Source organism: Heloderma suspectum, chromosome 1 (assembly GCF_057233095.1).
Source record: "Heloderma suspectum isolate Gila_16-S chromosome 1, 16-S_ref, whole genome shotgun sequence".
In the NCBI taxonomy this organism is placed as follows: domain Eukaryota; kingdom Metazoa; phylum Chordata; class Lepidosauria; order Squamata; family Helodermatidae; genus Heloderma; species Heloderma suspectum.
The window spans coordinates 10661275-10805453 of NC_139458.1; the positions used below are offsets into that span (position 1 = coordinate 10661275).

Consider the following 144179-nt stretch of genomic DNA (forward strand, 5'->3'; position numbering starts at 1 on the left):
AGTCGCTCCCTGCTCTGCTCCCAAATTCTTCTCTGGTGTGCCCTCTGCTGGAGCTAGAGCGCAAAAGCAGGCCACGCCGCCTCCAGTTAAATTTTGGCACCATCCGCCCGCATCTGCTTTAGGAATGCAAAGCATGAAATCTGGAGTAGCAGGTTTAATATTTGATCCAGCCAAAAAAAATTTTGCTACAAGGACTTACCTATGGTTGGGTTTCGGGGGGTGGGCTATTATTCTTAGTCTCTGTGTTTTGTTCCCTTGCCACACAGCCTGTCCAAACGCAAAAATCTGTCACCAAAGTAAATACGCAGCGGGAATAATTTCATGGCTGTGCAAAATTTGTTTAATTTCCCATCTGGTACAAATAATTACTTAGCATAATACCACTTAAAATGTGTGTTCTTATCTGAAAAATGCTGATGGCACGTTACAAAAAAATAGAAATAGAAAAAAATATAAAAATATAAAAATAACAATAAATCTAACTTGAGAAAGAAGTATGGTATCTCACAATGCTATGTTTGCATCCCTTTCCAGGTGGGTCAAAATGATTGTGCGCTGGCACAGGTAAGGTCATATGCAGCTTACATGACAGGCCATGATTCAAACAAAACTTATTTAGGCTGCAATCCTATGCACAATTACCTGGGCGTTAAGTCTTATTGAGCTCAATGGGGGTTACTTCTGAGTACATATGTATAAGATTGCACTGTTATTTATTTATTTAGGGTTGGATCCAGATTTAGTCATACTCAGAGTAGACCAATTGAAATCAATGGGACTTCGATTACTCATGACTAGATAAAGTCCAGTCGATTTCAATAAATCTGCTCTTAAGTATGACTAAATCTGGATCCAATGCTTTATTTACTCTATTGATATGCCACTCTCCTACAGTAAACTGTACTCAAAGCAGCTCACAATAGATATTAACTTTTCAAAAGACAACTTTTCAAATGAAAAAAAGCTATTCCTTACAAAACGTTGACAAAAACTCAAATACAAAGAACAATTCAGTAACTATAAAACAAATCCAATATTACTATGATGCAATACTGAGCAAAATTAAAATTAGCATGCCAAAAACCCCAACCCACCAAAGACCAATATACCCATATTACGAATGGTGGTCTTACTGCACTCCAAGGGGTCACAGCAGCCTGGCTAAGTACCGTTCAGAGTGAGTGGAGAGTTTTCTCCAGACTGGAGGTCTCATGACCGTCCCCCCTCCTGTCTCCTCCGGAGGAGGTGGGCCGCAGGAAAAGAGAAGAGCAAAAATGAAGGCAAGCTGTCCCAGTTGCTGCTGGTCTTACTCATCTCTCACATCATGGTCAATCCACTTGTGACGATCCTCCATTTTGGCCCACTTGGTCATGCAATGGGTGATAATTCGCTGCTGGGACCATGGGGAGAGGACTTTCAAAATATGGCAAGTACAGAAAAGCGGCAACTCTATGAGCCGCATGTGCCCACGTGACGAGAGGAAGCCGCCTTGGATTGAGTCAGACTGTTGATCCATCTAACCCAGGACTGGGCAGAATCCAAGGGGGTGCTTACAACCCCACCGATTCCTTTACACCCCCGATTCCTTTCTGCAAATGGTGGGTCCCCCTGATTCCTTTGCACAAGTGGTACCCACTGTTTATGCAAGGGAGATTTCTCGCTTTCTAGATGAAGCCCCCAAATGAGCGGAAATGCTCATTGGAGGCAGGTTGGCGGAGCGCCCTTATGCGAGGTCGGCTGACTTGCCTTCTTCCAGAAACGAATGTTTCTGCTCATTTCAGGTTGCCCCAGAAGTGCTAAATCACCGCTGTACAAGTGGTGGCGGATGCTTGTGCAGTGGAATTGGCAGGACATAAGAGAATCAGTGGGGGTATAAGCAGCCTGTTGAAAGGTTGTCACAGAGAGGAAGGCCAGGATCTCTTCTCGATCATCCCAGAATGCAGGACACGGAATAATGGCTCAAGTGACAGGAAGCCAGATTCCGGCTGAACATCAGGAAAAACTTCCTGACTTGTCACAGCAATACGACAGTGGAGCCAATGACCCAGGGAGGTGGTGGGCTCTCCCACACTGGTGGCGTTCAAGATGAGGCTAGACGGCCACCTGTCAGGGATGCTCTGACTTGGATTCCTGCACTGAGCAGGGGGTCGGACTCGATGGTCTTATAGGCCCCTTCCAACCCTACTATTCTATGATTCTATGACTCTGCCCATTGTCTCCTCTTTTGAGCAGACGTTCGCCAAGCAGAGGCCCTTCCTGGGGGAGATGCCAGGCAAGGAACTCAAAGCCCTCCTGCGCGCAAAGCATGTGCTCTGGCACTGATCTGTTTCCCTCCCATGCACCAGGGGGCTCCTGTACATGGTGTCTCCTCTATTCCGTTTTGTTTTAATGGCTGTGGCTTGTCCCACAGAACCATGCTATATCCTACTGGATGCCAGTTGCTAAAGGCAAACAACAGAAAGGGGGAGGGCAAAACCTTAAAACCATATTGTTTTAAGGTTTTAGTGTTTAGATTGCTGTGTGCTGCCTTGATGGCTTTTTAGCAAATACGGTGGTATATTTTTAGTCCTTCCATTTTTAAAATTATGTTAGTACGTTTTTGAACCTTTGCACAAAAACGTACCTGTTTGTACAAAAACTTTGTACCTGTTTTTTTTTTTTCTTCACTCTTATATATTCAGTTTTAAACTTAAGGTTTCTATATGATATTTTAGTGTGTTATTGTGTTTTATGGTGTTTTTTGTTTTGGTTTTCTGAACCAGCCAAGGGGCTCTGGCTATTAGACGGGGGGATTCTGATCAGCAGCATGGTGGGGCAAACTGTTAATGGTCTCCTTCCCCATGTTCCTGATCTGTTTCCCCACTCCCTGCACATTCCGTTTATTTTTTAAAGATCAGACATGCCATCAGGCACTTGGTCTGCTTTGAGCTGAGACTTTTATCATGCCATCATCCTGCCTCATTCACAGATTTCTAGGGGGGGCGGCGGTCCAAAAGCCATCAGCTTTCACTTGTAATCCTCCTGGGTTTTCCCACTGCTCCTCTTTTTCTTTCCACAAAAAGAAAAACAGGAAAGACCGAATAGCTGCGCAGTGTCTTTTGACTAGTAGCACTAGGAGCCCAAAGGGTCTGGAAGCCCCCTTTGTCAACTCTCGCTTATTCCAGCCGGCATGGGGGGTGGGGGAGTTTGATGATTCTATTTTTTATTCTGTTATTTATTTGTTATTCTGATTTTATTTGTCATTTTTATTTATTGAATATGTTTCTTAGCCGCCTTTCAAGATACAGTCTTCCCAAGGTGGAAGCATAAAACACTCAAAATTCGATATTGACAAATTTTAAAAACACTTTAAATTTAAACAATTTTAAAATCATCCAGTCAAAATAAAAGAAAACATAATGAAGTACAATGAAATAAAATATAATACAGTTCAAATACGTAGCAGCAGCAAATATAATGAAACCTTTTTTCAATTAAAAGCCAGAGAAAACAGATATGTTTATAAAGCCCTTTTAAAACTAGCCACAGAGAGAGGGGGGGGTAGGGGCAACCACAGAGAAGGCCCTGTCTCCAGTACCTGCCAACCTTCCTGATCTTAATGGCGGGTGAGCGAGTAAGGCCACCGAAGATAATCTTAAAACATAGTCAGACTGCCATTATTGTTGTTGTTCTTCTAAGCCGCTTTGGATTCTCTTTTCTAAGACAAACGGGATATATTTTTCCCCCAAATGTTCATAGGAACATGCAGACACGTGTCCACACACTAGAGACAAAGTGCAACAGCACTGAGATCTTCAAGTGATTGTGAGGCCCCAGGAACCAGACAGGGCCCACTGGTGCTGCACATTGGCCCATCTGCCTGCTTTGTCCTTGGCTGCCAGCTTATTGGTGGTAGCAGGACCCAAGAATGCTGAACTGCACACAACCAGTTGTGTGCAGTTTAGCATTCTTGGGTCCTGTTTCATTGCAGCTGGTGCCTTTTGTACTCATTAGTTATTGGTGGTAGCAACTGGGTCTGGGAAACCACCCGCCATTTTGATTTTCCTCCAGTGCCTCAGAGTGCCTGAAACAGCATCACTCTGGAACGCTGTGGGGAAATCAAGATGGCGAGCAGCTCACTTACTTAGGACACAATCCTATGCATGTTTAGACAGAAAAATGTCCTACAGCTCCCAGCATGCTTTTTTATCTGTCTAAACATGCATAGGATTGTGCCCTTACTCACTCACTTATTTATTTAAAATGTTTCTATACATCTTAATATATTAAAATGCAACATAATATAACAGCCCAGATAAAATAATGAATACTTAAAACCTTTAAAAACATTACAATACTATAACAATAACAACAGTGAGAGCCAGTATGGTGCAGTGGTGAGGGTGTTGGACTGGGACGTGGGAGATCCAGGTTCTAGTCCCCACTGGGCCATGAAGCTCACTGGGTGACTTTGGGCCAGTCACAGACTCTCAGCCCAACCTACCTCACAGGGTTGTTGTGAGGATAAAAGGGAGAGGAGGAGGACCATGTATGCGGCCTTGGGTTCCTTGCAAGAGGAAAAAAGGTGGGACATAAATGTAATAAACAAACAAACAAACAAACAAAAGGTCAGGGAATGTCTGTATGAATAGGTGTGTTTCCAAGTGGTGTTTAAAACTTGCCACCATTTCTGCCTCTCAGTCAAACCACACGTGGGAGAGTGTTCCACAGGATGTTGCCACCACTGATCTGCACGGCTGCCTGGCGACATTCCCGTTGGCCATGGAACGACCAGTAAGGCCTCAGCTGTCAACTGGATAGACACAAGGGCTTCCCAAATTCAGCTGGGGGAGTAAGACGGGGGGGGGGGAGTCAGCGTAGGAAGGTGGCCCCTAACATGCAGCCAGCCCTGCATTCATCACCCCCACCACCCCTCTGAAATCCAACATCTAGAGATCCAGTGGAGGGAGCTGAGGCCTGAAGAACGGCAACTCATACTAACAACATTTTAACAAGGCAACTTCAACATTTCTCCCAAGGCAAAATAAGGGCTGGCTAATTTTACTAGGACAAATACCAGGAAATGAAGTTGGCCCATGATCAACAGGAATCCGGTGGTGGGGGTGGGAGTTGAAGTCTGTTCCAGAGCTCAGGGGTGCAGACTCCCAGGGGCCAAAACCAGCTCTGTGGGGTTCCCCAGGAGGCCCCGTACCACCCACTTTCCCCACCCACCTTTCTTGTGCAATTTCCCCCCATTCTAAGAGGCTGGAATGCCTCTCCTAAGGCTCAGTGACTGGCAGTAAGAACCTCAAGCTAAGAACATGCTGGCATTTGCCCCTTTTACTTTGGGGCCCACCCACCACTGGAATGCGGCCCCCGAGAGCTTCTCAGAAATAGAATCCAGACCTCAGGTGAAAAGAGGTTCTGCCCGCCTGCCCCATCCAAGCTGTTTGGAGTCTGATATTTTATTTACAGACTTGCTCTAGAGAGCCAATTTAGGGAGATGTTTAGAGGGCACAGGGAACAACACCGTCCTTTGATTCCATGAAGACTGCAGAAGCCATAACTAAGGGCGCAATCCTATGGCTGCCAGGCAGTGGCTAGACAGCCATAGGATTTTTCAGTTTTCAGGAACTGACTTTGGAGCCAGAGTTCCGAGGTTGGTTCCCAGAAAACCACCTCCCCACTCTCTCACCCGCTGCCTCATAGGTGGTGCGGTCCATCCCCGGCTCCGCACTCAGAACAGCAGCATGGAGCAAGGGGGAAAGGGGGTGTTCCTGGGGGTGGGGAGGGGCAGGGATGGCAGAAGCACCAGTACGTTTCCTATTTGCCATCCAGCCTCCCTCCCCACTCCGAGCCGCTCCAGCTAGGCAGGCAAAATTGGCCACCTAGCTGCAAATGCAGGGTGGCCAGAGCATGGAGGAGAAGATCCCCTCCACGCTCCACCCACCCTGCATTGGATAGTCGGTCGCCTCCAAGTTCGGAGGCAGACGACTATCCCCATAGGATTGTGCCCTTAGCAAGTTTTCTCCCGTCATGAAGTGCCAAGCGGCTGTGTCCTTTAAATGTTCCCAGAATTCCCTGAATCCTGACCCATTCTTGTCCCTGGCCCCAAGCTAGCCTGCCCAGAGCCCTCTTTCTCTTGGCTTCTAAGAACTGGTTCAAAACTGCGGTCAGGAAAGTTGGTCTTAAAGCAACAGTAGCATATATTCCAGGGCAGTGCAGTCCTTCACAGGATTGCATTGACTCAGAGTAGCAATGGACTAATCTGTCAATCTCAGTTTCTCTCAGTACCTCATTTTTTCCAGTTTTCAGTTCGTTTCAACCTGACCTTTGAGAAGTTTTCGTGAAAATTTGTATGCATTTTGGTGCACATTTCTCTGGATACAGGCATTTTTCTACACAATTTCCCCCAATATACACATTTTTTGCAAGCCGTTTTCCTAATATAATGCATTTTAAATATAATTTTTCACTTATATGCATTTTTTGCATGCATGTTTCCCTAAGACAGGCATTTTTTATACTCGGCTTTTGACTGAAGAACTTCACTGACAAATTTGAAGAATGCGAATTTCAAAGGATAACTGGATATTGGTTCAAAAGAGTGAAATTAGTTAAGTTTTCATTAAAATATGAATCAAACATATTTCTGCCCCTTCCCTACCTCAGAGTGCTTGTGGCAGGAAGCGAAATCTCCTTAAAATCCCCCTGAGCCTAGGACATCAACACATCACTGAGAAGGCTAGCCCAAAGACACTGTTTCCCACCAAACTGAATTGCCCTGGAGGTCTGAGCACACTCCAAATGTAAGTGAGAAAAGCATATGAGATGGAGATAGGGTGGTCATGTGTCCTATTCTACAGAGGACAGTCCTCTATTCGAAGGCATTCTGCATTTGAAGGTATATACAGTCAAAGTCTGGTCTAAAGACAACCATCTGTTGGAAGAGCTCAGTAGGCTCACGTCAGCTGGTCACGGTCTTCCCCACAATGGTGAGATATATTGTATTTCTATTTAAGCTACAGCAATTCTTCCTACATTTGCATTTAAGGGTGCAATCCTATCAAGATAGGCGGCCGCCTCCGAACTTGGAGGTGACCACCTATCCTAAGCAAGGCAGGAGAGGCACGGGGCGTGGGATCATTCCCCCACGCCTCTCCTGCCCTGTTATTTTCTGCTAGACAGCAGTTTTCATCTGGCTAGCCGTGGGGGGCTGACCGGGAGAGGAGACTGTATGTATAACATAAAAAAAGTTCCTACAACTCCTAGAATTCCCCAGCCAGTATGGATGTAGGACTTTTTTCTGTCTAAACACGCATCGGATTGCACCCTTAGTGGATCACAAGCTGAACATGAGCCAGAAGTGCAATGCGGCTGCTAAAAAAGTTAATGCAATCTTAGGCTGTGCTAATGGGAAATAGAGCATCCAGATCATGGGAAGTAAATGTTGCACTCTATTCTGTGCTAGTCAGGCTGCACTTGAGGACTGTGGCCAAACTGGATTGAGTTCTCTGAGGAGGATATCAGTCTGGAAACCGAGGCTGAAAGAGATTCAGTGTCCTTGGTGTAGATAATGCTCAGCTAAATGCACAAATAGCTTGACCTGCTTCCCAGTATGTTCCTTCCCTGCAACGTATGTGTTGAACATGTTCAAGTCTCATTCTTACTGAGGTCGAAAACCTCTGTCTGGGACACACCACTTCGGACAGCAGGTGAGGGCACACGGGGCAGAATTTTCCCATGTATTGTAGTGGGTCTGTGGACTCTGTGGGTTCTTGGGACTATGTTTCCCCACAGCCCATGTTGTGACCTGTGTCTTTGAGGTGAGGCAGGAGGATAAAGAATGCGAGAGAACCACACTTGGAGAGAAAAAGGACTATAGCTCAGGGGCAGATCCTGTGAGGGCTGGTGTATCACCAGTGGAGACTTAGGGGTAGAGAAGAACATCCCTTTTAGCTGTTTGGAACAAACGTAACTCTGGGACTGCTGGGGGAAAGTGCCGGCCTCCTGATAAACTGCTAATCTGTTCCATTTCGAATCCAGTTCCTTGGTTTACTACCAAACCCAGCCTGTTGCTTTTCAGATGCTGCATGCTGGCACATGACCAGGTTGAGTAAGGTTTCCCTAGACATTTGAAACTGCGCGTGTACCTTCGCTATGGCATAAGGGGAACATGTGGATCTGATTTCCCAGTTTTGATACAGTATGTTATATCCAAGAGTGAAGTTTATTTGAAGTACTACTCCAATTGACTTCAAGGATACAACTCTCTCCAGCTCGGTCTACACTCTCCACTTGCACATCTCCAAAAGAGAGGACAAAAGAGGACATCAACTTGCATAAAATGCGCATGTGCTAATTAATACATTTAGGGAGCAATCCTATGGCCACTAGACACTGTCTAGAGAGCCATAGGATATGCTCTTTTCTGGGAACCGACCTCGGAGCCCACGCTCCAAGGTCAGCTCCTGGAAAACCGACCTCCCCCCATGTCCGCCCTGCCTCGGAGGCAGTGCGGAGGAGCCCCAGCCTCCGCACTCGGAAGAGGAGCATGGAGCGGCTGAAAAGGGGCAGCGCTGGGGCATTCCAGGGCGGGGAGAACTGGCTGGGAAATGCTGGGAGCTGTAGGCCTTTTCTCCGTCCAAACATGCAAAAGGATTGCCCCTAAGCCATGAGTTAATTCTGGGCCCGGTTTGCACAGTCATGGCAGCTGAAACAAGGCTTGTTGACCCCACAGCATGTGCCAGGCCCATCTTGACCAGATCTCCCTAATTACCCGCACCGCCACAGCTTGGTGTTGCGGAGTCATTTGAGGGTTGCTGCCCACCCTAAATGAGCCATGCCACCCAGGTTCGGACAACACAACAAGCCACGCCAGCACAGATATCCGCCCGGCACGTGTGGCAACTGCAACAAGTCACGGTGGCTTGTTTCCGCCATTGTGATTCTGCAAACTGGGTCATTGTAGGGTCAGCCCTACTTCCTGAGGTTCTTTTAACTGAATTGGAGATGCCAGGGTCTGAGAACCTGGATTCTTTCTGCATGCAAACATGTGCTCTGTCACTGAGCTATCAACATCCCGTGTGTGTGTGTGTGTGTACACATGTGCGCGCGTGCTGGTTTTAACCTATAAAGCCCTACATGGCTTGGGACCGCAATACCTGACAACACGCCTCTCCCAAAATGAACCTACCCATACGCTATGTTCAGCATCTGAGGTCGTCCTCCAGGTGCCTCCTCTGAGGGAAGCTCAGAAGGTGGCAGTGAGGGAGTGGCCCTTCCCAGTGGTGGCCTCCCCATCTGTGGAAGAAGCTCCCCAATGAGGTCCATCCAGCGCCGACATTGTTATTTCTGGTGCCAGGTTAAGACCTCTCTCTTTTCCCAGGCATTTGGCAGCACGTGATGAGTTTTAATTGGTCCTGGATGTGTCTTTAGTCATGACTGACAGTTCAAAGTTGTTTTTAGTTATATGTTGTTTGTGTATATTGTCTGTGTGTTTTTATGTGAATGGCTCTTTAACTTTGTATATTGTATTTTAATGGTTTAACTTCTGTAAACTGCCCAGAGAGCTTCAGCTATGGGTCAGTATAGAAATGTAATTATTAATTGTGTGCATGTGAGCGTGTGTATTGTCTGTGTCGCTAGTTTTAAATAAATGCAGAAAAAACAGTGCCCCGATTGTCAAACATTTGCTTTAGGAGGCAGGTGAACACTTTCCTCTTAAGGCATCCTTTTAGCCTACCAAGTGGCTTGTTCATCATGTGCTATTGAGGAAGCCTTTATTGCTTTGGTTCTCCAGTGCTGGCAACTGAGAAATGTCTTAAATAAAACAGTAAACAGACTAGGAACTTTCCTAGCGGTATATACTGAGCCAGAGGTAGGCAACCTGGTACCTTGCAGATGTTTTGGATTAGAACTCCTACAGGCCCCAACCAGAACGGCTGATGGTCAAGCATTACGGGAGTCGTAGTCCAAAACCTCTCAAGGGCACCAGATGGCCTGCCCCTGGTTGAAAAATGGGGGAGCCGTACCTAGGAGATAGATTTTTAGGCATCCTGAAAAATACACAGATTTATGGGTTTTCTACTAAAAACTGCATGTCACTTAGGTATGAGGGAAATGAACATATGATTACCTTGTACACACCAAGCTGCCAGACCTGATGAAAAATGGTTGCCTTTCATGGCTTGTGTTCCATTTTAAAAGGCAGGCACTCAGTTTCACCTGCAAAAACAAGGAAGGTATGATATTGCCTGCTAAAACTGTGACTACCCTCAGTGGGCTTACTTGGGAGTAAGTCCGACTGAACTCAGTGGTACTTATTTCTGTGTACATAATTAGGGTCGGGCTGTGAGTTCCCCATCTTTTAAATGTATGTCCCTTTAAAGGCTTACAAACGGTTGCTTAATTTTGCATTTTTATACACTGCTTAAACCTTAACAAGCTTTTGTGTGTGTGCTTTATCATGCTTTTGTAGATGGGCGTAAGGTTAAAAACTGCGATTATTTTTTTGAGGGGGTCCCTTCCCATGGAGAAGTTACTTTCAAGTCAGTGTAAAGTCCTTGGCCTACTATTTAAAGTCTCTTGCCAATTAGCACTCAACAAGTCCCATTCACTCACCCCTCCTCCCCTCCTGTTCAAGATGAGGAGGAGACTAATAAGGCTGCGATAAAAGGGCAAAAGGCACCGAGACAGCCAAAAAAGGGATTAATGAGCCTCCTCCATTTATTTGTCTCCCTAACAGCTGAACTGTTACATCTATTGATGCTCTTCAAAGGGGCTTTGCTCTGAACCTTCCAGGCTCCAGTGGGCATCTTCAAACCACGGAGAATGGGAGGGCCGGAGCGTCTCCATTGGTGTCACGCCAAAACCAACGAAGGCCCACACCATCGGGCACTGAAACGTCAGCTTGCCACTTCTGCCGCCGCCGCTGCGACCGCTGTCTCCCTTCTCCGCCTCCACCTCCCCAAAGTCCAAGCCCTTTTGAGACCGATTTCCCAGCAGCTGACAAGGGCCAAATCCTGAGTTGGGGATTGTGCAGCTGAGACCGTGTCAAGGTCTTCACAGCCACCCTCGTCTTGAAGCACCTCGGTGACTGGCATCTGGCTCAAAAAGCGTGCCCCCTCCCCAACAAGCGCACCCCCCCCAGCCCTGCATGGCTTATGACATCACAAAGGGCACTCCAAACAGATGCCTACATGGCATCCTGCAGCACTTTTAAAAGAGAATTAGTGGTTTTAATTATGGCCGTCATCTGAAAGGGAGCCCAGTCGAGTTCACTAGGAGGCCTTTGATCAAGGACCTCTGCGAGCACAATGGTGCGGAACTGTGACTGCTCCTCGTGAGGGGAGGAGGGGGCGCTTTTTTCGCCCCTGAATAGCTCACCAGTGATCTTTGAATGCAGGCAAGCTCCTGAAACCCTCCCTCTTCATTAAGCGGACATTTCTATACAGGGGCCTATATAGCGCTCCAGAGTCTAGGAGCTATACAATTGGAAGGGAAAAGAAACCCTACAGATTCTGGCTACTACTTAGGAAGTGCTGAAGGGCCATGAGTGACTTAATTCATTAAAACAGGTTGCTATTAATTAACTGTCATAATCAAATAAAGAGCCATTATTTGCATTTCTTAACGTTGTTCCCTTTAGTTCATATGCGGGGGTGGGGGGAAAGATTCTTGTAACAAAAAAAATGAATTTATTTAGGGGTGGGGGAATAGAAACACACATATGCACGTGAGAGAGAAAGGAGAGAGGTGGGGAGAGGGAGAAAAGGGTGGGGGTGGGGAAACACGCCTCCCCTAAAAGTCCCCCTTTCAACATGTAGGCAGCAGAATTGGCGGCTAATTACAAGGACCAGATCGGCAAAGGGAACAAATAGGGGGGTAAAACACAAATAAGAAAGTAATTAGGAAAATAGAAAAATGTGTTTACTTGGCAACCAGTTTGTGCAAGTGAGATGAACGGAACAGCGCGGCCCCTGCTTGGTGATAAACTTTGCAAGACCGATAACTACAAGAGGGCAATCAAAATTACATTTCTGCCAGTTGGCTCCATCCAAACATCGTTTTTTTAGCACAGTGCCTATGATGGCTTCCGTTTGCCCAAAGCTGTTCTGTGAGGAATAAACAGGCCTCAATTTGAAAGCAGTGGATGGATGGATGGATGGACAAGAACATAAGGAGTGCCTTGCTGGATCAGACCCAGGGTCCATCTAATCCAGCATTCTGTTCACACAGTGGCCAACCAGCTGTCAACTGCAAACCCACAAGCAGGACATGGGTGCAACCAGTTCCCCAGCAACTGGTGTACACAGGCTCACTGCCTCTGGTACTGGAGGTAGCACATAGCCATCAAAACTAGTAGCCGTTGATAGCCTGGATGACAGCAAACTTTCCTTTGCTTTCAAAAGTGTACCAGCCCACACTGGTGATCATTTGTTAGTGATGGAAGAGGGTCGGGCTGTTCAGGTGAGCCCTTCATATGCGATTGTTGTACACCTGCCAAACAACGTACTGATTGAGTAGGAACATCCCGTACCACTAGCCCTATCCACATGGCCACAGTGATGAATTTCTTTCAACTAGCCTTCCCCAACCTGGTGCCCTCCAGATGTTTTGGACTTCAGCTCCCATCAGCCCCAGCTAGCATGGCCAATGGTCAGGAATGCTAAGAGTCGACATCCAAAACATCTGGAGGGCACCAGGTTGGGGAAGGCTGATTTAGTACATAGCTTCCCTCCATCGTGGAACCTAAGGGGGAGTTGTTGTTGTTGTTCAGTCGTTCAGTCATGTCCGACTCTTCGTGACCCCATGGACCATAGCACGCCAGGCCTCCCTGTCCTGCGCTCTCTCCCGGAGTGTGCTCAAGTTCATATTCATTGCATCGGTGATACTATCTAGCCATCTCATCCTCTGCCGTCCCCTTCTCCTTTTGCCTTCAGTCTTTCCCAGCGTCAGGGTCTTTTCCAGAGAGTTTTCTCTTCGCATTAGGTGGCCAAAATATTTGAGCTTCAGCTTCAGTATCTGTCCTTCCAATGAGCACTCAGGGTTGATTTCCTTTAGGATTGCCTGATTTGACCTCCTTGCAGTCCAGGGGACTCGTAAGAGTCTTCTCCAGCACCACAGTTCGAAAGCATCAATTCTTCGGCGCTCAGCCTTCCTTATAGTCCAGCTCTCACAGCCATACATTACTACTGGGAAAACCATAGCTTTGATTAGACGGACCTTTGTCGGCAAGGTGATGTCTCTGCTTCTTACTATGCTGTCTAGGTTGGCCATAGCTTTCCTCCCAAGGAGCAAGCATCTTTTAATTTCATGGCTACAGTCACCATCTGCGGTGATCTTGGAGCCCAAGAAAGTAAAATCTGTCACTGCTTCCATTTCTTCCCCTTCTATATGCCAGTAAGTGATGGGGAGTACATGGAGTTAAATGGAGTGAGAGAGGGAGCATCCAGATGAGACGTATATTGTGCAATCACCCTGCCTCAGTCACGGGATTTTACAGGGGGTCCAGACAACGTCATCTGCCATTTGTAATCCTCCCATGTCTTCCAATCACTTTTTCAAGCTTTTTTACTTGGTGCAGGAAATACATTAAGGAGGAAAAGACAGAATAATTGCACAGTGCTAACACCAGTAAACCTGTGGCTGAAAGGAAGAGCGGATCCATGCTCTGAGATCTTTCCCATTACTGTTTTTTCTGGAGTTGTATATCTGATGCAGTGGAGTTTAATCCACACAAGCTATTGCCATAAAAACTGTTAGTCCTCCAAGCTGCCATGTCATTGTTGTTGCTTATATTTTAATGCTTGAAATTGTAAAATTTACATCATTAATCTTTTCTTGTAATGTTGATACCTTGTAATACTTTCTTATTTTGTAATGCATTTATTTGATAATACAGTTATCTGGAAAGAGAGAGGTAGGAAGTACTCAGCCACAAGAATGACGAAGCTATGCACTGTCCACACTGCACAGAAGCACACCCAGTATTTTAAAAAGCCTGTCTAGCTATATGCAGACTCTCCCTAAAGTGCGGGCGGGGGTGGCAGACTCTCCACCTCTCCCCATAATGCGTGGCTTTGCTTACCCTGTAACACAATATTGTTGTTCCACTGCATTGGCTGCCAGAGAAACATGCCTCGTGATGACACCACGGCACCAGCCAAGCCAAGCTACATGTTACTGAAAGACAGGGAGAACTGGGCACCGTTCGCAGTGGCAGGCCAAGGCCTGTTTTCAACCTACCAAACCATGCTCCAAGTTCCATTGTTGACATACGAAACCCTAAGTAACTTGGGACGAGGATACCTTGCAGTCCACCGTCCCCTATATACACCCAATCGACCCCTGAGATCTTCAGAGAAGGCCTTGATGGCTGTTAGAATGTCACCACGTAACATTTCAAAAGCAGGCCTTTTCAGTGGTGGCTTCCGCCCTACGGAACACCCTCCCCAATATGGTTCAGCAGGCAGAAAATATGCTGTGTTTTAAATGCCTCCTAAAAATGTACTTGTCCATACACTTTCCCTGGCTTATAATTTATTATCACACTGCCATTCCATTTGCCTGTCTCTTTTTGTTGCTTCTCTTTATCTTGCATTTGTTGTTGAAAGCGGAAATGTTTTAGTGTTGTATTATATATGTATTTTAAACTGTGATTTTTAATATTTTTGCAAATAAAGCCCTTTGAGATTTACTATATTAAGCTGTATATGAGAGTTGCTAATAAATCAATAATAATCAACTTATAATTCCATCCTTACTCGCCCAATTTTTAGGGATGCTTACCCAATTCTCCCCATCTGAACTTCTCCCAGGATTTGGGGCTCCTACTTACCCAGATCTTGGTTGCAGAGTGGCATCTTTGCATTAACACTCCAATGGACTTGCTTTAAAATTATAATAATGCTGGACTTGGAACAGGTCGTTGCATGCAGTTTAATGTAGCATTCAGCTGCTTGTAGTCATTCTTTTAATTCAGTCTTGTTCCCCATGCATACAAGCGCTTGTGTGCACACACTGCAAGAAGGTATCTTGATGCGAAGGTGTACATCGTCATATCCAGATCCCATTCTGTGCCATGTTTCCTCAATATGTACAGGCGCTCAGTATCTTGGGCAGACAAAAATATATACAAAGGAACAGAAGGAATTGAACGCTGCAGGAAGCTGCCTATTTGCTCATTTCAGGATTCGTTTTAGAAATTTTTGATTCCGAAGGAAAGCAGAGCAGAACACAGAGCAGAACAAGCCCATGGAACAAAAATAGAAGGTGTCGGTGGTGGGACTTTCATCCTTCACTGGTTTTATTCAGCATAAATGTTGTGAGACAGCTGCGTTCTCTTTGGAATCTGAAAAACTTCTTGCTGTCTCCGATTATCATTTATATAGTGCAGTCAATTTACAAAGTGCTTTACCCATCTTCACTATGTGGAAAGACCATCAAAAGCTAGAAAAAAAAATACACCACCTTCCCCATTTAACCTTGGCTGTCAAACGCTTGCTAATTACAAAGGTGTTGTGGTTCCTATACCGAAGGCATATCCACATGAGCAACAGAGGTTAACTTGGATACAGATCATCTCACCTGAGAATTACACTGGTTGGACAAGTACTGGGATGCCAGGACCAGCTACCATTTCCCAGAATGTGCAAACTCAACAGAAAGTACACAGTTGCAAGTTCCCACATCTGGTTTTGCATGGAAGTGTATTCTGCAATGGATGTTCATCTTGTGAGATGCAACTCCAAATCTTTTTGTATTTGGGCAAACTTTTGACGGCTATCTGAAGTGTGTGTGGGGTGGAGGGGAGGAGGTAGGGCATTTTTTTCAACTTTGCTCAGCTCGGTTCTTAAATACCTCAACTTTTTTGCGGTGAGAAAAGGATTCCAGAAAACAGGCTGCAGATCAAAGGATTTATTCATTCATATCATGTGTTTCCAGGTGTTTTCACAGTGGCTAAAGAAATTAAAAATAAAAGACGGCAATATATGCACAAAAACAAATATAAAACAGCATTAAAAAATAATGTGACAGAAGAGGAAAAAAAGGCCAGATTATAACCATTTAAAACTCTACATCTTAAAAAGCTTGGGACCATAAAGAGATCTTCACTAGGTGCTGCAGAACCATCAGACGGCTACACAAGTCACTTGGGGCATCACAACTGAACTCTGGCTGTGGTCCGGCACAGCCATGAGGAGGTGGCAGGAAGCATTCACTTCTGTCTTCAATTCACCAAAGTAACACATTATGCCCAAACCTGGACAGGCCCCATCTCAACTCCACCTCAACTCAGCAGTCCAATAGATCCAAAGGATGGCCTCCCAGGAAGGTCTCAGACATCAGGGAGGTTCCTGCAGGAGAAGCCAGTCCTGAAGTAATCTGGCCCCAAGGTATACAGAGCTTTACAGGTCAAAACCAGCAGCATGAATTAGGCCCTCTTACTCCAGTGCAGGTACAAGAAGAGTGGCCTCATGGTATACTAATCAAGGTAGACACAAGGTATAGTAATCAAGGTATACCAAGGTATAATAATCTGGCCCCAAGGTATACAGAGCTTTAAAGGTCAAAACCAGCACCATGAATTAGGCCCTCTTACTCCAGAGCAGGTACAAGAACAGCGGTAGATTTTGTTTCTGTTTTCACATGATTTCTCATTATATCCAAACCCAGACAAGTGTAGTTAAGGGTGCAATCCGATGGCTGCTAGACAGCATCTAGATGGCCATAGGATGTTTTGGTTTCTGGGAACTGAGCTCAGAGCCCTGGCAGAAAATAATTTGTAGTAGTAATTAGAAAATAATTTGTGGGAGTGAGGTTTCCCAAAGCAAGTTCCCAGAAACCTCACTCCCGCCGCCCCACCTCATAGGTGGTACTGTTTGTCCCTGGCTCTGCGCCCATAAGAGCAGCTTGGAGCGGGCAAAAAGGGGGCGTTCCCAGGGGGCGGGGAGGGGAAAAGACCACACAAGTGCTGTTATGACGCTTCCTGCGCACTGTCCGGACTCCCCCCCACCCTGCTCCGACTAGACAGCTGAAATCACCTACCTAGCCGCAAATGCAAGGTGGTCAGATCCACTCTGTGTTCTGCCCACCTGCATTGGATAGTTGGCCGCCTCTGAGTTCGGAGGTGGCCAACTATCCCCATAGGATTGCGCCCTCCATCTTAACTATGGTAAGAAACAAGCCAACTTCAAACTGTGGATTACGATTCTGGCCTATTACCCTAAAGTAAACTATAGTTAAGATGAACAACAGTTCCCAGTTCAGACATAACAATAAACCATGGTTTAGCCCATATCTCCAACAGTAATACAGAGGGCTAACCAAGGCCCACTGTGGTCCACTGGAGAAGGAAATGGCAACCCACTCCAGTATTCTTGCCAAGAAAACCCCATGGAACGTATCACAAGGCTAAAAGATATGACGCCGGAAGATGAGCCCCTCAGGTCGGAAGGTGTCCAATATGCTACTGGGGAAGAGCAGAGGGTATTTCCAAGTAGCGCCAGAAAGAGTGAAGCGGCTGGGCCAAAGCCGAAAGGACACTCAGCTGTGGATGTGTCTGGTGGTGAAAAGAAAATCCGATGCTGTAAAGAACAATATTGTTTAGGAACCTGGAATGTCAGATCAATGAATCAAGGTAAGCTGGAGGTGGTCAAACATGAGATGGCAAGATTGAACATCGACATCTTGGGAATCAGCGAACTAAAATGGACAGGCATGGGCGAATTTAATTCAGGTGACTATCATATCTACTATTGTGGGCAAGAATCCCTTAGAAGAAATGGAGTAGCACTCATAGTCAACAAAAGGGTGGGAAAAGCAGTACTGGGGTACAATCTTAAAAATGATAGAATGATCTCAGTACGAATCCAAGGCAAACCATTCAACATCACAGTAATTCAAGTCTATGCCCCAACCACGGAGGCCGAAGAAGCTGAGGTTGATCGGTTCTATGAAGACCTACAACACCTTCTAGAAATAACACCAAAAAAAGATGTCCTCTTCATCATAGGGGATTGGAATGCTAAAGTAGGAAGTCAAGAAATCGCCGGGATAACAGGCAGGCATGGCCTTGGTGTACAAAATGAAGCAGGACAAAAGCTAATAGAGTTTTGCCAAGAGAACATGCTGATCATAGCAAACACTCTTTTCCAACAGCACAAGAGGCGACTCTACACATGGACATCACCAGATGGTCAATATCGAAATCAGATTGATTATGTCCTTTGCAGCCAAAGATGGAGAAGCTCCATACAGTCAGTCAAAACAAGACCTGGAGCTGACTGTGGCTCAGATCATGAGCTGCTTCTTGCAAAATTTCGGCTTAAATTGAAGAACGTCGGGAAAACCACTAAACCGTTCAGGTATGACCTCAATCATATCCCTGATGAATATACAGTGGAGGTGAGGAATAGATTTCAGGGATTAGACCTGATAGACAGAGTGCCTGAGGAACTATGGACGGAGGTCCGTAACATTGTTCAGGAGGCAGCAACGAAATCCATCCCAAAGAAAAAGAAATGCAAGAAAGCCAAGTGGCTGTCTGATGAGGCTTTACAAGTAGCTGAGGAAAGAAGGGAAGCGAAAAGCAAGGGAGAAAAGGGAAGACATACCCAACTGAATGCAGAGTTCCAGAGAATAGCAAGGAGAGACAAGAAGGCCTTCTTAAATGAACAATGCAAAGAAATCGAGGAAAACAACAGAATGGGAAAGACTAGAGATCTCTTCAAGAAAATTGGAGATCTCAAGGGAACGTTTTGTGCAAAGACGGGCATGATAAAGGACAAAGAAGGCAGGGACCTAACAGAAGCAGATGAGATTAAGAAGAGGTGGCAAGAATACACAGAAGAACTATACAGGAAAGATCTGAATGTCCCTGATAGCCATGATAGTGCGGTCACTGAACTTGAGCCGGACATCCTCGAGAGTGAAGTCAAGTGGGCCTTAGGAAGCATTAGTAACAACAAAGCTAGCGGAGATGACAGTATTCCAGCCGAGCTATTTAAAATCCTAAAAGATGATGCTGTTAAAGTGCTGCATTCAATATGCCAACAAATCTGGAACACTCAACAGTGGCCACAAGACTGGAAAAGGTCAGTTTACATTCCAATTCCAAAGAAGGGCAACGCCAAAGAGTGTTCAAACTACCGCACAATTGCGCTCATTTCACATGCCAGCAAGGTGATGCTCAAAATCCTACAAGCTAGGCTTCAGCAGTATGCGAACCGAGAACTACCGGAAGTACAAGCTGGGTTTAGAAGAGGCAGAGGAACTAGAGATCAAATCGCCAACATTCGCTGCATCATGGAGAAAGCAAGAGAACTCCAGAAAAACGTCTATTTCTGCTTCATTGACTATGCTAAAGCCTTTGATTGTGTGGATCACAACAAACTGTGGCAAATTCTGAAAGTGATGGGAGTACCAGACCACCTTACCTGTCTCCTGAGAAACCTGTACGAGGGTCAAGAAGCAACAGTAAGAACCAGACATGGAACAACCAATTGGTTCAAAATTGGGAAAGGAGTACGACAAGGCTGCATATTGTCACCCTGCTTATTTAACTTATATGCAGAGTACATCATGAGAAATGCCGGGTTGGATGAATCAGAGGTCGGAATTAAGATTGCTGGGAGAATTATCAACAACCTCCGATATGCAGACGATACCACCCTAATGGCAGAAAGCGAAGAGGATCTAAAGAGCCTCTTGTTGAGGGTGAAAGAGGAGAGTGCAAAAGCTGGTTTGAAACTCAACATTAAAAAAACGAAGATCATGGCATCTGGCCCCATCACTTCCTGGCATATAGAAGGGGAAGAAATGGCAGCAGTGACAGATTTTACTTTCTTGGGCTCCAAGATCACCGCAGACTGTGACTGTAGCCATGAAATTAAAAGACGCTTGCTCCTTGGGAGGAAAGCTATGGCCAACCTAGACAGCATAGTAAGAAGCAGAGACATCACCTTGCCGACAGAGGTCCGTCTAATCAAAGCTATGGTTTTCCCAGTAGTAATGTATGGCTGTGAGAGCTGGACTATAAGGAAGGCTGAGCGCCGAAGAATTGATGCTTTCGAACTGTGGTGCTGGAGAAGACTCTTACGAGTCCCCTGGACTGCAAGGAGGTCAAATCAGTCAATCCTAAAGGAAATCAACCCTGAGTGCTCATTGGAAGGACAGATAATGAAGCTGAAGCTCCAATATTTTGGCCACCTAATGCGAAGAGAAAACTCTCTGGAAAAGACCCTGATGCTGGGAAAGACTGAAGGCAAAAGGAGAAGGGGACGGCAGAGGATGAGATGGCTAGATAGCATCACGGATGCAATGAATATGAACTTGAGCACGCTCCGGGAGAGAGCGCAGGACAGGAAGGCCTGGCGTGCTATGGTCCATGGGGTCACGAAGAGTCGGACACGACTGAACGACTGAACAACAACAACAACAACAACAACAACCAAGGCCTAGCCCCAGCACTTGTTTGTAATGCCATGCTCATTGGCTCAGCCCTGATTCAAAGAAGTTAATACTATGAGTTTGTAAATAGCTCATATACCTTACCATTCAGTAACCAAAGCAAGTTACCAAATACACAGGACTAAGGAGCATGGACTTGCAGATGAGGTAGGCTAAGCGGTATTTGTCGCTACAGCAACGAGGCGCCAGTGGATGAAATGCATCTGCCACATTAGGGGTGCGCCGCAGAGGACCTCTGCCGACACCAGATCAGTGGTGGAAGGAGAGCAGTCTGTGAGGATGGGCTCAGAGAATGCCGAAGTTTAACGATGCACTGCGTGAAGAAGGACTTCCTTCTGTCTGCCCTGAAACTCCTGCCAATCATAGGAACATTGGAAGCTGCCTTACACCAAGTCACACCCCAAGTCCATCTAGCCTGGTACTGTCAACGCTGGCTGGCAGCAGCGGCTCTCCAGAATTTCAAGCAGGGTTTTTCCCAGGCCTACTTGGAGATGCCGGGGATCGAACCTGGGACCTTCCGCCTGCAAAGCAGGGGCTCTACCGCTGAGCTACCGCCCCACCCCAATCACCTTCACTGAATGACTCCAGGTCCTAGAATTATAAGCGAGGAAGAAAAATGTCTACCCGCTTTCCGAACCTCATACGTAATTTTATATGCCTCTTATCATTTCATCCTTTTCTTTTAGCATTCTTCTCCCAAGCTAAGAAGTACTACGAGTAAGCAGCATATACCAGCGTTCCCCAACCTGGTGCCCTCCATAAACATTGGACAGTGGCTCCCATCATCCCCAGCATGATGGGATCTGTCATTCGACACATCTAGCAGGCACCAGTTGCGGAAGGCTGACAGATACCTTTGGGGATTTTTCCAAGAGCTCATTCGGTTCCACATTGTGCCTGCAGGTCACACAGCTGTCCTATGCACGCTGCCTATTCCCACCTCTCTTCATTCTTCTCAGCTCCCCAAGTTCTTTCTTCAGATGCTTCACGGCTTGCAAAATACTGCTCTGCTGGGGATCATCCTCAGCTTTCTCCACATAAAGGAGGAAGTGTTTGATGGTTTCAGAGAGCAGCATTTCTGGGTCTTCCCTTTGTGGGTGAAAACGCAGCATCCTCTCGCAAGCTATCGCATAGTTTTTGTGCCAGTTCACAGGGTGAGTTTCATGCATGCTTGTGATTTCCTTGTACAGCTACAAACAAGAGAGAGAGAGAGAATTCAGTTTTGAAGGTGTTTCCAAAATATGTGCAGAGAAACTCCAGAAATGTCTTACATTCGTACGACGCGCCCTAATTTTTCTGCAATTTTGAACAAATACTCGCTAAAAAAAAGGGAGGGTCAAGCTAGACACATAAAGCATCCATAAAAATGAAGAATATTTGTACAAAACTGCAGAAGAAAAAAAAGTTATTTGAATGAATATTATAATACAATAACAATGCAATCCTATGCATGTCTACTCAGTGATAAGTCCCACTGAGTTCAATGGGGCTTATTCTCAGGTAAGCGCATATAGCAGGAGTGGCCAGAAGGTGGATCTCCAGGTGTTTTGGACTTCAGCTTCCAGAAGCCCCTGCCAGCATGGCCAATGGTCAGGAATGCTGGGAGCTGAAGTCCAAAACACCTGGAGATCTCCTCTCTGCCCATCCCTGGCATGCAGGATTGAAGTCTATCCAGTTTCATGCTTGCAACTTATGAAGCCTCTGACAATTATTGGCTAAGGTGTTTCAGTGGCAGCCACTGGCTAAGCTTCTCTGATGTCAGCGGAAGACTGCCCAAACAGAGGGACCTATGGAGGAGGAGGAGGAGAGCAGCCTAGGAAAGGAAGAGACAGGGGCCTGCTGGATAAGCAAACAGAGTTAGGAAAGGAAGAAATGGTGATGCAGAGGGCAGATCAGCAGAGAAGCCATCTCAGAAGATGGAAAACTGGGAGTGTGAATGAAGCGTGAAACCATGCAGAGCCGAGGTGCTGCTCTAAGCTGCCATCGCTCAGCATCTCAGCTGTGAAGTGGATGCCGCCCCGGCTCCTTTCCCCTCTCTGCCCAGAGACTGTGAACACAGCCATCCGTCCTGTGGCGAAGGGAGTCGGGGGACATGGCCAGGCGGCTGACGGAGCAGGGAGGCGAAGGCAGCCACAATGGCCTACAAAGAACTGCAGGGTGGCTGGGGGCGGGAGGGGAGAGGCCATCCCAGAGCAACGTTCTGTGGCAGGAGGGATGGAAGCAGCCCCAAGCTCAGGGTGACTTTATTCTGTCACATCAATCGCCTGGAGGATTGGGATCAAAAGGCAGGGCAGGAAGCCATCGAACAAACTCACAAACAGAAGGGGCGGAGTCTTCTGTTAATCCAGGGGTGCGGAAGCTCAGCCCCAGGGGCCAAATCCAGCTATCTGGAGTTCCCCTCTTGGCCTTTCCCCCAACGAGAGGTCATTAGGCCAGCCTTCCCCTACCTGGTGCCCTCCAGATGTGTTGGACTGCAACTCCCACCATGCCCCAGCCAGTGGCCAAGCACATCTGGAGGGCGCCAGGTTGGGGAGGGCCGCATTATGTGGTCTCCTGGTTTTTTGTGCAGGTTTTCCCCCTATTCTGCAAGGTTGAAATGCCTCTGCTATGGCTTCGGTCCTGGCAGTCAGAGCCTTAAGCTACAATATGCTGTTATCTTGGCCCTGCCCCCTTTGCCACTGGCCCCACCCACCACTGGAATGCGGCCCCTGAGAGGTTCTCTGAAAGGAAATGCAGCCCTTGGGCTGAAAGAGGTCCTGCACCCCTGTTCTGATCCAACAAGCAGGAGTGCCTACGTCATAAGCCAACGTGTACAGCTGTGCTTTCACATCTGCAGACATGGGAGCGGCTTCCGCAAGTTCAAAAAGGAAGAAGGCCGTCTTCATCCTGGAGAAATGGAAGCGGGTAGTGCGTTACCAACATGGCAAGGATTCTTTGAACACATCCGGCACCCATCAATGAGTGCGGATGGATGGATGGATGGATGGATTTCTATACCACCCAACAGCTGAAGCTCTCTGGGCGGTTCACAAAAACTAAAGGACGTTGATGCGGAGGAAGAGCTTATCTCCCCGCACTTTAAGACCCAAGATATACAGGACCGTCACATTTGTGCTTCCCCAAGGCACACTCCAACCCCACCCTTTAACGTTTTGCTGAAGAAACTTAAAAGGCAGGGCCAGCCGCGCTGTGCCTAAAGCAGTGGGAAATGGGGGCTCCGATTTCAGGGGAGCTGTGCATCCATTCTGGGTTTCAGTCAGAGACAGCCAGAACTCGGAAGGAGCTATCCAAGGTGCTGGACCCATTTGGGGGATAGGGTTCAGCACTTTGGACAGCTCCTCTAGAGTTCTGACTGGTTCTGAGTCAGAATGGATGCACTGCCCCACCAAAATGGGAGCCACCAGCCTCCACTGGCCTAAAATGAGAACAAAACGTGGAAAACACGCATGCAAGACGCAGACTGTGATGGCAGTAACAGGTCAGGGCTAGTCAAAGGAGGCCTTTAACATGGATCTCCCTGACCTGGTGTCCTCCAGATATGCTGGACTACAGCTCCCATCACCTCCAGCCAGCCCCATGCTAGTTGGAGATGAAGGGCGTTGTAATCTGATACATCTTGAGGGTTAGGATTAAAGGGTTGTTTGCAGGCAGGGAGGGATTTACCCAGACACTGTTCCTGTCCCATGGCAGGACACAAGTTCTGCTTCCTAGATTTCTCCCCTACCCTCAATGTGCCAATGGAACAAGCAGCACAAGAACTGCAGAAAGGCCAGCAAAAATGGGGGGGGGGGTCTTCAGAGCCTTTCTGAAGACTTGCAAAGAAGGGGCCTGAAGAACCCCTGATGGAAGCTGATTCTAGACATGTGGGGCCACTACTGAGAAGACCCTCTCCCTTGTACGCACCAGCCTAACCATCCTGGCCAGTGAGCAAGTGAGAAGGGCCTCTGCTGATGACCTCAGAGTACAAGCAGGCTGGTACGGGAGAAGGTGCCCTTCAAGTAACTTGGGCCCGAACCATTTAAGGCACTGAAGGTTAAAACCAGCACTTGAAATTGGGTTCAAAAATGCACTGGCAGCCAGTGCAGCTGGTGCTGCATGAGCTGACTGCCCAGCCCCCAACTATACCTGGGTGGCCATATTCTGCAGCAGCCAAAATCTCTGAACAGTCTTCAAAGGCAGCCCCACGTAGAATGTGTTGCAGTAGTCCAGCCTGGAGGTCACCAGAGCCTGAATAACCGAGGCAAAATCCTCTATCTCCAGATAGGCTGGTAAGCCAGTTGCGATCCTAGGCTGGTAAAAAAAATACTCCTGGCCACTGCTACCACCTGAGCTTCCCCAGTTAGTGTCGAGCCCAGGAACACACCCAAACGGCACACTCGATCCTTCGGGGGGGCGCAGCCCCATCTAAGACCAGATGCAATCCTCTATCCAAATTCTGCAATTCACGGTGCCACAAAGGCAAGGGTGGACAGTTGGGCGCTCCCTTTCCCCTGAGAACTAATTCAGACAGGATGACGTGTAGATGGTTTTCCTTAGGGGGCCGGGGGCGGTCGGCTCTCACCTGGCTTGCCACATCTCTTCGTTTGCTACCGACTCCCACGAAGACGCATCAAACCTTAAAAAGGGAAGACAGGAGCTGCTGTGCTTGGCCAGACAGCGAAGGCCACAACAAGGCCAAAATGGCAGATGATTAAACAGGGGCCCATGTGATGCGTGCTCTTCCCCATTTCGGAGGAGTGTCAGGGGAGCGGAAGAGGCCTGGATCCAGTGGATGCAAAGCCTCATCAGAACGGAAGAACGTGAGGAGACTGGTGCTGAATCAGACCACAGGACTACCTAGTCCAGCGTTCTGTTCAGAGGCCAATAAGCTGCCTCCCCTGATCCACTCCCGACACGTCCCCCTTTTGCTGCTGGAGCCCCGATGGTGGGACAGCAAGAGCATTGGGGGATTCCATGCCCACAACGGGACGTCTCTCAAGGGCAGGCCTCCCTCCTGGCCCACAAACCTCCCTGTCTGCAGGTAGAGAGGGAGATCTGCTCTATCCTATGCAGTGATGTGGGGCGGAAAATTGTCCAGCGCTTTATTTTTCCATGGCAAAAATTCCCGTTTCATAAGCTCATTGAGTAAAAATGAGTGGATGCCAACCGAAAATGTAATACTAGGCAACCTTGGCAGTTTCAAAGCTGTAACTGATGTTTTCCAGGTGATTTGCCCTAGGATACGTACATGTCACTGAGATACACATTTGTCTCGGGGGGGAAAAGGCCTTCTGGGGAACCCTGGGGGACCAGATCGGGGCCTCAAGTGGGCTGCATTTGAGATTCTGCAGCCCTGCTTTGGAGGCAAAGGCAGCCGCTCGGACCGAGCTCAGAGGAGAACTGCTCACACAGCCCTGCCAGCAAGAGAGGCGAAGGTGCCGCTTACGTTTTATAAGCCCCGAGTTCCATCCTACCCAATTAACGTCCACCACAAAAACACAGCGCGAGGTCTTAGGGGCAAATGTCTCATGTGCGCACATGGCAGCAAGATGCCGAGTGGGGCCGGGGTTGCCTGCACAGGGGCCGGGGGGATGCTCTCGTAAGGAGAGCGAAGAGAGCCTGGCCGTGCCGTCTTACAGGAGGGGGCTACGCAGGAGATAAGCCCTTCCCTGAACAAGGGGAGGGGCTGCGGAGCCAACCTCATGGCTCAGGGACTAGGGCCCAGGGAAGTCAGAGGGACTGTCGCTCGGTGGCAGAGCCCCTGCTTTGCATGCAGAAGGTCCCGGGTTCGATCCCCGACATCTCCAGGTAGGGCTAGGAAAGAATCCCTCCTGAAATGCTGGGGAGCCATTGCTGCCAGTCAGCGTTGACAGCCCTGGGCTGGGTGGACCCAATGGTCAGACTCAGTCTAAGGCAGCTTCCTACATTCCTAACTCGTATGCTAGGCCAGACGTAACGGCATCTGTGCACTCTTCCTCGTCCAGCTTCGCAAACGTTTACAAGCAGCGATCCCTTCTGTGCCTCTCACCTCCCATACTCCTCGCTCCAGGTATAGAGATTCCTGGTGCGATCAGCCCACTCTCTGGGGTCAAAGGGCGCTTTTGAGGGCACCAGCTTGTCACAAGAGCCCCAGGGCCAAAGGGAGTAGTCTGTCTTCCAGGTGGGGTCACCTTCGTGGAGCCCAATGCAGGCAAAGGTTTCTTTGCTGTAGCAAACAACAAAGCAAATAAATAAACAAACATACAAACAACAGGCAGCCGGAGCTGCACAATCAAACTGGTTCTGGGTAGCAGCAAAAGCAACCAGAACACTGGGAGCACTGTTCATTTTTGTGTATGGTTGCGGTATATGATCAGACAGACTAGAGCAGCCTTCCCCGACCTGGTGCCCTCCAGATGTTTTAGACTTCAAGTCCCATCAGCCTCAGCCAGCATGGCCTTATTATTATTAATAATTTTTATGATTATACACCTTTCTCAGAAAAAGACTCAAGGTGTCTCATAACAGGGATTAAAACATACAAAAAATTAAAACAATTTAAAATAGCTAAAAACAATTAATGATAAAATACCAAGACCTGATAAAACAACTGACATTAAAAGCCTCATTGTACGCTGTCAAATACCTGGAAGTAGACAAAGTCTTAACCTGGTGCCGAAAAGATGGCAATCTTGGCACGAGGGGGGTCACCACCAAAAAGGCCCTCTTCCTTGTTGCCGTCCTCTGAACCTCCTAGGAGGAAGCACTCACAGGAGGGTCTCAGATGTTGAGGGTTGCATTTGGGTAGCTTCATACCAGGAGAGGCACTCTGCCAATGGACAGGAATACTAGCAGTTGTCATCCAAAACATTTGAAGGGTACGAGGTTGGGGAAAGCTGGATTAAAGTTTGGGCATTAGGGTACCTCCTTACCTCTGGGCTCCCTGTGTGGGGTGCTTCTAGGCCCAGACTCTTCCACAGTTTAAAAAACTGAAGCAGTTGTCAATGTACACAAATTGCCCTGGTGACTGGTCTGGGAATATCCAACGCTGTAGTAGCGTTGAAGCTATGCAGGGGCTGGCTGGGTCCACTTTTGGATGGGAGACCACCATGAATCCCATCAAAGCTGCTCCAAGTTCCACACAGAAGATCTGGTGAATAAAGCCACAAATTGCAAAGGGCTTCTCAACAACAAGGAAGCCCATGTGGGAAATCTCTTCTTTGGCCTGCAGGACCAGACACTAGACAAGAGCCAAGGAGACGTCAGGAAAGCTATTATGCGAAAAGGAGCGCTTACTGTTTATTTACGTTGAGAAAATGGTGGAGATTAAATGTGATTGTTCCGTCAGGTAACAGCCCTTCCACAGGATTCCAACGGTTCCCAGGAAAGATGACGTCAGGCAAATGTTTAGCCAACTTTGGTAAGTACCAATGATAGGTCATCATCTAGTGCAGACAAGACAAGGTGACACTTCTGTTTTATTTCTTCGAAACATCTACACACCACCCTTCATCCAATTTAGATCCCAGAGTGGTGTACAACAAAATATATATCAATGGAAATAATAAATATATGTATTAATCAGTCAATTTATTTTAATCAGCCACTTACCATATCTAAAGTCATCTCTAAGTGGTTTGCGGAATCAGAAATTAAAATACATCATAGTAAATACAACAGTTAAAATGTTTAAAATATTCAGAACCAAAGCTAAAAGCACGACAGTCAATAAACAGACTGGCTGGGCAGCACAATCATTCAGGGAAAGCTTGGGTAAAGAGATGGATCTTTGACAGGTGCCTAAAACACGCCACAGTTGATGCATATAATAAAACAGTAATAAAAATGAGAAAAGACAGCAATTAAAACCATTACACAGGCTAAAGCTTAGCACTTTAAAATGCCCGAGTAAATAAAAATGTTTTAGCTTGGTGCTGAAAGGTTAGGAACATGGGTGCCGGGACAGCCTCTTTGCAAAGCCAGGGTGTCATCACTGGAAAAGCACTCTCCCTTCCGGTTGAAAAATGTACCTCCAACAGAAAAGGCAATTAGAGGAGGACTTCAGCAGGTGGCTCTAAGACATGGGCAGGCTGCTAGGGAAAGAGGTGCTCCTGCAGGTGTTTAGGTCCCAATCTGTTTAGGTTTAATAGGAAGTATGAACACCTTGAACTGGGCCCAGAAACTAACAGGGAGCTCATTAAGTCCTTCTGAAATTGGTGTAATCCGAGTCAAGCTGGCTGTACTGCAGCCATATTCTGTACTACTTTAAGCTTCTATTTATTATTTTTATTTATTTCATTTCTATACTACTGGGCGCAGTAGCCGAAGCTCTGAGTCACCTTCAAGGGTAGCCCCACGTATAATGCATTCCAGTTTTGCAACCAGGAGGTTACCAGAGCATGGCCGTGACAAGAGCATGACCATGACAAGATGCTCCCTTCCACGAACCAGCTGAAGCTGGGAAAAGGCACTCTGTGCCACCGAGGGCGCCCTAGGCTTCTAGCAACATAGCTGGATCTAGGAGCACCCCCCAAGCTGCAAACCCATTCCCTCAGGGCAAGTGTAACCCTGTCCAAAACAAGCTGAATTCAGGTGAAAATTAAGACACTGCTTATGAGCTTTCCCCATCCTAAACATGACTGATAAATAAATAAACATACATAAAACCTGACAGTGAGGCTACCTTCCCATGCACACCTATCTGGAAGTAAGCCCCGATGAATACTGTGGAACTTACTTCCAAGTAAAATGTATATGGGACCACGCAGTTATTTCTTTTTTACTGAGGTTCTTTTATTTGTCTTTTATTTTTATTGTTTGTTTTCCTATTGGATGTGTTTTTAATTGAGGAGATTTAACGTTTTCATTGTAACTTTGTCATTTTTCCTAAATGTTATTGTTAGCTGCCTTGAGTGCTATTTTAGTGGAAAGGTGGGATATAATCTTTAATCATCATCCTCCAGCCAGAGTTAAGCACTTAAGAGGTCATACTGATTTCAGTGGGAGAGATTTAAGCATGTGCTTAACTTGTCCACTGAAATCAATGGGACTCCCACGTGACACAAGCCCTGAGTTGATATTCCTCATGGCAGCCGAGTCCATACACATATAACTGAAATACACACATATTCTTCTTCATGTTTCCTCTGCTGTCCCCTACCTTGATTACTAGTTTCCTCTGTTGATAGCTTAAGAGATTGCAAGCTCCTCGGGACAGAGACCTGTCCTCTGCAAAACTCAGTGCATGCTGATGGCAGTAGATAGATAGATAGATAGATAGATAGATAGATAGATAGATAGATAGATAGATAGAAGAAAAAGAGTTGCAGATGGGCAGCTGATCCTGAGAAAGGCATGCCTGGCAGGTTCATAGCAGAAGCAAGATTTGAACTCGGGGCTTCTGATTCACAGATTAGCCTCTGAACCTTCTCCAGCCTGCTGCCCTCCAGATGTGCTGGAATGCAACTCCCATCACTGGCCATGCTGGCTGGGAATGATAGGTGTTGCAGCCCAGCACATCTGAGGGCAGGAAAGCTGCTATCTGAGCTCACTTTCAACCTACCTCTTGGTCAACTAAGGTAACATCAGGTCTGATTCCCTCGCAGTAATGAAGGTAACGAAGCGAATTCCCGGGCAGGTCTCCCCTTAGCAAGACGACGGCATCTGGAGGCATGGAGGACAAAAGGTTCCGCGCGAACCGGTCAACGACATCGTTACGGCTGTGGTCACAGACACTGAACAAAGAGAGGCAATGGATGAATGAATTCATCAATATGTCCCTTTCAGATATGCGCCATTGTTTCCCAGGGAGCCTTTCCCAGGTAGCTCAGTGAGATATACAGCAGTCTTTGGGAGTGAGAATCCAAGGAGAGGGCCAGTGACTGACAAGCACTCTCACAGTAACGACAGGCCATCGGATAAGCTCAGGGTGGCGCAATGGAGAAAGAGTGCTTGGGCTGGGCATGAGCACCCGAGGTTCAAAACCCTCCTCGGCCATAAATTAAAGCAGGGAAGTCTTGGTTTGCCATGATAAGCTAAGGGGAGCCCCTACGTTCAGAGGGAGAACACCCCTGAATACCAGATGCTGAAGATGGACATACGGGAAAGCTATCACTTTGGTGCTTTTTCTGCCAGCTTCTGGAGGTATCCGTGTGGCTATTGCAGCATTCCCCAGCCTGGTGCCCTCCAGACATGTGGCACTACAACCCCCAGTATCCCCCAGCCAGCATGGCTGCTGTAGTCTAACATATCTAAAGGGCATGAGGTTGGGGAAGGCTGGGCTGAATTATATGTTGTTCTCCTCCTCCTCCTCACTACTGATAGAAAACTTTCTTATCTATAGCCAAAACAGTACAAACCACACCAGGGATGCCGGTTTTGCACATGTTCAATCATTTTATTTATTTTTTACATTTCTATACCGCCCACAGCTCTTTGGGCAGTTCACTGCCATCGTGAGTCTGTTCTGCCCTGTTTCCTGCTTTTTTTCTTTTTTTTTTAAAGATACATCGAAGTCTGAACTTAAATGTACACATTTCCCCCCACGAGGTACATCGTAAAAGCATTTCCCCCTAAAATATACATTTTTGTACACATTTCCACCTAAAATACACATTTTGTATGCGTTTCCCACTAAAAAATGCATTTTTGTACAGATTTTCCCCCCCCCTCCACAAATACGCATTCCTGCACATACTGCCCTCTAAAATACACATTTTCTGTTTGTAATCTTTGAGCTGGGAACTGCATCCCAAAATATGGAGAAGTATGCAGTCCAAAGGATAACTGCATTCCAATTCATGTATTAGTCCAGAAAGTGAGCATTAGATTGGTTCATTTAAAAATGTCTAAACCACAAACAAGAGGAAGGTACCAGCACGCTCAGGGTATCCCCAAGGTCTGCAGAAGTACAAAACAATATTTAGGAGGGGAAAACTCTAAAGTAGGGTGTGTGTGTAACTTCAAAACAGACCAATGGAGGACTCGGCACACTCCTCCATTTTTATAATTTTTATTACAGCATCACATTTAGGGGTTCTAAATGGAGCAGTGTGGTGTAGTGGTTAGAAAGGTGGACTAGGACTGAGGAGTTGTTGTTGTTGTTGTTGTTGTTCAGTCATTCAGTCGTGTCCGACTCTTCGTTCAAATCCTCAGCCAGCTGTGAAGCTTGCTGGGTGACCCTAGGCTAATCACTGTCTTTCAACCTATTGTGAGGATGAAAGGGAAGAAGCATGTATGAAATCCATGTCTCTGAGCTTGCCACAAAACAAAACCTGTCGACCAACATGTGTTCCTAGACAAAAAAGGCGTAAGCAAAAATGCATACATTTCTAAAAGGTGCACAAATGTGCATCCATCAGTGGGTGTGTGCGTACAAAAATACATCCATTTGAAAAATTTTCACAAAAATACAGGTGCATTTCTGGATGGGGAAATAAAAACTTGCACAGAACCAGAACAGGACAAGCCCAGCAGTGGAAAACTGAGAAGCTGAACAAGATTGAGGCCGACTGATTCGCCCATCCTGGTAAGAAATGGACTTTGACACATGATCCACAAAGCCTCGTCTGCCACCGTTTTTCTGTTGATTACCTGAAATTGGAGTAGATTTGTGCTGTAACGAGAAGGGCAGCCACAAGCCATTTCAGGCAGTGAAACACACGGCTGTTTTCCACGAATGCCTCCCCAAGAGCGAAGAGCGAGGAGAAGCCGAGGCCAGCTAGAACGGCAACCACCGCGTTGCTCTGCATCCAGAATCGCTCGACCTGTGCGGAAAGAAAATGTACAGCATTTCCCCAGTCCCGCAGCAAAGATTTGCACTGGGGTGCGGGCCCAGCTCTAATGTGCACTGGGGTGTGGGTCCAGCTTTAATGCATTTGGATCTGGGAGATGGCTTTCCGAGTTGCAAACATCTAGCCCAGCAGTAGAGCACTTGCTTTGCAAGCGGAAGGTCCCTGGTTCAGTCCTCCCCATCTCGAGTTGAGAGGTTCCTGCAGCAGGTGATGGGGAAGGGCCTCTCTGTGCCCGAGACCCTGGAGTAGGCTGTACTGGGCTCAATGGGCAAATGGTTTGAAAGTGTTAAGGTAGCTTCCTAGGTCTAATGCAGGCATGGGGAACCTTTTTTCAGCCCGAGGGCCAAGCTGGTTCTGGGCAAGCAGGTTGGGGGTCACGTTCCCGCAGTGAGCAAGTCCACCCCACTGTGGCCATGCACCCTCACAACGTGATTGCCCACATGCACACACTCATACATTGCCCGTCCTCCGCTGCAAAGAGACTTCTCAAAAGTCCTAATAGGTCAGCCCTTCGCTCTCCAGCAGCCCCCCACCCCACGCTGCAATTAGGCCTGAAAAAAGCCTCCGCTGGCACCATGGAATATTTTTAAAAGCCTTAATGAGGCATGGCAAGGGCATAAGGAAACAGTCTTATCTCTGTTCAGTGATCGGAGGTAAGGCAGGGAAGCTGGCAGTCCTGTTTCATATGGGGACTTCCTGCAAGCCTTATTAGGCCCGCAGGACGGAGGTTCCTCCATCCTGGTTTGATGCAGATTTACTCTCACTGGAAGGACAGATACTGAAGCTGAAGCTCAAATATTTTGGCCACCTAATGCGAAGAGAAAACCCACTGGAAAAGACCCTGATGCTGGGAAAGACTGAAAGTAAAAGGAGAAGGGGACGGCAGAGGATGAGATGGCTAGATAGCATCACTGATGCAATGAATATGAACCTGAGCACACTCTGGGAGAGAGCAGAGGACAGGAAGGCCTGGCGTGCTATGGTCCATGGGGTCACGAAGAGTCGGACATGACTTAACGACTGAACAAGGGGGTGTTTGCAATAGCCCTGAATATGAATCTGATAAAAGGGATTCTTTGATTCTTTGATTCTATCAAAGACATTTTCTAAAAATGCAGGGTACTTCCCCTTGTAAATCCTAGAGGTTTAGTAAAAAAAAACAAAAAAAAAACCTTAACGAAGCAGAGTTACTAGCCAAACACAAACTCACCACTCCCCTAAACAAAGGTTTTGAAATATCCAGATTTGCTCTCCAAGCAAAGAAAAATGAATATGTCAAGAGCATTGCAGTAAACAGCCAGACCAAATGTCGCTTCTCCACCTTTGGCCTAGAAGAACAGGGGAGAAGAGAGAAACTGCATTAAGAGAGATTAATTAGAAAAACACAAAGACAAGCTGCGCTCTCACTGAAAAACTTCGAGATATACAGCAAACTCCATTTATATCATAATATGTTTACTGCAGATGGCAATGCAGGACCAGACTAAAAAGGAGTGACATTTCCACTGACAGCAACTGGACTCCAGGCAAATCAGGGAAGATAAAAAACAGTGTTTTAAATTAAGATACATTTTTTTAAGTTGGTACCTGTCCATTTAAGAAACGTATTGAAGCCTACACTCACAATCTCTTAAAACTACGTCCCATGATTCTATCAAAGACACTGAATTAATACCTGCCTTTTATGAAAAAGAATGAACCAGGACTAAAAAAATATGGAACATTTTGAGTGCAAGCATATATGACATAACAGGACATGTATTTTACTTATTACTGTGCAAAAATAAATATTTAGAATCCATCAACCAAACAGCATGGGCGTTTACTTTCCACAGTGTGGAGAACCTCAGTTCTGCCCAGGAACGACCAGCCCTAGACTTCTGGAAAGTTCTGGGAACTTAGTCTTCAAGTAAGTGATTTTGCTTAGTGTTCTTATGGAGAGAGAGAGAGAGAGCCAAGCAGGAATCCTTAATGTGGGCTACATGACCAGTGGTTTTGGATTATGTTTTAAGAACATATGAATATAAGAATATAAGAAGAGCCCTGCTGGATCAGACCCAGGGTCCATCTAGTCCTGCATTACGTTCACACAGTGACCAACCAGCTGTCAACCAGGAACCCACAAGCAGGGCATGAGCGCAACAGCACCCTCTTGCCCAAGTTCTCCAGCAAACGGTATACACAGGCTCACTGCCTCTGGTACTGGAGGTAGCACATAGCCATCAGGACTAGTAGCCGTTGATAGCCTTTTCCTCCAGGAATTTGTCCAACCCCCTTTTAAAGCCATCCCAATTGGTGGCCATCACTACATCTTGTGGTAGCGAATTCCACAGTTTGACTATGTGCTGTGTGAAAAGGTCCTTCCTTTTATCCATCCTTCAAGGGATAGACCAGCCTTCTTGTACCTGGTGCCATCCAGATGTGTTGGACTACAACTCCCATAATTCCCAGCCAGCATGGTCATGGTACAGGAAGGCTGGTCTAGCCCTATAACCCAGCATGGCTCTGAGGAGATCTACCTCGGTCAGCCTTCCCCAACCTTGGGTCTCAAGATGGCACGAGCAAAGGGCTGGATGCGCCTGATTTCATCTGATCTCGGAAGCTAAGCAGGGTCAGCCCTAGTTAGTACTTGGATGGGAGACCGCCTGGGAATCAGACTTCCTGCGCTGAGCAAGGGGTTGGACTCGATGGTCTTGTAGGCCCCTTCCAACCTGATGATTCTATGACGTTGTACTACAACACCAATCCTCCCTGACCACTGGCCATGCTGGCTGAGGATGATGGAAGATGCAGTCCAACATCTGGGGAGCTAGTGATGCATTCCTCCAAGCCGCTCAGCGCAGCGTATGTGGTGACCTCTCTCCACCTGTTTTGTCCTCACAACCACCCTGCGAGGTGGGTGAGGCCAAGAGAAAGCAGCAGGCCCAAGGTCACCCAGTGAGCTTTGTGGCTGACTGGGGATCTGAGCCTAGGTGTCCCAGGATGCAGCCCAACACTCCCACTGCACTCCACTGGCTCTACCTGTGGCCCAGTGTACCTACTGACCTACCCCATGGGGTTGTTGTAAAGAGAAAGATATGTGAACAGCTTTGAACATTCTGAAGTGCATATATAAATGTGAGCACAGTTATTAAGTTGGGGAAGCCTGGACTTTAGCAGTGGACAGTGCAGGAGAATGCTGCTTGCAACTTCTCAAACAGTAAACCTCAAATAAAATGCACTACCTCACTGAGGAATGCAAGCACGCTGCAATGGCCAGGGCTGGGACAATCGGAGAAAGTTCCGCCTTCATGTGGGTCACCTGAAAACTGCCAAGACACCAAAGTGTGAAGAAGAGAGTAGTGAGCAAATGAATGGGTATTATTCTACCGCTGAAAATGGCCGGAGGCCATCACAGGACAGAGGAACACAAAAAGGACCATTTGTGCAGTAGCTGAAAGCAGATGTCACAGCATCTGGCCCACTAATGCATTATTATGTATCTTATTTATTCATTATGTTTTTATATTGTCCAATAGCCGAAGCTCATGAATCATGACAGTACAGGCACAACGGGGATTAGTAACCATGGAGAGAAAGTGGTGATGCCATGCGCTGATGATTAAGGAGACTTAGGGTGCAATCCTATGTGGATAGTTGGCCGCCTCCGAACTCGGAGGCAACCGACTATCCAATGCAGGGCAGGCAGAGCGCGGAGGGGATCTTCTCCTCCGTGCTCCGGCTGCCTGCATTTGCAGATAGACGGCCAATTTCGGCTGTCTAGCTGGAGCAGTTCAGAGCGGGGCGGGGGAGGCTGGATGGTGCATAAGAAGTGTTGTACCAGTGCTTCTGCCGTCCTCTCCCCGCCCCCAGGAAACCCCCCCCCCCGGCACTGCTCTTCCGAATGTGAAGAACGAACGGCACCACCTACGAGGGGGAAGGTAGTTTTCTGGGAACTGACCTTGGAGCGTGGGCTCAGAGGTCGGTTCCCGAAAACCAAAAAATCCTATGGCCGTCCAGCTGCTGCCTAGCAGCCACAGGATTGCACCCTTAAGCTGAAAATTCTTACTCAGCATGTTGGCACGCAGCATCCTCAGATGGCTGCCAGGGTTCTGGCAGAACCCACCATGGACAAGTGCTCTGGCCCTGCCCCCCCCCCAAAAAAACACCTTTTTCATCTGGACTTGGATGAGTGCTTGATGGCTGGATCGAAGAGCCAGCTCCATTTAAATTTCCCACAATGTCTCGGACTAGGGGTGGGAGAATCAGTTTATTTCTGATCCATGTCACTTTCACATGTGTTCACCCATGACTCTGTTCTGTCCTGTTTCTGCTTTAATCTGCGATGAACATTTTTTTCATCCACACAACAATTCCTATTTAAATAAGTGTTTTTATTTTCTCTCAAAATACGTACTTCTAAAGATATTTTCGTACTTTACTGAGCCAAGAATTGTGTTGGAACATCCGGGAAATGCAAGAGCCGGTGGATAACTAAAGGCTCAATCCTATGCATGGACAGAAAAAAGTCTTACAGCTCCCTGGGAATGCTGGGAGATGTAGGAGTTTTTCCTGCCTAAACATGCATAGGATTCCGCCCTTCGTTCCAATCCGTGCCTTAGCACAAGAGCTCTGGTAAGGTCAGCTGTATCGGATTTCACAAAGACCAACTGAATCAAAGACTGAAAGATCCAATTCCTCAGATGTCTCCACCCTGGAGCAATGCTGCGTCAGTTGCATTGGTTTGTGGGAAATTAAAATGCTGGTGGCGCTGGGACCCAGCTGCCTGGCACGCGTAGGAGCACTGCTGGTGGAGGCGCCACGTAAGCCCACCAGGGAGACCCACCAACACGGAATGGAGCCCACCAGGGGGCCCTTTCCAAAGGGAAACCTGGAACCAGCACCCCCAGCCCAACGGAGAAATTAAGGCTGCGACCCGTTATCTGCTTCCCTGAAAGCAAGCCCCGTTGAACAGAACAGGACTTAATCTGGGTAAGACATGCGCAGATTGCACCACAAACCATACAACTTGCATTCACTTACAACAACGTATCACTCATGCTGGATCCATTTTCTAATTTTGCCTGCACGGAAAAGAAGAAACTCAATGTTATTTATGCTGCATAAATTTGCAGCTATGGCCCACCTTTGGTTAACTCAGTTGGTTCCTGCCCTCTGGTTATTCCAGGAATTTTATCCTGGAGTACCCGCCTGTGTCCACATGAACAAGCAATTCCGGGTTATTTCAGAGTGGCTTTGGTCACCATTTTACTGCCAAGGAACGAGATAATCCTGTTCCCTTTGTGTCCTGTTCCTTGGCAACGATGTCATGTCTGAAAGCCACCTTTGCAGTATTAACTGTAATCCTTAATCAGACTTTTGTCTTATTGACCAGTACAAGTGGTATCTGTGACAAAATGTTGCAGTGCAGAATGCTCCTGTTCAGGGTTCCAGACAGACAGCCGTGCCCTTCCCAGAATATTCCATTCCGTTTTTTTCTCTCCCTGCAGTTTTTCATTTCCACGCCTCCGCCCCCGACACTCAACATTCTGTGCCACTGAGCATGCTCAGTCCTCACTGGACTATTTTAGGGCTTCCCCCTCCCCCCTCAGGATTTTTTCCCCTCACGTTTTCTTTGCACTTCTGCAAACCTTGGGGTTTCCCCAAGCCTGCTTATACCTCCCTGTGGTGCATGGATGGTGCCATTCTCTCCCCTGGAGAATGAGTTCCCTATTAAGATTAAATTTATGCAAACTAATGATCTCCTGGCAATCGAATTCAACATTTTTAATTGGTTGAAGCCCCTACTAGTAAGGCAAAGATAACTAAGGTGCACAAAATGGAATGAAATTATTTTCTTCCAGAATGCTAACACTCAAAGGGCATTGTGCAGCTATTCCCTCTTCATCTGCTTAAAGAATTTTTTTTCTGGCATGAAAAAGATGGAGGAAGTGGTGGGAAAACAAGGGTGTGCTACACATGGAATATATCATTTGGACCTGCTATAAAATACCATGAATGTGGCAGTGCAATTGCACAGTAAAAGCCTCTTCTGGAAGCAGCCTCTCTCTCCTCTGTATTTCACGCCCACCCTAAATTTTATGGAACTCGTCCCAGCCGACACAGAGATAAGCCCCACCCACTCCAGGTGGTCAAGTGCCAACATCTGTGCCAATTGGAAAGCCCTAATGAAGTCAAAGAGAATGACGGGAGGACAAAATGCTGGCATGAAGCTATTTCGTTTTGGTGTGAATCGTTTATTGGAATTGGCCCACCAGGTTTTGGGACATTGCTAATAGCCAAGGATCTTGAAGCAGCACGGGATCTTCACCATTCACTTCCATGAACAGGGTAACACAATTCCGTTGACATGAACAGGACAGCCTGCATATATACAGGACTTGTGTGTGCATGCATGAAACATGCAGAGGGATCTGGATTACGCACCAGACCACAGCAGTACTACACCTGTCTGAACGCTCATTCACCCCTTCTGAACAAAATAACTAGACGACTAAGGAACTGGAAGGTGACTGAATTATTTCTCCAGCCATCAAGTGGCTTCAGGAACAAGCATGAGGACTATTAAATCGCTATAGACAAATACAAATTGGTAATAATTGTAAACCCCTTCTGCCTCTAGGAGAGAAACCGGTGTGTCTAAAAGATTCCCAGCACACAAGATTCTATATATAAGAGACACCTTGTTCTTAAGAAGGGGGCCTTATTTACCAGACTGAATGTTCCGTACTCTTCCCTGAGAAGATGGGTCATAAATCCTTTAAGCGTTGTCTGGTCTCCCCAGGTCCAGCGGGCTTTGTTGAGGTAGGAAGAGGCAGGCAGGTAGAGATAAGGCAGGCAACCAGCCAAGAAGCAGAAACTCAGCTTCAGCATGCGGCCCAGGGTCAATTCCTACACCAAAATGTGTCACATCACACAACAGTGATTATTTCAGTTGAATCGTGCTGCAACTTCAAGACCGGACATCAAGGGATGTTGCAGGGGGAGGGTGGGGGAGAGAATGGGAAAACACAGATATACACAGAGCTGTTCTCTCAATTTGCACTTTAAGTCCCTGCAAAATGCGTTGTTATAAACGGCACCATTTCCGTGGATGACTTGGGGAAGACAACATCGCTTTGATCTCTTCTGCATGGCAGGGTGAAATATTTTTAAGTGAAGCAAGTAATATTAGAGGGTCCCGAAGATCATGTCTGTGGCATCTTTTGCCATTGAAATGGTGCCATGACAGGCCTGGATGGTAGAAGCACTGCAAAGAGGAGATAAATCACTTCACAATGATTAAAAGTAGACTGGTACTCCAGCCACACTCTCCCACCCCCCACAATTAAATTAAAACATTTTAACACAGGGCTTGCTTTTAACACACTTTTCATCAACAACCAATCCCGTCCATTATATTTATCTTCCTAGCTTTGGTGGCCATTGGGACACATCTGCACGGAAGGATTCAAACGGGATGGGGTTTATGTCCAGCCACAGGAGGTGCCACAGGGCCTTGAGAGGGGCTGATGTCACTGCCCATCTCTTGTGGCCTGTAACACTCACCAGAACAATGGTGGGAGAGGGTCTGAAGGATTCTTACTTTCTTCTTTGTTTTTAAAGTTAGACAGATGAATGGAGGAGGATCAGTCTGCCAGAGGCTATTAGCCACTGAACCTCCATGTTTAGAGGAGGTTCCAATGGAGACAGTGAAGACCAGATGCTGGTGGAGGGCCTCTAATATTGCATAGATCAAGCTTTCCCAGCCCGAATGTGCACGTATTTAAAGATACACAGGTTTAATTAGCTCCCTTTGTCATAAAAAAAACCCTCGGCAAAATGGCGGGCGCTCACGGATTGGACCTGGGGTGACTGCAGGTGGCTCGCCGAGCTCATGGGGGCTCGGGGGCGGGTCCGGGAAGGTTTGAGCACGGCCGGCACTTCAGCGGGTGCCCGTGGATCCCAGAGGGGGGTGGGTTCACACACCCCTACTCTCAGCATTCCTAATCATTGTCCGTGCAGGCTGGGGGCTGATGGGAGTGGAATTCCAAAACATCTGGAAAGCACCAGGTAGGCACCGGGTTTGGGAAGGCTGCTCTTGCTAGCAAAAAACCCATGGCACCAGCTAACGCGATTGGCATTGCACTGGAGATCACTTACACGAGCACGACATAATCTACATGAGTGCTAGGGTCAACTTGCACACTACCTATTATTACTATTATTTGAAATGAGCACAACTTTTCTTGGTAGAAAGGTGGGATACAATTCAAATAAACAAACAAACAAACATGGTGGTAGTGGTGGGTATTATTGTTGTTGTTGATTCACAGTAGAATTGCAATGTTATCATTTGAGACAGCCACAAAATAAAAATATACATTCCCTCCCCATACCAGAACCCTCACACCCCCATCCCAGTAAGGTTTGCACATAACCAGAAGAATCCAGGTTGTGTCCCTGGAAAGGAAAAAGCAACTATCTTTTTCTGTGACACCATCATGCATAAGAACATAAGAAAAGCCATGCTGGATCAGACAAAGGATCCTTCTAGTCCAGCATTCTGTTCACACAGTGGCCAACCAGCTGTTGACTGGGAACTCACAAGCAGGGCATGAGTGCAACAGCACCCTCCCACCCATGTTCCCCAGCAACTGCTGTACATAGGCTCACTGCCTCTGGTACTGGAGGTAGCACAGAGCCATCAGGACTAGTAGCCATTGATTGCCTTCTCCTCCATGAATTTGTCCAACCCACTTTTAAGCCAATGAAATTGGTGGCCATCACTACATCCTGTGGTAGCGAGTTCCATAGTTTAACTATGTGCAGTGTGTAGAAGTCCTCCCCTTCATGGATCACTGCCTTGTTGTGGCGAAGGGGCTTGCGTAACTCAGTGAAGCCATAAGCTATGCCGTGCAGGGCCACCCAAGACGGACAGGTCATGGCAGAGAATTCTGACAAAATGTGGTCCACTGGAGAAGGAAATGGCAACCCACTCCAGTATTCTTGCCAAGAAAACCCCATGGAATGTATCACAAGGCTAAAAGAGATGACGCCGGAAGATGAGCCCCTCAGGTCAGAAGGTGTCCAATATACTACTGGGGAAGAGCAGAGGGAATTTCCAAGTAGCGCCAGAAAGAGTGAAGCGGCTGGGCCAAAGCCGAAAGGACACTTAGCTGTGGATGTGTCTGGTGGTGAAAAGAAAGTCCAATGCTGTAAAGAAAAATATGGTTTAGGAACCTGGAATGTCAGATCAATGAATCAAGGTAAGCTGGATGGCAAAACATGAGATGGCAAAACTGAACATCGACATCTTGGGAATCAGCGAACTAAAATGGACAGGCATGGGCAAATTTAATTCAGGTGACCATCATATCTACTATTGTGGGCAAGAATCCCTTAGAAGAAATGGAGTAGCACTCATAGTCAACAAAAGGGTGGGAAAAGCAGTACTGGGGCACAATCTTAAAAATGATAGAATGATCTCAGTACAAATCCAAGGCAAACCATTCAACATCACAGTAATTCAAGTCTATGCCCCAACCACTGAGGCCGAAGAAGCTAAGGTTGATCGGTTCTATGAAGACCTACAACACCTTCTAGAACTAACACCAAACAAAGATGTCCTCTTCATCATAGGGGATTGGAATGCTAAAGTAGGAAGTCAAGAAATCACCGGGATAACAGGCAGGCATGGCCTTGGTGTACAAAATGAAGCGGGACAAAAGCTAATAGAGTTTTGCCAAGAGAACACGCTGATCATAGCAAACACTCTTTTCCAACAGCACAAGAGACAACTCTACACATGGACATCACCAGATGGTCAATATCGAAATCAGATTGATTATGTCCTTTGCAGCCAAAGATGGAGAAGCTCTATACAGTCAGTAAAAACAAGACCTGGAGCTGACTGTGGCTCAGATCATGAGCTGCTTCTTGCAAAATTTCGGCTTAAATTGAAGAACGTCGGGAAAACCACTAAACCATTCAGGTATGACCTAAATCATATCCCTTATGAATACACAGTGGAGGTGAGGAATAGATTTAAGGGTTTAGACCTGATAGACAGAGTGCCTGAGGAACTATGGATGGAGGTCCGTAACACTGTTCAGGAGGCAGCAACGAAATCCATCCCAAAGAAAAAGAAATGCAAGAAAGCCAAGTGGCTGTCTGATGAGGCTTTACAAGTAGCTCACAAAAGAAGGGAAGCGAAAAGCAAAGGAGAAAGGGGAAGATATATCCAACTGAATGCAGAGTTCCAGAGAATAGCAAGGAGATACAAGAAGGCCTTCTTCAATGAACAATGCAAAGAAATCGAGGAAAACAACAGAATGGGAAAGACTAGAGATCTCTTCAAGAAAACTGGAGATCTCAAGGGAACGTTTTGTGCAAAGATGGGCATGATAAAGGACAAAGAAGGCAGGGACCTAACAGAAGCAGATGAGATTAAGAAGAGGTGGCAAGAATACACAGAAGAACTATACAGGAAAGATCTGAATGTCCCTGATAGCCATGATAGTGTGGTCACTGAACTTGAGCCGGACATCCTAGACAGTGAAGTCAAGTGGGCCTTAGGAAGCATTAGTAACAACAAAGCTAGGGGAGATGACAGTCTTCCAGCTGAGCTATTTAAAATCCTAAAAGATGATGCTGTTCAAGTGCTGCATTCAATATGCCAACAAATTTGGAACACTCAACAGTGGCCGCAAGACTGGAAAAGGTCAGTTTAGATTCCAATTCCAAAGAAGGGCAACGCCAAAGAGTGTTCAAACTACCGCACAATTGCACTCATATCACATGCCAGCAAGGTGATGCTCAAAATCTTACAAGCTAGGCTTCAGCAGTATGCCAACCGAGAACTACCGGAAGTACAAGCTGGGTTTCGAAGAGGCAGAGGAACTAGAGATCAAATCTCCAACATTCGCTGGATCATGGAGAAAGCAAGAGAATTCCAGAAAAACGTCTATTTCTGCTTCATTGACTACGCTAAAGCCTTTGATTGTGTGGATCACAACAAACTGTGGCAAATTCTTAAAGTGATGGGAGTACCAGACCACCTTACCTGTCTCCTGAGAAACCTGTACAAGGGTCAAGAAGCAACAGTAAGAACCAGACATGGAACAACCGAGTGGTTCAAAATTGGGAAAGGAGTACAACAAGGCTGCATATTGTCACCCTGCTTATTTAACTTATATGCAGAGTACATCATGAGAAATGCCGGGTTGGATGAATCAGAGGTCGGAATTAAGATTGCCGGGAAAATTATCAACAACCTCCGATATGCAGACGATACCACCCTAATGGCAGAAAGTGAAGAGGATCTCAAGAGCCTCTTGTTGAGGGTGAAAGAGGAGAGTGCAAAAGCTGGTTTGAAACTCAACATTACAAAAACGAAGATCATGGCATCTGGCCCCATCACTTCCTGGCATATAGAAGGGGAAGAAATGGAAGCAGTGACAGATTTTACTTTCTTGGGCTCCAAGATCACCGCAGACGGTGACTGTAGCCATGAAATTAAAAGACACTTGCTCCTTGGGAGGAAAGCTATGGCAAACCTAGACAGCATAGTAAGAAGCAGAGACATCACCTTGCCGACAAAGGTCCATCTAATCAAGGCTATGGATTTCCCAGTAGTAATGTATGGCTGTGAGAGCTGGACTATAAGGAAGGCTGAGCGCCGAAGAATTGATGCTTTCGAACTGTGGTGCTGGAGAAGACTCTTACGACTCCCCTGGACTGCAAGGAGGTCCAATCAGTCCATCCTAAAGGAAATCAACCCTGAGTGCTCATTGGAAGGACAGATACTGAAGCTGAAGCTCCAATATTTTGGCCACCTAATGCGAAGAGAAAACTCTCTGGAAAAGACCCTGATGCTGGGAAAGACTGAAGGCAAAAGGAGAAGGGGACGGCAGAGGATGAGATGGCTAGATAGCATCACCGATGCAATGAATATGAACTTGAGCACACTCCGGGAGAGAGCGCAGGACAGGAAGGCCTGGCGTGCTATGGTCCATGGGGTCACGAAGAGTCGGACACGACTGAACGACTGAACAACAAGAAGTCCTTCCTTATATCTGTCCGGAATCTCCCACCAATCAGCTTCATAAGATGACCCCACTGGGTTCTAGTCTTTTGAGAGAGGGAGAAAAATGTTTCCCTATCCACATTCTCCACACCAGGCATAATTTTGTACACCTCTATCATGTCTCCCCTCACCCTTTTCCCGCATCGTGTATTAGTCTCTCGCAGTTGCCCTGACGTGGCCAGGTAGTTAAGCGGGGAATCATACAGAAACTACAGTCCATCAAGGAAGTGGACTGATCAGCTTTGGTGCACCAGGAATGCCATCATATCTGGAGAGCACTGTGGAAAGGGGGCCCAGTTGGCCCCTCTCAAAAGAACATTTGGCCCTAACACAAGAAGAGCTACATTGTTTCAATATTTTACCATTTGTAATGTTCATGTTTTTATGCTGTTATTGTTTTACATTGCTATACACTGCCTTAAAGGCTGTTTAGCAGATAAGGTGGTAAATAAATGCTAACAATAAATAAAGACATCACAATCTCCGTATGTACAACAGGCTTTCCGGAATTAGTGTCTGGCGCTATCGGGCAAGGTGCCCCTCAACATTTTGGGGAACATGCGAAGCAGCCTCTGAACTGCTTCAGGGTAGGTGGAGGGAGGACAGGGAAACAGACAGTCCCTCACAGGCACAAGTGATGCAGGAAATAAAAAAGCGCTTAGATCTGGACCTGCACGTGGGATCACTGGCCACATTCCCTCAGTGGCCACACTGGCCACTGAGGGAATTTGGAAAAGAGGAGCAACATCTGTAGAACATTTGTAAAACAGGAGCAAGGGCGACCTTGCCAAACAGGGCTGTTGCAAGGGCAATCTCAAAAGAGAGCAGCAAAACTGGAAGTGCTATAGCAGTGATGAAGAGCAATCGTAATAAAGCACCGGGGTGGCCAGGGGCTGCAGCAGAGACCGGGGCGTAGATCTTCAAGTACTTGAAAGGTTGTCACAGAGAGGAAGGCCAGGATCTCTTCTCGATCCTCCAAGAGTGCAGGACACGGAATCATGGGCTCAAGTGACAGGAAGCCAGATCCCGGCTGAACATCAGGAAAAGCTTCCTGACTGTTAGAGCAATACAACAATGGAACCAATGACCTAGGGAGGTGGTGGGCTCTGCCACCCTGGAGGCATTCAAGTCGAGGCTGGACAGCCACCTGTCATGGATGCTCTGACTTGGATTCCTGCAATGAGCAGGGGGTTGGACTCGATGGCCTTGTAGCCCCCTTCCAACCCTACTATTCTGTCAGGCTGGAAACTGAGCCGATAGAGCCCCAGAGCAGTTCTGATTCTGAGGAGGAACAGCAATCCTTGGGAGAGGAGCGCGCTCATCTCTCACAGGCACAGCAGCTGGCAGAGATTCTCCTGCCAGCATTCCTGGGATAGATAGTGACCCTGGCAACAAGAGAGTGCGGGAGGAGGGCTTTCTGGACACTCAACGCCGACAGCGACAACAGCTGGAGGGCGTGGAAAGGAGGCGTAGCACTTGTTTGGCACGCAAGCAACGGTCGCGTCCCGAGGACCCAAAGAAAGAGAGAGGAACTCTCCCTAGCCCATAAGTTCAGGGTCTTCCTGTGATTCTCCTTCAAACGGGGACCAACTGCCTAACCTGGAGCATAGGCTACTCTGCTGTTCCTTGCTTAGTCGCTGGTGATATAGCATCTGAAAGAGTCATTAAGTTGTAAAAGGATTAAAGCCTTGAAAAGAATCCTTTTGTCTGTGCCTTGAGTTAGCTATTGGAGTAGACTGACAGAGGCCGCCAGGGCGCTCCTGACACTATTCTATGATTCTATGATGCAGGACCGTCACTCCGCCAGCAGAAGCGTGCCACTTGCCGGACGGGGCGTCCTTCTCCTCTCCACCCCTCTGTGTCCCCCGTGAGCCCTCCAAATCTGCTCCAGATGGTGACCCTCTGCTAAATTTTGGGTGGGTTCTTAAGAGTGAAAAGAAATAAGGAGCACACGAATTTCAGTGGCTCCCGTTGTTGTTGCTGTCTTAACTCCACCTTAATGCAAACCAAGTCACTCACTCTAGATCGTATCCATTCGAGACTGGTGGTGGAGGCTGGTGCTTGCACTTTGGAGAGCTCCGTTACAGTTCTGACTGAAACCCGGAGCCGATTCACTGCCCCACTGCTCACTGCTCTGGACTCTCTCGGCCGTCGGTTTCCCTTTCCGCCCAGCACTCGAAGATACTCACCCTCTCCCTGAACAAGCGTGATGAAACCCACAGTGCAATGCAGAGCACGTAGATGACAATGGTGTGCTGGTTACACAGACTCAGTCCACAGCACAAAGCACCTGCTTCACAGACCTGCAAAGAGGAGGGGAAATGAACTTCCAATAACGGCATTTTAAACTGGCTTTTAAATGCTCATGACAGTCCTGTGAGGTCATTCACACAACTCTTGGTTGGCGGCCTGGGAACCGAAGCTGAAAAGTTGTGTGGGAGCCGAGAAGCAACAGACCATTTACTTATTTATCTCGATATTAATATCTCTCAATCAATCACAGGCTACCGGGAACTCGCCTACAGCAGAATACGTATTTTAATACTAAGAATTTAAAGAATTAGAATACAAACTATGTAACCTTTAAAAAGCATACTAAACCAGGGTTTGAAGTTGGTTTAATATCGTGGCTTGTTCCGAACCATAGCTTGTTCGGATTGGTAACCATATGTTCCCTGTTCAAACAAAATGAGAAACTATGGTTAATTAGAGGCTTCTTGGTTTAATTGCAGCTTGCACAAAGGGAGAAGCAAATTGGCTAGTGTGCAAACAAAAGGCTTGTGCGAATCTCAGTTTAACAAACTGAGATATGATGGTCTGAAAAGGCGCATACAAGGAACACAGAGCAGAGCTTCCCCCAATGAACTGCCCCATGCCTTTTGCCCCACTTGCCACTGGAATGAAGCCCTCGAGAACTTCTATGAAACGGAATTCAGCCTTCAGCCTGAAAGAGGTTCAACATCCCTGCAGTACACCTTCAGGAGGTGAATACACAAACTGTGCAATGGGCTCCACTCCCAACGAGGCAGGTATGAGAGACAGAGCCTCCTTGCTGGTGACCCCAAGACTGAGGAGCTCATTTTTGGTGAAGATACACCAAGCTCCTACATCTCCCCTCTTTTAACAGTCACTAAAGACTTTTTTTTTATTCCAATCAGTTTTTATAGCATTATCTACTATCTGGTGGCATTTCTGGTTTGATGCTTCTGTCTTCTTAACATATTCTAATTGCTGGTGTTTTTATTCTGTGTAATGGATTTATTGCTTTAACTTATTTGTCTATTTTGGTGGATTTTCTCAAAATATAAGCTGCTTTGATTGTCTTGACAGAAATGAGGCAAGTACATAACCAACTAACAGTACATATACACTTACTTGGGAGTAAGCCCCATAGAACACAGTAAGATCCAACTATCAGGCAGTAAACATATACTTACTCACACAGTAAATATGTGTGGGATGCACTGTAAATTAAAGTAAATTAAACTAGACCCACCCAAAAATTACTCGACTGCCTCTGGCCCCGTTCTCTGACTCACAGGACTCCACACACAAAATCTGTCCAGAAATCAGTTTTTTAAAAAAATTAAGATGCCTTAAGAACCATCTCTTCCCATAGAAGCCTGTATGAACACCGAGGTCAGCATTGGAGGCCCTGTCCTGTGTTCCCCCACCCACTTGTCAAGGGAAAAGGGCCTTCTCTGTCATGGCACCAATGCTTTGGAGGCTTGTCTGGTGTCTACCCTGGTGTCATTTTGGCACCAGAAAACTTTCTATTTCCCCAGGCTTCTTCTTCTTCTTTTTTAATCCTCTGTACATTGCTCTGTGATTGGCGTTTCGTTTTTCTTTCTGCTGACTGCTTTTGTACTGCCCTTATATGCTGTGATGCTCTAATCTTTGTACTTTAATTTGTTTCATTGTAATTTGTTGTAACTTTTTAATAAGCTGCCCCGGGAATCCAATGAAAATGGCCGAGTATAAATCAAACAAACAAATGTGGGAACATTCTCCCAAGAGAAGTTTGTTCAGGGATGTGACTTGCGCTTTGGATATGAGAGGTCCTGGGTTCCGTTCCCAGTCACGGCTGCACCAAGGATGGAAAGAGCGGAAAACATCATTAGGAAACCATTAACAGCCATTGGCTCACCAGGGAACTGCAGGCTCCCAGAAGATCTAGCCCTGAAAACAAATGAGTCCTGGTCTGCAGATTCCATCCATTATGGTGGAGCCTGCATGGGATGGCCGGAGAGAGGCTGGTCGCTTGCGTGCCCTGCTTCCCAGAGGCATCTGGCTGACCACTGTGCGGAAGAGAATGCTGGACTACGCGCGCCATTTGCCCTGAAGCATCAGGGCTCACATTACGTCTTGCTAGGGATGGACAAAGCTGTCAATGTCAGCTTCTCTCCATTTCTCATTTTTCTAATCTTAGATTCGGTTCATCTCAAACTGTGAGAATTTTTTCAAAGTTCGCATGAAAATTCATAAGCATTTCTGGGCACATTTCTCCTAAGGCATGCATTTGGGGCTGCATTTCTGCCTAGCATATGTATTATTTTTGCAAGCAATGTTCTTCACACAATGCATTTCTGAACGTCATTTCCCCTAACATATACATTTTGGTACGGATTTTTTCATTGGAGAACTGCACTGCAAAATTCGGAAAAGTGTGACTTTCAAGGGGTAACGGAGTTTCAGTTTGGTTCGAATGCAAACTGAACACATTTCTCCACCATCCCAAATGTCCTTAAGTGCTTTCCCCACAGCTGGGCTCATTCCTGGTATTCTGGAGACCAGCTGATGGAAAAAGCAATGCCAAGGGACAGATTGCAGGGAGGTAAACTGCTGGCAGGGGGAAACTTCTGCATCCCTTCTCTCTCTCTCTCTCACACACACACACACACACACACACGAGTTCCCCGTTTTAAAAAATCATGGTTGTGTTTTCCATTGTGTTTTTAATTTGCTTTTATGTTATACCTTAATTAAGATTTTTTGTTTTTAATCTGGATTTTATTGTTAGCCACCTCGAGCACCATCTGTTGGCAAAAAGATGGGATACAAATTAAATAAATAAATTCCTCTCCCCCACTTTCTATGTAATTGTAAAAGGAGAAAGACCACAGCTCTGGAGCAAGGCCTGTGCTTTGCAGGCAGAAGGCTACAGGTTCAATCCCTGCCTACTCCAGTGAAAACAATCACAATGGCAGGTGATGGGAAAAGACCCTTCTCTGCCTGTCACCCTGGAGAGTTACCTCTCGTGACAGCAGCCAATGCTGGGCTCTGGTATATGCAGTGGAGGCTGGTGGCTCTGATGTCAGTGGGGCAGTGAATCCACTCCGGGTTTCAATCAGAACCAGCCAGAGCTCTAAAGGAGCTATCCAAGTTGTGGAAGCTCCTCAGACTTCTGACTGGTTCTGACTGAAACCCGGAGCAGATTCACCATCCCACTGACATCAGAGCCACCAGCCTCCACTGGGTATATGGAAGTTTTCATGTTCCTACTAGGCCAGATCCCAGGTTTAAGGACACAGATGTCTTAAGCCATCGTGTGTAGTTTGTTCCCAAGTCCTACAGGCTCAGGTGGCCTCGATTAATGTGGGGAAGGGAAAGACGTAGTGATGCTTTTTGATCCCGAGTGGGCTACCTTTGATCTCTCCTTCGCGGTCGTTGCCTCCTCAAAGCGCACGGAGAGACCCATCAGCAGCCCCACGAACAGATTGTTTAAGCTGAAAACCTCCGCCGTGATGGACCACTGCCATGTTAGGCGAGAAAACGAAAACATCCCCACAGCAAAGATTCCTGCGGCATGCGTGCCAGAAAGCCTGCAAACACAGATAACAAGAAAATATATCTTCTTCTCCAACAACGCTGCCCCCCCGCCCCAAATGAAAAAATAGAATCCACCTTCAATGTCCTTCCTGCCCCCCACACCCGTACCCTGAAACCCATAACGACAGCACCAGCAAAATGCACCTTCCTGCTTGTACACCCACCCCACAGGACGGGGCTGATTTCAGCACTTTTCACAAGTTTTCTTTTTAAAGCGTGCCTTAATTTGAACTTTAGACTCTGTTTTTCAATTGGAATATGCATGGAGAAATGAAAATATTTTTTGTCAGAGTACAAACAGAGAGAGAGAGACAGAGACAGACAGAGAGAGAGAGATCGGACTCTGTACATGTACAGAGGTGCTTTTACATCAGTTTCCAAGGATCCCAGCAAAAATCAGGTTGGGGCAGAACCAGTGCAGGCTGGTTAGGCTACCCCAAAATCAGGCAGGGTAACCCAGGGCAGAACCAGTGGGGGCTGGTGGCTCTGATGTCTGTGGGACAGTGAATCCACTCTGAGTTTCAGTCAGAACTCTAAAGGAGCTCTCCAAGGTGCGCACCTTGGACAGCTCCTTTAGAGGTCTGACTAGTTCTGACTGAAACCTGGAGTGGATTCACAGCCCCACAGACATTGGAGCCACCAATCTCCACTGAATAGCACTATACTTGACCTTATCCACATCCTTAACCTTTGCGTAGCTGTCTTGCCGTTTTTTTGTAACGAAGAGCTGACACACAGCAGCCCAAGCTGGATCAGGTCCATAACATGGGGGTGGAGGGGGAAGAAAGCTCCCACTGGTGCGACTGCAAATAACCATCAGGGGAGGAAGAGATTTAGTGGGAGCAGAGGTTACCACCTCCTCCCCCCATTGGCAGAGTTCCAATTTGGCTCCCCCACCCACATGTGGGGCAGCTATTAATTCTTTTAAAAATCACCCACGCAAGGGATACGGATGTGGCCAACAACATCACGACTAATTTGGCCCCGAGGCCACCTTACACATCCTTGACAGCAGAGCCATTCCCAAACTGAGCGCTGCGAGGGAGCCACGAATGCAGCCTTTCCCTTCATGGTGCCATCCAGATGTTTAAGACTTCAGCTCCCGTCATGCCTAGCCAGCACAGGCAATGGTCAGGAATGCTGGGAGTTGTAGTCCAAAACATCTGGAGGGTACCAGGTTGGGGAAGGCTGTGCTAGTGTGCTGTGACATTTGTTCTGGAGCTCAGACCCCACTTTGGCCTTGGACAAGTTACTTGTCTTTTACCCTCACCATTTTGCCTTCTGAGAAACGAGCGTTTTGTGACCGACCGTGCCCACCAGGGAGCCATTTTTCGAATGGGCAGGCCCACATCCCATGGCAGCCATTTTGCAAAAGCACCCACAACACACTGAAAATTCTAAATGTGCCTATAGACCCCCAAAAGTCGGAGCCCCCCATCTTACTGCTTCACAAGCACTGGAAGCAAAGAACTTTCACCGTCTCTTGGTTGCTTGGGATGAAGCCAGCCGTGTGTTACATCCTGAGGAATCTCCACCAAAAGCATTCTTTGGTTTGAAAAGGGTTTACATTTGTAAGGCAGATCAGGCTGCTTCTGAAGATTGTCAAGGGATCGCACAGGAATAGCACCTCAAATGCCCCATAGTGATTAAATACGACTTTACGAGACTAAAGAAAAAGTGAAGACATTTTACTTGTGAGCGGTATTGCACTGCCAGCGCAACGGGGAGCTAGTGGTTCTTAAAGCAACCAGAAACTCGTGGAAATGCTTGTTTCTGGAATGGGACAAGTCAACAGAGCTCACAGAAAGGAGCTCAGCTACCTGTCCCAATCTGGAAATGTGCTTCTGGTCATTTCGGGCTTAGTTGTGAAAGCGCTAATAACTCCCCGTGGCACTAGTGGCAGGTTCTGCTAGTGCAAGAGAATGAATGGGAGCGCAGTGGCAGTACTGGGTACGGCCCACCATATTTATATGAGGGAATAGATGAGGGATGTAAATACAGAAAGTTCGGGAGACGTTGATTGTATGCGAAGACCCTGGATCTGCTTTCCCAGCAGGGACTGGTTAGTGATGGGCCACAATTCCCAAATAATTCTGTGGCCCCATTAGCAGGGCGTGAAAGTGGAGACTTCAACAATTTGGGGAGGGACGAGGGGAGAATTCACCATCACTCCTCCTGGCTTCCCAGTGTAGCATCGTTCCAGGGGAGATTCCAGTGAAAGCAAAATGGTGGCGCTCACATTTCATAGTGGCGCCCTGAATGACATTATGTCGTGATATAACATAATTCTGCAGACTTCGGGTGGGGGGGTGGGGGTGGCAGTCACCATCTAGAATCATAGAATAGTAGGGCTGGAAGGGGCCTATAAGACCATCAAGTCCAACCCCCTGCTCAATGCAGGAATCCAAGTCAGAGCATCCCCGACAGATGGCTGTCCAGCTTCATCTTGAATGCCTCCCTTGTGGGAGAGCCCACCACCTCCCTGGGTCATTGGTTCCGTTGTCGTATTGCTCTAACAGTCACAAAGTTTTTCCTGTTGTTCAGCTGGAATCTGGCTTCCTGTGACTTGAGCCCGTTTTTCTATGTCCTGCATTCTGGGAGGATCGAGAAGAGATCCTGCCCTTCCTCTCTGGGACAACCTTTCAAGGACTTGAAGAGCGCTATCATATCTCCCCTCAGTCTTCTCTTCTCAAGGCTAAACATGCCCAGTTCTTTCAGTCTCTCTTCACAGGGCTTTGTTTCCAGTCCCCTGATCATCTTTGTTGCCCTCCTCTGAACCCTCTCCAGCTTGTCTGCATCCTTCTTAAAGTGTGGTGCCCGGATATGGACACAGTACTCCAGATGAGGCCTAACCAGTGCTGAGTACAGGGGAACTAGTACTTCCCGGGATTTGGAAGCTATGCTTCTAGTAATGCAGCCCAAAAGAGCATTTGCCTTTTTTGCAGCCACGTCACATGGTTGGCTCATATTCAGCTTCTGATCGACAACAATTCCAAGATCCTTCTCGCTTGTAGTGTGGTTGAGCCACGTATCGTCCATCTTGTAACTGTACATTTGGTTTCTTTTTCCTAGGTGCAGAACTTGGCATTTATCCCTATTCAATGTCATTCTGTTGTTTTCTGCCCAGCGCTCCAGTCTATCAAGATCACTTTGAATTTTGTTTCTGTCTTCCAAGGTATTAGCTATCCCACCCAATTTTGTGTCATCTGCAAATTTGATCAGCTTCCCCTGCACCTCCTCCTCCAAGTCATTCATAAAAATGATGAAGAGCACTGGGCCCAGGACTGAGCCCTGCGGTACCCCGCTCATTACCTCTCCCCAGTTGGAGAAGATCCCACTGATAAGCACGCTTCAAGTCTGATTCTGTAGCCATCTGTGGATCCATCTGAGAGTTGTTTCATCTAACCCACTTTGAGCTAGTTTGCTCATCAGGACATCATGGGGCACTTTGTCAAAAGCTTGGCTGAAGTCGAGGTATATGATGTCCACAGCATTCCCACAGTCCACAAGGGAGGTTACTTGATCAAAAGATGAGATCAGATTCATCTGGCAGGATTTGTTCTTGACAAATCCATGTTGGCTTCAAATCATCACTGCATTGTTTTCAAGGTACTTATAGATGGATTGCTTTATCATCCGCTCCAGAATTTCCACAGCGATTGATGTCAGACTGACTGGTCTGTAGTTCCCAGGTTCCTCCTTTTACCCTTTTTGAAGATAGGGACAACATTAGCCCTCCTCCAGTCATCTGGCACTTCCCTCATCCTCCATGATTTCTCAAAGAGAATAGACAGCGGTTCTGAAAGTTCTTCTGCCAGTTCCTTTATTACTCTAGGATGCAATTCATCTGGCCCTGGAGATTTGAACTCATTCAAAGTCATTAGGAGTTCCTTGACCATTTGCCTATCAATCTCAAGCTGCAATCCTGCCCCTTCAGCCTGTACTTCGCCTTTGCCAGGGAGGCCATAGACACTCTTTTGGGAGAAGACTGAGCCAAAGTAGGAATTGAGCACTTCTGCCTTTTCTTTGTCATCTGTTATCATGTTGCCATCCTTATTTAACAGTGAACCACCATTTCTTTCCTTTGTCTTTTAGTATGCATGTATCTGAAGAAAGCCTTTTGGTTGCTTTTAGCCTCCCTCGCTAACCTCAGCTCGTTCTCAGCTTTAGCCTTCCTGACGCCATCCCTGCAATTCTGTGCTACCTGCCTGTACTCTTCCGTTGTTGCTTGGCCTTCTCTCCACTTCCTATATGTTTGCTTTTTTGTTTTCAGGTCATTTCCAAGCTTTGTGTGAAGCCACATTGGCTTCTTCTGTTGTCTTCCATCTTTTTTTCTTCTTGGAATTGTTTGTAATTGTGCCTTGAGAATTTCCTCTTTTAAAAACGCCCGGCCATCTTGGACTCCTTTTCTCCTTAGAGTCACTTGCCATGGGACCTTACTGATCATTGTTCTGAGTTTATTAAAATCGGCTTTCCTAAAATCCAGGGTACGTGTTTGGCTACACTCGGATTTTGCTTCCTTTAGAACCAAGAACTCAAGTATAACATGGTCGCTTTCCCCCAGAGTTCCTAGAGTTTCTAGAAGCTGTAGAGTTTTGACCTAAATCCTCCAAATTTAAGGATGTCGGTTAGTGGTGGGAGCAGAGACTTGTTTTATTTATTAAATGCACGTTGTTTCTATATTGTATTTTTTATCATGCCCTTCCTCAAGGTGGCTCAGGGAGGTACACAGAGGTTCCCCCCCACTGTCCATTTTTTCTCTCACAACAGCCCTGCGAGGTAGGTGTCAAGAGCGCCCTAGCTGCCTCTGTCAGTCTACTCCAATAGCTAACTCAAGGCACAGACAAAAGGATTCTTTTCAAGGCTTTAATCCTTTTACAACTTAATGACTCTTTCAGATGCTAATCACCAGCGACTAAGCAAGGAACAGCAGAGTAGCCTATGCTCCAAGTTAGGCAGTTGGTCCCCGTTTGAAGGAGAATCACGGGAAGACCCAGAACTTATGGGCTAGGGAGAGTTCCTCCCTCTTTCCCTTGGGTCCTCGGGACGCGACCGTTGCTTGCGCGCCAAACAAGCGCCACACCTCCTTTCTGCGCCCTCCAGCTGTCGTCGCTCCCAGTGTCAGCGTCGAGCATCCAGCGAGCCCCCCTCCCACACTCTCTCGCTGCCAGGGTCACTATCTATCCCAGGAATGTTGGCAGGAGGAATCTCTGCCAGCTGCTGTGCCTGTGAGGGATGAGCTGGCTCCTCTCCCACGGATTGCTGTTCCTCCTCAGAATCAGAACTGCTCTGGGGTTCTACTGGCTCAGTTTCCACCCTGACATCAGGTTAGGCTGAGACAGCATGACTAGCTCAAAGTCACCCAGTGATTTTCACAGTTGAACAGGGATCAGGTCTCCTCAGTCACAGGGCAGAACTCTAGCTGCTACACCCTACTGTCTCTCACCACTGCTCTCTTCAGCTCCCCTCACACACACACACAAATGCCCTTGCACAGAAACTCAGAAGAATGCTGTCTTCCAGATTACAGACACCAATTCTGGTCTAATTCAGAGCAGCCTTGAGAAAAGTCGCTAGTCTAGTCACCTCTGCAAAGGAGGAAAAATCTCCAGAGGGGTTTTTGGAAATGGGAAGCAATGTGGTGCTTCCCCCCATCCCCTGCTTTTCCATTTTTTCTTCAAGGCCAAAGGATTAATGTAAGCATCTGTGAAAAAGTGGGCTACTAAACACCTTTCAACGGCTACTCATTGCTGTGGGCATATTTGCAAGTCGGATTCAGAATCGTCATATTCTGTGAAGTGCCAAAGACAGAAACCCCGGGACTCTAAAGGGGAAGGAAGAGAATTTTTGGCTGGGGTGAGAATTGGGCAACAGACATCCCAGCTCACAACTTACCCTCTTGACTGCTACAGGGGTCATCACACCGTAGCCCTCACGAGGTCAATTAATGTGTGAAGGGGAGCAGGGTTACATCTGCGCATTCAACACTGGTGAGAAAGAGGGCAACCCTAGCTGTGGCTTCAAGGGAGGGAGGGGAAGTGCTGGGTGGTGGGTGCTCCCCAAGGCCTGCAGTCCCCCCCCCTCACCATCAGCGGCCCCCACTAGACAGCCTTACCAATGGTGGCAGGCAACAGCACCCCTGCCATGCGTGGTGAGCAGTTGGGAGCGGTCCGCCATTTTAAATGTACCACAATGCTCGGATGTTGCATCGTTCTGGGACAGAAATGATGAACAAAAGGTACAATCCAGCTGCAAGGTAAAAAGCAAGGCGTGGGCAGGGGGAATGGGCAGGTGGGGCCCAAGCAGAACAGGCCCAATGCAGCTGCCCGAGGAATCTGGTGGTGATGCCGAACAGTGCATTACACACTGGCGGCACAGCCAGGATGCACCATCGTTCTCCCTCCTCATGAGTTCACAAGACTGCTCATGTCTCTTCAGCTCTCCAGGCTTACGGCAGCAACATTGCTAGAGTACGACAGATTATTTCTGCTCCTTCGTCCTACCCTGCCAGGAAAATATGGGAAGGTCAGAAGGATCCACCATCACCCGTCCTGCCAAATTCTATCCAAGACGGAGGGCTGCGCGTGTCCACCTGCTCTTCGCTGCCAGGGAATATCTCTGGCGTTAAGACAGCAGCATGCAGGCACAAGCTCTCTGTCTGACAGGCAAGAACAAAAGAACATAAGAAGGGTCCATCTAGTCCAGCATTCTGTTCCCAAAGTGGCCATCCAGCTGTCGACCAGGAAGACACAAGCAGGACAAGAGCGCAACAGCAGCACCCCCCCACACACACACCCATGTTCCCCAGCAACTGGTGTACATAGGCTCACTGCCTCTGATACTGGAAGTAGCACATAGCCACCAAGGCTAGTAGCCATTAATAGTCTTTTCCTCCAGGAATTTGTCCAACCCCCTCTTAAAGCCATCCAAATTGGTGGCCATCACTACATCCTGGGGTAGCGAATTCCATAGCTTAACTCTGCGCTGTGTGAAGAAGAACTTCCTTTTATCTGTCCTGAATCTCCCAGCAATCAGTTTCATGGGATGACCCTGGGTTCTAGTCTTTTGAGAGAAGGAGAAAAATGTCCCCCTATCCACATTCTCCACACCAGGCATGATTTTGTAGACCTCTGTCATGTCTCCCGTTTGTTGTTGTTGTTCAGTCGTTCAGTCGTGTCCGACTCTTCGTGACCCCGTGGACCATAGCATGCCAGGCCTTCCTGTCCTGCACTCTCTCCCAGAGTGTGCTCAAGTTCATATTCATTGCATCAGTGATGCTATCTAGCCATCTCATCCTCTGCCATCCCCTTCTCCTTTTGCCTTCAGTCTTTCCCAGCATCAGGGTCTTTTCCAGGGAGTTTTCTCTTCGCATTAGGTGGCCAAAATATTGGAGCTTCAGCTTCAGTATCTGTCCTTCCAATGAGCACTCAGGGTTGATTTCCTTTAGGATGGACTGATTTGACCTCCTTGCAGTCCAGGTCTTCCCCAGCACCACAGTTCGAAAGCATCAATTCTTCGGCACTCAGCCTTCCTTATAGTCCAGCTCTCACAGCCATACATTACTACTGGGAAAACCATAGCTTTGATTAGACGGACCTTTGTCGGCAAGGTGATGTCTCTGCTTCTTACTATGCTGTCTAGGTTTGCCATAGCTTTCCTCCCAAGGAGCAAGTGTCTTTTAATTTCATGGCTACAGTCACCGTCTGCGGTGATCTTGGAGCCCAAGAAAGTAAAATCTGTCACTGCTTCCATTTCTTCCCCTTCTATATGCCAGGAAGTGATAGGGCCAGATGCCATGATCTTAGTTTTTGTAATGTTGAGTTTCAAACCAGCTTTTGCACTCTCCTCTTTCACCCTCAACAAGAGGCTCTTGAGATCCTCTTCGCTTTCTGCCATTAGGGTGGTATCGTCTGCATATCGGAGGTTGTTGATAATTCTCCCAGCAATCTGAATTCCAACCTCTGATTCATCCAACCCGGCATTTCTCATGATGTACTCTGCATATAAGTTAAATAAGCAGGGTGACAATATGCAGCCTTGTTGTACTCCTTTCCCAATTTTGAACCAATCGGTTGTTCCATCTCTGGTTCTTACTGTTGCTTCTTGACCCTCGTACAGGTTTCTCAGGAGACAGGTAAGGTGGTCTGGTACTCCCATCACTTTAAGAATTTGCCACAGTTTGTTGTGATCCACACAATCAAAGGCTTTAGCGTAGTCAATGAAGCAGAAATAGACGTTTTTCTGGAATTCTCTTGCTTTCTCCATGATCCAGCGAATGTTGGCAATTTGATCTCTAGTTCCTCTGCCTCTTCGAAACCCAGCTTGTACTTCCGGTAGTTCTCGGTTCGCATATTGCTGAAGCCTAGCTTGTAGAATTTTGAGTATCACCTTGCTGGCATGTGAAATGAGCGCAATTGTGCGGTAGTTTGAACACTCTTTGGCGTTCCCTTCTTTGGAACTGGAATGTAAACTGACTTTTTCCAGTCTTGTGGCCACCGTTGAGTGTTCCAGATTTGTTGGCATATTGAATGCAGCACTTTAACAGCATCATCTTTTAGGATTTTAAATAGCTCAGCTGGAATACTGTCATCTCCGCTAGCTTTGTTGTTACTAATGCTTCCTAAGGCCCACTTGACTTCACTCTCGAGGATGTCCGGCTCAAGTTCAGTGACCGCATTATCATGGCTATCAGGGACATTCAGATCTTTCCTGTATAGTTCTTCTGTGTATTCTTGCCACCTCTTCTTAATCTCATCTGCTTCTGTTAGGTCCCTGCCTTCTTTGTCCTTTATCATGCCCATCTTTGCACAAAACGTTCCCTTGAGATCTCCAATTTTCTTGAAGAGATCTCTAGTCTTTCCCATTCTGTTGTTTTCCTCGATTTCTTTGCATTGTTCATTGAAGAAGGCCTTCTTGTCTCTCCTTGCTATTCTCTGGAACTCTGCATTCAGTTGGGTATATCTTCCCCTTTCTCCCTTGCTTTTCACTTCCCTTCTTTCGTGAGCTACTTGTAAAGCCTCATCAGACAGCCACTTTGCTTTCTTGCATTTCTTTTTCTTTGGGATGGATTGAGTTGCTGCCTCCTGAACAATGTTACGGACCTCCGTCCATAGTTCCTCAGGCACTCTGTCTATCAGGTCTAATCCCTGAAATCTATTCCTCACCTCCACTGTATATTCATAAGGGATATGATTTAGGTCATACCTGAATGGTTTAGTGGTTTTCCCGACGTTCTTCAATTTAAGCTGAAATTTTGCAAGAAGCAGCTCATGATCTGAGCCACAGTCAGCTCCAGGTCTTGTTTTTACTGACTGTATGGAACTTCTCCATCTTTGGCTGCAAAGGACATAATCAATCTGATTTCGATATTGACCATCTGGTGATGTCCATGTGTAGAGTCGCCTCTTGTGCTGTTGGAAAAGAGTGTTTGCTATGATCCGCATGTTCTCTTGGCAAAACTCTATTAGCTTTTGTCCTGCTTCGTTTTGTACACCAAGGCCATGCCTGCCTGTTATCCTGGTGATTTCTTGACTTCCTACTTTAGCATTCCAATCCCCTATGATGAAGAGGACATCTTTTTTTGGTGTTAGTTCTAGAAGGTGTTGTAGGTCTTCATAGAACCGTTGTAGGTCTTCATACGTTCCCCTTCATGGATCACTGCCTTGTTGTGGCGAAGGGGCTTGCGTAACTCAGTGAAGCCATAAGCTATGCCGTGCAGGGCCACCCAAGACGGACAGGTCATGGCAGAGAGTTCTGACAAAATGTGGTCCACTGGAGAAGGAAATGGCAACCCACTCCAGTATTCTTGCCAGGAAAACCCCATGGAACGTATGTCTCCCCTAACCCTCCTTTTTTCCAAGCTAAACAATCCCAGCTGTTGTAACCTTCTCTCATAGGGGAGATGCTCCAGCCCCTTGACCATTTCAGTTGCCCTTTTCTGCACTTTTTCCGGCACTCACACCCTGAAGGGCTTTCCATGTAGTTATTTATTACAATTATTTCTATCCTGTCTTTCAAGATACAAACCCTTCCAAGATGTCTTATAAGTAACATAAAGATATATTTAAAAGTCGCAGAAAACATTATTAACATAAAACAACGCATGAGGAGCCTTCCCAGAGGGCAGCTGGCAGTCACGGCCCTGTGAGGGGGAGAGGAATGCAGCTGGGGCAGGCTCTGAGATGGCCGTGTTCTACTGATCGATCGATTTGATGTATATCCCCCCTTTCCACCAAAAACCGCTGCTCAAGTCTTCACCTGCCACATGCTGCAAGGGAGGGGAACAGTCCAACTGGGGCAGGCTCTGAGATGGGCTTTAAATAATGTATTTATAACATTCTCATTGCACCCTGCCTCGAAGGACCTCCAGACAACGTATACAGTCGTCCTGTCCCTGTCCCACTCGCCCGCCTACATGCACACAACCACCACTTACTTACTTATTTATTTATTTATTTATTTATTACATATTTATATGTTCTACATATTTGTATCTTGCCCAATTGCCCAGGGAGCTTTGGCTACTGAGGCAGTAGAGAAATGTAATAAATAAATAAAATGACCAACTTTTGCAGGGTAGCTTGCAACCACCTTCGGGGGGAGGTCAGGCTCAGCATGGCTGGCCCAAGGACACCCAGCAAGCTTCACAAATGAATGGGGGATTTGAGCCCAGGTCTACCCAGCCTGACACCCTCTACCCACTACACCACCGTTCCCCAGCACTGGACTCCAATTCCCATGAATTCCCAGCCAGCCTGGCCACTGGAGGGTACCAGGCTCAGAAGACCACACTTCACTGCCTCTCTAAAGATCAGCGCCAGCGCATTGAACTGGGCCTGAAACCTCCTGAGCTCTAAACTTTAGCAGGGCTGTAGGGGCCAGAAAATATTCCTTGGGGGGCTGCATCCACCCCCATGAGCATCAGAAGATGCTTTATACTAAGCCCGATAGTTGGGCCCATCTAGCTGAGTACTGCCTACCCCAGTCTTCCTCAACCTGGTGTCCTCCAGTGTGTTGGACTGCAGCTCTCAACATTCTCAGCCAATGGCCACGATGGCTGGGAATTGTGGGAGTTGCAGGCCCAACACATTTGGAAAGGACCAGGTTGGGGAAAGCTGGAGTACGCTGACCGAAGTGGCTCTCCAGTGTTTCAGGCAGAATTATTTCCTGGCCCTACCTGAAGGTGCCAGAGATTGAACCAGGGACCTTCCGTGCTAAGGCTGGGGCTCTCCCACTGAGCCACGGCCCTTCCTGGAGGGGCTGATTGGGCTGAGAGAGTTTAGTTCCAAAGAAGGAGATTCTCTAACTTTCCTAATGTAATAATGCAACCATCTACTTGTTTGCATTTTTTTTCTTTCATTCTCAAACCTTTAACCAAAATATCCCTCCGTAAAGTTTAAAACTGCCACCCCTTCTCTTGGCCAATTTATTAAGATGGGCAATTTTTCACACATCCTGTTAAAGAATTACATACTGGAAAAATGCCATTTAATCCCTCGCCTTAAGGAAGGACACCTATATGTGGTGTGAAGAACTTGCTTACTCAACCAGCGGAGTGGATAAGACCGAACTGCCCCTTATTCTATCACAGGGCTGGGCAACATTTTTTCCCCCAAGGACTGCATGCAGTGGTGGGTCAGGGACCACATGATGGGGGTGGTGGTAGCAAAGGTGGTGGTAGACGGATCCTAGGCTGACAGTGTCAGGATGGCTGCATATTACTTTCAGTATCAGGGACAGTATCCCTCTATATGCCAGGTGCTGGGGAACACCTGGCACGCTTGGAGGAAGCTGACTATCTAGATCCATTTCAGTCGGGCTTCAGGTCTGGGCATGGACAGAAACGGCCTTGGTCGCCTTGGTGGATGATATGAGGAGGGCTCTGGATAGGGGCGAATGCTCCTTCCTTGTTCTCCTCGACCTCTCAGTGGCTTTTGATACCGTTGACCATGGTATCCTCCTGGACCGCCTGGAGGGGTTGGGCATTAGAGACACCATATTACAGTGGTTCTGGTCCTTCCTCTCAGGGAGGTACCAGACACTAGCACTGGGAGAGGAGGTTTTGGACCCATGGCCGCTCACTTGTAGGGTGCCACAGGGTTCCAGCCTCTCCCCGATGCTATTTAACATCTATATGAAGCCGCTGGGGGCCATCATCAGGAGGTGTGGGGTGCGGTCATCAATATGCGGATGACACGCAGCTCTACCTCTCGTTCAAAACTTCACCAAGGTTGGCTGTAGAATCCCTGTCCAAATGTCTGGAGACGGTGAGTGGCTGGATAGGGAGGAATAAGCTGAAGCTGAACCCTGACAAGACCAGGGCACTTTTGGTGGGAGACAAGACGAGGTTGGGGGATGTCGACCTGGTGTTGAACGGGGTACGGCTACCCTTGAAAGACCAGGTCCGCAGCCTGGGGGTCTTTTTAGACTCCCAGCTGTCCATGGAGGCTCAGGTGTCAGCTGTAAGCAGACAGCGCTGTACCAACTCTATCTGATACGGCGGCTGCGCCCCTACCTTCCTGACCATCTGCTCCCATCGGTAGTACGTGCCCTAGTCTCCTCTCATCTAGACTACTGTAATGCGCTCTATGTGGGGTTACCCTTGAAGATGGTTCGGAAGCTGCAGCTGGTACAGAACATGGCGGCTCGCCTAATTAAAGGCAGCCGCCGGCATGATCACATCACTCCCATGCTGAAGGAGTTGCACTGGTTACCAGCTGTTTTCCGGGCCAAATTCAAGGTGTTGGTTTTGACCTTTAAAACCCTATATGATTCCAGCCCAGCCTATCTTAAGGAGCGCCTCCAGCAACATCAGACAGGCCACTCAACAAGATCAGCCTTGCATGGCCTTCTCTCTGTCCGATCAGCCAGGACAGCTAGACTGGTGAGGACGAGGGAGGGGGCCTTTTCTGTGGTGGCCCCCACTCTGTGGAAGTCGCTCCCTAGGGAACTCCGCCATGCCCCCTCTTTAATGAGCTTCCACCACGCATTGAAAACATGGTTGTTCAGGCAGGCATTTGGGGTGGGTTATAGTAATTTTAGAAATATGATGTTTTAATGTGCAATTTTACTGTTTTAAACTGTTTGTATTGTTGTACATCACCCAGAGTAGCCGGGTGATCGGCCAGATGGGCGAATAAGAAATTAAATAAACAGACAAACAAGTGTGAGGTGCTATTGTGCTCATGTCCTGTTTCCTGCAGGCATTTGATTGGCCACTGTGGGAATAGAATGCTGGATTTGATTGGCCTTTGGTCTGGTCCAGTAGGGCTCTTCTTAGGTCATGTTCAGTGTCTCTCTCTCTCTCTCTCTCTCACACACACACACAAATGCAAACACACACAGCGCCTTTCCCCTCATGGCCCCCTCAGCACAAACACACAGTCAGGAGGGCACCCACAGGATGCGGTAGAGGCATTTGTGGGACACCCACATCAGAAATTCACATCCCAAAACTCGGGGTGGAGCCTGGGAGCTCCTGCGTGGAGCGTGATGAAGTAGTGGGTGGAGCCTGGCAGAACTTTTGTGGGCTGGGGTGGGAGGAGTGACCAGTTCAATAGCAAGCACTCATCATCTTCCGATGGAATCTTGTAGAAGACATTCTAGAAGGACAGGGTCAGGTAACATTCCTGAATAGGCAGAGAAGGCTGGGAATTGTCCCTGAGGAAGTTAGCCTTTAGTTTCTGGTTCTTCACATGGAATTTAAATTCCTCCGTCTTGAGACCTTAAAAAGAGAGCTAAAACCCTGAAACTTCACGTCAAACTTTTGAGATTTAGCAAGCTCATGGTGTCATCTGACATGTAAGATGAGACTAGAGGTTCCTTGCCTCCTGCAATGTTACTTTTGCAGGACTCAGTCCTCACTGCACGCACGCGTGTGCACACACACACACACACACTTCATTTAGCAGCAAAAATTATTCTGCCTATAACTCTAGCTGAACTTTAAAAACTGATTTTTGTCTTCTCAACGTTTTGCTTAATTTACTACTACTTTTTTAATGATTTGGACTGGACCTAGGGTGCCCAGATAAAAGCCAGGAAGACCCCCCTGTCCAGTCTCTCAAATATTGTTCATCTTTGTCTAACACGGTAGAGGCTGGCAGCTCCAATGTCAGTGAGGTAATGAATCCGCTCCAGGTTTCAGTCAGAACTCTAAAGGAGCCCCGCACCTTGGAGAGCTCCTTTAGAGTTCTGACTGGTTCCGACTGAAAGCTGGAGCGGATTTACCGCCCCACTGACATCAGAGCCACCAGCCTCCACAAGTCTAACATTCTTCTAAATAAGAATTCATTACATTTGTTTAGAATTTCATTCCATTTCTCCTACTTTCAAAATAATATTTAACCTACTCGGGCCACAATCCAATACAGAGGAGGGGGCCTACTGAAATCAAGGGACTTTTAAATTTGTTTTAACTTGGAGTTGGACTGTGGCGGTGACTTTGCTCTTTTTTGTAATTAGCATTAATTTCTCTCTCTGCTGAAGTCCTAATACGTGACCTGAAAATAGCTAACTGACCAAGGACATGATCCAAAGGGTTTTCCTACAGAAACATCCTTGGAAAGAATGAGAATTTTGCAACGCAAAATATGATGCTTTAATGTAAACTTTTATTGTTTTAAAACTGTTTGTATTGATATACATCGCCCAGAGTGGCCGGGTGACCAGCCAGATGGGGATTAAGTAAGTAAGTAAGTAAGTAAGTAAGTAAGTAAATAAATAAAATGCTGCTGCCACCAAGGCCCCACTCATTTCAACTAGTGGGTTACACAGGAGAACTTCTTGGTGACCCAGTCAAGAGCCCAATCAAATTTAGAACAGTTAGCCTTGAGCATTCTCCCTGTTTTACAATTCTGTAAGTATAAACTAACGAAGTTCAGCAGATTCAGAAATTTAAATCCTTGGTGCGGCGGTGGGGGGGTGCAGGCCGTTGGGGACAGTGACTTTTCCTTGATTTCTTTCTTGCAGGACAGTCCTGAGAAGTATTAAGCAAAAGCAAGCACCATCAAAAAGCATGTCACAGTGAAATCTGTTTCAAGAACTCTTTTCCCTACAAGTTAGGAAAAACTATGTCACCGGAAGTTGCTCCTGACTCTATGGGTGGCCGTGTGCTCTCTAAAGACCGCCAAGGTGTCTTAAGCTGCGACCCAATCTATCATTTTCAGTCATGCGTTTTATATAATATTATATATATATATATATATATATATATATATATATATATATATATATCACACTGTATGTATATATATAATATAAAACATGCACTTTTTCATGCCTTCAACTGCTGCAGTTTAAGTAAGGCTTGGATGCCAGTGATGGAACAGAAAGTTGGTGGTGCGAAGGGGGGAGAGAAAAGAGGGGAGGGACTCGGCAGGAAACAGATTTAGCAATTTAAATGTTTTATAAGTTTTTTGTAATTGAGGAAACTTTTCATAATCTGACATTTGTTAAAAAAAAACACACCACCCACTTATTAGAAATTATGCAGCAGAGTAGCTGCGGAAATATGAGCTCGCTTCACAATTACGAAGTCGGGCTAGGAAGCCCTCGCCTATTGTGCGAAGTGGCATAAACCCCACAGAGGGCCTATCAGCTCACTGGCAGGCAGGGGGCTGCTCCATTCAAAGCAAGAGATACAAGCTGCAGGGCAAAAACCTGGCAGCTCCCTTCTGACCCCACAATCCCCTACTGGTGACAGATCCAAGCTCCATAGCAAATTAGACCTTCTCACATTACAATTGCAGAAGACAGATTCCATTAGCAGTATCTGAAATTGAGTGGAGAGCAGCTCCGTTATCAGACCTGACTCATAAGCGGTGCTATTAATCAGAGCTATGATAGCATTTATATATTTCAAGCTATCTGCCGCGGCTGTGATATTCCGCTACAAAGGCTTGATGGGACTTAGGCAAGGGAACAATAGAGCTTTCTGGGAAAAGCAGAGTAAATCAAGAAAGTCTATGACTTCCACACATTCTGAAGGGATTGCGGTTTACATAAATTTTCTCCCAATTGGAGATTGAGCTCTTCCTCATCTTACACATGGGATTTAGTTGTCACTCAATGGGAACAGCTGTGAAAAGGTGAAGCGGCCCACGGTTCAGTATACTGCCTCTGCTTTTAAAGCAATTAACCCATGAACAGGAGGATACCTGGCGATATCAAGAGGATTAGACGAGGCAGTGCTTTATTAACATTTCCTTGAACTAATTCTAACTCTGACTAGCTGTCACAAAAGATTCTTCAGTCTTTTTTTTATTTTTAAGGATGGAATGGGGGGGCACTTGGCCTGCTTTTTCCTCTCCTCCCCCGCACCCCGCCACCTTCCCAATTCCAAAATGAAGCTCTGATCCTTGAGCTGAAAATGTGTCTGCTTTTTAAGCAAATGCAAATTAAGAAAAACTGTTAAGGCCCCTATAAAGTCTGATTCACTGCAACTTCACTGGAAATGAATGTGTGTGTGTGTGTGTGTGTGTGTGAGTGAGAGAGAGAGAGAGAGAGATCAATTAGCCAAGGGGTCATGGTTGATAGTCTCCTAAAAGGGAAATTAATACGAGAGCTTTCTATAGTCTTTTATTCCACACCCCCACTTCGTTAAAACTTAGAAGCTACTTGTTACTTAAGCATTAGCTGCTTCTGAAATCATAAAGAGCTTGCAGAATGCCAGACAAAAAGGCAATGGTCTAGAATAATCTCTAATCTGGAAGAAATGTACCCAAATAGACCTTAAATCGGAAGATTCTGCACTCTTTTCAAGTACTGCATTTTAATTTTCTGCTCATGGCTGAGTAGGATGATGGTCGGACATACAATGTTTGAAGAGAATAAGCTCTCTACTTAGAGTAAGGTATTCCATTTGCTCCAGATTCGTCTATGAAAGCACAGCGACACTTGATTAGGTAGAAAATCTGATCAATTAATTTGTCTGACAGTAGGTAGGTAAGGATGGGCAGGGGGATGGAATCATGACACAGCGACCTCATTGAAGCCATATACTGGCAAACACAGCAACAGTCAGGGAGAGTCATGACCGTGTGGTCAAGCAAAGACGCCGACTGTTGAAGAAGCACAACAAGAAACCCAAATATAAATCATAAATCCTCAAATGAGCCACAAGTTCATTACGTTCAAGAAACGTAGTGGGTGGGTAGGGAATAAATCTCATCCCCCCCAACGAAAGTGAAAGTCAGCTTGTCCCATTAAACTTGAAAACTGGATATCTGGAAGTGAAATGCAATATAAATGCAAACGCACAACGAGAGCTAACCTTTCGTTTCACCAGCCAAACATACTGCAGAGGCAGTTGCTCGAAAACCAAATTGACCTTATAATTTCTACAGTTCTGGCTTAACTTTGGAGAACGGTCTTCCCCTCTTCTTCCATGCACATCCCCTGACCCCGGACTATTTAAGATTCTTTTTGCTTCAGCAAAATTTTTAATGCTACTGTGGGACTTTAGCTGTGGGTGCAAACAGATATGAGAATCAATTTTGCTTCTCAGCTGCCCCCGTGAATCCCTGCTTTTGTTTTAAATGAGTGGCGCATTATGGCTTCGCTTCACGATAACTTCTATCCTTCTTTTCCTCCTGCCAAGAGCAAAAACTAAAAAACAGGCCAAAGGAAGCAAGCTTTCCTAAATGTTTTCCCCCCTCTGTGTTTCACCAGCATAAAATTTAAATGTCAGTTCAATGTAAACTAAAGAGAATTTTATAATAGTTTCTCCCCCCCACAACCCCTGCAATCAAAAAGTTATGTTTGCTTTTAATTTATGTCTTCTACATTGCTGCAAACAAACAAACAAGATTTTCTTATAGCCTAATATCTCTCATGCAATTTCAAACCTGCATGGAATTAATGCTAACATCTGAGTTTTGGAATGTGAGTTAATGAGGGGCTCACTCTTTTCAGCGGCCTTAGAGAATGCCAAATACTCCAGTATAGTTGCAAAAGCTTATGAATAAAACATTTATGAAAAAATTACAGCCAGATTACAGCAAATTGATAAGAGTTTTTTTCCTATGTGGGATATGATGCATGTTTCACAATTGCTAAAATGGATAATGCCAAAGGCCACCATACCTCTGTCCTTTCCTAACAGAAAGCTTACAAAAATTTATCTTAGATGAAAACATTAAAATAACTGTTTCAGCAGCAAGAGAATGAAGGCACGTGGATTTCATATGCAACCATTCTGTTGTGATTTCTAAAGTACTGAAAGGTAAACATGCAGAACAGTTTTAAAAATTTATCCCCACCACCACTCCATCTCAAAAGAAAAATAACCGACACATCCACACAAACAAATTCTGTATGCTTTACAGGCAACCAAAACATTTAAGGAAAGCAAAGGATAGTATAAAAGAGCTGGACAGTTTTAAAAGCAAGCAGCAACAGAACTGACATCAAACACAGTCCTGCAGAAGCTGAAGTGATAAAAATTAAGGAAGGGGGGGAAAGTGTCTTTGGAAAAATACCGATTTGGGGCAACAAGTATAGATTAAAATGGGGAGTTATTGCTTTTTTAAAAAAAAAAACACATATACATCAAAAAGGAGGAGAAAAAAAGCCTAACTACCTGGCAGAATTCAAAACCTGATTAGAAGAACAAAGTGTCAGAATACAGTTAACACTAATCCAGCATGTAGAACAATGTCCTCTTAAGTGGGAATGAATGAAACTATTGTAAGAATCAAAAGCCTTCTCCAATTAAACATTAAAATGGAAGTATCTTGACCTGCAAATGAACATAAAACTTGAGAGATGTCTCAAAACAGACGCCAGACAATGGAACAAAATCTATTAAAAGAACTGATTTACATAGCATATAAAGGGGGAAATTGCAGGGGGCGCGGGGGGGGGAGGATGGTTGCTTGGTTTTGAGAAAAAAAGGCAAAACAAAACACATCACCAACAACCCAAGCTGTGATTCTTTACTGTACTCAACTGTCAAGGCAGTAAACGCAGCCGGCCGGTGGGTTTCTGTGCATGGAAGAAAAGGTTTTTAGAAGGTTAAGTTCAGGTCACGCGACAAATGAAATTGTAACAACCCCAACTGACACTGTATAATGTCTTCTTCCACCGAATCAATAGGCCGCTTTCGTCTCCAAATTACCATAGAGATGGTCTGCCCCTTTCTGAAGGGTGCTTATTGTTTGACGAGAAAACAGATTTGCCACTTGAACTGCGCTGTTCCCAAAGGATGTGTACTTCATTAGTTATTTGTCACCTTAAAAATCATCGATGGACTTTTTGTATTAACGAGACATCCGTAAGCAACTACTGGAAGATGGAAGGGCAGTTATTTCCCGACCCCACCACCCAAAAAAGATCCCCAAAGGCTTAAAAAGGTCACTCTGTCCTATAGAAATTTAAGGGGTGGATATCATGTTCGGAGGCGTGTTTCGGAATATCTAGAACCCTTCAATTCCCACACCCCACTCCACCAGAACCTCACTAACCATATCCTAAAGTCCTTTAAAGAGAGAGAGAGAAAGATGGCAACCTCTTCAAACAAATTTTAAATTGTGTATGGCTGTCCCAAAGGAACTTTAAACATTCCTGTAGCTGTTCTATAGAATGTCCTTTTGATTATTTTTTAAAAGAGATTATAGAAATATGCATGCAGGCACCGTCCCAAGGCAGATTTGACCACCACATCTGAAAACATACTAGCTACATTTAAGGATCTGTGGGGTTAACACAAGTGCCATTGCAGCTGTGCTTAGGGTGAGCATGGCCTACGGACCAGTGCGACAGCATGTCACAGAGTACAACATCACACAAACAGCGCTAGGATAGTACACCTACAACACTTACAGTCAGAAATGCCTGCCCAGATATTTAGTGTTGGAAGTTTAAAACTCTGCCTCTCTCTTTTCTATATAACACAAGGCCTGGGACAATCAAAAGGTGCCATCCTCAAATTACAAAACTCTAAAGGAAGCCTGTTGACTTCAAAGAGGGTGGGACAAAGTCTGTGACATAGAAGACACTGTCTTATTGGCATGTTCTTATAAGGATTTTTAAAAAACACACAAAAAACGTGGTCATAAGAAACACTCTTTCCTATACATCCTTCTAAGGTGCCTATCAAATATTGTACAGAACTTTACATTTTTGGAGCCTGTGAAATTAAATGTTAAAGTCCTTTTTTAAAAAAAAATCTTCCAAACTCAGCTTGCCACTGTAATTTTATTTTAATTTACCTGTTTATTTCCCCCCCATAGGACAACAAAGAAACCCACCCACAAATATAATTCCTTCATAAGATTTCCACCTGTGGTGTTAGAATAAATGGATGATGAGGGTGGATCCTTACAAAGAGCAGTATTACGAGGAATGCATTAAAGATTAATTTAAAATAAAATGTATACAACAGGGGGATTTTCCCACCACCACCACTAATGGAACTTGAGCATTATTATTTATTCTTCTCTAACATTATTCTCAACGCTATTCCTAACTGATGCAACAAAAGCAGTCTTGCCTTGAGAGTTTATGCTTTAAATATTTCCCCTCACAAGCTTTGGGCCTTTTTTATTATTACTATTAGCCTTCTTTCTTTAAATACGCTGAAAATTAGTTAAGGATGAATTATCTGATAGGGAAAGTCCCTATTCATGAAATATTAGAGAGGTGTACTTAAGCAAATATGGCAGTTCTCCCTCCAGGCACACAGTATGTAAAACGTTTATCGTAGCCTGTGAGCGAGTGTCGTCCGCCAAGCACTCTTCCTGCTCAGCCTCCGTCTTTTTCAACACGGCTTGGAGGGAGTGCTTGGCGGAGTGCAGAACAGGTTTGCATTTCAAATAACGTTGAGTGACAACACAAATTCTTAATCTGATAAAAAAGCAAGTGTGAAAGAAGGGGCAGTCAAAAAATGATGGCTGTCTCCCTTTTCCACAACACTATTTGCAGGAGACATTCACACTCAAGAGAGGTTCAAGCCCGTCTCCGGCAGAGTTGATTTCTTTAAGCCTTAACCTGGTAATTCAGGTGCCCGGCTTGTCTTGTAACATTTATTCACAGGAAGTGGCACTGTTCTATCTTTAAAAAAAAGTTTTGAAAGCTATCAGAACGGCCAATATAGCCTAGCAGTGCTGGTATTTAGACTTGGGTGACTCGGGTGCAACGCTTTATTCAGCCATGAACATTTTTATGGAGTGGCCTTGGGCAACTTGGTATCTGTCAGGCTCAGTTCTCCACCCATAAAATAGGATTATTAATGACCCGACTTGCAGGGGCTTTTTTTTTCAAAGATGAATGAAATAAGGATTGTGAAAGCACTCCTGACTATTAAAAGTGATACAGAATGACTAATAATGATTAATAGGATTTCTAAATAAGAACAGTCACCTCTGAAAGTGTACACAGGAGGTTGGTGCCATCAGTTAATTAAGACCAGCATGTTTACCCCAAAGTAAATGTTTTGCCAGCATTATTAAGCTGTGAAAAAAGGTTCCCTTATTTAAATATCTTCACATCAGCCCCAGTGTGGTAATACCCTTAACATTTAATTTCAGACGGCAAAATAATTGGCTCATCCATTAAAAGTGGGACAAATTAACTGACTAAAAAAATATGTACCAGCTCAGCTGCCCCAGCTCTAGGACACTCTCTTGTCGGAATACTCTTGGTTACAGGATGAAACATTTGGAGTTTGCCAGAAACAGCCTTGGCACTCTCATGTATAGCAGTTGTCACCCCCAAGTCATTAAATAAGCCCTTTTTAAAAAGCACAGAGCGAAAAGAACATTCCCTCCACAGGCACCCACAGAGGTGTGGTAGCTGTTTCCCCTGTGGTACAACCCCCCATGTCTAGGATTTGCATGTGAACCTCAGAACCACATGGTGGGGCCAATTGCGCGGGATGCCCAACCGAGAGGAGGAGCAACATTCGGACAGGAAAGAATAATACGGCTGGCCAGTGGAGGCTGGTGGCTCTGATGTCAGTGGGGCAATGAATCCACTCCGGGTTTCAGTCAGAACACTAAAGGAGCTGTGCAAGGTGTTCCGCAAGGTGTTTTCCTGTTCCTGTTTTTCCTGTCCAAGGTGTTTTCCTGCTCTGCACCTTGGACAGCTCCTTTAGCGTTCTGACTGAAACCCGGAGCGGATTCACTGCCCCACTGGCATCAGAGCCACCAGCCTCCACTGCAAACAGCCCTACCGATGCAGTTCCAGTATTCGCGCAAATACCACCACTACAAATCAGGGAGCCCACCGTTTGAATCTTGCCTCTTCTGTGAACTCAATAGGCGGTCTTAAGCAAGTCATAATCGCTCGACCACACTCTCCCTAGCTGCAATATGGGGGATCCCTCGCAGGGCTGTTGTAAGGATTGTAACTAGGTAATGCATGTGAAGTGTTCTGAACACTTGGAAGAGCTACATTATTACCATCATCGCCGTTTCAGCAAGGACTGTGGCGCATGCGCGTGTCACCAGGCCGCTCCCAGCCATGGAAAGATCCACGCAACTGCCCCCACCTATGCCTATGTATTAATACACATACTGCAGCTGTATGGAACCACACCAGGGAAAACAGCGATACCACTGAAGGTGCATGTGAAGAGACAGTTTGAATCATTCACCGCAAAGCTAACAAAGTATCAAGCCACCCCCAAAGGTTGCCCCTCTCCTCGTGTTAGAAGCCTACACACAACGCACGAAGGTGTGCAATTCACTGCAACCGGAACACAGGGAGTGATTTGCAGCCAATGTTTTCCTGTTTGCACCAAGGCTCCTGCGAGGCATAATTCTGTTTCAGTATAGTTCAGTCAGTACAGTTTCCAAGTTACTGTACTGAACACAGGTAGAAAATGCAGAGCAGAAACCGTCAGGAGCCAGTCGCCTCTCCTTTGTAATGCTAGCAATTAAAGGTTTGCCAGTTGACGTGCGTATTGTTCATTTTTTTAAAGCCATCTGCGTCTTTCTATAATGACAAACTTTGTTAGTTCTGGTCAGATAAATCTGATCAGTGAAGTGCGTTAATGAGACTGAACAATGTCACCATTCTTTTGAAAGAAATTAGTTTGGGCTGTTTTATGATGTGTGTTTTGTGTGTTTTGTTTTTCTTCTTCACTTTTATGAGGAGTCCAAGGTCAAATGTAAAATTTTAATTATATAAATTGTAGCCAGATGAATCAATTAACAGTTTGCAGCCGGCACAGGTGAAGAATTGACAATTTTGCAGCCCAATGGGTGTTGATGAAATCAAATTGTTATTAACTTTTATGTAGGCTTGCAATACTAAACCAAGGAAGAGAAGGTCTTGTCATACATCATGCATATTGTTAAAATATAAGAACAGTTCACAGAATGCATCACAATTGATGTAGATTGGTCACAGATATTATGAATCGTCTTAGAAGGTAGTTTATGAATGTACATTTCTTGACATTTTCCAGTCAAAGATTCTTCTATGAGTACAAGAAGCCTAGGTGAAAGAGCAGGGGGGGTAAATGAAAGAGAAAAGAAGGGGAAAACAGACTGGAAGTTGGGAAGAAAAACCTAGGCAAAAAGGGAGAGATACTAGATCAGTCGCATACGGCTATGATAGTTTCCCATGCCTCCAAAAACTCTGTCTAGAGATAATTACCTACAAAACATAATCATCATATATACTAATAGAGAACTCAGGTGTTGAATTATGCTGGCTAGGTAGCCAAAACCAAGAAACAAGACGGAGGTATCTGCAAGCTCAGGGGAAACCCAAGATTTGCAGAAGTAGCAAAAGTATTTAAGGAAAAAAAATCTTAAGGGGATACAAAAAACAGCCCAATGAGGACTGAGCATGCTCAGTGTCCACAGAATGAGGAAGGTCGGGGCAGGGGGAATGGAATGGACTATTCTAGAAAGGAGTGTGGCTAGCTATCTGGAACACTAAGCAGGAATATTCCACGCTGCAACATTTTGTTGCAGGTCTCACATCTTCATTGTAGAGTAGTTAAACAGGTATTTTCTGTGCTTGTTCTTTGATGGTTGGGCATATCTGCACAGACTGTTTTGTGTTTTATTGGGGGAGCGGAATGCTAATGCCTCAGCAACACATGAGCTGCACATCCAGTACACCTATGATCTTGGCACACCCCAATCTCACAATGAGTAGCAGGCTCTCTGTGGCAAATACGGAGCTCTCTGGCTGGCAGTCTCCTCCTGCTCATATTAAAGTTGGGGGCCCCTCTGCGCCTGCAAAGGAATATGCATTTGGAGCCACTGCCGGCATGAAAAACATGGGGAAATGTCTTGAGTTGGAGCTGGAGCTCCAATGCATCCAGTTTTCTGGATCCAGGTAAGGGGTCTTTTACCTGTGCTGGCCCTTAACACATTTGACAGCAAACCGGATTGTGGGGACGGCAGGGCCAGTGCAAACGGTGCAGCCCGTGCAATACATTTTACTATGTTGGTCTGATAATTTCCTAATACCTGCCATTTCTGACAACTTCTCTCAGCTTGACCACTGTAATGTAGGGGGGATCTGGGGTGGGGTGAGGGGAAGGCATAGTAGCATCCATGCTCTGGTGGGCCACTGTCTTTCCATATTTGACTTATGCGCTCATACAAGGAGCTTGCGCTGTGCAGCTTTTGACTTTTAACCCTCCTTCCGAGAGCAGAATCACACCATGCCATATCACAAACCGCTTTCGAAATTCCCCCTTGTTTTCAAAAGCAGCTGGTCTCTCCAGGAGAGTGGGGCCAGAGCCCCGCTTTGGGCTCCCAGAACTAGCTTCATGGCCTTTCGCTTTGAATTCATGTTTGTTTAGTTCAGCCTGGCATGCACGAATTGTAATGGGTTGCTTCTGCCGCTGCCGTCGCCACTGTCTTACAAGGAAGCTCACTCTACAATTATGATAACCATTAGTTGGCAGCTTCCACCTTACCTGACAACCGTGTAAAAGAGAAAGGATGCTGCAGCCGCTCCCAACAAGGCGCACAGGAGATTGACTCGATACGCAATGGAACCGAAAGGAAACAGCTCAATTGCCAGTTTAGCCAGAAGAGTGAATACAGGATATCCGGGAGGATGAGCAACCTACAGACAAACAAGAGAAGGCATTTGCATTAAGATGCCACAATGGCTGTATAATTGAGAAGTAACTCCCTTATTAGCTTAGCAATAAGCACTCAGGTTGGTGCCCGATCCCTGAAAAAGCAGTTTTTCTTTTCCCCCTTTTGGGACGTGCCAATGTTAAACTTAACAAAATATTTGCCTTAGTGGATTTGGCCGCATACATCACAGATAAGAATGCACCAGTCAGAAAAGCAGTGACACCCATCATTGTCATCCCTTAAACAGCTTGAAATTTGGGTTCATAGTATATTAGGGTCATTCAAAAGGCCGGGCTTTCCTTTTTCTTTCATAATTACACGAGACAGAGAGAGAGAGAGAACAGATTCTGAACTATTTTATTGGTTAGCAAGTTGAAAGACCACACTGCTATCGGATTACCAACGCAGTGACAGTCGTTAAGGTCTCGCCTAAAGGGGATCATATGCCATAATAAAGTTTATTAAATAATAAAACTTATTAAAATTGTTAACCCGATTTATTTTATTCTCCCCAGCTTATACAAAATTTGGGTTGATAATAAGCCAGCTACTGTATATACAGTAAAGCCCTTGCTTTATAATTTAATTTAATTGGATTTAAAACTTGGGAGTAAATTGTGGCGCGCTGTACTTATAAGTTAGCAAAAACTGTGGTTTGAAAATAAATTAATCTACTTTAACTCCATGCTTAATTAAACTTCCTTAATTCCTAAAACTGTTAATGAGAGCATTGATTAAACAATAAAACTAATACTTACTCCAAGCTCATAGGCGGCTGTGATCAGCTCCCCTGTGAAAAAATAATGTAAAACCAATAATTACTATTAGTGAAAGACACTCCTCCCAAGTTTTCAAAATCCAAACCCTTGCGTTGGGGGTTTTTGCATTAATTTGACTGGCTAAAAGTGTAAATCTATGGAGATTTAACAGCATGAAATTTTCCAAGAATTCCTTTCCCCTCTGATATCTTTGCACAACATGTCTTTCGTTGTGTTTTTCTTGACACTTCTACTGATAGATAAGTGAAGATGGGCTGTGCAAATAATAACAACAACAATTTTGGAATAAAGTTTGGAATTATTCAGGGTATGGGAATAATTAACAAGGAAAAAGACAAACAATCAAGAGAACTCAATTTCACAAGCACCTCATCCTTTGTATTACGGATTTACTGATATTATTCTTTCTTCCCAAATTACTACAGCTTCACATTTTGAAACAGGGTAACTATCCTAACATCAATCTAGTCTTGATGGTTTATTTCCAAGCGCATTATGAAATTATCTGCTGCTTTATGATTATCCTCATCATCGTTTTATGACACAGCAGCAGCCCCAGTTTTGAATTTCCTGTTTGTTTTGCAATTTCTGAAAATTAAAGGAGGGAATGCAATGGCGTTAACAGCAATGCTTCACTAACATGCTCCTTAGGACACTGCATCTTCAAAGCACAGCACATCGATCTCACAGCCTCTGATAGCTGTCAGATGGTATTAGGTAAATTTGGTGACATTACTGTGAAAAGGAGGGTAGCTCAGGTTTGAAAGCACAAGCCTCAAAAACAAGACAATCCCATTCCGTTGGTGCCCAATGACAGAGAATATTGGAAATACTCATCACATAATGGGCATTTCGCTACCCGTTCTCCCCACATCCCACCCCCATTAAGAACCAGTACTCTATTTTTCCCCCCAGTGGGTCATTAATTACTAGCTGCCAAACACTATAATTTTTCAGAAGTTCAGCCTCTGCACAAATTAGCAAAATTATTACAGCTAGGGCCCAAAGCATAAGCACCGAAATAGGTACACTCACAAAATATAATCAGGTATAAATGAGATACAGCAACAACGCAAGGTGGCATGTAGGCTCCTTTCTAGTCGAAATCAAAGAATTAGCATCTAGGAACTATGTCCATGGAAAGGATGCACCACTCCTGTATGTGAATAGCGAAACTCATTCTCTTAGCGTAGACCCTTATGCAGCCAAAACAGCACCATCTGCTAACAAGAGGGAGGAATCAGCATGCTCAAGGGAACCTCAAGGTTTCCAGAAGTACAAAAAAAAGGGAAACACAAAAAACAACCTGATAAGGACTGATCACTCTCAGGGGCCACAGAATGCTGACTGTCCCGGGGCAGGGCAGGGCAGGGGGTGGGGAAGAACAAAAATCCAGGGGGTGGAATGGAGTAGTCCAGAAAAGGGCAGGGCTGGCTGACTGGAATCCTAACTGGAGCACTCCATGCCGCAACATTTTGTTGCAGGCCCTTGTAAAGAAGACTATTTAGCATTTAATAGCAGCGTTCAAAGCACTTCACATGTTATCCTGTTGTACACCTTATAACAACCCTTAATAAAAGTACTTGTATTGCAGAACAGAGACTGAGAGTGACCTGCCTAAGGCCACCTGGTGACCTGGTTCACACGTAACGACAACCCAGAGTATGGGTTGAGTATGGGTTGTCGTTGAAATGTGGGTTGCTGTTGTTCAATTGTGGGTTGTCGTTACGTAAGAACCCTGCACTATGGTTTCATAGAATCATAGAATCACAGAACAACAGGGTTGGAAGGGGTCTATGAGACCACAGAGTCCAACCCCCTGCTCAATGCATGAATCTAAGTCAAAGCATCCCTGACAAGTGGCTGTCCAGCTTCATCTTGAATGCCTCCCTTGTGAAAGAGCCCACTACCTCCCTGGGTCATTGGTTCCATTGTCGTACTGTTCTAACAGTCAGGAAGGTTTTCCTGATGTTCAGACGGAATCTGGCTTCCTGTCACTTGAGCCATTATTCTGTGTCCTGCACTCTGGGGGGATCGAGAACAGATCCTGGCCTTCCTCCCTGTGACAGCCTTTCAAGCACTTGAAGAGTGCTATCATATCTCCCCTCAGTCTTCTCTTCTCAAGGCTAAACATGCCCAGTTCTTTCAGTCTCTCTTCACAGGGCTTTGTTTCCAGTCCCCTGATCATCTTTGTTGACCTCCTCTGAACCCTCTCCAGTTTCTCTGCATCCTTCTTAAAGTGTGGTGCCCGGAACTGGACACAGTACTCCAGATGAGGCCTAACCAGTGCTGAGTAGAGGGGAACTAGTACTTCCCGGGATTTGGAAGCTATGCTTCTATTAATGCAGCCCAAAAGAGCATTTCCCTTTTTTGCAGCCACATCACATTGTTGGCTCATATTCAGCTTGTGATCGACAACAACTCCAAAATCCTTCTTGCTTGTAGTGTTCTTGAGCCACATTTCCCCCATCTTGTAACTGTGCATTTGGTTTCTTTTTCCTAGGTGCAGAACTTGGCATTCATCCCTATTAAATGTAATTCTGTTGTTTTCTGCCCAGCACTCCAGTCTATCCAGATCACTTTGAATTTTGTTTCTGTCTTCCAAGGTATTAGCTATCCCACCCAATTTTGTGTCATCTGCAAATTTTATCAGCATTCCCTGCACCTCCTCCTCCAAGTCATTAATAAAAATGTTGAAGAGCACTGGGCCCAGGACTGAGCCCTGCGGTACCCCACTCGTTACCTCTCCCCAGACCAACATTCTGTTGTTTTCTGCCCAGCGCTCCAGCCTATCAATATCACTTTGAGTTTTGTTTCTGTCTTCCAGCGTATTAGCTATCCTGCAAAATTTTGTGTCATCTGCAAATTTGATCAGCATCCCCTGCACCTCCTCCTCCAAGTCATTAATAAAAATGTTGAAGAGCACTGAGCCAAGGACTGAGCCCTGCGGTACCCCGCTCATTAGCTCTCCCCAGTTGGAGAAGATCCCATTGATCAGCACTCTTGGAGTCCGATTCTGTAGCCAACTGTGGATCCACCTGATCGTTGTTTCATCTAACCCACTTTTAGCTAGTTTGCTATTCAGGATATCATGGGACACTTTGTCGAAAGCTTTGCTGAAGTCAAGGTATATTATGTCCTTGACTTCAGCAAACTATGAGTTGTTAACCATGAACAACCCTGAATTCATAGCCTAACAACAAACCATAGCTTCTCTTCCTGGGTTGTTTGTGGTTAACAACCCACATTTGAGCCATAGTGCAGGTTCACACGTAATGACAAGCCACGATGCAACAACAACCCATACTCTGGGTTGTCATGACATGCGAACCAGGCCAGTGAGTTCACAGCTGAGGTGATACTCCCACCTTCTGTACAGAACATAACGCAGCAACTTCAGATGGTGTGTTATGGAGAGTGTTAGGCAACAAGGCACAATTAAGCAAAACTAAGATTTATACTGTCCATGGTAAAGGGAACTGGAACTTTTAAGGGCACAATCTTCCATTGACTCCACTGAAGACTTAGAAAAAAAACCCAACCCATTGCAGGTGGAATGAAATTTCCGGACAAAAACAGGTGAGGAAAAGGTTTAACCGCCCCCGTCCTGGAGCACCATGGTCCTGATCTAAATCGGGGCCGTGCGTGCTTACTCGAGAGTAAGCAAAGCATTTAGTTTGGCCAATCAATGCATGAATACCTCTCCGACTATAGGCTTTTGGACAAACGGTTGCCACATACCAAATCACTATTTTAATCCAGATTGAAATACTGCTTCTGTTGGGCCTGGGAGTTCTTTACATGTATAAGGAGGAAGGCGGTGGGGAGGAGACCTAGAGAACAGAAAAGTGGAAAAACATTTCTTTCTTTGGGGCTGGGGGCAGAGGCAGAGGGGACTAAAGGTCAACTGAAGAGGAATTCATATGGAGCAAGACCTGGATGAGCGGCTCATGAGTTGGGGGGAACTGATCTGGGGATGTCAGGCCCAGCGTTCTTCTTTTCTTTTTGCTTTTGGGGGCTGTGCTTAGCAGTATTTGTTGTTGTTTTCAACCCTCTGTGGATGATGATGATGATCACTGCTACAGCGGGTCAAGAATGGACATTATCATTATGATCATCGTTATCCCCCTTGGCTCCGCCTCTGGTGACCCACCCTCTGCCCCACCAGCAACAGTGCCCCCCAGCCACCACTGATGCTGGGCGGCCATGGGAAAGGGGGCAGGGCCAGGGGAAGGGGGCAAGGCCTTCTGGGCAGGGCAGATTTGGCCCACAGGTCTGAGGTTCAACACCGCCATGCTCGATGGATACTTCCACTTCAGTGGCTCTCTAGGCAGAGGTCTGTCCTAACTCTGCAACATGAGAAACTTTTAACTGGAGATGCACGCAAGGGATGGAAACTGAGAGCTTCCGTGCGCAAAGCAGGTTCTCTACCACTAAGCTACGACAGCACTGCCAACCTTCCCCCAGCCCACAGCCCTCAAAGACCTTTTATTGTTTTGATTTCAAAACACAGTTTTGGGGTTGAGGGAGGGTATCAGTGGATGCTGCTGGTAAAACAGAAAATTATTTCTCACCCCCAAATATCACCTTCATTCCTCTCCCACTCACCCCACCCCGTGACAGATGATGTCAGGGATTCTTGTGGGGGAAGCAGTTGTGCGATGAGCTCAAGCCTCTGGATCGATACTTCCAGGTACAGGCAGGTTAACTGCAGGTGCACTGTTAAACCTCCTTTTAATGTATGTGTTCCAGTCATTAATTAATGGTATTTCTGAAGCCAACCAAGGCAGTTTTACAAAAACTAAATGAATCACAAGACCAAATAATCAAATAAAAACGTAATAAAACACTAAAAACAGCCTTTAAGACCACAACAATTTTAAAAAATTGCCGCGTCCAAGTCCGTTTTAAAGATAAAGAACCCCAAGAAGGGAGAGCAGGCAGGGCCTTGCAGTTGTCCCTCCACAGTGAGCACCTGGGCAGCGGACAGAGGTCACCGGGCCACAGTCTTCCTCACTATGGTGGGATGTATTCTATTTCTATTGAAATTGTGACAATTATTTCCACAACGTCACCAATACACATAAATTCGCATATACAAATATTGTGCATATCTGTGTCCGTTTTGAGGGGCAGGGCCATGCATGTGTGGAAAGGTGGCTCTTGTCTTAAGGGGTGCCCTTTGCCCATGTGCAGACGCTACCTTTCCAGAGATTCAGAGGCCTTATTACAACATGTTCATGTCATGCATCCCACCACGCAGAAGGGTAATGAGGTCATTTTTGTGGCAAAACTATCTCACAACCTTCCCCAACCCAGTACCCTCCAGAGGTGTTGGACGCAGAGATGATGGGAGTTGTAGTCCAACACACCTGGAAGGTACCAGGCTAGGAAAGGCTAACTTTTAAACTTTTATTATATACTGCCCCTTTTCCTCTTTATCCTCGCAACAGCCCTGTGATGTAGGCTAGTCTGAAAGGCAGTGGCTGGCCCAAAGTCACCTAGTGAGCTTCATGGATGAGTGGGTACTAAAACCCGTGTCTCCTGAGTCCCAGTCCAGCACTCTAACCACGACACTAGACGGACTTAATACACTGCAACATTCAATATGAAAATCAGGGCAAAAGAGGATCCATTTCTCAGCTCAAACTGCAACATTAAGCATTTTTCAAATCCTTTCTTACATTTGGCACCTGGCTTGAAATGATCTCCCACCTAAGCACGTTTGGACACTACAAACCATGTAAGCAAAGGCAGCTTTGCAAAAGGCAAAATGGTGAAAAGCAGGTTCACGCTTCCATTTTCAGACTACCAGGAAAACACGGCAACAGGTAAACCTGCATTTGGAACTTGTTTTTTGGCACTTGGCAGGAGAGACAGGCAAATCCCCCCGCCTTTCATATGGCACGGGAAGTTTGAGTCGCCCACACAGCTGCGAAAGTACAGACCGATTCCAATTATTGCCTTTACTGGCTATATTCTGGCAAGGCTATCTGAGAAGAAAATGTCTGGGAGTTCATTTAGTTTTGGAGTCACAGTCAAATCCATTTTAACGGTCCTTTCATACATGTCAAAGCCTAGGAGGAAATTCACTTAAAATATCATTCCATCTTATGAACATAAGAAGAGCCGTGCTGGATCAGACCAAGGGTCCATCTAGTCCAGCATTCTGTTCACACAGTAGCCAACCGGCTGCCCACGGGAAGCCCACAAGCAGAACACGAGTGCAACAGCACCCTCCCGCCCATGTTCCCCAGCAACTGGTGTACACAGGCATACTGCCACTGATACTGGAGGTAGCACATTGTCATGAGGACTAGAATCATAGAATCCTAGAATAGAGGGTTGGAAGGGGCCTACAAGGCCATCGAGTCCAACACCCTGCTCAGTGCAGGAATCCAAGTCAGAGCATCCCTGACAGATGGCTGTCCAGCCTCGTCTTGAACGCCTCCAGTGTGGGAGAGCCCACCACCTCCCTAGGTAATTGGTTCCATTGTCGTATTGCTCTAACAGTCAGGAAGTTTTTCCGGATGTTCAGCTGGAATCTGTCTCCCTGTAACTTGAGCCCATTGTTCCGTGTCCTGCACTCTGGGATGATCAAGAAGAGATGCTGGTCTTCCTCTCTGTGACAACCTTTCAAGTACTTGAAGAGCGCCATCCTGTCTCCCCTCAGTCTTCTCTTCTCAAGGCTAAACATGCCCAGTTCTTTCAGTCTCTCTTCACAGGGCTTTGTTTCCAGTCCCCTCATCATCTTTGTTGCCCTCATCTGAACCCTCTCCAGTTTGTCTAGTACGACTAGTAGCCATCGATAACCTTCTCCTCCATGAATTTCTCTAATCCCCTTTTAAAACCATCCAAATTGGTGGCCATCACGATATCTTGTGGAAATGAATTCCATAGTTTAATTATGCGCTGCGTGAAGAAATCCTTCCTGTTATCCATCCAGAATCTCCCACCAATCAGATTCACAGGATGACCCCAGGTTCTAGTATTTTGAGAGAGGGAGAAAAATGTCTCCCTCTCCACGTTCTCCACATCATGCATAATTTTGTATACTTCTATCATGACTCCCCTTGCCCTCTTTTTAACTTCATCTATCCTTGTTTAACTTCTCACCTCACAGTTTTTGACTGATTTGACCTCCTTGCAGTCCAGGGGACTCGTAAGAGTCTCCTCCAGCACCACAGTTCGAAAGCATCAATTCTTTGGTGAATTGAGATAGAATGATCTCAGTACGAATCCAAGGCAAGCCATTCAACATCACGGTAATTCAACTCTATGTCCCAACCTCTGAGGCCGAAGAAGCTGAGGTTGATCGGTTCTATGAAGACCTACAACACCTTCTAGAACTAACACCAAACTAAGATGTCCTTTTCATCATAGGGGATTGAAATGCTAAAGTAGGAAGTCAAGAAATCACCGGGATAACAGGCAAGCATGGCCTTGGTGTACAAAATGAAGCGGGACAAAGGCTAATAGAGTTTTGCCAAGAGAACACACTGATCATAGCAAACACGCTTTTCCAACAGCACAAGAGGCGACTCTACACATGGACATCACCAGATGGTCAATATCGAAATCAGACTGATTATGTCCTTTGCAGCCAAAGGTGGAGAAGCTCTATACAGTCAGTCAAAACAAGACCTGGAGCTGACTGTGGCTCAGATCATGAGCTGCTTCTTGCAAAATTTCAGCTTAAATTGAAGAACGTAGGGAAAACCACTAAACCATTCAGGTATGACCTAAATCATATCCCTTATGAATAGACAGTGGAGGTGACGAATAGATTTAAGGGATTAGACCTGATAGACAGAGCGCCTGAGGAACTATGGACAGCGGTCCGTGACACTGTTCAGGAGGCAGCAACTCAATCCATCCCAAAGAAAAACAAATGCAAGAAAGCAAAGTGGCTGTCTGAGGAGGCTTTACAAGTAGCTCACGAAAGAAGGGAAGCGAAAAGCAAGAGAGAAAGGGGAAGATATATCCAACTGAATGCAGAGTTCCAGAGAATAGCAAGGAGAGACAAGAAGGCCTTCTTAAATGAACAATGCAAAGAAATTGAGGAAAACAACAGCATGGGAAAGACTAGAGATCTCTTCAAGAAAATTGGAGATCTCAATGGAATGTTTTCTGCAAAGACGGGGATGATAAAGGACAAAGAAGGCAGGGACCTAACAGAAGCAGATGAGATTAAGAAGAGGTGGCAAGAATACACAGAAGAACTATACAGGAAAGATGTCCCTGATAGCCATGATAGCGCGCTCACTGAACTTGAGCCAGACATCCTCGAGAGTGAAGTCAAGTGGGCCTTAGGAAGCATGACTAACAACAAAGCTAGTGCAGATGACAGTATTCCAGCTGAGCTATTTAAAATCCTAAAAGATGATGCTGTTAAAGTGCTGCACTCAATATGCCAACAAATTTGGAACACTCAACAGTGGCCACAAGACTGGAAAAGGTCAGTTTACATTCCAGTTCCAAAGAAGGGCAACGCCAAAGACTGTTCAAACTACCGCACAATTGCGCTCATTTCACATGCCAGCAAGGTGATGCTCAAAATCCTACAAGCTAGGCTTCAGCAGTATGCGAACCGAGAACTACCGGAAGTACAAGCGGGGTTTCGAAGAGGCAGAGGAACTAGAGATCAAATTCCCAACATTCGCTGGATCATGGAGAAAGCAAGAGAATTCCAGAAAAACACCTATTTCTGCTTCATTGACTACGCTAAAGCCTTGGATTGTGTGGATCACAACAAACTGTGGCAAATTCTGAAAGAGATGGGAGTACCAGACCACCTTACCTGTCTCCTGAGAAACCTGTACGAGGGTCAAGAAGCAACAGTAAGAACCAGACATGGAACAACCAATTGGTTCAAAATTGGGAAAGGAGTACAACAAGGCTGCATATTGTTGCCCTGCTTATTTAACTTATATGCAGAGTACATCATGAGAAACGCCTGGCTGGATGAATCACAGGTCGGAATTAAGATTGCCAGGAGAATTATCAACAACCTCAGATACGCAGATGATACCACCCTCATGGCAGAAAGCGAAGAGGATCTAAAGAGTCTCTTGTTGAGGGTGAAAGAGGAGAGTGCAAAAGCTGGTTTGAAACTCAACATTAACAAAACGAAGATCATGGCATCTGGCCCCATCACTTCCTAGCGTATAGAAGGGTACGAAATGGAAGCAGTGACAGATTTTATTTTCTTGGGCTCCAAGATCACCGCAGACAGTGACTGTAGCCACAAAATTAAAAGACGCTTGCTCCTTGGGAGGAAAGCTATGGCAAACCTAGACAGCACAGTAAGAAGCAGAGACATCACCTTGCCGACAAAGGTCCGTTTAATCAAAGCTATGGTTTTCCCAGTAGTAACGTATGGCTATGAGAGCTGGACTATAAGGAAGGCTGAGCGCCAAAGAATTGATGCTTTCGAACTGTGGTGCTGGAGAAGACTCTTACGAGTCCCCTGGACTGCAAGGAGGTCAAATCAGTCCATCCTAAAGGAAATCAACCCTGAGTGCTCATTGGAAGGACAGATACTGAAGCTGAAGCTCCAATATTTTGGCCACCTAATGCAAAAAGAGAACTCCCTGGAAACGACCCTGATGCTGGGAAAGATTGAAGGCAATAGGAGAAGGGGACAGCAGAGGATAAGATGGCTAGATAGCATCACCGATGCAATGAATATGAACTTGAGCACACTCTGGAAGAGAGCGGAGGACAGGAAGGCCTGGCGTGCTATGGTCCATGGGGTCACAAAGAGTCAGACACGAGTCACATGACTTAACGGCTGAACAACAACAACCCCAGTACTGCTTTTCCCACCCTTTTGTTGACTATGAGTGCTACTCCATTTCTTCTAAGGGATTCTTGCCCACAGTAGTAGGTATGATGGTCACCTGAATTAAATTCGCCCATGCTTGTCCATTTTAGTTCGCTGATTCCCAAGATGTCGATGTTCAATCTTGCCATCTCATGTTTGACCACCTCCTGCTTACCTTGATTCATTGATCTGACATTCCAGGTTCCTAAACAATATTGTCCTTTACAGCATTGGATTTTCTTTTCACCACCAGACACATCCACAGCTGAGTGTCCTTGTGGCTTTGGCCCAGCCGCTTCACTCTTTCTGGCGCTACGTGGAAATTCCCTCTGCTCTTTCCTAGTAGTATATTGGACACCTTCCAACCTGAGGGGCTCATCGTCCGGTGTCATATCTTTTAGCCTTGTGATACGTTCCATGGGGTTTTCTTGGCAAGAATACTGGAGTGGGTTGCCATTTCCTTCTCCAGTGGACCACATTTTGTCAGAACTCTCCACCATGACCTGTCTGTCTTGGGTGGCCCTGCACGGCATAGCTTATGGCTTCACTGAATTACGCAATCCCCTTCGCCACAACAAGGAAGTGATCCATGAAGGGGTATGACCAGCTCTTTATGGATCCATCAAATGCCCAACCCTACATGTGACCCAATTCTTTGGAGGGTCTGCTTGATGGCCACATTACACTTCACACAAGCAACACAGGAAGAGGGATTGAAACAGATGTAAAGAGCATCCAACGTATCACAAGGCTAAAAGATATGACGCCGGAAGATGAGCCCCTCAGGTCGGAAGGTGTCCAATATGCTACTGGGGAAGAGCAGAGGGTATTTCCAAGTAGCGCCAGAAAGAGTGAAGCGGCTGGGCCAAAGCTGAAAGGACACTCAGCTGTGGATGTGTCTGGTGGTGAAAAGAAAATCCGATGCTGTAAAGAACAATATTGTTTAGGAACCTGGAATGTCAGATCAATGAATCAAGGTAAGCTGGAGGTGGTCAAACATGAGATGGCAAGATTGAACATCGACATCTTGGGAATCAGCGAACTAAAATGGACAGGCATGGGCGAATTTAATTCAGGTGACCATCATATCTACTATTGTGGGCAAGAATCCCTTAGAAGAAATGGAGTAGCACTCATAGTCAACAAAAGGGTGGGAAAAGCAGTACTGGGGTACAATCTCAAAAATGATAGAATGATCTCAGTACGAATCCAAGGCAAACCATTCAACATCACAGTAATTCAAGTCTATGCCCCTACCACTGAGGCCGAAGAAGCTGAGGTTGATCGGTTCTATGAAGACCTACAACACCTTCTAGAACTAATACCAAAAAGAGATGTCCTCTTCATCATAGGGGATTGGAATGCTAAAGTAGGAAGGCAAGAAATCACCGGGATAACAGGCAAGCATGGCCTTGGTGTACAAAATGAAGCAGGACAAAAGCTAATAGAGTTTTGCCAAGAGAACACGCTGATCATAGCAAACACTCTTTTCCAACAGCACAAGAGGCGACTCTACACATGGACGTCACCAGATGGTCAATATAGAAATCAGATTGATTATGTCCTTTGCAGCCAAAGATGGAGAAGCTCCATACAGTCAGTAAAAACAAGACCTGGAGCTGACTGTGGCTCAGATCATGAGCTGCTTCTTGCAAAATTTCGGCTTAAATTGAAGAACGTCGGGAAAACCACTAAACCATTCAGGTATGACCTAAATCATATCCCTTATGAATAGACAGTGGAGGTGAGGAATAGATTTCAGGGATTGGACCTGATAGACAGAGTGCCTGAGGAACTATGGACGGAGGTCCGTAACATTGTTCAGGAGGCAGCAACTCAATCCATCCCAAAGAAAAAGAAATGCAAGAAAGCAAAGTGGCTGTCTGATGAGGCTTTACAAGTAGCTCACGAAAGAAGGGAAGCGAAAAGCAAGGGAGAAAGGGGAAGATATACCCAACTGAATGCAGAGTTCCAGAGAATAGCAAGGAGAGACAAGAAGGCCTTCTTAAATGAACAATGCAAAGAAATCGAGGAAAACAACAGAATGGGAAAGACTAGAGATCTCTTCAAGAAAACCGGAGATCTCAAGGGAACGTTTTGTGCAAAGACGGGAATGATCAAGGACAAAGAAGGCAGGGACCTAACAGAAGCAGATGAGATTAAGAAGAGGTGGCAAGAATACACAGAAGAACTATACAGGAAAGATCTGAATGTCCCTGATAGCCATGATAGTGCGGTCACTGAACTTGAGCCGGACATCCTCGAGAGTGAAGTCAAGTGGGCCTTAGGAAGCATTAGTAACAACAAAGCTAGGGGAGATGACAGTATTCCAGCCGAGCTATTTAAAATCCTAAAAGATGATGCTGTTAAAGTGCTGCATTCAATATGCCAACAAATCTGGAACACTCAACAGTGGCCACAAGACTGGAAAAGGTCAGTTTACATTCCAATTCCAAAGAAGGGCAACGCCAAAGAGTGTTCAAACTACCGCACAATTGCGCTCATTTCACATGCCAGCAAGGTGATGCTCAAAATCCTACAAGCTAGGCTTCAGCAGTATGCGAACCGAGAACTACCGGAAGTACAAGCTGGGTTTCGAAGAGGCAGAGGAACTAGAGATCAAATCGCCAACATTCGCTGGATCATGGAGAAAGCAAGAGAATTCCAGAAAAACGTCTATTTCTGCTTCATTGACTACGCTAAAGCCTTGGATTGTGTGGATCACAACAAACTGTGGCAAATTCTTAAAGTGACGGGAGTACCAGACCACCTTACCTGTCTCCTGAGAAACCTGTACGAAGGTCAAGAAGCAACAGTAAGAACCAGACATGGAACAACCAATTGGGTCAAAATTGGGAAAGGAGTACGACAAGGCTGCATATTGTCACCCTGCTTATTTAACTTATATGCAGAGTACATCATGAGAAATGCCGGGTTGGATGAATCAGAGGTCGGAATTCAGATTGCTGGGAGAATTATCAACAACCTCCGATATGCAGACGATACCACCCTAATGGCAGAAAGCGAAGAGGATCTCAAGAGACTCTTGTTGAGGGTGAAAGAGGAGAGTGCAAAAGCTGGTTTGAAACTCAACATTAAAAAAACTAAGATCATGGCATCTGGCCCCATCACTTCCTGGCATATAGAAGGGGAAGAAATGGAAGCAGTGACAGATTTTACTTTCTTGGGCTCCAGGATCACCGCAGACGGTGACTGTAGCCATGAAATTAAAAGACGCTTGCTCCTTGGGAGGAAAGCTATGGCCAACCTAGACAGCATAGTAAGAAGCAGAGACATCACCTTGCCGACAAAGGTCCGTCTAATCAAAGCTATGGTTTTCCCAGTAGTAATGTATGGCTGTGAGAGCTGGACTATAAGGAAGGCTGAGCGCCGAAGAACTGATGCTTTCGAACTGTGGTGCTGGAGAAGACTCTTACGAGTCCCCTGGACTGCAAGGAGGTCAAATCAGTCCATCCTAAAGGAAATCAACCCTGACTGCTCATTGGAAGGACAGATAATGAAGCTGAAGCTCCAATATTTTGGCCACCTAATGCGAAGAGAAAACTCCCTGGAAAAGACCCTGATGCTGGGAAAGACTGAAGGCAAAAGGAGAAGGGGACGGCAGAGGATGAGATGGCTAGATAGCATCACGGATGCAATGAATATGAACTTGAGCACGCTCCGGGAGAGAGCGCAGGACAGGAAGGCCTGGCGTGCTATGGTCCATGGGGTCACGAAGAGTCGGACACGACTGAACGACTGAACAACAACAAAAGAGCATCCAAGAACAATAACAAACAGCATATATAAAAAGACTATGCCCTTTTATTCCTTATAGGGTTTTTTTACTCTTTCTGGGGATGCAGGCACTGCAGTTAAATCCAGGCAGCCGCAGTCTTCCCAACACTGTTTCAAGATCATGACTGGAAGATCTGTGAGATGTACAAGGGGGGCCTCAGAACAAACTGCATGCCTTGAAAAAGAGTCATCCTTAAAACATGACGCAGAGAATGGATGCAATCCCTTTTCTACGCAGACACTTCCAGCATGCCAACATCCCTGCAAAGGAGTCCGCTCCAGTGTCAGAATTTGCACAAGCGCCCTAGTATAGACTGGAGTCACTCCACTTCCCACACAGATGTAGGAATTCTTCCTATGACTTGGGCAATTCATTCGGACGCCCTACGTCACATCAGAAGTTGCCACCCCACTAATGATGGCTCGCACAAACTGATGAGCACCTCTACCTGTTGCCTAGTGCTACTTCTCCTTCCCTGTGCATCACCTGTGTTGCTGCGCTGGAGTACATAAGGGGGGGGGGGGTGACAACCATCTCCATTTGCTCTCCAGCATTTTCCTCTATTAGTTTTGTTCCAGCCTTGCAGAAACCAGAATTTAAGCAGCCTTGTCCGGTTACACAGGGCTGGTGCAATAAATCAACCAAAACGTAAATCTCAGAATAAAATTTGCCCTGATTAACTGGGGAGGCTGACAACAACTGTGACCAGGAGAAGGTGCTGGCACGCAGGCGGCAGATTTGCAATGGCTCCTTCTTTTATTTTTATTTATTTCATTTCTATACCGCCCAATAGCCAAAGATCTCTTCTTCCCTAAAACAAGCCTGATGGAAAAGAAATGTAAAAGATTGCAGGGCAGGGGGTCCTGTTTATACCTAAAATTAACACACAATGCTGGTTCAGATGTTAATCGGCCTGAAAGCAGCCTACACAGAGTGGGGTTCAGTGCCAGGCCTCGGGTGGCCTCATACTATCTCCACCACACACTGACAAGCATGTAGCCACAGAAGCCACTGAACTACAAGCCACCTCACATAGCAGACCTTGGTGGGGGACCCAATAACATATATGTTTTGGATCCTATGGTTTCAGATAACTAGTGCCCTATGTCAAATTTGCCATTCTTGGGCAAGGTGCTCGAGCAAACCATGAGCTGTTGGATGATACTGACAATTTAGATCCTTTCCAATCAGGTTTCTGACCTAGTTATGGGATGGAAACAGCCTTGGTCATCCTGGTTGATGACTCAGGCTGGGGAATGGATGTGGGGAAGGCAATTCTGTTGGTTCTTCTGGACCTCTCAGTGGCTTTCAGTACCATTGGCCATGGTATCCTTCTGGACCATTTGTCTGGGTTGGGGCGGGCTTGGGAGGCACAGTTTTAAAGTGGCTCCAGTCCTTCCTGGAGGAGCACTCTCAGAAGACGGTGCTGGGGGACTTTTGTTCCTCCCCATGGCCATTAGACTGTGGGGTACTTCAAGGTTCCATCCAGTCCCCCATGCTTTTTAACATCTACATTAAATTGCTAGGGGAAGTCATCTGAAGGTTTAGGTTATCATGTCACCAGTATGCAGATGATTCTCAGCTCTTTCATTTCCACATACACTTCCCAGGGAGGCTGTTGAACTCATGAACAAGTGTCTGCCGGCTCTTTTTGGGTGGATAAGCGTAAGCAACCTGAAACTTAATCATTTCAGTTTCTCATTTCAGTTTCTCATTTCAGTTAATCATCCCAAGAGGCCTGGGAGTCCTCTTGGACTCTGCCGAAACTGTGAAGCCCAACTGGCTGCAGTGTCCAGGAGTGCGTTTTACCAGCTCAGGCCCTATCTGGGCCTATCTGGAGAGGATGGACCTTCCCCCAGTTATCCATGCACTAGTGACGTCCAGGCTAGACTACTATAATGTGCTGTACATGGGGCTGCCTTTGAAGACAGTTCAGAAACTTCAGCTGGTGCAGAATGTGGCCACCCGAGTGATGGTGGGGGCAGGGCGATCCGATCCTATAACACCTCTACTGCACCAGCTGCACTGGTTACTGATGTGTTTCCGAGGTCCGCCACGCCCCATCATTGCCGGCTGTTAGGAAGACCCTGAAAACTTACTTTACTCTGGCCTTCCCCCAATCATGTTTTATCGGACTGGGTTATAAATGCAGGTGTGTGTTGTAGATTTTGCTTTATGCTAGTGTTTGTTGTTTTTTAGAATGTTTACTGCTGATGCTGTTTTTACTACCGCTGTTTTTACTATTAGTTTTTATAATACGGGTTTTACTGTTGTACGCTGCCTTGGGAGGGCTCCTGCCCTGAAAGAAACACTTTAAATACTTTAAATAAAATAAATATGCATAGATGCAAGTCTGGAGATAATTACTGTTTAAATAGAAATATAATCCATCTCCCCACAGTGGAGAAGACTTTGAATAGTGGGCTGTCCTCTGTATAGTAGTACACATGGCCACCCTAGAACCCAGCTTTGCAGAAGTCCAATTAAAAAAAAAAATCCCTAAGGGTGGGGGAGAGCCAGAAACAGCCCAATCAGGACTGAGCATGTTCAGTGACCACAAAATGCTGCCTGTTTGGGGAGCTGGGGAGAGAGAATGGAAAAATTAATGGATCTTGAACTTGTTTATGTTTAAAGCTTTTCTGGTGCTTTACTGCAACAGGGAATGAATGCCCCATATCCCAAAACATGTTGAATTGATTTATTACATTTATAACCTGCCTTTCTTCCATTGAGCCCAGGGCAGCGTACATAGAGTCCCCAGCTGGGTTCCTGCCCAGGAATTAACCGCCTTCAAGCAGCTGTGTCATGTGCCTTCAGAGTTTACCCTTGGACCTGAAGAAAGTATCAGAAATCACATTTTCTTCTCGCACCGGAGGGTAACTTAAAATTGACTGAACAAAATCACTTCAACGTAAAAGGAGGTTTTAGTCAAGCTAAGGTAGAAGATCTTCCCGGGCAGCCGGCCAGGGATGATGGGAGTTGTACTCCAACACCTCAGGAGGGTGCCAGGTTACGGAAAGTTGTTCTAGACATTGGACATGAGCTTGTTATGTTGCAGCAATGATGTGCGTGTGGGGGGGTGAAGTTTTCTAGAAAAAAATCCGCTTTCCTAAATCAGTGGAAATCTGCTTTAGCATGTTCAGCTCCGGGGAAGTTTGGTCTAGACAGAATGTAAATAATAAACTAACCTAAAAACTATTATGAGAGATCTGGGCATTCTTTCAAGAAAGCAAAGGTAGGATAGGAAAATCACAGTATCATATTACCGGCAATTCGCACTCTCTCCCCCAGAGCATTTCCACAAGTCAGTGGAACATTATTCTAATTAACATGCACAAAATCTACCATGCCATCACCACTGCTCCAGTCAATTTGCAATGCCTCTGTTCACAAGGAGAAGTTCTTCCCCTACAATGTCGCCATGAGAATGGGGGACAGATGCTCCAGCATCCCCCACCCCCGCCCCCATAATCCAAAAAAGGACAGTGCTTACAGAAGATTACCAATGGCCTTCTGGTACAGCACTTATTTTTTATTATTATTATAATTATTAACAATTATTTAGTCTACAGATGTCACAAAACTACAAATATAAACTCGTGTTCCTGCACAATCCTCCAATCAAAACTTGCTTCCTGTGCATTCCAAACTCTGTTACAACCATTCACATGTGCTGTGGCCACCTTGTTGACCACACAGCCCGGTATCTTTAAGAGTCGCAGATGAATCTGTCCCCTGAAAGTAGATCTCCATCACAGGGAAAGCTGCAACATCTCACATTTTGCCTGCAACACCAAATTCTTGTAAGGATAAAGAGAGAGACACTCTAATGGTGAACAAGGCTCTTTTATTTTTTCTGCTTCACTTGCAAGAAGTCTTTCGGCCTCTGTGTTGTACCCACCAAATGGGCTTAACAGTGGCCTGCCTCACATTGGATTGGATTCAGATTGGTCATATTTAGAATAGACCCATTGAAACCAGTGGGGCAGTATCCAATGTGACTTTACTGCCAATATAAATTACGCTGCACTAGCGTGAGTGACCTCGAACGCAACGCCAATCATGTTTGCTGCTGCGATGGGTTTTCTGGGGAAACCTGCCGTGCGAGCCAGTGCGATTGGCGCTGCACTCGGGGTTTACGCTAGTGCAACATAATTACGCTAGCGGCAGTGTCACATTGGATAATGCCCACAGGACTTAAGTTAACTTAAGTCCCATTGATCCCAATATGTGTACTCTAAATAAGACTAAGTCTGGATCCAGCCCAAGGGCTCGTCTGTGCTGCTTGATTATTCATTTTTTAAAGAATACTTTTCTTTTAAAATAGCCTGTGTCCAGGAAGCATAAGCCTGCGTCACACGTGCAAACAGGACGTGTGATCACTACATCATCAAGCGAGCAGGTCCATGACCGTGTGAATGGGTCATCACGACACCCTGAATAAAGCATTCACGTCACCCCAACGCAATATTTTTCAAAGGGGCCATCGTTCCACACATTCAGCTGCCAATTATCAAGTACAAGAGGTTGTATCCAAAGTCAGTCCTGCGTATGAGTAAATGCATTAAAATGAAGGGGACTTAAACCAGGCTAACACTGGATATGAACCACTGGATGTAGCCCACAGTAATTACATTTGGATAAATGAAGGGCTGCAGATGCATGCAAGGCAACACAATGGCGGCATCCCATCGTGTCCTCACAACCAGTGGAGGCCGGTGGTCCGATCTCAGTGGGTGCTAAACCCACGCTGCGCCTCCGCCAGAACTCTAACGGAGCTCTCCAAGGGGCAGTTTCGAAGCCCGGAGGGGCCTCACCCACTGGCATTAGAGCCGCCAGCCCCCACGGCTCACAACCACCCTATGCGGGAGGCTGAGCGCACGCGAGAGGCAGCCAGGCTCTAGCCCTGTGCAGGGGCGGGGCGGGGCGGGGAGGGCCCCCCCATCCGACCCCTGACCCACTGCATCATCATCATCAAACTTTGCATCATCACAAAAATTAGCACATTCTCCCAAAAAAATCAAATTCATTTTTTTTTAATCCAGCCTCATGTTGTCTCGATGCCAGATGCAAAAAAAAAAAAAAAAAAAAAGGGGGGGGGGGAGAAATCTGCTGCGTATCAACGGAAGCTCGACATTAACATAAATTAGCATATGCAAATGTCCTCCTACGCATAGCCGCGGCAAGCCCGCGGTGCACCTTGGGAAGGGGTCGCGCGCGCGGGGAGAGGGGCAGGGGCGCGGGCCTTTACCGGAATCTCCCCCGGGGGCCGCGGGGGGCAGGGCCGCCACGTACAGGGCCGCCACCGCCGCGCCCGCCGCGCCGGCCCCGCTCAGCGCCCTCATGCTGCCGCTGCCGCCGCCGCCGCCGTGCGCATGCGCGCGCCGCCCCGGCTTCCGGGTCCTGGGCGCGCTGGGCGGGGCCGCGCCGGCCTAGTCCATCGGGCAGGCGCGGGGGGGAGGAGAGCGGCTTCCCCCGCGGGAGGCCGCGATGGTTCCGCCGCGCGGAGCTCATTCGCCGGCCCGGCCCGGCCGCGACGACGCGCTCCCCCTCCCGGCCGGCGGCGGCACTGCAGGCGCCGGGATCCAAGCCAGAGCATCCCCGGCGGGTGGCTGCCCACCCGCCCGCCCGGAGCGCCTCCGGGGTGGGGGAGCCCGACGCCTCCCGGGGCCATTGGCTCCGCTGCCGCGTCGCTCCGGCAGGCAGGACGGCGCCCCTGCTGCTCAGCCGCAGTCGGGCCTCCCGCGGCTCGAGCCCAGGATCGCGCGTCCTGCGCGCTGGGAGGGTCCAGACGTGATCCTGCCTTCCTCCCGGGGCCACCCCTGAAGAGCGCCATCCCATCTCCCCTCATCCTGTCCCCCCTCGGGCTGCTCTTCTCAAGGCTAAACGTGCGAAGTGCAGAGGGGAATAATGAAGTAGGAGCTGCCTCGCTGGAGCAGACAGTACAATCGTAGGTGTGTCTACTCAGAAGGAAGTCCAGTCAAGTTCAGTGGGGCTCGGCCTTCGCAATCCTTAGCACTTACCTGGGAGCGTGCCCCATTGAACATAGCGGGGCTTACTTTTGAGCACACACATGCATGTAGGCGGTGAACCTGCTCCCCGATCTGCTCCCAGAGCAGATTCACCGCCCTACTGACATCGGAGTCCCCAGTTTCCACTCCATGTGTACCATTGTACCGCGTAGGTCCATCTAGCTCAGAATTCTGTTCCCAGCAGTGCCAGGAAGAAAACGTTTGAGTGGGTGATGAAGACCACAGCATCTGGTACTCTGCCTCTGAACATGGAGGTTCCATTTACCAATTTTAAAAAGTCAACTGGAGGTGACGGACTCGACCTTGGGGGAGCTGGGGGTGGTGACGGCCGACAGGAAGCTCTGGCGTGGGCTGGTCCATGAAGTCACGAAGAGTTGGAAGCGACTGACCGAATAAACAAAACAAAAAGTCAACTGAGCTCCTGGCTACCATCACCACACCTTTAGGCAGGGGGCATAGCTCAGAGGCAGAGCCCCTGCTTTGCATGTAGAAGGTCCCAGGTTCGATCCCCGGAATCTCCGGGTAAGGCTAGGAATGAATCCTGCCTGAAACCTTGGAGAAGCATTGCTGCCAGTCAGTGTCGACAGTACTGGGCTAGATGGACCCAGGGCCTGACTCAGTATAAAGCATCCTATGTTGTGGCATTGAATCCCATAAATGAATTACGTGTTGTGTGAAGCACTTTTTTTATCGCAAACCTACCAGCAATCAGTGTCCTCGAATGATCCAAGTTCTAGCATGCGAGAGGGTGAGGGAGAGAAGGTGTTCTCTGTTGCTCCAGAGGACAATCTGAACCAACAGGCTAGAATTAAAAGAAAGAGGACTAACTAAATATTAAGATGTTTTTGGCAGTATGAGCAGTTCAACATTGGAACAGACCGCCTCTGGAGATGGTGGATTCTCCACCTATCGGAGCGCTGTTCCTAGGGTTTCCTGAAAATGCAGAGGGGGAAGACTAGATGAACTTTGCGATCCCTTCCAACTCTATGATTCTATGATTTTGTTGTTGTTCAGTCGTGTCCGACTCTTCGTGACCCCATGGACCATAGCACACCAGGCCTCCCTGTCCTGCGCTCTCTCCCGGAGCGTGCTCAAGTTCATATTCATTGCATCCGTGATGCTATCCAGCCATCTCATCCTCTGCCATCCCCTTCTCCTTTTGCCTTCGATCTTTCCCAGCATCAGGGTCTTTTCCAAGGAGTTTTCTCTTCGCTTTAGGTGGCCAAAATATTTGACCTTCAGCTTCACTATCTGTCCTTCCAATGAGCACTCAGGGTTGATTTCCTTTAGGATTGAATGATTTGACCTCCTTGCAGTCCAGGGGACTCGTAAGAGTCTTCTCCAGCACCACAGTTCGAAGGCATCAATTCTTCGGGGTTCAGCCTTCCTTATAGTCCAGCTCTCACAGCCGTACGTTACTACTGGGAAAACCATAGCTTTGATTATGCGGACCTTTGTCAGCAAGGTGATGTCTGCTTCTTACTACGCTATCTAGGTTTGCCATAGCTTTCCTCCCAAGGAGCAAGCGTCTTTTAATTTCATGGCTACAGTCACAGTCTGCGGTGATCTTGGAGCCCAAGAAAGTAAAATCTGTCACTGCTTCCATTTCTTCCCCTTCTATATGCCAGGAAGTGATGGGGCCAGATGCCATGATCTTCGTTTTTTCAATGTTGAGTTTCAAACCAGCTTTTGCACTCTCCACTTTCATCCTCAACAAGAGGCTCTTTAGATCCTCTTCACTTTCTGCCATTAGGGTGGTATCGGCTGCGTATCTGAGGTTGTTGTTAATTCTCCTGGCAATCTTAATTCCGACCTGTGATTCATCCAACCCCGCATTTCTCATGATGTACTCTGCATATAAATTAAATAAGCAGGGCGACAATATGCAGCCTTGTCGTACTCCTTTCCTAATTTTGAACCAATCGGTTGTTCCATGTCTGGTTCTTACTTTTGCTTCTTGACCCTCGTACAGGTTTCTCAGGAGACAGGTAAGGTGGTCTGGTACTGCCATCACTTTAAGAATTTGCCACAGTTTGTTGTGATCCACACAATCCAAGGCTTTAGCGTAGTCAATGAAGCAGAAATAGACGTTTTTCTGGAATTCTCTTGCGTTCTCCATGATCCAGCGAATGTTGGCGATTTGATCTCTTGTTCCTCTGCCTCTTCGAAACCCAGCTTGTACTTCCAGGAGTTCTTGGTTCATATACTGCTGAAGCCTAGCTTGTAGGATTTTGAGCATCACCTTGCTGGCATGTGAAATGAGCGCAATTGTGCGGTAGTTTGAACACTCTTTGGCGTTGCCCTTCTTTGGAACTGGAATGTAAACTGACCTTTTCCAGCCTTGTGGCCACTGTTGAGTGTTCCAAATTTGTTGGCATATTGAGTGCAGCACTTTAACAGCATCATCTTTTAGGATTTTAAATAGCTCAGCTGGAATACTGTCATCTCCGCTAGCTTTGTTGTTAGTCATGCTTCCTAAGGCCCACTTGACTTCACTCTCGAGGATGTCCAGCTCAAGTTCAGTGACCACACTAACATGGCTATCAGAGACATTAAGATCTTTCCTGTATAGTTCTTCTGTGTATTCTTTCCACCTCTTCTTAATCTCATCTGCTTCTGTTAGGTCCCTGCCTTCTTTGTCCTTTATCATGCCCGTCAATGCACAAAATGTTCCCTTGAGATCTCCGATTTTCTTGAAAAGATCTTTAGTCTTTCCCATTCTATTGTTTTCCTCGATTTCTTTGCATTTTTCATTTAAGAAGGCGTTCTTGTCTCTCCTTGCTATCTCTGGAACTCTGCATTCAGTTGGGTATATCTTCCCCTTTCTCTTTTGCTTTTCGCTTCCCTTCTTTCGTGAGCTACTTGTAAAGCCACATCAGACAGCCACTTTGCTTTCTTGCATTTCTTTTTATTTGGGATGGATTGAGTTGCTGCCACCTGAACAATGTCACGGACCTCCGTCCATAGTTCCTCAGGCACTCTGTCTATCAGGTCTAATCCTTTAAATCTATTCGTCACCTCCACTGTATATTCATTAGGGATATGATTTAGGTCATACCTGAATGGTTTAGTGGTTTTCCCTACATTCTTCAATTTAAGCCGAAATTTTGCAACCAGAAGCTCATGATCTGAGCCACAGTCAGCTCCAGGTCTTGTTTTGACTGACTGTATAGAGCTTCTCCATCTTTGGCTGCAAAGGACATAATGAATCTGATTTTGATATTGACCATCTGGTGATGTCCATGTGTAGAGTCGTCTCTTGTGCTGTTGGAAAAGAGTGTTTGCTATGATCAGCGTGTTCTCTTGGCAAAACTCTATTAGCTTTTGTCCTGCTTCATTTTGTACACCAAGGCCATGCCTGCCTGTTATCCCGGTGATTTCTTGCCTTCCTACTTTAGCATTCCAATCCCCTATGATGAAGAGGACATCTTTTTTTGGTGTTAGTTCTAGAAGGTGTTGTAGGTCTTCATAGAACCGATCAACCTCAGCTTCTTCAGCATCAGTGGTTGGGGCATAGACTTGAATTATTGTGATGTTGAATACCATTTGTAAATAATATTACCAAGCATTTCAAGGGTTCAAAGTATTTTGCATATATTATCTCAAGCCATCCATATAACAGCTTCTGTAAAATAAGTCAGCATTATTATTATGCCCATTTTGCAGATGGGGGAGGTTGAGGCAGGGAGACCGTAGCTCGGCTAGGGCCATCACGTAAGTTTGTGGCAGATGTAAGATTTGAACCAGGGACTCACATGTTTAGCAACTGTGCAGAAGGTGCAGTGCGGGATGCAAACTTCCATGACTGGAGGAACCCAGGTGTTACTCTAACGTGACTCCTCAGAGCAAACAAGCTGTAATGTGTGAACTATTGCTTTGGTGGGTAGTTGTGTGGGTCTGTGCTTTAATAAATATTGACTTCTTCAGTGAGCATGAATGAACCTCTAAAGAACATGACAATTGTTCTCTTGTTTTGCTTCTTCTTTTTTAGCAGTTTTATTGTTTCGCCAAAATAGCCATCACACTACAGGGAAACGCTAAAAGAAGAGTAAAGAAAAAACATAATTGCAGTACAACACAATAGCATGTCTTCCATTTATGTCAGCTCTTTGCCGTTATTATTTTTATTTATTTTTATTGCATTTATATCCCGCCTTTTTTCCTCTTGCAAGGAACCCAAGGCGGCTTACATTATCCTCCCCCTCTCCATTTTATCCTCACAAACAACAACCCTGGGAGGTAGGTTGGCTGAGAGTCTGTGACTGGCCCCAAGTCACCCCGTGAGCTTCCATGGCTGAGTGGGGACTTGAACCCGGATCTCCCTGCTCCCAGTCCAACACCCCCCGCTACACCACACTGGCTCTCCAGTGTGCCAGAGCTTTTTAATATAGCTCTCCAGAGCTTTATTATTATTATTATCATTATTATTACTACTACAGTTATATTCCTCCTTCCTAACAAAAAAACCTTAAGGTGGCATGCACGGTCCTCTCCCACATGCCTTGTATCCTCACAACATGCCTGTGAGGTAGGGTAGGCTGTCAAGGTCACCCAGTGTGCTTCATGGCAGAGTGAGTAGTTGAACATGGGCTTCCCTGGTTCACGCTGAGCACTACACCTCCGTAGGCTGAAGCCCATGATGTTACAAACAAGGCATGGATATTGCTAGCCGAAAACATGTTCTTTTTATCAGTGCCAGACGGTTCCTTCCCCACCCAATTTATTTTTGAACTCATAAAAGGGGCTACTGATGTAAGAACAAATAGGCATGGGTCAACTCAGAGGAGGAGTCCTCTAGCAACAGAGGAGAGCTCTGCTTCGTAAGGCAATAGGGGACCAGGACAACGGGCATCTTTGCTGGTCCCAGGCACTCCATCCTCCCCATCTGGATTTGGGCCCGAAAGACGGAGGAGTGTGGGTGCATGGAGGGCAAGTTGTGAGCAAGTGCAATTTCTGACACTGCACATCACACCGGGCATGTCTGTTGGCTTCCAAGTCCCTGGCTTTGTGCAGTTTTAGCCAACAGGAGATAGCCTTAATTTTATTTTCTTTAAAATATTTCTAGACCACCTTTCACAGTAGGAGGATAGGAGCCCTCCCAAGGCAGCTTACAATAATCATGTCCCATATAATAATAATTTTTTAAGATCCACTGGAGAGCCAGTGTGGCGTAGTGGTGAGAGTGTTGGACTGGGAGCCGGGAGATCTGGGTTCTAGTCCCCACTCAGCCATGGAAGCTCACTGGGTGACTTGGGGCCAGTCACAGACTCTCAGCCCAACCCACCTCACAGGGCTGTTGTTGTGAGGATACAACGGAGAGGAGGAGGATAATGTAAGCTGCCTTGGGTTCCTTGCAAGAGGAAAAAAGGCGGGATATAAATGTAATAAATAAAATGATAAAACAGCAAAAATCTATAGCAAACAGCAGCAATAAAAGATCTGGCCAAAATCTACAACCTAGTTGCAGCTACAAAGCAGGACAGTCAGATAAAATGCCATTGGGGAAGGCCAGAAAAAACAAGTCTTCGGGAGCTTCCTAAAAGTTTCCAATGATGGCACCTGACAGATCCCTGACTGCAACCCGTTCCAGAGCTGTGGGGCCACTGTGGAAAAGGCCCTTTCTCACGTACTTGCCCACCTAGCTGCCCTCGAAGGTGGGCAAGTGCGAAGGGCCTCTGTTGCTGAGATGGGTGAAGGTGGTTGAACTCTGAGCTTAGACCAAGAGGTTGCTGTTTTAGCCATTGAACATGTAATACAGCTTCCCTAACCATCCCCACTGGGAACGATGGGACTGCAACACCCATTGTTCCCAGTGAGCGTGGGAAAGGCTTATATAGTATAACCAGCATCTGTCTGGGAATTATGGGAGCGGCTGTCCAACACAATTGGAGGGCAACAGAACTCGGCTGACTAGAACCGGAGTGCCTGTGTGCACGTGTCGCAGAAAGCCTTACGTTCAGGCGCTGGGCCGGTGGAGGGTGGAGACTCCAACATCAGTGTAGACACCAGCCTCCTCCGCCTTGGACTCCGTGAATGATAAAAGCGCTTCTACGCCAAAGAGGAAACGCCCAGGAAAACACAGAGAGAGACACGCAAACTGGGTTTAGAGTCATAGGTTCCTCTGGAAAGGATATTAAAAACAGCAGTTCAATGTGCAGCAGTAGTTAAGAAAGCAAATAGAGTACCTGGAAGTACTGACAGAAGAATAAAACACAGACATCCACAGAAATCATTATGGGATTGCAACAGAAGACTAGTGAACCCTACCTGGAGTATTGGAGAAGATTAAAGGGAGGGCTTGAATACAAATTGGGAGGAGGGGCAGTATAGCTGAGCGTAACCGGGATGATAAAACAGTCATGTGGATTATATCTAAGCAGAGACGTTTGGGAAATTAGGTTTGCATTCATTTAATTTAAAAAAAGAAAAAAAGTGGAAAAGATTAAGGGATGGCATGATTGAAACGTTGTGTATCCAATTCTGAGCAGGAGGGTGATCAGGGACCACCCAGGGCAGCCGCCCCAGTCTAAAGGTCTGTGTGTGCTCAGATGCTCACCCGGGGGGGGGGGTCCTCTTTTCATTTCAAAGCTGGTGTGCGCTGGTCTGCACATGCAACATGATGTGCTGCACCTTTAGCTGCTCTCTCCACTGAAACTAATGGGAAAAATTTGGGAAGCGCGTGTGTACAGGGGTGGGGTGTCAGTCGCCTATGCTTCGATCTGGACAAGAAAGTCTGCTTGCAGCCTGCAAGAATCCCCATTTGAATGGGCAAAAGAAATGCAATTCCATTCATTCAGAAGGATTGGTCCTTAGTTAAGGACCAATCTGTAACTGAGATCCTACACAGCTTGGGACCACAGTACCTGACAGAATGCTTCTCCTGGCATGAACCAACCCATACACTATGCTCTGCATCTAAGGCCCTCCTCCGGGACCCCCCTCTAAGGAAGGCTCGGAGGGTGGCAACAAGGGAGAGGGCCTTTTTGGTGGTGGCTCCCCATTTATGGAATAATTTCCCTTACAAGGCCTGCCTGGCGCCAACATTGTCATCTTTTCAGCGCCAGGTTACAACTGCCCTCTTCTCAGGCATTTGGCAGTGTAGAATGAGTCTCTTGAATGTAGGGATGTACGAAAGGCACTTACCTTTCACGGATTATGTTTATGGTTGGGGAGGAAATGTTCTGTCCCTCCCCCCGGAATCCTTGCCAGGGGGGGAGACGCTCCGTTCCTCACCCCCCCCCCCGGAATCCTGGCCGGCCGGCTGTGCTCCGCAGGGATTCTGCGGAGCCGCCGGCCAGCTCCACCAGCAGCTGGACATCCGGCTGCTGGCTAGCAGGAACGCAAATGGCGGCGGCCGTAGCCGCCGCCGTTTGCGTCCCTGCAGTCAGCCGTGATAGGCTACATAAATGTTTACGTAGATTATCACGGCTGACTTAAAAAAAAAAACAACGTGCATACACAAATGGCGGCGGCCACGGCCACCGCCATTTGCGTTTCTTATTTTGGCACGTCTTAGTCTACGTAAACATTTACGTAGACTAAGACGGCAAAAATAAGGGGAACGCAAACAGCTACGCTATTTGCGTACGCACGTTGTTGTTTTTTTAAGTCAGCTGTGATATGCTATGTAAACACTTACGTAGCCTATCACTTTTTTTTTAAAACCTAGCTGTGATAGGCTACGTAAATCTTTACGTAGCCTATCACGTTTTTTTTTAAACTGGAAATGGCGGCGGCAGCAGCCGGTCGGAAGACCGGCCGCCGCAGCCGCCGCCGCCGCCGAACCTACGCCGAACCGCCACCGGAGCCGCCGCCGCCAGGAAGATCCGCCCAAGGTAAGTCTCGTCCCGGGGGGGGCGGGGGGGTAGCAGGCTGTTCCGCCACCGATTTCAGGGGGCCAAATGCGCTGGCATTCGGCCTCCCCGAGCTCCGTGGTGGAATTTTCGTACATCTCTACTTGAATGTCTCTGCCTGATTGTTTTTGTTGTAGATATATGTTGCTGTTGTGTGCATTATTTGTTCTATGTTATTGCATGAATGGTTTTATATTTTATATAATGTATTTTAGTGGTTTTTAATTTTTGTGAACTGCCCACAGTGCCCAGAAAGCTTCAGCCAAGGGTGGTATAAACATATAACAAATGAAATGAAATGAAAATGAGTTAAGGATCGCAGCAATGTGTGGCCGCCTAGATGATGCTGGACTGCAAATCCCATCATCCTTCACCATGCACTATGCTAGGGCTGATGGGTATTGCAATCATAAGAACATGTAGTCCAGCACTCTGCTCAAAGAGTCACCAACCAGCTGCCCACGGGAAACCCACAAACAGGGCATGAGCTCAACAGCACCCTCCCACCTATGTTCCCCAGCAACTCATGTCCATAGAGGCATACTGCCTCTGATACTGGAGGTAACACATAGCCTTGAGGACTAGTAGCTTTGATAGCCTTATCCTCCAAGAGTTTGTTTAACTCCTTTGTAAAACCATCCAAATTGTTGGTCATAGCTATATCTTGTGGTAGCGAATTTCATAGTTTACCTCTGCGCTGCATGAATATGTCCTTCCTTTTCTCTGTCCTGAATCTCCCACCAATCAGCTTCACGGGATGACCCCATTGAGTTCTAGTGTTAAGAGAGAGGGAGAAAAATGTCTCCCTGTCCACTTTCTCCACACCGGGCATAATTTTGTACACCTCTATCATGTCTTCCCTTACCCGCCTTTTTTTCTAAACGAAATAGTCCCTGATGTTCTAACCTTTTGAGACAGGGGAGTTGCTCCAGCCCCTTGATCATTTTGGTTGCCCTTTTCTGCAGCAGTTGGAGGACCATGGGTTACTGACCGGCCGCTGAAGTATTCAAAGGCAAAGTTCCTTTTGGCTGCAATCCTATGCACATTTACCTGGGAGTAAGCCCCACTGAACACACTGGGACTTACTTCTGAGTAAACACAGATAGGATTGGACTGTAAGGGCGCAATCCTATGCATGTTTGGACAGAAAAAAAGTCCTACAACTCCCAGCATACCCCAGCCAACGTAGCTGGCTGAGGAATGCTGGGAATTGTAGGACTTTTTTTCTGTCCAAACATGCATAGGATTGCACCCTAAGTTCATGATCAAGTTTTAGCAACGTTATATTGCATTGCTATCTGTTGGTCCTGAATTTGTAGAAATGTGTTGCTCCACATTTAATATGTTTTTAATATAAATTAGATGTGTGAATGCCATTTGCAGTTGTTGTTTTTGTTCTTATGTAGTTTGACTAGTATATTTTATTACAGTTAGAGATTGATGCTTTCTGAATTTTAATAAAATTAAAAAACAATTAAAGAAAAAAAGACTAAGACCAAACTGGCCCTGAAGACCTCTCTCTCTCTCCCCCCACCCACCCACCCCCAAATCTACTACATATAGGAGATTGGGCCTTAATTCTCTGGCTTCTTCATCTTTTGTGAAAATTCTACAGTTTGCAGCACTCGAGCACGCTCTAGTGGTGAGCTGGCAAAACAGAGCTGGAGACTCGTGCAAATAAAAGCGCCTCATAGAATCATAGAATAGTAGGGTTGGAAGGGGCCTGCAAGGCCATCGAGTCCAACCCCCTGCTCAATGCAGGAATCTGAGTCAGAGCATCCCTGACAGGTGGCTGTCCAGCCTCGTCTTGAACGCCTCCAGTGTGGGAGAGCCCACCACCTCCCCAGGTAATTGGTTCCATTGTCGTATTGCTCTTACAGTCAGGACGTTTTTCTTGATGTTCAGCCGGAATCTGGCTTCCTGTCACTTGAGCCCATTATTCTGTGTCCTGCACTCTGGGATGATCGAGCCTCTTGCAAGGTGTCCACTTACGCACTGCCAAAAAGAGAGAGGAAATGCATTGCCCAAAAGGAGGGTGCATATTTGCCTAACATGTGCATATTCTAATGTGTACGTACAAATGCAAATTTAGACAGCATTGCTATATTTAAATCAAAATGCATCGTGTCTCGCCAGAGTAGGGAAGCCAGTGACCTGTGAGCACCTAGTCAGCAGACTAAGCCAGCAGAGTGTTGATGGGGAACCGCAAGGGCCCTGCCGCTCTCTGCTTTAGGGTCCTTTATCATTAGACTGGACTTGGACTGGAAGAACTTCCAAAGAGGGGATGCCTTCAAGCAGAGGAGCGTCATCTGTAAAGCAGGACACATGGCAGCCCAAATCCCTTGTTTTAAGTAGGAGTGTTGGAGAAATCTGCAGCAGATTCAAATGAGTTCGGATTTCTATGAATCCAACTTGCAGATTCCAGAGTGGACCAGCTTTTTCTGAGTTGTGCAGATTCCACAGACTTACACACCATTTTTTTTAGTTAGGGTGGGATTTGCGCAAGTGCGCACCTGCACGTTAGTGCAAATGCGCAGGTGGAAACGAACAAAATTCTCGTACCAAAAATCCAATTCCATCCATGAGTGGACGATGGAACGAAGGACGCCTGACAATCCGTGAAACACAGATGGCCAAGATTTAACCGAAGCGGTACAGCCCTAGTTTTAAGGGACGGTCCTGGCTTTTTCTTCTCTCTCAGGAATACAGTAATAATGATGAGCAGCTATGTAGCATTGTAGCATTCAGAAGCATTTCACAGACATTATCTTGTTACAACAACCGCTGAAGATGTGTCAGTATTAACACCCCACCCACACCCACCCCGCCCATTGCAAATGAGGGATAACAGCTTGGCGAAAGCCGCTTGGGGTCAAACTAAATGTTAGGTGAGCAATCTGTGACTGGATCTCATGACATTTTCTAAAAGGTGTTGCAGGGAGGCAATTTGGACAGGAGATATGGAATGTGGCAGGGAGATCCAACCCTTTCCCCACCGCCACCAGTCATGCCCCAGATCCAAACTCTCTCCCATGGCACTGCTATTCTCCATGGAAGGGGAAATGCACAGGCACCAGTTAGACCGCCGCTCTCCCCCACCCCACCTCCCCACCCCGTCCAAATACCTACCCACCCAGGGGCTAATTTTAGGAGAAGAAAACTCTGTGGGGAGAGCCAATCAAGGTCTTCTCTGCAATATGGGGTCATTTACACTGAAGAGAAGTTACTAAGTTCACAGCAGAGGCAAGATTGGGACCATGGACTTCCCAGTTCAGAGCACAACTCTTTAGCTGTGATGTATTGACGCCAGCCTTCCCCAACCTCAAGATGTGTTGGGCTGCAGCTTCCATAATTCCCAGCCAGCATGGCCACGAGAGGTGTTTGTGAAGGAGACTGTGCCTTTCCCTGCGCTTGCTCATAAGAACATAAGAAGAGCCATGCTGGATCAGATCAACTAGTCCAGCATTCTGTTCACACAGTGGCCATCCAGCTGTTGACTGGGAACCCACAAGCAGGGCATGAGCTCAACAGCACCCTCCCACCCATGTTCCCCAGCAACTGGTGTACACAGGCTCACTGCCTCTGGTACTGCAGGTAGCACATAGCCGCCGGGGCTAGTAGCCATTGATGGCCGTTTCCTCCAGGAATTTGTCCAACTCCCTTTTAAAGCCACCCAAATGGCTTTAGACATTTGGTTAACCAACAGCTCTGCAGCTGGTACTTAGTTGCTTTGGGAGCAGGGGCGACTCCAGAGGTTGGCATTTGCCAGGGCCCCAAGACCAGCAGCGGGCCCCTTTGGCCATGCTGGCTGGGAATGATGGGAGCTGCAGTCCCAACACATCTGCGGGGCAGCAGGTTGGGGAAGGCTACATTAGACCTACTCTGTCTTTGTCTTTTCCTTGCACCTACGCAAGGTGGAAAGAGAGCAGGAGAAAAACAAACAGGATATTTGTAAAGCAATTTCAAACCCAGTTGGAGAACGCATCTCCAGAAACAACTGAAGCTGTGTGTACTCAGCAAGGTGTCTTTTCCAGCCAGGGTCTGTTGCAGCTTTTCTCCTGAGAGACCCAGTTTAGAGGAGAGGCAGGAGATAACGGAGGGAGGGAATAATACTTAGAGCAAATTCTCGTCACCCATGGCATTGTCATTACAAACTCCAATGAGCACAGTTATTGCAAATAAATAAAAACAATGGACCAGAACCAGTTTTACATAAGAAAATACAGAAATACCATCCAATTAGGCCAAAGCTTCTGTTAAACCTTTTCTTTTGCCCATCAGGTGATAAGGTTAATAGGAAAACACTCAAAGGCCGTACCTTGGGGGAGGGGAGACAGGCAGCAGTGACTGTTTTAGAAACTAACAGGCTGATCATAAGGTGCAAGGTATTCACACTTAAACTGGTTTAAGAGCCAGTCTGTCTTTATGGGGAATGCTGGGAATTGTGGGTGCAGGTGTGGAGGGGTAGGGGGAACTGCTCCAAGACTCTTTAGGAGAGTGCCCAGTCCTTTACCAAGCTACAATTCCCAGGTTCCTTGGAGAAAGCAAGGACAGTTCAAGTGGTATAATAACAAGTGTGTCTGTGAAGACGATAGGGTCTTTCCCTACAGTCTGCAGTTGATACTCAGTTGCTTTGGGAGCAGGCCTGGCTCCAGGAGTTGGCATGGTTGGGCATTTGCAAGGGCCTCAAGACTAGCAAGGGGCCCCTTTGCCCTAACAGTGTTATCATTTCCATTTTGCACAGAGTGTCCCAGAAAATCAGATGCAGCCTGAGAGATCTCTCTTAGCATGTTCTGCCTCTTCCAGGTTACAGGGGGCTCTGCCTGACCCCCCCCCCCCAATCCTAGAGCCATCACTGTTCCAGAGAATTCAGACATTGTTCCTCGAAGGGGCACTTCTGTTGGGAGCAACTGCATTTTCCCTGCACTCAAACGGCAATATCTTGACCCTCAGTGGTGGCATTCAGGGTCCAGCAACCTAGGAACTCCCCACCCCCAGAACTGCAGGTGATGATGCAAGAGCAAAGAAGCCCAGGGTCAACGCCTGGCCTGGGCACACTGGGATCCACTGGGGCTGATGTTGCTTCCTGCAGCATTGATTTTTTTTCCTTCCTTTTTTTTTTTTTTTAAAGCATTGTATAGTAAGTGGGTGGGCTTGCTAGGTGGTTACAGATATTCATTTTATTATACTTTTAAAATATATTATCCTCTTCTACAACACAATGGCGCTCATTCCCCAGCAAATGTGTTCAGCATCAGGGCAGCGGAAGCGAACTCCGTTTCATCCCTGTAAGTATGACGGTGCCATGATTTACATGAGTTTAAAATGAGAAACTGCACATGTTCAGAGTTTGTCCTTTTTTTCTCGTATGTGACTCAGGAAAAGCCGATCTGCTGCAGAAACTGCAGGTCGGATTCAGAGAACTCTGAACTCATTTGATTCCATTCCGGATTTCTCCAACACCCCCTACTTCTTGCATCTGACGAAGTGGGTTCTGATGCTTATGCTATATGAATTTTTATGTACTCCCCTGTTTACTTTTAGTTACAGTGTTGTGATTGTGTTACGTTAACTGCATTGAATGTCACAAGTTCTAAACCAGATATTCATCCCCTTTGGTTGTCATCAGAGGCTTTTCTTTGAGAGCCCATGCCAAATTCCTGCCTTTGGAATGCTATCCCCAGGGAGGTTTGCCTCATGCCTAGAACAACAGTGCACAGCCTGCGGCCCAGAGGCCAAATGTGGCCCGCCCCTCCAAGGTTCTCCAGCTGGCCACAGCCCTTTTGCCCAGTCACATTTGATGGCTTCCTGGCTTTTGTGGAATTTTCTCCCCATTCTAAAATGTTAAACTGCCTTTCCTAAGGCAGATGCTGACTTTCAGCTAAAATATGCTGGTATTTCTGGCTCCGCCTCAATTTGCCTTTGGCCCCGGAATGCAGCCCCCGAGAGCTTCTCTGAAATGGAATTTGGCTCTCAGGCTGAAAAAAGTTCCCCACCCCTGGCTCAGATGATCATCTTTTTGGTTCTAGGCAAAGATGCTTTCATTTTACCAGCTGTTTAAGAACAGTTGTCCCTGAGCACGTTGCTTCTGCCTTGCTGTTTTCCTTATAAAACTATATCCTCACAATATCAATATATATTGTTCTTATATTCTGTTTCATTGTATTGATCGCATTTTTATTGGAACTAAGGCCACCCTGGTAAATTTTATTTGAAAGTTGAGCTTAAAAAAAAAAAAGATTAAACGTCGAAAACATAAAAGGCGTGATAACATAAGTATTGTAAAATGAATAATAAAACTTCTCAGATGTAACAGAACTAGAAATCACCCTGGGCCTCTTCTTCATGCCTGCAGAACAAGATCCAAATGGCATTTTCCGTGGTGGCAAAGATGTAGCAATAACTTAATAATTGGCCATCTTTTGCCCTCCAATTATTGCCCCCCCCCAATAACTGGCAACCCCCAGATCAAGTCAGGTCGCCCTGCCTAATGGTGGAACCAGCTCTGTTGCACAAGATATTTTTTCTGTAATTCCAGATAGAAAGATATTGTCTGCATTGAGCTCCCTGATCACAGTAGCCGCAGTTTCCGGACTGCTGGAGCCATCTCCGTGGCAGTTAGTTGCACCCAATGCCTTTAATCCGTTTCTCCATAATCAGTTTCATAATGGTTCTCAAATCTTTCCCTTGCCACTAATTGGGGAGTGGGGCAGGTGCAGGGGAGGTAATGTTAAGACAGTAATCTAGTCTCTCTGTTGATCTCCGTGCATTTGGATGGTTCTTGCTAATGCATCGTTTCATAAACATATGTTTTGTCGCCAGAGGGAAAGAGGGGGCAACTGCCCTCTATGCCTCTGTGCCAGCTACACAGACTAATACTTTAAATATCACTTTTAATACTAATGTCAGATTATTAAACACACACACACACACACACACACGTACGTATAATCCATTCTGCTGAGTGGAACCAGCAAAAGCAGAAGGATAAGAGGGCTTCTATCCATGCATTAACACATTTCATGGAGTGCAAAGCCACTTTCTTCTGACTAAAACATAAGGTTGTGAACTAATAGATTCTGCACTCTGCGAAGAGTTTTAAAATCATCTACAGATGCCCACACCATTTAGTGGAAATCTTAATCTGGCACATTTATTGTGCGGAGCTGCATGGTAAACAAGAAACAAGTGTGACGTGTCTCAAATTTGCTCTTAGACAGCCCCTACCCCCGCGCTGCCCCCTGCTCTCCTCATCAATGTGCTTTTAAAAACATTTTTCTGATGTTTAAATAGAAACAGAGAAGGAGACTAAGAAGCACTCAACCCAAAGCAGCTTTGCAGAAATGTGTTGGAAGAGACTAGAATAAAAAAATTAAAAAGTAAGCTACCCAAATCTCTCAAAGATGGACAGATAAAGGAAAGGGGCACTTTGAAAGTCCATATGCTCGGATCCACTCTCCCTCCCCCAAATGTGGACGTTTTTGCAAGGATGAAATCTGTTCCGGATCAGGCTGACGGCTGGCTGTTTTCATGCTGCGGATATTGGGGTGGCATTTTTGAAGGGGAGCAGGTGTGCGTCAAAGTTTGGGATCAGGGCTGGCTTCAGGTTTTGGGGGCTGCTTCAGTGAGTCACTCCCAATGGGCCCCCTCCCTCAGGGAGTCCCCCCTCTCACCCCCACTGTCTCCAGCTGCTGTTGCTCCCCATCCTCTTCCCCACCCTTGCTCCCACTGGCTGGCCTGACAGGCGGAGAGCCGGGGAGCAAGCCGGCCAGGGCCTCTCCTGCCCCTGCCCCTCACCCCCACCGTTGTCTGGGCCAGTGCGAGAGGCACGTGAACAAGCAGCTGGCAATATGAAGAGGAGTGAGTCCAGGGGGCTCTTGTCAGTGGGGCCCTGCTGGGGTGTGGGGCCTGGGCAGGTGCCTGCCCGTGCCTACCTTTGATGCCAGCTTGATCTGGAATTGGCCCTGCTGTCTGCTTCTGCCCACCCTTCATGAGTGGAGTCAGTCAGAGGCCTGGACCACCAGACCTGGATCAGCAAGCGTAGGCTGAGCACGGCCTCACCAGAGCCATTCCACCAGAAACTGACAGGCAGAGACTAAGGAGTTCTATAGCAGGTCCGGCTGTCCCACCTCTTCCTGGAGCTCAGCTGGGCCCAGATCCAGAACATGCACTAATGCTTGCAGCCTTCTCTTAAGGGGGGCTGAGGGGAGAGCTTGTGCTGCCAAATAGGCCCTGTGTCTCTGTTGCTGGACTTCAGCACAGGCTCATCCTTGCATCTGCTCCTCCTGAGTTCCTAGGGATGACGGTGGGAGGCCTTGAGCAGAGACAGGATAGATCAGGAGTGGGCCACCTGCCATGTGGCTCAATTAAATGTAGCCCCTGGCCTACGTTCCAAAGTCCTCTGCAAGCAATCATTTCAATTCAGCGACTGATGGCAATGCAACCTCCTGCAGGCACTGGGGGGCAGGTCCCTGGGGCCTTCCAGGGAACTAGACCCTAAGGAGGTGGAGTCTCATGACACCTTTCTGTCACCAAGCCTTCTCCCTGTCCCGTTAACTCAGCGGCCTCATTTTCCAAGGGCAAGGGGTCAGGGTCCTGGGCCGTGACACCAAAAAGGGAAACCTTGCTCTTATCTCTGAACACTGATTGGAGCTAAGAGCACAGTTTTCTTTACTGGCGTGCTCATGCTAGCCTTCTCTAACAATATCCGAAATGCCCAATGGAATAAAGAGATGACGTTGAAAAGGATGTTGAAAAGATATATAGTTTTATTCCAAGGAGTAGCCTACTCCTTTTGGCTTTTGGCTGAATAATATATACAGGCCTTCTTCAGGGGTCAGTATTTCTAAAAATGCCTGCAGAGATCTCTGGGAAAGATGGCAGCAGGATCAGGGCTGGCCCAAGACATGTGCCTGAAGAGAACAAGATGGCGCCCTGTCCCATTCCATGGTTGAAAGCCGACTGGACTGCCAGATGAATCTGTCTTCCAACACTAAGACGGGACAGCATCCTCCGTTGCACCTGAAGGCAGCAAGCTAACTTATGGGGCACAGAGCAGGCCGCATGGCACACAGGTTTTCCCTCCAACACCTTGCTGCCACCTCCCAAGATCTGCCACCTGAGGCGACTGCCTCACTCTGCCTAATGGTAGGGCCGGTCCTCCACAGGATTCATCGTGGAGACAATCTTTTTCAGAGATCTCTGCAGGCATTTTTAGAAATGCTGACCCCTGAAGAAGGCCTGTATGTATTATCCAGGGCCAAAACACGTAGGGCTTCTCCTTGGAATAAAACTACATATTTTTTCAACATCCTGAGACTGTCTTTTTATTCCATTGCTGGACAGATAGACTTTTGCCTGAACTAGCCGGGGCCTTCTTATGTTCTAGTATCCAGCTGTCAGAACCTACTTCCTTTATGTTTATTTTGTTGGATTTGGGCTGTGGATCCTTTGGGCAGGGGCAGGGGTGGTATTTCTATGCTGCCTCATAACCAAATTCTTGCAACGATGAAAACAAATTAAACTAGCAATGGTCTTCCCTTGCTCCCCTTGCTCCCCTTGCTCTCACGTTTGAGCCAGCCTTTTTGGATCCTTTGGGCCACCCAACCCATGACTATCCATGACTGCTCTGGGGCTGCCATCTTGTGTCCCAGCACTCGTTTGGTCAGGGGCCCCGTCTAATGTATTATCCTTATTATGGTGATTGCACGAAGTTCTAGAAATGGAAAGACAGATATCAGAAAACAGGGTTGTATTTGGGTACAGAAGTGGGATTGGGGAGGGGGGTGAATCATGTTGCAAATATAAAACTGGGGGAGGGGGGACTGACAAATTTGAAAGTGGATACTGTTAGCAGATCAGGGAATACTGAAATGAAACGGGGCCAGAAGCTAATTACATGGAAATATTTCTATTTGCACATATCACTGGAAGGCAAAGTGGAGTATGCAACTAATATCTGCACAACTGACAAGAATATTAAGTTTTCTATCACTTCCCCCCAGCCCAACTACCTTTCTCAGCATGCACCCCTGTCCGAGTTCCTATTAAGGTGAGCACAGATTCAAACTCATTAATGAGCTGCATTTTAGATATGATAAGAATTTAGTGGCTGGTGTTAATTAAACTACAAAACAAGTCCTCTTGCTGTGATTTGCATTCCAAGTTGGAGCAATTAATTCGCTCACTTAAACTGATCAAGATTTAATTACCATCACTCTGTGCAATTACTCCATAATTAAAGTAATTTGGTTCTTTCCACTTGCTGACATTGTCATTGAACAGCCATTCAGGGTACCAAAGGAAGTGATAATTAACGTAAAGAACAGCTCAAGGCAGTCCCCCCCCCCTCTTTTTCCTCTCTCATTCTCACTCTTTAACTTAGGGCTGCTTCCAATGTACATCAGGAACTCTGGAGGGCAGCCTTCCCCAAAGCTAGGGCCCCGCAGACATGGTCTGACTACAAATCCCATCATCTTCAGCCAGTATGTGCTGCTGTCTGGGGATTGTGGGAACTGTGATCCACCACATCTGGAGGGCACCAGAGTGGGGGAAAGCTGCTTTAGGGCCAATATCTCACTGAAGAGGCAAACTTGCGTTTGGGATGCTCTGTCACTTCAAATTGCAGTTGGGGGTGCATGCACACATAATTAAATGTAAAATCCTTCCACATAGAAGACTAGCATCTCAGGGACGGCACTAGGGTGGAATAGAGTTGGCTGAATCCATCTGTTTTGCTTTCTCCCATATTCCTTTTTTTTAAAAAGCTCAAGTTCTTTATCACCTGAATATGAAGAACTCTGTGAATTTGGGTCAATTATCATCAAAAATGAACAGAAACAAAATTCTCAAACAGCTGCACCAGCCAAATTCCGTAGGTCCAGCTATTTCCAGCATGCTCTTCACAGCAGAGGCTGGTGACTCCAATGTCAATGGGGTGGTGAATCCGCTCCAGGTTTGAGTCAGAACTCTAAAAGAGTTCTTTTAGAGCTCTTACTGGTTCTGACTGAAACCCGGAGCAGAACTACCGCTTCACTGACATCAGAGCCACCAGGATCCACTGGCTCTTCATCTGTTAAAAATGAAGACCTTGTCAGAAAAAAAGAGGCAGCAACCCTAATTCCGCACTAACACGGTTGAATACAGAGGGACTGCCTCCCCTCCCTCAAATCATTAAAAAAAAAAAAACTTTAAGGCAACTCTACACATGGACATCACTAGATGGTCAATATTGAAATCAGATTGATTATGTACTTTGCAGCCAAAGATGGAGAAGCTCTATACAGTCAGTCAAAACAAGACCTGGAGCTGACTGTGGCTCAGATCATGAGCTTCTGGTTGCAAAATTTTGGCTTAAATTGAAGAACGTAGGGAAAACCACTAAACCATTCAGGTATGACCTAAATCATATCCCTTATGAATACACAGTGGAGATGCCGAATAGATTTAAGGGATTAGGCCTGATAGACAGAGTGCCTGAGGAACTATGGACAGAGGTCCATAACATTGTTCAGGTGGCAGCAACTCAATCCATCCCAAATAAAAAGAAATGCAAGAAAGCAAAGTGGCTGTCTGATGAGGCTTTACAAGTAGTTGAGGAAAGAAGGGAAGCGAAAAGCAAGGGAGAAAGGGGAAGATATATCCAACTGAATGCAGAGTTCCAGAGAATAGCAAGGAGAGACAAGAAGGCCTTCTTAAATGAACAATGCAAAGAAATCGAGGAAAACAACAGAATGGGAAAGGCTAGAGATCTCTTCAAGAAAATCGGAGATCTCAAGGGAATGTTTTGTGCAAAGACGGGCATGATAAAGGACAAAGAAGGCAGGGACCTAACAGAAGAAGATGAGATTAAGAAGAGGTGGAAAGAATACACAGAAGAACTATACAGGAAAGATCCTAATGTCCCTGATAGCCATGTTAGTGCAGTCACTGAACTTGAGCCGGACATCCTCGAGAGTGAAGTCAAGTGGGCCTTAGGAAGCATGACTAACAACAAAGCTAGTGCAGATGACAGTATTCCAGCTGAGCTATTTAAAATACTAAAAGATAATGCTGTTAAAGTGCTGCACTCAATATGCCAACACATTTGGAACACTCAACATTGGCCACAAGACTGGAAAAGGTCAGTTTAGATTCCAATTCCAAAGAAGGGCAACGCCAAAGAGTGTTCAAACTACCGCACAATTGCGCTCATTTCACATGCCAGCAAGGTTATTCTCAAAATCCTACAATCTAGGCTTCAGCAGCATGTGAACCAAGAACTACCGGAAGTACAACCTGGGTTTCGAAGAGGCAGAGGAACTAGAAATCAAATCACCAACATTCGCTGGATCATGGAGAAAGCAAGAAAATTCCAGAAAAATGTCTATTTCTGCTTCATTGACTACGCTAAAGCCTTTGATTGTGTGGATCACAACAAACTGTGGCAAATTCTTAAAGTGATGGGAGTACCAGACCACCTTACCTGTCTCCTGAGAAACCTGTAGAAGGGTCAAGAAGCAAAAGTAAGAAGCAGACATGGAACAACCGAGTGGTTCAAAATTGGGAAAGGAGTACGACAAGGCTGCATATTGTCACCCTGCTTATTTAACTTATATGCAGAGTACATCATGAGAAATGCGGGGTTGGATGAATCACAGGTCGGAATTAAGATTACTGGGAGAATTATCAACAACCTCAGATATGCAGATGATACCACCCTAATGGCAGAAAGATCTAAAGAGCCTCTTGTTGAGGATGAAAGTGGAGAGTGCAAAAGCTGACTTGAAACTCAACAATAACAAAACTAAGATCATGGCATCTGGCCCCATCACTTCCTGGCATGTAGAAGGGGAAGAAATGGAAGCAGTGACAGATTTTACTTTCTTGGACTCCAAGATCACCACAGACGGTGACTGTAGCCATGAAATTAAAAGACGCTTGCTCCTTGGGAGGAAAGCTATGGCACACCTAGACAGCATAGTAAGAAGCAGAGACATCACCTTGCCGACAAAGGTCCGCATAATCAAAGCTATGGTTTTCCCAGTAGCAACGTATGGCTGTGAGAGCTGGATTATAAGGAAGACTGAGCGCCGAAGAATTGATGCTTTCGAACTCTGGTGCTAGAGAAGACTCTTACGAGTCCCCTGGACTGCAAGGAGGTCAAATCAGTCAATCCTAAAGGAAATCAACCCTGAGTGTTCATTGGAAGGACAGATACTGAAGCTGAAGCTCAAATATTTTGGCCACCTAATGCGAAGAGAAAACTCCCTGGAAAAGACCCTGATGCTGGGAAAGACTGAAGGCAAAAGGAGAAGGGGACGGCAGAGGATGAGATGGCTAGATAGCATCACCGATGCAATGAATATGAACTTGAGCACACTCCAGGGGAGAGCGGAGGACAGGAAGGCCTGGCTTGCTATGGTCCATGGGGTCACGAAGACCCCATGTTGTTCATGACTTAATGACTGAACAACAACAACAACAACTTAAATTACATCATCCATCAAACGCTCGAGAAGACTTGGGGTGTGTTTCCACCAGTGTTTTACTCCACCTTGGCTGCGTGTGGAGGTCGCGCAGTTGACATGATGTCGTAGCCATCCAGCAGGCATCCCAGAGTATATCACAGAAAAAAAAGTTTTTCTGCGACTGGTTATAGTCTGACTTTTCCTCTTTACTTCGGCTCGCTTAGGTCCTGCTGGGGTGTGTACCATCACCCGCACTGGCATCAGTATCATAGTCTTGCCCATGGGGGGTTAGTAGCCCTGCCAATAGGGGTGTGCTGCTCACCTGCCTATGACCTCACTGACCCAGCCCTTTCCCTCCCTGTTTTCTGAAAGTTTCAATGCCATTTTGGAGCATGATACCGAGGGACCAACTTTTTAAAAAACATTGAAAATAAGTGCTAGATCACTAGTGCATATAGGCGTGCTATTGCAGGCAAGCAAGTACTCCCACTACACCCTGAAAATCAGTTTATCTCCAGTCACTTCCCCAGAACTACACATGGGGAGGATCCACAGGTAATATTCCTTTGTGTTCTTCGGTCCTGTTTCACAAACTTCATAGTTCAGCTTTCGTATTATACACTAAGGCGCTATCTCATTATGACACCATTGCACGGATCTTCCATCAATATGCATGCCGTCTATGTCAGTATCTCGCTATCACTCTATCACGAAATAGCGCTAACACACATTTGCGCTATTGTGCAATAGCACATTTCTTCAGGGTGCCCGCTAACGTGGTAGCCTGGTATTTAGAAGGAAAGGAAAAAACATGGGCGGAATGGGAATTGGTCCAGGAACTCTATTCAGAAGTAACTCCCATTGTGGTCAATGAGGCTTGTTCCCTAGATTGCCATTAAGGGGACTAGAGCCTGGAGGGGAGGAGCCTATCTTACTGGCTGACCACCCCTGCCAGTCTGATGACATTCACTTCCAGTCCTCCCACCCCAGAAGTATGTTTCTGTCAGCGACTTATGCGGTGCAGTCCTTCATGGAGCCCTGCATGGAGCCATGCCAATTTCATGAAAACTCCTTCGTTTGCTTTGCCCTTCCATTTTCCTTCTATGAAAGAAGCATTCCTTCTTTTGCTTCGCCCTTCCGTTTTCATGGAACCATGGCCTTGGTGCCTAAAAGACAGTAAAGTTGGTGCCATACAACTGTCTCGGGATCATAGGCCTTAGAGAGGGTGCCATCACAAAAAAGCCCTTTTCCGTAGCTACTAGCCATCTAACCTCAGAAGAGGGGCACCTTGAGCAGAACCCCAGAAGGTTATCTCAAAGAAAGCGGGATCACACAGAAATACCTTGACATTCACACTAATGTTGGAGAGTGAGGGTTGCCAGCTGACCAGGAAAAAAACAGCCTTGCTTGTTCCTCTGCCTTCAACAGCAGACTTAGAATCACAGAATCATAGAATAGTAGGGTTGGAGGGGGCCTACAAGGCCATCGAGTCCAACCCCCTGCTCAATGCAGGAATCTAAGTCAGAGCATCCCTGACAGATGGCTGTCCAGCCTCGTCTTGAAGGCCTCCAGTGTGGGGGAGCCCACCACCTCCCTAGGTACTTGGTTCCATTGTCATATTGCTCTGACAGTCAGGACGTTTTTCTTGATGTTCAGCCAGAATCTGGCTTCCTGTCACTTGAGCCCATGATTCCATGTCCTGCACTCTGGGATGATCGAGAAGAGATCCTGGCCTTCCTCTCTGTGACAGCCTTTCAAGGGCTTGAAGAGCACTATCATATCTCCCCTCAGTCTTCTCTTCTCAAGGCTAAACATGCCCAGTTCTTTCAGTCTCTCTTCATAGGGCTTTGTTTCCAGTCCCCTGATCATCTTTGTTGCCCTCCTCTGAACCCTCTCCAGTTTGTCTGCATCCTTCTTAAAGGGTGGTGCCCAGAACTGGACACAGTACTCCAGATGAGGCCTAACCAATGCTGAGTAGAGGGGAACTAGTACTTCCTGAGATTTGGAAGCTATGCTTCTAGTAATGCAGCCCAAAATAGCATTTGCCTTTTTTGCAGCCACATCACATTGTTGGCTCATATTCAGCTTGTGATCGACAACAATTCCAAGATCCTTCTGGCTTGTAGTGTGGCTGAGCCACGTATCCCCCATCTTGTAACTGTGCTTTTGGTTTCTTTTTCCTAGGTGCAGAACTTGGCATTTATCCCTATTCAATGTCATTCTGTTGTTTTCTGCCCAGCGCTCCAGTCTATCAAGATCACTTTGAATTTTGTTTCTGTCTAGCAAAGTATTAGCTATCCCGCCCAATTTTGTGTCATCTGCAAATTTGATCAGCATCCCCTGCACCTCCTCCTCCAAGTCATTCATAAAAATGTTGAAGAGCACCAGGCCGAGGACTGAGCCCTGCGGTACCCTGCTCATTACCTCTCCCTACTTGGAGAAGATCCCATTAATAAGCACTCTTTGAGTCCCATTCTGTAGCCAACTGTGGATCCGCCTGAGAGTTGTTTCATCTAACCCATTTTGAGCTAGTTTGCTGGGGTACTTTGTCAAAAGCTTTGCTGAAGTAGAGGTATATGATGTTTACAGCATTCCCTCAGTCCACAAGGGAGGTTATTTGATCAAAAAATGAGATCAGATTCATCTGGCAGGATTTGTTCTTGACAAATCCATGTTGGCTTCGAGTAATCACTGCATTGTTTTCAAGGTGCTTACAGATGGATCGCTTTATCATCTGCTCCAGAATTTTCCCAGGGAAGGGATTGATGTCAGACTGACTCTTCTGTAGTTCCCAGGTTCCTCCTTTTTACCCTTTTTGCAGATAGGGACAACGTTAGCCCTCTTCCAGTCATCTGGCACTTCACCAGTCCTCCATGATTTCTCAAAGAGAATAGACAGTGGTTCTGACAGCTCTTCTGCCAGTTCCTTTATTACTCTAGGATGCAGCTCATCTGGCCCTGGAGATTTGAACTCATTCAAAGTAATTAGGTGTTCCTTGACCATATGCCTATCGATCTCAAGCTGCAATCCTGCCCCTTCAGCCTGTACTTCGCCTTTGCCAGGGGGCTCATAGACCCTCTTTTGGGAGAAGTAGGAATTGAGAACTTCTGCCTTTTCCTTGTCATCTGTTATCATTTTGCCATCCTTATTTAATACTTGAATTTCTTTCCTTTGTCTTTTACTATGCACGTATCTGAAGAAAGCCTTTGGTTGCTTTTAGCCTCCCTCGCTAACCTCAGCTCATTCTCAGCTTTAGCCTTCCTGACGCCATCCCTGCAAATCTGTGCTACCTGCCTGTACTCTTCCTTTGTTGCTTGGCCTTCTTTCCACTTCCTATATGTGTCTTTTTTTTGTTTTCAGGTCATCTCTAAGCTTTTTGTGAAGCCACATTGGCTTCTCCTGTTGTCTTCCACCTTTTCTTCTTATTGAAATTGTTTGTAATTGTGCCTTGAGAATTTCCTTTTTTCAAAACTCCCACCCATCTTGGACTCCTTTTCTTGTTAGAGTTGCTTGCCATGGGGCCTTACTGATCATTTTTCTGAGTTTATTAAAATCGGCTTTCCTAAAATCCAGGGTACGTGTTTGGCTACACTCAGCTTTTTCTTCCTTTGGAACCAAGAACTCAAGGATAACATGGTCGCTTTCCCCCGAGTTCCTGTAACTGCTACTTAAGTTATCAGCATCACAAGTCAGGAATTTCTTGGAGGGGCCATGTTTTGCAGAATTTGTCTCCCAACAAATATCAGGGAAATTGAAGTCCCCCATTACTACTACATCATGCTTCCTTGAAACATTGGCGATTTGCTTTTCAAAAGTTTCATCCTCGTCTTCTCCTTGATTGGGTGGCTGGTAGTAGACTCTGACCACCATGTTCCTTTTATTCTTTGCTCCATTTATTTTAACCCAGATGCTCTCGATGGGGATGGGGCTCATCCTCCTGTATTTCTGTGCAGAGATAAGTATTTTTCACATATAGTGCAACCCCACCTCCCTTTCTGTTCCTTCTGTTCTTTTTGAACAAGTTATATCCTTCAATTGCTGTATTCCAGTCATGGGAGTCATCCCACCAAGTCTCAGTTATACCTATCAAGTCATAATTTCCCTCCTGTATTAAGAGTTCAAGTTCGTTCTGTTTGTTTCCCATACTCTGGGCATTAGTATATAAACATCGAAGACCATGTGCTTCATAGTCTGGTTTTCTTCCTACATGTTTGTGAAGACTATTTTTGGGCACTATCAGAGCTGTTCTCTCCACTGTTGGTGCATGAGCCTTCGTCCATTGTTACCCCCAACTTTGTGTCTCCCTTCCTCGTAGGATTCAGTTTAAAGCCCTCTTGATGAAGTTCTTCATGCTGTGGCCAAACACATTCTTCCCATCCTTTGTGAGGTGCAACCCGTCCCTTGCCAACAGCCCATCTTCCAGGAAGGATAGCCCCTGATTGGCAGAAATCAACAGGTGAAGCTTTTTTACACAACAGAGTTCAACATGAAAATCTTTTCACTAATGTCTGCCCATCAAGTTTCTCTTAAAAGGTACAGCCACACTGATGGAAAAGTTTGTTTGTTTGTTTGTTTACAATATTTATATACCACTCCACATCAAAAGATTTCAGAGCAGTGAACAGCAAAGATTAAATAATAAAACACTGTGTTAAAACAATTAAAACATTTTAAAAGAAACAAGTTCTGGTACTAAACCATGGCTGGTCACTCAAGGGAGGATCCCAAAATAACAATGTCTTCAGGAGGCACTGGAAGCAATACGTTGGCTCCTGCCTGACCTCCAAAGGCAGTGAGTTCCACAGGAAGGGAGCCACAATCCTGAAGGCTCTTTTCCTGGTGGACTCCAGCCAGGCCAGAGGTCCATGTACAACCACCAGGAACTGGTGTTTCCTCTGGACTAACTGTCTTTTGAAGTACTACAAAATCCCACACAATCAGGGTTTGCTAGAGATGATGGTGGGATGAGGAGAAATGATACCTGAATCACACCACCTTCAGCTTCCTCTGTAAACCATGCTATTGTCTGTCGGCATGCTGTGGCCATTTTGAAAATAATTTCACAAGGACAAAAAATCAGTTTGAACCTATGCGTTTCTCCCAGCAAAATTCAGTTACTGAAGAGCAAGTCTAAAGTATCGCATTTCCTCCCCGCCTCCCCCACCCCACCCCAGTGATCTGAAATGGCTCTGGAAAGGAAATAGCTCTCTTCCGACTTCGCATCGCCCGGCCATGTCCCCCTCTTGCACTGATGTTAATAATCCCCCGTTAATGGACACTTTCCCCTAAGCCAGCTGAGATCCAAGGCACTTTGTGGCCGACTTCCGGCAGACTGCATTACTTGGATCACTTTGTTTTCATTATTTGGAGATTGGAGGATTTGGTCAGTTACATTTAGATGGATTCTCTGGGAGATGAACTTGTCTCTCTCCCTGCTTGTGTGAAGAGCTGTCACATAGGAGAGCGAGGGTGACCATCTGTCATCTTTTACAGAGGAGAGTCCTCTGCTGGAAGGGCTGCCAAAGGACCGTCCTCTGTTTGGAAGGAGTCCACTATTTGAAGGGCTGGTCCAGTCCAGGTCCAGTTTAAAGATAAAGAACCATGCGAAGGAAGAGCTGGACCATCAAGCTGCACATCAGCAGCGCCTGGACAGCAGACTGAGCAAAGCACACAGGTCTCCTGGTCACATTCTTCCACACTACGAGATGTACTGTATTTCTGTTTAAATTATAATTATCTCCAAATGTGCGTCCTCACATATAAATTAGCATATTCATATTTCATGCAAATCAGCATTCTCCTTTGTCCTCTTTTTTGGTCATACCTTTCCTTTTGGGGGAGGGGTGATTCATAAGTGACTTCCCTAGTGGTGATGCTTCACATAAGAACATAAGAGGAGCCCTGCTGGATGGGACCCAGGGTCCATCTAGTCCAGCATTCTGTTCACACAGTGGCCAACCAGCTGTCAACCAAAACCCACAAGCAGGGCATGAGTGCAACAGCACCCTCCCGCCCATGTTCCCCAGCAACTGCTGTACATAGGCTCACTGCCTCTGGTACTGGAGGTAGCACATAGCCATTAGGACTAGTAGCCACATGATCAAGAAGCCCACCATGGCTTATTTCAGCCATGGTGTGCTGTGGTGCAGGCGGCCATTTTGAACATTCAAGCCCCAACCGCAGCTTGTCGGGTCATCCGAACCCGGCAAGGGTGGGTTGTTGATGTGGTTAACAAACCACCCAGAACCCATGGGCTGTTTTAGATAAACCACAGTGGGCTGTGGTGATCGTGTGAACCCAGTCACTGAGTAGGAACCACAGCAGAGAAGGCCCTGCTCTCTACTCACAATAAATGATGGAATGCAGAGTGAGCCCTCTCCCAGTGTCCTGCTTTTCCCAGCTACTTTGTACTGACTGAAGTGGTGCTTCACTAAAGGTGAAATCCTATGCACGTTTGGACAGAAATGTCCTGCAAATCTCAATATTCCCCAGCCAGCACGCCTCTCTACTCAGAAGTAAGTCACGCTGTGATCAACAAGTCTTACTCCCAGGTAAGCATGGATAAGACTGCAATTTTAATCTTCCGGCAAGCAACTTTGAAGTGGCTCCTTTCTACAGGAAGCACAAGTCCAGCCCTAAATGTTTTTTTTTTTTTCTGTTTTTGCCTTAATCTTGGCGGTCAGGCTTTTGGCTTTGCCAAATTTAACTTCAAGACAAGCGTATTGTGGAATTTCTCCTTCCAGAAACCACTTTTTCCTCTTTATGGTAGGACTACATATTCATGCTGCTAATTGTTTTCTGCTGTCTCTGTTAGAAGGAAAGTGTTGTTCTTCATGCTAATCGTTTATGGTTTGTTGTTTTCTCCCCATACCAAAAAAGGGAAGCACCAAAGAATGTGCAAACTATCGAACAGCGGCACTTATTTCACATGCCAGTAAGGTAATGCTCAAGATCTTGCAAGGTAGACTCCAGCAATTCATGGAACGAGAATTGCCAGATGTACAAGCTGGGTTTAGAAATGGCAGAGAACTAGAGACCAAATTGCGAATATCCGCTGGATAATGGAGTAAGCCAGGGAGTTTCAGAAAAACATCTATTTCTGTTTTATTGACTATTCTAAAGCCTTTGACTGTGTGGATCATCACAAATTGTGGCAAGTTCTTGGTGGTATGGGGATACCAAGTCATCTTGTCTGCCTCCTGAGGAATCTGTGTAATGACCAAGTAGCAACGGTAAGAACAGACCATGGAACAACGGACTGGTTTAAGATTGGGAAAGGAGTACGGCAGGGTTGTATACTCTCACCCTACCTATTCAACCTGTACGCAGAACACATCATGCGACGTGCTGGGCTTGATGAAGCCAAGGCTGGAGTTAAAATCACTCGAAGAAACATTAACAATCTCCGACATGCAGATGCTACCACTTTGATGGCAAAGCTTTGATGGAGCTGAGGAACCTCATGACGAAGGTGAAAGAAGAAAGTACAAAAACTGGGTTGCAGTTAAACCTCAAAAAAACAAAGATTATGGCAACCAGCTTGATTGATAACTGGCAAACAGAGGCAGAAAACATGGAGGCAGTGACAGACTTTGTCTTTCTAGGCGCAAAGATTACTGCAGACGCTGACTGCAGCCAGGAAATCAGAAGACGTTCACTTCTTGGGAGGAGAGCAATGACAAATCTTGATAAAATAGTGAACAGCAGAGACATCACACTGACAACCAACATCACATCGCATAGTGAAAGCAATGGTGTTCCCCATAGTAACCTATGGCTGCGAGAGCTGGACCATAAGGAAGGCTGAGCGAAGGAAGATAGATGATTTTGAACTGTGGTGCTGGAGGAAAATTCTGAGAGTGCCTTGGACTGCAAGAAGATCAAACCAGTCCATCCTCCAGGAAATAAAGCCAGACTGCTCACTTGAGGGAAGGATAGTAAAGGCAAAACTGAAGTACTCTGGCCACATAATGAGAAGACAGGATTCCCTGGAGAAGATGCTGATGCTAGGGAAAGTGGAAGGCCAAAGGAAGAGGGGCCGACCAAGGGCAAGATGGATGGATGATATTCTGGATGTGATGAACTCGACCTTGGGGGAGCTGGGGGTGGTGACGGCCGACAGGAAGCTCTGGCGTGGGCTGGTCCATGAAGTCACGAAGAGTCAAAAGTAACTGAACGAATAAACAACGACAATTGTTTTCTGCTGTCTCTGTTAGAAGGAAAGTTTTTTTCATGCTAATTGTTTATGGTTTGTTTGTTTTTAATTGTTGTATTTTGCATTGTTCACATTTTCTTTTGTTGATACACTGATCTGTAAGCTGGCCAGAGAATATGTGCCACATGAATTTAATACATCAAATCAAATTTCATTACCTGGTTCCATCTAGTGGTGAATGTTAGGCATCGCACAAGTACCTAATGTTCCTGAGAATCTTGTAGCCCAATTAAACCAGATCAGGTGAAACCAATGCACTTTCAGGGGAGGGGGGAGTGGAGCCTGAAGAGTGGTCTGAGCTGCCTGAAAGTGCCACCATGCAGACAAGGACGTTCATGGCTCAAGTCCTTGCCTGCCCTGGATTTTATTTATATGTTTGCTACATTTATATCCTGCCTTTTCCTCCAAGGAACCCAAGGCAGCATGCACGAGCCCCCTCCTCCTCCTCTCTGTTTATCCTCACAACAAGGAGGGATAGGGTTCAGCACCTTGGAGAGCTCCTTAAGAGTTTTGACTGAACCCCGGAGTGGATTCACCCGCCTCACTGACCTCGGAGCCACCAGCCTCCACTGCCCTGGCTGCAGCTCTTGTTCTTCAATCTGAGCAACTCATCTCTGGTGTGAGGACACTGTGTCAGCTTGTCCTTCATGATCCTGGCTGCTGCCTTGGACTTCAACCACCTGCATATTTTGACCCACACAGCCTGCTTTTGGCCTGCTTGGTCTGGGGCAGCCAGCTTCTCCACATGCCACTTATGGATCACCCAAAGGAGAGAGGGCAAAACAGGGTGCAGATCTGCATAACATTTGCATATGCTAATTTAATCCTTCTTTTTAATGGCATCCTCTCTTTTAAGTGCGGCTCAGTCAGTTCAAAATTAAGAACCATAAGAAGGAAGAGCTAAAGGGCCTTGAAATTGCCCGCTAACAGCAAGGTCACCTGGTCCCTGTCTTCCCCGCTAATGTGAGATGTCTTGTATTTCTATTCAAATAATAGTTATTTTTTCTAAATTTCCCCATATGCACATACATTTGCATAGGCAAATATTATGCAAATTGGTTTCCTCTTTTTTGGTGACGCATTTCCTCTTTGTGGGGTAAGGTGTAAGTGGCCATACTTCTATATATCTCTATATACTCATTCTGCATCTTGGTCTGGAATATTGATGCCAGACAGATGTGGTTCCAAATGAGTCTCGTTTCTAGATGCTGTAACATTCCCAGATTGACTGCATCCGTGGAAACTGAGCTCACTTAGGCCTTGATCCAGCAAAGCCCTAGAACGTGTGCTTAACTGTCAGCACACTGGGTAATCCTAACGGAGTGGCTCCTACAAGGGTCTGGTTAAGAGCTTTCCCTGCGAAATTTGGCTCACAAGACAAGACAGACAGACAGAGTCGGCCAACGTGCTGCTCTACAGCGGCCTCTGCTGGCCAAACAAACTCCATCATTTATAACCGTGTTCTCATCTCTAGGCTAAAGTGTTGCCATCATCAGAACTTTATGATTGATTTGTTCATCACTTCCCTGCACTTCTGATCCAGTGAAACATATAAACCTTTTGTTTATAACTGTATCCAGATTTTATGCCCATTACAGGGTGACCTGATGCAGAGGAAGTAAGAGCCCCTGTGCCTTTAATAGTTCTGTAGAAGAGAACTATTAAACTATTTTGTCACCTGGTAAATCTGCACCTGCCAAGGTTCCTCCATCTTCTACTGTCCAGCTGGGGATGATGGTAGTTGTAGTCCAACACATCTTGGGCAAGGTTGTTATAGAGCTATGAAAATGTTTGGGCTTCCTCTCCTGCTATACAGCTGGTTGCCCAGACTAGCTTGTATTTGTCCGTTTGTCCAGCGTTTCAGTATCCCACCTTTCAGCAAACGTTTTTAAGGCAGCTAACAAACAAAACAACATTCAACAATTAATATTAGATTAAAATATTTACAAAGCGTAACAGCAGTCAAAGCAGCAGGAAGAGAAGCAATCAGGTTGATTAAAAGCTCCAGAAAATGTAATTATCTTCAGCTGCCAGCCTGGCTATAGTCAATCGGTGTTTTTACGGTTACATTTTATGTTTTTACTGTTTCTGTAAACTGCTCTGATAGCCTACTGGAAAATGGTATATATATTTGTGTAATAAATGAAATAAATTAAACTGGGAGTGAAAAGCATATAAAATAGGTGCCAGCCACGTGTTCTCTGGAAGAGTATTGTTCATGCAAGGGTCCACCAGAGATAAGGCTTTATTTCTAGGTACCGCCCAGCTCACCTCAGAAGATGGCAGCACCTGGAGAATTTCTCAAGCAGATTTTTAAAAAGCAGGTAGGCCCATCGGGGAGCAAGCGGTGTCTATGCTTTGATATTCCAGCAAATGATCAAGTTGCATAGTGTATTCTTCTTTAGCACTTCAGTTTGCAGAATGGTGTGTGTGTGTGTGTGTGTGTGTGTAAGAGAGAGAGAGAGAGAGAGAGAGAGATGCATTCCTATTCTCTTTTGCACTCACTGTGTTAATTTGCCAAGACATCCCATCTCCGCAAGAAGATCAGATGACAGGGCTCCTGTACCTTTAAGAGCTGCACAGTAAAGGTGATTTTGGCACTTGCAGCTTGATGGGGGAGAAGGGATCCCAGGAAAGCTGCGCACCTGCGTAGTTTCCCTCTTAAAGCAAGAGGAGCCTTGTTGTCTTTTGCATCTGGTCACCTCATGCCCCCATCATCTACTCTGCCACTCCTAGTCCCCCAGCTTCTAGTCTGCCACCACCCTTTTGCACCACCCAGCATGCTCTTTGTGGCTTCCTCAATACTGCACGTCTGTTTAGCAGGGAGGGGCCGCAGCTCAGCAACAGAGCCCTTTTTCCTCTCCATGCATAAAGCTCCAGGATCAACCCCTCCATCTCCAGGGGTTGATCTGGTAGCAGCCACAGTAGACAGTGCTGGCTAGAGGGACCTGGCGTAAGGCACTCTGGCTGTTGTCAGTGGCAGTCACTAGCACTGGGGCGTTTATCTGCCAGTGAGAGCCATCCCTCCTTCTAACAGCGAACTCGGGTGGCGAGTGCTGATAGGATGTGAGCCAAAATGGAGCAACTGAGAAACAAGAGGGAAGTATTGTGATGTTCATGGGAATGCCCAGGTATGGGGGGGGAGTATTTTAAAAAGCCAACATAAGTGGGGGAACAACGAAGACGCTTGTGTCACAAATTTATTCTGGCATGAGCTTTTGTGGACACTGTCCGCTTCATCCGATGCATGCAGTACTCACCTCGAATTGGCAGGTAAATCGAGCCTGTCTATGTAAATCTGGCAATTTGAGGTGATCACTGTATGCAGCTCATGAAGTGGACAGTGCCCCTGAAAGCTCGTTCCGGAATGACTTGGTTAGGGGCGCAACCCTGCATGCGTTGAGTCAGATTGCGCACTATGTCTTCAAGGTGCTGCAAGACTCTTCATTGTTTTTGATGCAACGGACCAACATGGCTGCCTCTCCAGAAGCTGACACCTAAGGGGGCAACCCCTCTCCCCCCATAGCTGGATGAGGACTGAGGATGCTCAGAAACCATCGAATATTGCGCACCCGTTGGGAAAGAAAAACAGACAACTGGGGGTAGGGATGGAACGCCCGGCCAAATGCACTCCCTGAAGAGAGTGGCCGAAAAGGAGCACACTGATTAGCTGGTGATGGCATGTGGCAGCATTTTGTTACAGCTGTCACTAGCATAATCTATTGGGTTGCACCTCTGCCTTGGAAGAAATGTTTTAAGAGAAAAGAATGGAGAGAGAGGAAAGAGGGGCTGATCTCCAAATGCAAGCCTAATCCTCTGTGTGAGAGGCGATTTCCTTACAATGTTACCCGCCTGTGCAAACAAATGTGCAAGTTCATGAAAGTTTCGATTTGTGACAATTGCTCTCTTTTTTTCATTTTGATTCATTAATTTTTTTCTGAATATGGTTGTATATTTTGATTGTAACAGACTTTGAATTTTGTATTCACCTTTAAGAGAGCAACCCTATGGCCCCTACACAGAGTCCGGAGGTTATAGGATAGTTCAGATTCCTGGATCCGGGGTCGGGGGCAGTGTTCCAACCTTGGACCCAGGAGTTTGAGCTCCCCACCCCTCGAGCTCCCCACCCCTGCCCCTACCCCTCCCAGCCAGTGTGGAGAGAACCACGGCAGCTGCCTCTCTGATGTTGCAAAAGCAACCTTGCAAAAGCAACCTCGCAAAAGTGACCTCGGAGGAAAGGTACAGGGGGCATTCCTGTGGGTAGGAAGGGGAGGGGACTGAGGAGGCTGGTTTACGAGGAACCCTCCAGCCTCCCCAGCCTCCTTCCTTCCCCCTCCCCAACGCCTCAGCTAGATAGGTGGAAATGCCCATCTAGCTGAAATGCAGAATGGGAGCAAGTTTTGCTTCCCACCCCATGCATGCCCCTTCTTACTGTCTTCCCTATACATGAATGGGTGCCCACTAGGCAAGGTAAAGCATTGCACTGAAGAGTGCTGTGGCAGTGAAGACAAAAGTTTTCCATCTGTATTGCCAGGTGGCCCAATCCCGGCAGATAGAGCTCCTGCAGAACCCGTGTGTACTTGCACAATGTATACAGCAAGTACTCACCGGGCATACTCCCAGGGGCCTTGCAGTTAGCGCACAGACAAAACCGTCAATTTTGCTTTCTCCCACTTCCAGTTTTTTGCTCTGTTTAAACTTCAAGTTCTTTATTTATGAAGAAATTTGTGAATTTTGCTAAACTCTTATCAAACAAACAAAGCGAGTAAAATTCTCACCCATCTGCACTGGCCCAGTTCATGAGGCACAGGACCAATTTGTACCTGCCTTCCATTTAGCTAATAAAGAAGAGGAACTTGTCAGGAAAGGAAAGGAAAGGAAAGGAAAGGAAAGGAAAGGAAAGGAAAGGAAAGGAAAGGAAAGGAAAGGAAAGGAAAGAGAGGTGACAACCCGAATTCAGCACCACAAACATGGCTGAATACACAGGGATTCAAGGCCAGACTTTTAAGAGCGAAGCACTCAAAGCCCTGGGGCTGGATGGACAAATCTGTCCGCTTCACTTTCTCCCACATTCCAGTTTTATTCATCTCAAGTTCAGCTCATCAAGAAATGTGCGAATTCTGGTACATTCTTATCAAAAAAAATGAACCGAACAAAAGTCTTGCTCATCCTTACCTGTGGTATACAAGGCATCCCTAAACATGCATGCACAGCCTCAATGTAACAGGCATTTTGCTAGTTATTTATAAATGGCATGTTGCCATTTGTGTCTGTAGAGTTTACTGGGACCCACAGTTGTATGGCAGCAGAACGCATTTTATTTTTTTATTTATTACATTTATATCCTGCCTTTTTCCTCTTGCGAGGAACCAAGGTGGCTTACGTAATCTTTCGCCTCTCTGTTTTATCCTCACAACAACCCTGTGAGGTAGGTCAGGCTGAGAATCAGTGACTGGCCCAGTCACTCAGTGAGCTTCATGGATTAGAACCCGGATCATAGAATCATAGAATAGTAGGGTTGGAAGGGGCCTACAAGGCCATCGAGTCCAACCCCCTGCTCAATGCAAGAATCCAAGTCAGAGCATCCCTCACAGATGGCTGTCCAGCCTCATCTTGAAGGCCTCCAGTGTGGGAGAGCCCACCACCTCCCTAAGTAATTGGTTCCATTGTCATATTGCTCTAACAGTCAGGAAGTTTTTCCTGATGTTCAGCCGGAATCTGGCTTCCTGTAACTTGAGCCCATTATTCTGTGCCCTGCACTCTGGAATGATCAAGAAGAGATCCTGGCCTTCCTCTCTGTGACAGCCTTTCAAGTACTTGAAGAGTGCTATCATATCTCCCCTCAGTCTTCTCTTCTCAAGGCTAAACATTCCCAGTTCTTTCAGTCTCTCTTCATAGGGCTTTGTTTCCAGTCCCCTGATCATCTTTGTTGCCCTCCTCTGAACCCTCTCCAGTTTGTCTGCATCCTTCTGTGGTGCCCAGAACTGGACACAGTACTCCAGATGAGGCCTAGCCAGTGCTGAGTAGAGGGGAACTAGTACTTCCCAGGATTTGGAAGCTATGCTTCTATGAATGCAGCCCAAAATAGCATTTGCCTTTTTTGCAGCCACATCACATTGTTGGCTCATATTCAGCTTGTGATCAACAACAATTCCAAGATCCTTCTCACTTGTAGTGTTGTTGAGCCACGTATCCCCCATCTTGTAACTGTGCTTTTGGTTTCTTTTTCCTAGGTGCAGAACTTGGCATTCATCCCTATTAAATGTCATTCTGTTGTTTTCTGCCCAGCGCTCCAGTCTATCCAGATCACTTTGAATTCTGTTTCTGTCTTCCAAAGTATTCGCTATCCCGCCCAATTTTCATCTGCAAATTTGATCAGCATTCCCTGCACCTCCTCCTCCAAGTCATTCATAAAAATGTTGAAGAGCACTGGGCCCAGGACTGAGCCCTGCGGTACCCCACTCGTTACCTCTCCCCAGTTTGAGAAGGTCCCACTGATAAGCACTCTTTGAGTCCGATTCTGTAGCCAACTGTGGATCCGCCGGATCGTTGTTTCATCTAGCCCACTTTGAGCTAGTTTCCTCATCAGGATATAATGAGGCACTTTGTCGAAAGCTTTGCTGAAGTAGAGGTATACGATGTCTACAGCATTCCCACAGTCCACAAGGGAGGTTACTTGATCAAGAAATGAGATCAGATTTGTCTGGCAGGACTTGTTTTTGACAAATCCATGTTGGCTTCGAGTCATCACGGCATTGTTTTCAAAGTGCTTCCAGATGGATTGCTTTATCATCTGCTCCAGAATTTTCCCTGGGATTGATGTCAGAATGACTGGTCTGTAGTTCCCAGGTTCCTCCTTTTTACCCTTCTTGAAGATAGGGACAACATTAACCCTACTCCAGTCATCTGGCACTTCCCCCGTCCTCCATGATTTCTCAAAGAGAATAGACAGCGGTTCTGAGAGTTCTTCTGCCAGTTCCTTTATTACTCTAGGATGCAGTTCATCTGGCCCTGGAGATTTGAACTCATTCAAAGTCATTAGGTGTTCCTTGACCATTTGCCTATCAATCTCAAGCTGCAATCCTGCCTCTTCAGCCTGCACTTCGCCTTTGGCAGGGGGGTCATAGACCCTCTTTTGGGAGAAGACTGAGCCAAAGCAGGAATTGAGCACCTCTGCCTTTTCTTTGTCATCTGTTATCGTTTTTCCATCCTTATTTAATAGCTGAACAACCATTTCTTTCCTCTGCCTTTCACTATGCACGTATCTGAAGAAAGCCTTTTTGTTCCTTTTAGCATCCCTCGCTAACCTCAGCTCGTTCTCAGCTTTAGCCTTCCTGACGCCATCCCTGCAATTCTGTGCTACTTGCCTGTACTCTTCCTTTGTTACTTGGCCTTCTTTCCACTTCCTATATGTGTCCTTTTTTGTTTTCAGGTCATCCCTAAGCTTTTTGTGAGGCCACATCGGCTTCTTCTGTTGTTTTCCACCTTTTCTTCTTGTTGGAATTGTTTGTGATTGTGCCTTGAGAATTTCCTTTTTTAAAAGCTCCCACCCATCTTGGACTCCTTTTCTCATTAGCGTCGCTTGCCATGGGACCTTACTGATCACTGTTCTGAGTTTATTAAAATCAGCTTTCCTAAAATCCAGGGTACACATTTGACTACACTCGGCTTTTGCTTACCTTAGAACAAAAAACTCAAGTGCAACATGGTCGCTTTCCCCCAGAGTTCCTGTAACTGCTATTTTATCCACTAAGTCATCTCTGTTGGTTAGGATCAAGTCAAGGATAGCCAATCCTCTAGTTCCTTCCTCTACTTTCTGTAGGAGGAAGTTATCCACCACACAAGTCAGGAATTTCCTGGAGGGGCCATGTTTTCTCCTGAGTCCCAGTCCAACTCTCTAACCACTACACCACCCTGGCTGATATACGTGTGATGCATGTCTAAATGTGTTGAATTCCATCTAAAAGGGTCTCAGGTTAGGAAAGAGTCTGAGTCCCCGGGAGCTGCTGCCAGTCAGAGTATCAGCTGACCAGACGAGGCTAGGAGAACTAGTTGTCTGGTTCAGTGAAGCAGCTCATCTGTTTGTTTATTTCAGGTCACTGGAAGGGCCACCTCCCTGCCTGCCGTCTGTCAGCCGATGCATAAACGATAGACTTTGCTCTTACAAGATGTGGCGATGCCCACCCAATCTTTAGAGGCCGTACAGCTGGGGCATGCTGGGAATTGCAGGACTTTTCTCTATCTAAACATGCATAGGATGGAGCCTTAAATAAACCAATACAAGTGAATTAAAAGGAATTAAACAAACTCACGGAGGATAATGCTATCAATGGCTACTAGTCATGATGGTGATACATGACCTCCAGTGTCAGGGGCAGTATGGCTCTGAAAACCAGTTGTCAGGGAACACGAGCGGGAGGGTGCTGTTCTGCTCATGTCCTGCCTATGGGCTTCCCATTGAGGCATCTGGTTGGCCACTATGGGAACAGAAGGCCGGACTAGATGGACCCTTGGTCTGATCCAGCAGGGCTCTTCTTACGTGCTTATGGTTGATTCTGCTGGTGTCTTAAATTGGGATGTTTGTCTTCTCCCCTCTCCCATCCATTTCACCACATTCTCATCATTTTATAAGTCTAGACTTTTTTTTTGGTCGCAAATATCACTGACTGCAAAATGGCAACCTGAGTAGAATTCATGATGATGGAAGAGCAGACTGGAGCTTCGGTAATTCCACAGAAGCCCAAGATCAGCCTTCCTATACTTGGCATCCTCCAAAGTTGTTGGACTACAATTCCCATCATGCCTAGCCAGAATGGCCAATGTGAAGGCCAACATATCTGAAGGGCACCAGGTTTGAGGAGATTCCCCAAGGCTGTAACAACAGGGGTGCAATTTAATGATTAGAATTTTCCTTCATGAGAGTTTTGTACCACCCAATGGATGGGCCAATATGTCTGTTTTTCAAAACTTTTACATTTTGGTTCTAATTTTACTTATACTCCTGCTCCTTAAGTTCTGTTCTTATTTATTGTTATGGTTATAGATGGTGCAAAAACAAATAAGTTATTGATATGGAGCAAGAAAAAGTGGCCTAACCCACCCTCAGGCTGTGACATTGTCTTCTTCTCCTTATTTGTCCTTCGCAAGGTACTGGGCTTTAAAAAATAATAATAATAAAGCATGTGCTAAATCTTGTGCAACAATCAATTCAACAACACAAGTTTGGCTATTCAAATTACTTTTCCAAAAGTACTTTAAAATGCATTAAGTTATTAATTGCCTGCTGGCACTTTAATCAAATGGGGAAATTGACATAGCCAGAGGCATGTGTCTTTTTGTGGAAAGGAAATTTATTTAAGAAGGAACAGCAGCTCTTACTGCTTAATTTAAACTGAGAAAACTGTGGAAAATCAACTGCTATGGAAAATTAATAAAACATTTCCAGCTGCAAACAGTGACTAATTGTACAAGACGAAGACTGTCTGGAATTAATAACTTGAAATCTTCTGTGTGAAGAACCCCCCACCAGTTCAATTTACTGGGAGATTAAATTACTTCTAAGTTTGCCACATTAAAACAGAACATGAATCAAATGTTACTGAAAGCATATCTATTATTTACTGTCTGTGATACGGATATAATTATTTCCAAACAACCACAATGTGATGTGACCGGTCATATTTAAACGACTCTTGAGCAAATGTGGTGTCGCACATGCCTCCATGGGCCCTGGGAAATCACCACTCCAAATGGACTGCCATAGATAGCAACCTCCAGTCCTGCCCCAGTAGCTCAATTTAAGTCTGGGAACCGTAGCAAGCATCAACTCTGTTTTCTTCTCGTCGATTTCACAGCAACGGAGAGACAGCCCACCCCTCACCAAAATCAGACAAGCCAAGAAATAACAGTGCTAAAATTGGTTTTTTAACAGCATGGGTTGTATCCAATGTTAGTCCTACTTAAAGTAGACCCACTGAAATGATTGAGACTTAAGTTAGACTAACATTGGAGATAACACTATATAAAAAGGATCCTGCTGGATCAGGCCAAGATTCCTTCCCCCTAACCCAGTATCCTTTTTCCAGTGTTGCCCATTCACATACCCAGGAAAGCTGACACACCAGGTCATGAGGGCAAGAGAGTCCTTCGCTGATGTTTGCCCTCCGACGTGTTCAGAGATCTACTGCTTTTCTGGAGGTTCCATTCAGTTATCATGACTAATAGCTGTTTACTTCAATCTAAAGAGGAAAGACAGGCAAAGGGCTCAGAAAATGAAGGCTGCCAGCTTCAGAAAGAATGGCACCCAAGCCAGGGTCAGATCTGGGGATCAGGGTCAGCTGCTGGCATATGAGTAGGCAGCTGCCACGTGTGGTGAACCACTGAACTGCAGGTGGAAGCTTCTCCGTGAAGAACCTTCGGGACCTGGACTGACTCCACCTACCCAGGCTGACCATTGGATCCTTCTGGACAGGAAGGAGTATAAGAGGGCTTCCTGTTCCAGTTGTGCCCTACCTGAACAGCGAGGTCTTCCTGAGTGTTTGCAGTTCTTCGTTGATCCTCGCTACTGGCTTCTTGCCCCGTGGTTCCTGGCTCACCTCAGAGTAGTGCCCAAGGCCCAACCCTGACAGAAGCCAAGGCAAAATTTGGTGGGTTCAGGGCAGAACCAGGGCAAAATCTGACATTTACTGGTTCTTCTAACCTCTGCAATGGGTACCCTACAGAACAGGCATACAGGCTAGGTCAGTAAAACACTAGCCAGTTGGCAGCCCTATCAAAACCTCAGGCGGCCTTCAGGATAACGGTGATAGAGCTTGACAATGCTGGGTTGTCAAATTACTAGACACCGATAGAACAATGAAGCCTTTATTTGGGTTGTGAGGAAGCATCAGTCATATGAAGCAGCAAAAACCTACATATATGTGAGCAGTGAAGGCTGGTGGCTCCAATGTCAGTGGGACAGTGAATCCGCTCCAGGTTTCAGTCCTTAATTCTGACTGACCCTGACTGAAAACTGGAGTGGATTCACTGCCTTAGTGACATCGCAGCCACCAGCCTCCACTATATGCGAGTCATCTAAAATGAGAGTAATCTAAAATGTTTAATGGCACAATCCTAGGCATGTTTAGTCAGAGAAAAGTCCTACAACTCCCAGCATTCCCCAGCCAGCATAGCTTTTCTCTGTCTAAACATGCCTAGGATTGTGCCCTAAAGTTGTTTCCGGTATTAGATAACTTGCAAAAAGAGAGACGACATTTTGCTAAAATTAAAAATATGTCTCAAATGGATACAGAAATGGAGGCGTCCCTTGGAGATTCAAATAAGCTATGCAAGATGTGAGCAGTCCACACTGCAAGACCAGATCTTCTCTTCCAGATGGATGGATGGATGGATGATAGGTGATGATGGATAGATGGATACAAAAATATAATGGATAAATATATTTAATATAATTTAATATATATTTAATATATATTAAATATAATATAAAGTTTCAGATGCTACAAACCAAAATGGATATGTGACTTGCAAGAAGTACTTTCAATACTGTTTTTTTATTTTTAATTATATCCTGCTCTTCCACTTAGAGGAACTCGCACAAAAAAATACTTTTAATGCTATATGACTGGATCCCTAGACAGATCACTCTTGCCAGAGATCCGGACTGATCACTTGGAGACAGCTTTTGAAAATAGTCTGATGGCTGCATGAAGTGAGATGGAAGGCCACATGCAGTCCTAGGGGCACAGCTCTCACCCCTGCCATTTTTTAATTATTATTTATGATCATCCCTGTTTTCTGTATGAAGACACCCCAAATGGCTAAGTATCAACCAAATGATCTCCTTTATGCAGTAAACGAGCTGCACTGTAGATTTAAATAGCTGGTTTGTTTCTGAAGTTCGTGCATATGCCTCATAATAAGTGGTGCAGTGGTAAATTCTGAAGTGTCAGTGCTCGTCGTGACTGTGGCGTCCCCACCGGAGAATCCGAAAATTCAGGCTGCTGTGTTGATCCATTTCAACAAACTTGTGCTGGCAGTTTCCATCTCCCCCATGAGCAGGTCTTTCATAGAGCTACTGGGTCTTCATTGCCCGTCCAAGAGCAAGCCGCCCCTCAAGCTACTCCGAGGATTGCAGCTGAGCTCAGAGGAAGTCCGAGGAGGGCGGCAGACGATGCCATCGTCCCTGCTAATCAAGAGTGCTGGTGCCACGTCCCTGCCAGCCCTGGGTCCACTACACCACTGCTCAAAGAAGCCACCGGCTGGCTGTCGTCGTCCCGGTCCATCAGAGCAGCTGCCTGCGGGCCTGGACCAAGCTCCCCATATCCCTCCCCGTGTTTTGGGCAGAGAGAGTTGCTGCTCCTGCTCACGCACCTGCAGCAGGACAGCCCTCTCCCCCCACCCCGCATCTCTTACAACATGTCCGAGGGTTTTATGCTTGTGTGGGGTGGCCTAGGGTGACATAACAGAAAGAACCTAAAACTGTAGTCAAAGAGTTCTAGCTTCCTGTACTTGCATGAGCTGATATAATAGCTAGGGGGAAGCAGTTTGGCGTAGTGGCTAGAGTGTTGGACTGGGATTCAGGAGACCCGGGTTCTAGTCCCCACTCAGCCATGAAGCTCACTGGGTGACTTTGGGCCAGTCTCTGACTCTCAGCCCAACCTGCCTCACAGGGTTGTTGCTGTGAGGCTAAAATGGAGAGGAGGTTAATCATGTAAGCCACCCGGGGTTCCTTGCAAGAGGGGGAAAAAAAGAAGGATTTAAATGCAATAGTAAATAAACACAAAATAAAACACCAAGAGCTGAGCTGAAATGCCTCCACAGCTTTGCGCCTCTGTTTGCACGCTGAGTAGATGGCAGCAGCATTTCAGCAATCTGCAGGGGGGGGATGGACTTTCCACCCCTCCCCCCCCCCGCAGTGGTGGTGGCTCTCTTAGGAGGCTTGGGTGCCCCCCCCCCAGCAGTTTCTAAAGCAGGATTAGGCAGCCTGGTACCATCCAGATGTTTTGGACTACAACTCCCATAATCCCTTATCACTGACAATGGTGATTAGGGCTAATGGGAGTTGCAGTCCACAACATATGGAGGGCACCAGGTTGCCTACTCCTGCCCCAAAGTGAAGGCAGGATTCACACAGGACTCATGGTCTCATTCTGCTTGGCTTTGTAATGTAAGCGGGGAGCAGGGTTGTACTCCGTAGCCATGCCCCCTGATAGCTGCATGTTTAGTCAGCATGTGAAGCAGGCTACACACAGTGTGCCTCCATGCCACAGGGATCCTGGTCCAAGCAGGAGTATGCAGGCACTCTATGCTCATACATCAATACTCATATAGGGCTGCTTTGCACACAGGTGGACATTGCACACCTCAACTTCCCCACTCATGTGTGAAGGGTGTTCTGCTGTGTCTCAGGTGGTAGTCTCAACTGGATGGGGTTCTAGTGCAAGCAAGAGATAGGTACAAGGCATATGTTCCCACAAGGCAAAGTCAAACAAGTTCATGTTCTGGTAAGGTACACTCAAGCAATGCAGAGATTTCAATAAGGCAAAGTCAAACATAGCAAAGTAGCACCCTGGATAGCTCCGTGTGCCACTCAGGCTGGAGAGTCATAGGAGCAGGCTCAAATGTTGCTTCAGCAACAAGCAAACCAGACTTGGCCTTAAATAAAGCTGCAGTTCCATCAGGGTGATTTCAGCATCTCCAGGAAGTGAAACCTCCCCAATTAAAAGGGTCTACCCTACTTTAGTAGTTGTTGACTTTGATGGTCACATATGTCCTCCATGACTTTGTCTCATGCCTTTTTCAAGCGATCTATGAATGGCAATCACCAAGTCTTGTAGAAGTAAATTCTAAGTTAAATATACATGGTGTGAAGAAGTACTTATTTTTATCTGTCCTGCCCTTCCTTACAGTTTCATCAAGTGGGTAACCCCACCACCGACTCCAATTCTATCATTATTAAAGATGGAGAATTACAGTATTTCTCTTTATCTAATCTCTCCTGCACAGCATTAATAATTTCACAGAACCTCTATCCCCTATCCCCTTTGTTTATTGTTTATTGTTTTTTCTATACCAAAAAGCCCCAAACTGCTTTAGCCTTTCTTCTGAAGACAGACAATAGGAAAACAAAGGAACATATTTTGATAGCCAGTAGCATGAAATGTCACTGCAGTCCATAATCTACATATTACCTGCATTTTGCTGGAACATCAAAAGCATGTGGATACTGAACAACAGCCACCACATAAAAGGTCAACCAGCTCGGTGTTTCTCCAGTCACATTTGTCACTAAGGTTGACGAAGTAGTCTCTTTCCAGTACATGCCTGCTTCACATGTCCCCATTCATAAAGCCATTGTGTTCCATTTCACATTAATCTACAATAAAAGAACATTTAAAAACTAGCCTGAAAATGCATATCTAAGTACATATTTAAATATGTACTTTTGAACATTTTCTCACAAAATATGCATTTCTAAATGTAATTTCTCCCAAAGTTGTTGTTGTTCAGTCGTGTCCGACTCTTCGTGACCCCATGGACCATAGCACGCCAGGCCTTCCTGTCCTGCGCTCTCTCCCGGAGCGTGCTCAAGTTCATATTCATTGCATCAGTGATGCTATCTAGCCATCTCATCCTCTGCCGTCCCCTTCTCCTTTTGCCTTCAGTCTTTCCCAGCATCAGGGTCTTTTCCAGAGAGTTTTCTCTTCGCATTAGGTGGCCAAAATATTGGAGCTTCAGCTTCAGTATCTGTCCTTCCAATGAGCACTCAGGGTTGATTTCCTTTAGGATGGACTGATTTGACCTCCTTGCAGTCCAGGGGACTCGCAAGAGTCTTCTCCAGCACCACAGTTCGAAAGCATCAATTCTTCGGCGCTCAGCCTTCCTTATAGTCCAGCTCTCACAACCATACATTACTACTGGGAAAACCATAGCTTTGATTATACGGACCTTTGTCGGCAAGGTGATGTCTCTGCTTCTTACTATGCTGTCTAGGTTTGCCATAGCTTTCCTCCCAAGGAGCAAGCGTCTTTTAATTTCATGGCTACAGTCACCGTCTGTGGTGATCTTGGAGCCCAAGAAAGTAAAATCTGTCACTGCTTCCATTTCTTCCCCTTCTATATGCCAGGAAGTGATGGGGCCAGATGCCATGATCTTCGTTTTTTTAATGTTGAGTTTCAAACCAGCTTTTGCACTCTCCTCCTTCACCCTCAACAAGAGGCTCTTTAGATCCTCTTCACTTTCTGCCATTAGGGTGGTATCGTCTGCATATCGGAGGTTGTTGATAATTCTCCCAGCAATCTTAATTCCGACCTCTGATTCATCCAACCTGGCATTTCTCATGATGTACTCTGCATATAAGTTAAATAAGCAGGGTGACAATATGCAGCCTTGTCGTACTCCTTTCCCAATTTTGAACCAATCGGTTGTTCCATGTCTGGTTCTTACTGTTGCTTCTTGACCCTCGTACAGGTTTCTCAGGAGACAGGTAAGGTGGTCTGGTACTCCCATCACTTTAAGAATTTGCCACAGTTTGTTGTGATCCACACAATCAAAGGCTTTAGCGTAGTCAATGAAGCAGAAATAGACGCTTTTCTGGAATTCTCTTGCTTTCTCCATGATGCAGCGAATGTTGGCGATTTGATCTCTAGTTCCTCTGCCTCTTCGAAACCCAGCTTGTACTTCCGGTAGTTCTCGGTTCGCATACTGCTGAAGCCTAGCTTGTAGGATTTTGAGCATCACCTTGCTGGCATGTGAAATGAGCGCAATTGTGTGGTAGTTTGAACACTCTTTGGCATTGCCCTTCTTTGGAATTGGAATGTAAACTGACCTTTTCCAGTCTTGCGGCCAGTGTTGAGTGTTCCAAATTTGTTGGCATATTGAATGCAGCACTTTAACAGCATCATCTTTTAGGATTTTAAATAGCTCAGCTGGAATACTGTCATCTCCGCTAGCTTTGTTGTTAGTAATGCTTCCTAAGGCCCACTTGACTTCACTTTCTAGGATGTCCGGCTCAAGTTCAGTGACCGCACTATCATGGCTATCAGGGACATTCAGATCTTTCCTGTATAGTTCTTCTGTGTATTCTTGCCACCTCTTCTTAATCTCATCTGCTTCTGTTAGGTCCCTGCCTTCTTTGTCCTTGATCATTCCCGTCTTTGCACAAAACGTTCCCTTGAGATCTCCGATTTTCTTGAAGAGATCTCTAGTCTTTCCCATTCTGTTGTTTTCCTCGATTTCTTTGCATTGTTCATTGAAGAAGGCCTTCTTGTCTCTCCTTGCTATTCTCTGGAACTCTGCATTCAGTTGGATATATCTTCCCCTTTCTCCCTTGTTTTTCGCTTCCCTTCTTTCCTCAGCTACTTGTAAAGCCTCATCAGACAGCCACTTGGCTTTCCTGCATTTCTTTTTCTTTGGGATGGATTTCGTTGCTGCCTCCTGAACAATGTTACGGACCTCCGTCCATAGTTCCTCAGGCACTCTGTCTATCAGGTCTAATTCCTGAAATCTATTCCTCACCTCCACTGTGTATTCATAAGGGATATGATTTAGGTCATACCTGAATGGTTTAGTAGTTTTCCCTACATTCTTCAATTTAAGCCGAAATTTTGCAAGAAGCAGCTCATGATCTGAGCCACAGTCAGCTCCAGGTCTTGTTTTTACTGACTGTATGGAGCTTCCCCATCTTTGACTGCAAAGGACATAATCAATCTGATTTCGATATTGACCATCTGGTGATGTCCATGTGTAGTCTTCTCTTGTGCTGTTGGAAAAGAGTGTTTGCTATGATCAGCGTGTTCTCTTGGCAAAACTCTACTAGCCTTTGTCCTGCTTCATTTTGTACACCAAGGCCATGCTTGCCTGTTATCCCGGTGATTTCTTGACTTCCTACTTTAGCATTCCAATCCCCTATGTTGAAGAGGACATCTTTTTTTGGTGTTAGTTCTAGAAGGTGTTGTAGGTCTTCATAGAACCGATCAACCTCAGCTTCTTCAGCCTCAGTGGTAGGGGCATAGACTTGAATTACTGTGATGTTGAATGGTTTGCCTTGGATTCGTACTGAGATCATTCTATCGTTTTTGAGATTGTACCCCAGTACTGCTTTTCCCACCCTTTTGTTGACTATGAGTGCTACTCCATTTCTTCTAAGGGATTCTTGCCCACAATAGTAGATATGATGGTCACCTGAATTAAATTCGCCCATGCCTGTTCATTTTAGTTTGCTGATTCCCAAGATGTCGATGTTCAATCTTGCCATCTCATGTTTGACCACCTCCAGCTTACCTTGATTCATTGATCTGACATTCCAGGTTCCTAAACAAAATTGTTCTTTACAGCATCGGATTTTCTTTTCACCACCAGACACATCCACAGCTGAGTGTCCTTTCGGCTTTGGCCCAGCCGCTTCACTCTTTCTGGCGCTACTTGGAAATACCCTCTGCTCTTCCCCAGTAGTATATTGGACACCTTCCAACCTGAGGGGCTCATCTTCCGGCGTCATCTCTTTTAGCCTTGTGTTACGTTCCATGGGGTTTTCTTGGCAAGAATACTGGAGTGGGTTGCCATTTCCTTCTCCAGTGGACCACATTTTGTCAGAACTCTCTGCCATGACCTGTCCATCTTGGGTTGCCCTGCACGGCATAGCTTATGGCTTCACTGAGTTATGCAAGCCCCTTCGCCACAACAAGGCAGTGCTCATTTCTAAATGTATAAATGACACATTTTTGTATGCCTTTGGGTATGTTTTTGAGCTAAGAATGGCATCACAAACTGTAGAGAAGTGTGAGATCCAAAGGACAACTGCATTGCAGTCCACATGTCAGTCTGGGAAGTCCAGGTCAGGCCAGTTTGTTTCGAAATGGGGACCGAGTGAAATTCCCAAGGGTCTTTGCTTGTCACGGGTGCATCTTCCCTTGCAGTGGGCCCGGGAGATGGAAGAATGGGCAAACATGTTTCTTGTTCAAATGAAATAGCTAATGAGGACAAGCCATGCAAGCCCAGGGGTCTGAGCCTTTAAACCTAAAGTTCTTTCCCCTGGGAGATCTTTGGAGCTCAAAAAACAAAACAAGCATCCTGCTTCTTCATCCAACTTGAGCAAATTGAAAGCCCCCAAGAGGCTCGCCCTGAGGCTACCCTGGCAATCTACCCGCCTTTGTTTCAGCAAGAACAAAATCCACCTTTGAAGTTTCCCCCCACTTGTTACAAGGGGAATGTCTTTTGTTTAATCCAGTTCAGCCTTTAATACCCGACCTGGATCAATCGTGTGGCTTAGATCACACGGGCCTCACGCCGGCATGGTGCTAGCCTAAAGGTACGTTCCAGCTCCTGCCCAGCCTCTGCCCCTGGTATCAATGGTGCCGGAGTCTCCGGAATAATCAGTCTCTCGACTTTTAGGTCATCTTTCACTTTGAACTCACAACCTGCCCTTTTCGCGGAGAGAGGCCATGAAAACCTGCCTGAATATCCAACAGCTTTAATCCTCTTTCAGGAGTCTTAGCCCTCGACAGGACTTTCTGTGTTCGGTTAAAATACCAATAAAATGTTCCGCATTTTTCACACGTGGCATGCTAGGCCGCCTTCCTTTGTGATCATTAGGACAAAAACAACCTGCAAGTGAAGTTCTTGGAAGTCACTCTCTGCCAGCACCCGCCCCCCCATTGCAGTCAGCTGTATGTTGCTGCACTTGAGATGGTGGGCAATCACCCCAGTTTATGTAGGAACATGCCCTCTCCCCAAATCTTGTTATGATGTGCACCGCCCACTCCAGGCTTTTGAGGACTCTTGGGCAAGCCACCCTCAATGGGCCTCCTCTCTCGGCGAGTCCACCTTCTCACCACCGTCATCACAGCTGCTATTATACCCCCTCCCCCTTGCTAGCACTTGCTCGCTTGACAAGCAGGGAGCGAGGAGGCCATGCCTCCTCCTCCTCCTTCTCACCACCACCACTGACTGGGCCAGAGCAAGAGGCAGGTGAACAAACAGGTTGCAATGGGGAAGGGAAGGAGCAAGTCCAGGGGGCTCTTGTCAGTGGGCCCATGCTGGGGAGTGGGCCCACGCTGGGGAGTGGGCCCTTGGC

General features: G+C 46.3%; 1 protein-coding gene across 6 annotated transcripts; it reads right to left on the bottom strand.

Moving 5' to 3' along the window:
- Nucleotides 1-13191: 13191 nt before the first annotated feature.
- TMEM260 (transmembrane protein 260) lies at nt 13192-94925 on the bottom strand. 6 transcript variants are annotated; one of them, XM_084835515.1, is made up of 17 exons: nt 94808-94925; nt 75911-75942; nt 74984-75135; nt 49916-50093; nt 46461-46574; nt 38916-39095; nt 37227-37267; nt 35429-35512; nt 33415-33532; nt 32005-32177; nt 29975-30146; nt 27709-27857; nt 26462-26638; nt 25016-25069; nt 23250-23340; nt 21395-21644; nt 13195-17545 (listed from the first exon to the last, which is right to left on the bottom strand). In XM_084835515.1, the coding sequence occupies exons 1-17, from the start codon at nt 94899-94901 to the stop codon at nt 17274-17276; spliced, it is 2331 nt and encodes a 776-aa protein (XP_084691641.1). In that variant the 5' UTR covers nt 94902-94925; the 3' UTR covers nt 13195-17273. The 6 variants fall into 6 exon arrangements, 5 of the variants coding, with proteins under 5 accessions (XP_084691682.1, XP_084691641.1, XP_084691660.1 ...); XR_014787944.1 differs by lacking the exon at nt 13195-17545 and adding an exon at nt 24580-24739 and having other exon boundaries at nt 20230-21644; XM_084835556.1 differs by lacking the exon at nt 49916-50093 and having other exon boundaries at nt 13192-17545.
- Between the last annotated feature and the right edge of the window lie 49254 nt (nt 94926-144179).

Bases quoted from the DNA above. Each gene is read 5' to 3' on its own strand.
- TMEM260 (XM_084835515.1), bottom strand. From the start codon at position 94,901: ATGAGGGCGCTGAGCGGGGCCGGCGCGGCGGGCGCGGCGGTGGCGGCC. The intron at 32,178-33,414 runs GTGAGTTTGTGT...CTTTCCGCACAG, and splicing joins AACCTTTGTTTAGGGGAGTG to GTCGAGCGATTCTGGATGCA. The intron at 27,858-29,974 runs GTAGGTTGAAAG...TGTCTGCACTAG, and splicing joins TTACCTTAGTTGACCAAGAG to ATGATGACCTATCATTGGTA.